This window comes from Lepidochelys kempii, chromosome 26 (assembly GCF_965140265.1).
Source record: "Lepidochelys kempii isolate rLepKem1 chromosome 26, rLepKem1.hap2, whole genome shotgun sequence".
Taxonomy (NCBI): Eukaryota; Metazoa; Chordata; order Testudines; family Cheloniidae; genus Lepidochelys; species Lepidochelys kempii.
The window spans coordinates 13,883,391-14,021,344 of NC_133281.1; the positions used below are offsets into that span (position 1 = coordinate 13,883,391).

At 56.7% G+C, this 137,954-nt stretch overlaps 5 protein-coding genes and 1 long non-coding RNA gene across 7 annotated transcripts in view; 3 read left to right on the top strand and 3 right to left on the bottom strand.

Annotated features, from left to right (window-relative positions):
* The first annotated feature begins 2,599 nt into the window (after positions 1-2,599).
* On the top strand, positions 2,600-43,512 carry AEBP1 (AE binding protein 1). The gene is given in 25 exon segments (XM_073325475.1): positions 2,600-3,215; positions 12,741-15,006; positions 19,492-19,890; positions 28,317-28,382; positions 31,576-31,647; positions 31,997-32,068; positions 32,768-32,863; positions 33,665-33,742; positions 34,336-34,425; positions 34,898-34,990; positions 35,480-35,554; positions 35,996-36,105; positions 36,203-36,342; positions 37,736-37,820; positions 38,076-38,220; positions 38,724-38,812; positions 39,481-39,604; positions 39,947-40,143; positions 40,432-40,611; positions 40,832-41,174; positions 41,664-41,803; positions 41,887-41,986; positions 42,457-42,776; positions 42,779-42,829; positions 42,832-43,512. Coding segments are annotated over 24 exon segments (3,510 nt in total). The 5' UTR covers positions 2,600-3,215; positions 12,741-14,747; the 3' UTR covers positions 43,018-43,512.
* A 629-nt stretch (positions 43,513-44,141) lies between these two features.
* POLD2 (DNA polymerase delta 2, accessory subunit) lies at positions 44,142-61,162 on the bottom strand. Its single transcript, XM_073325476.1, has 11 exons — positions 60,977-61,162; positions 58,849-59,112; positions 51,059-51,180; positions 48,694-48,817; positions 48,167-48,281; positions 47,284-47,482; positions 46,164-46,244; positions 45,906-46,063; positions 45,529-45,656; positions 44,961-45,062; positions 44,142-44,375 (listed from the first exon to the last, which is right to left on the bottom strand). Exons 2-11 carry the CDS (start codon positions 59,066-59,068, stop codon positions 44,218-44,220), a joined length of 1,407 nt encoding a protein of 468 aa, XP_073181577.1. The 5' UTR covers positions 59,069-59,112; positions 60,977-61,162; the 3' UTR covers positions 44,142-44,217.
* On the top strand, positions 47,067-54,447 carry LOC140903725 (uncharacterized). The gene is made up of 3 exons (XR_012156333.1): positions 47,067-47,501; positions 52,337-52,521; positions 53,390-54,447. It is a non-coding gene; the product is annotated as an uncharacterized lncRNA (long non-coding RNA).
* Positions 61,163-76,081: 14,919 nt separating the features above from the next.
* LOC140903526 (antimicrobial peptide NK-lysin-like) lies at positions 76,082-81,641 on the top strand. Of its 2 annotated transcripts, XR_012156268.1 has the most exons (6): positions 76,082-76,146; positions 77,519-77,649; positions 79,839-79,949; positions 80,234-80,405; positions 80,730-80,865; positions 81,410-81,485. XR_012156268.1 is itself a non-coding variant. In XM_073324924.1 (5 exons), the coding sequence occupies exons 1-5, from the start codon at positions 76,092-76,094 to the stop codon at positions 81,619-81,621; spliced, it is 681 nt and encodes a 226-aa protein (XP_073181025.1). In that variant the 5' UTR covers positions 76,082-76,091; the 3' UTR covers positions 81,622-81,641. The 2 variants fall into 2 exon arrangements, 1 of the variants encoding a protein (XP_073181025.1); XM_073324924.1 differs by lacking the exon at positions 80,730-80,865 and having other exon boundaries at positions 81,410-81,641.
* Positions 81,642-82,562: 921 nt separating this feature from the next.
* MYL7 (myosin light chain 7) lies at positions 82,563-90,241 on the bottom strand. Its single transcript, XM_073324771.1, has 7 exons — positions 89,535-90,241; positions 88,412-88,522; positions 87,476-87,551; positions 84,752-84,856; positions 83,907-83,985; positions 83,015-83,063; positions 82,563-82,738 (listed from the first exon to the last, which is right to left on the bottom strand). Exons 1-7 carry the CDS (start codon positions 89,535-89,537, stop codon positions 82,637-82,639), a joined length of 525 nt encoding a protein of 174 aa, XP_073180872.1. The 5' UTR covers positions 89,538-90,241; the 3' UTR covers positions 82,563-82,636.
* A 6,394-nt stretch (positions 90,242-96,635) lies between these two features.
* Positions 96,636-137,954, bottom strand: part of GCK (glucokinase) — a 45,741-nt gene continuing 4,422 nt past the window's right edge. The window contains exons 2-10 of the mRNA XM_073325394.1: positions 128,876-129,038; positions 126,807-126,961; positions 123,546-123,665; positions 122,324-122,419; positions 121,849-121,948; positions 113,872-114,055; positions 100,362-100,517; positions 98,214-98,447; positions 96,636-97,210 (exon numbers count right to left, since the gene is read on the bottom strand). Of these exons, the coding sequence (XP_073181495.1) occupies positions 97,066-97,210; positions 98,214-98,447; positions 100,362-100,517; positions 113,872-114,055; positions 121,849-121,948; positions 122,324-122,419; positions 123,546-123,665; positions 126,807-126,961; positions 128,876-129,038 (1,353 nt within the window). The 3' untranslated portion in view covers positions 96,636-97,065. The remainder of the gene's footprint in view (positions 97,211-98,213; positions 98,448-100,361; positions 100,518-113,871; positions 114,056-121,848; positions 121,949-122,323; positions 122,420-123,545; positions 123,666-126,806; positions 126,962-128,875; positions 129,039-137,954) is intronic.

Below are 137,954 nucleotides of genomic sequence, written 5' to 3' on the forward strand. Positions count from 1 at the left end.
CACTGGGCCTCTTCCAGCTCAGAGCATCCTTTGTGCCCGGAGGAGATAAACCCGGGGCTCTGGCTGCTCCCCAGAGAGCACGGAGTGACTCCAGACAGACCCTGCGCTGAGCCTCCACCAGGCCCTGGTCCTCCGTGGGCTTCTTCTTAAGGATTCAAACAGTCAGAGCCAGGACGTCCTCTCCCCTCCCTCCCCTTCCCCATGACTCCCTGACAGAAGAATGCCTGAGGCTGGAGCCAAAGCCTTCTCCAGCATGGGGCTCCGGGCAGGCCGGGGAACGGGGCTGCCAGCCGCACCCAGAGAGCCTTCTGGACTCTGCCTCGAGCTGCTCGTTCTGCACGGAGGAGGCCCTGACTCCTGGCGACGCTGCTGATTGCTTTAGCCGCCGCTTGCACTTGGCGCTGGGGTCCCCCCTGGGGTGGGAAGGGACCAGTTTTTTCGATATCCTGCCGACATCAGCCGGGCCCAGCCTGCTCCCTGGCAGGGGCCCAGGGAGGGATTCTCCGGCCGGCGCGTGGAGCCCTAGGAAACGGGTCATTTCTCTTCCCCGCGGAGCTGGCGGCCTGCTCTGTGCAGCCAGGTGCTCGGAGAGGGGTGAGACAGCACCGCTGCTCCCCCGAGCCAGCCGCAGCTGGTGTACGCTGCTCGGCGCTCTCCCGCTCTCCAGGGCACTGGCCAGCTCCCGTGCAGCTGTGCCCCGCTTGGGGGGGGTCTCAGCAGCACCATTGTTGCGCCCGGCTAGTCCCAGCAGGGGGCAGCGCCCCCACAAGCACCTCTGCTCTTCGCAGGCGGCCCCCCCACGTCAGCCCCTGAGACGTGCAGCAGGAGGAGGGAGCTGGGGGTCTGCCCCTTGCAACGGTGCTAACCCCCCAGTGCTGCTCTCGCTGACCGGCCCCAGCAGCATCCGGCCCCATCCTCGCCCCAGTGCGGTCACTGGGAGAGGGAGTCCAGACCCCTCTCTATGGAGGAGAGGGGGTTCCCCCTTGTCACAGGACGGGAGGGGGAGCAGAAAGAGCCCAGCAATTCGGCTGGTTGCGCCCCTCCTTCCTTCACCCCTCCACACAGGTGCTTGAACCGGGGGTGCTGGGGGCTGCCCCACCCCCTGGCCTGATGTAGTTGCCATTATAGCCAGGGTTTACAGTTTGGTTCAATGGCTCTCAGCACCCCCACTATAAACTTTGTTCTAGCACCCCTGGCCCGCCATGAACAATGGGTCAATCCGCCCCCCCCTTTCTCCCTCCCCTCTGTGTGCAGTGGGCGAGTCCGTTCCCTGAACCACTCCCTGCTCCCCCTCTGCAATGGGTCAGTCTGCTCCTTGTCCCCCCTCCCCTCCTGTGAGCCATGGGTCAGTCTGCTCCCTGCTCCCCCCTCAATGGATCAGTCCACTCCCTGCTCCCCGTCTGCAATGCGTTGGTCTGCTCCCTGTTTCCCCCTCCCCTTGTGTGAGCCATAGGTCAGTCTACTCCCTCTCCGCAATGGATCAGTCCACTCCCTGCTAGTGCTCCCCCTCCCCCAGTGAGCCATGGGTCAGTCCACTCCCTGCTCCCCCTTTGCAATGGGTCAGTCTGCTCCGCCTCCCCTCCCGTCTTGTGAGCCATGGGTCAGTCCACTCCTTGCTCCCCTTTTGCAATGGGTCAGTCTGCTCCGCCTCCCCTCACCTCCTGTGAGTCATGGGTCAGTCCACTCCCAGCTCCCCTTTTGCAATGGGTCAGTCTGCTCCGCCTCCCCTCCTGTGAGCCATGGGTCAGTTCACTCCCTGCTCCCCCTTTGCAATGGGTCAGTCTGCTCTGCCTCCCCTCCTGTGAGCCATGGGTCAGTCCACTCCCTGCTCCCCTTTTGCAATGGGTCAGTCTGCTCCGCCTCCCCTCCCGTCTTGTGAGCCATGGGTCAGTCCACTCCTTGCTCCCTTTTTGCAATGGGTCAGTCTGCTCCGCCTCCCCTCACCTCCTGTGAGTCATGGGTCAGTCCACTCCCTGCTCCCCTTTTGCAATGGGTCAGTCTGCTCTGCCTCCCCTCCTGTGAGCCATGGGTCAGTTCACTTCCTGCTCCCCCTTTGCAATGGGTCAGTCTGCTCTGCCTCCCCTCCTGTGAGCCATGGGTCAGTCCACTCCCTGCTCCCCTTTTGCAATGGGTCAGTCTGCTCCGCCTCCCCTCCCCTCCTGTGAGCCATGGGTCAGTCCACTCCCTGCTCCCCTTTTGCAATGGGTCAGTCTGGTCCGCCTCCCCTCACCTCCTGTGAGCCATGGGTCAGTCCATTCCCTGCTCCCCCTTTGCAATGGGTCAGTCTGCTCTGCCTCCCCTCCTGTGAGCCATGGGTCAGTTCACTTCCTGCTCCCCCTTTGCAATGGGTCAGTCTGCTCTGCCTCCCCTCCTGTGAGCCATGGGTCAGTCCACTCCCTGCTCCCCTTTTGCAATGGGTCAGTCTGCTCTGCCTCCCCTCCTGTGAGCCATGGGTCAGTTCACTTCCTGCTCCCCCTTTGCAATGGGTCAGTCTGCTCTGCCTCCCCTCCTGTGAGCCATGGGTCAGTCCACTCCCTGCTCCCCTTTTGCAATTGGTCAGTCTGCTCCGCCTCCCCTCCCCTCCTGTGAGCCATGGGTCAGTCCACTCCCTGCTCCCCCTTTGCAATGGGTCAGTCTGCTCCGCCTCCCGTCCTGTGAGCCATGGGTCAGTCCACTCCCTGCTCCCCCTTTGCAATGGGTCAGTCTGCTCCCTGCTCTCCCTCCCGTCCTGTGAGCCATGGGTCAGTTTGCTGTGGGTGGCCTCCCTCTGGTCAGCTCCCACCTGTGCCATGGGGCTGACAGCCCTGCCCAGGGCTGGCCCTAGAGCAAACGGTGCCCCTGGCGAGGAGCCTCTTTGGTGCCCCTGCACTTGTGAAACCTTCGGCTGCCTTCTCTTGTCCGGCGTTCGTAGCCCATTTCACGACTTCGTTGCACGGCTGGCACGTGTGCTTTAGAACACGACAGCCTTGCACGCTGGGCTGTGTCAATCTGGGCGGCGGGAGGAAAACGCCGCTCTCAGGAAGTCGGGGAGGTGCCGCGAGATTCTCCAAAGGCCCAGGACGTTCTCGGGGATGAGTGACCAACGAAGCCACGCCGGGAATGCCCGACACATGGGACCTCAAACATTGCATTGCCCCTTCTGCCGCTAACCACAAGAACAGCGCCCCCCCGGGCCCGGCACGCCGGAGAGCAGGCTGCCCGGATACTGCGGCCACGTAAGTACCTTTGTGCTTGCAAACCCAGAGAGCACAGCAGGGCCCTGCGGCCGTGGGTGGGTTCTGCGGCTCGCTCCGCACGCGGATGGGCCTGGCACGTGCCCGAAAGCAAGGGCGGCTCTCCTGCGTGCCGGAGGCGAACGTGGCCCGGCTGTAACCGCCTGCCGCCAGCCTCCAAATCAGAGCCTGTCCCCGCAGGACAGGCAGGGCGGAAAGGGGGGAGCCGTCGGTCTGCTGCGGGGTAACAAGCTGTGCCTGCTTGGCAGATCGCCCTTTTGCAGAAGCGAGGCATCTCCCATATGGCGCTGTGGAGTAGGGACCGCGGAGCGGCGTTCGCTCCCTGCTGCTGGCTGGCTGCCAGTGGTGGGCGCAGGACCCGCGTTGCACCAGCAGGCCCAGGCTCACCGGGACGTGGATCTGCGGCCAACGCGCTGGAAAGTTCCAGCTGCCGCGGATCGCAGCGGGGCACGTGGGCTGCAGCCTTTCCGGAGGAGGCCGCGCCCGGCTCCCTCCAGCTCTCTGCAGAGCCTGGCATCCTGCCGCAGGGTTGTTCTAAAGCCAGTGGAGAAATACAAGGGAATTTCTGCTGCCACCGTGTGTCCCCACGAACCTCCCCCAGCTCGGCTGGCTGGGGAGGCTCCCTTTTCGACCGGGGGGTTCTGGCTGAAAACCAGACACCTGGCAGCCTGAGCCCGGTCTCTGCTTCCCGTGCGTTGCTCTGCCCGGTGCCTTGCTCGGCAGTTATCCCCATCCCGCTGCAGCCTTTCCACTCCTTTATCGCCAGGCTCTGTCCGCCCGGGCACGGCCCGAAGCAGGCTGGCCCCCTGCGAATGTTTGTCTCCACCCAGTCCCTGGGACTGTGCAAGGAGGAGCCGTGAGCCTGGGCAGTGCCAGCATCTCCCCTTCTCCTGCGGCGTGGCTGGAGCAGCGGAACCACCCGTCTGTTCCGCACGGAGCGTCTGCCTCGGGCCTGGTGCTTTGCAGGGTGTTTAGTCCTCTGGCTGTTGGGGTTTGTTGAGCCCTCCAGTTGCCTGGTGTTTCTCAAGCCCCTGGTGCCTGCGCCCTCCAGCCCCCCGGCTCTCCGAGACGTCCAGCATCGTGCGCCAGGGCCCGGGCGAGACGGGAACGGTGGCGCTGGGCCCTGCCAAAGGCTGCCACCGGCAGCAGCCCCTGGTTTTGGAGCCCCTCACGCGCTTGGTGCTCTGGTTCCTGGGGGGTGCACAGGGGACGACCCGGCAGCCAAAGCTTCTGCGTGGACGGGGGTCGGGGGTTGTGCTGCTCCACCTCTCAGGAAGCCTGTACGGGCAGCGGTTTCCTGAGATGCCCGGAGACGCCGCAGGGCTCTCGGCGGCTCCCGGTAGGTGCTGCTGGAGTCCGTTGCACTTTAGCTCCCAAATCGAGACCAGCGGGAGCCAGTGAAGCCCTGGCGCTCCCCAGCTCACAGGGAGGGTACCCCTGCTGCCCTGCCCAGTGCAAGGGGCACCCAGCCCCCTTTGAGGGAGCCAGCTCTGTCCCTGCTGGCAGGATGTGGATGCTGCCACACCTTTCCCGCCGGGCTTTGTGTGCAGCCCCCAGATTCTGGCTCAGCCCCGGCATTCGCGACAGCTGGACAGGCCCCCCGCTCCCTCCAGCCAGAGCACAGAGCCTGCCGCAGACCCAGGGCACTCGCCGGCTGAAGGCGAGAGCTCCAGTTTCAGGCTGTGGGTAGCATTCCCAGCCCTGGTTCCCAGCAGCCCCCCTCTGGTTCTGGCCAACCTAAACTTCCCAAATGCTTATGCAAGGTTTAGTCTGGCAGGAGTTCAGGATACGGCCCAGGCTGCGCGGCAGCCAAGAACGCAGAGAGAGCTGCGGAGGGGGAATGCAGCCGGGCTAGGCAGTACCCCGAGCCCTCTCGTCAAAGAGCTGCAGTCTGTGCTCCCCCCGGACCCCCTCTGACAAACCCCGGTGCTGCAGCCCAAACCGTGCTGCCCGGGGCGGGACACGGCAATACCTTTGAGCCCCTGAGCATGGCCCCTTATTGGGCTGCTTCCAGAATCCTGAGCAGATTTGTTCTGATCCGATGCCGCCCCCTCCCCACGTGGCACGATCCGGTCCAACCGCTGCACGGCTGAGCCTCCCTGGCCTGCAGCTTTTGGCAAGTCAGAGCCTTCCCTCGCAGAATGCCCTCTGGCCTAGGGAAGGTGAACGGGCTGGGAGCCAGGAGACCAGGAATTTTCAGCTTGCCTCTTGTATACTTAGAGTTCATAGAATCATAGAATATCAGGGTTGGAAGGGACCCCAGAAGGTCATCTAGTCCAACCCCCTGCTCAAAGCAGGACCAATCCCCAATTAAATCATCCCAGCCAGGGCTTTGTCAAGCCTGACCTTAAAAACCTCTAAGGAAGGAGATTCTACCACCTCCCTAGGTAACGCATTCCAGTGTTTCACCACCCTCCTAGTGAAAAAGTTTTTCCTAATATCCAATCTAAACCTCCCCCACTGCAACTTGAGACCATTACTCCTTGTTCTGTCATCTGCTACCATTGAGAACAGTCTAGAGCCATCCTCTTTGGAACCCCCTTTCAGGTAGTTGAAAGCAGCTATCAAATCCCCCCTCATTCTTCTCTTCTGCAGGCTAAACAATCCCAGCTCCCTCAGCCTCTCCTCATAAGTCATGTGTTCCAGACCCCTAATCATTTTTGTTGCCCTTCGCTGGACTCTCTCCAGTTTATCCACATCCTTCTTGTAGTGTGGGGCCCAAAACTGGACACAGTACTCCAGATGAGGCCTCACCAATGTCGAATAGAGGGGGACGATCACGTCCCTCGATCTGCTCGCTATGCCCCTACTTATACATCCCAAAATGCCATTGGCCTTCTTGGCAACAAGGGCACACTGCTGACTCATATCCAGCTTCTCGTCCACTGTCACCCCTAGGTCCTTTTCCGCAGAACTGCTGCCTAGCCATTCGGTCCCTAGTCTGTAGCGGTGCATTGGGTTCTTCCGTCCTAAGTGCAGGACCCTGCACTTATCCTTATTGAACCTCATCAGATTTCTTTTGGCCCAATCCTCCAATTTGTCTAGGTCCCTCTGTATCCTATCCCTGCCCTCCAGCGTATCTACCACTCCTCCCAGTTTAGTATCATCCGCAAATTTGCTGAGAGTGCAATCCACACCATCCTCCAGATCATTTATGAAGATATTGAACAAAACCGGCCCCAGGACCGACCCTTGGGGCACTCCACTTGATACCGGCTGCCAACTAGACACGGAGCCATTGATCACTACCCGTTGAGCCCGACAATCTAGCCAGCTTTCTACCCACCTTATAGTTCCCGGCCCTTCACAGCCTGGAGTGCTGGGCAAGGCCTTGTGCCCTCCTCCTGGGAGGGAGGCGACTAGCACTCATCCTCCCAGCATGACCCAGCGCCGCTGTGGGGAGGGAGGAGGTGGGCCTGGACCCAGACCCAGAAGGAAAGCCCAAGGCCCACTTTGAAATCCCCCTAGGAACCAATCTATCCCTTCTCCAGCACTGCAGCAGTGATGGCGTGATCCCCCCAAAGCCCTGGGGGGGCGGAGAGGGTAGGTCCCTTCCCACAAACTAGGCCCATTGAAATACCGGCCCGGGCTGCTGGCGGGTGCCGGGCAGGGAGCGAAAGGGGCAGGGGCCACCTGTGAGTAATGATCCACCACATTCCATGCTCCTGGCGAGCGGCTGGCGGCTGGACGCGTTACCCTCGCTGAAGGGCCTGACAGCTGCACCCGGGGCAGAGCCGAGATCGGCTTTGTCCCCCCGAAGTGCGGGGCGGGGTTCCGGTCACAGACACGCCCTGGCAGCTGGCAGAGGATACGCCGGGGAAATGGAGATACCGTTGTCCAGACGTAGCCAAACGTGCTGGGGCGTGATTGGGGGACTAACCCGCCGGCCTGCCAAGTGAAGGGGAAGCCCAGAACAGCCTGTGGATCCCCTGAGAGCATCCACATAGTGATCCAGGACCAGGCCTGTACTCCGTGCAGACAGATCTCGATTCACCTCTCCCGTGGGGACACGCTGATCTAAAACCAGCATAAGCAGAGACCCAGGCCTCTGATTTCAAAGCGGGGGGCGGGACGGAGTCTGACCTCTCGCCCTCCCGTTTCATGCCATGGCAATTATTTCCTCCCAGCGAAGTTACTCCTGATTTGCACCGGGGTAAGAGCCCAGCGAGGCAGGCAAGTCACCATGCAATGTTGCATCTCGTAGGAGCACCAAGTCCCTCCCCGGGCTCCTGGGCCTGGTCCGCACCAGAGATCAATCAGCTGGGAGAGTGCCCAATTATATACAAACGGCTACCGCTGAGTCTCCACCAGGCAACAGGTGATGGCTGCTAGCCCAGGCTACGGCCCCGACTGGAAGAAGCGCCGTCGCTCAAAGGGAACCCGGTGACTGTGTGTGTGCGTTCCAGGGGCTCAGCTGGTGAGTTTTCAACTGCCAGCCCCCTCCCTCCCCTTATCCCTGCCCAGCTCTCCCCCGAAATGGCCTCCTGCCATAGCCCAACATCGCTAGCTCCTGGCTGATTGCCAGAGCCAGACCACAGCACGTGGTGTTGCGGGGGTTTGGAGCTCTCCTCCCTGTTCCCCACAACGCTACAGTGGGAAAAGAGGCCCAGGTCAGACTGGGGTTAGTAACATGGCTGCTTCCCTCCCCCCCCCCGTCCATTGTTGGACCTTAACCTGTGAGATGGAGGTGAAAGGCGATAGATAATCTGCGTCCACACTATGGAAGAGAGAGTGGTTAGGTCTGGGTTAGCTAACACACGTTAGTTGGGTGTCTATACAGCACCGAACACAAGGGGTCCAGGTCCATGGCGGGGCTCCTGGGCGTTACCGCAATACACGTGACAAATAACAAAGAGAAAACCCTCTTTCCCGACTCTAGACACCATCAGAGAGCTCCGGGTTGGCTCGGGCATGGCTGCGGTGCACTGGGTCAGCCGGTACAGTCCATGGACGGTGCGTTGGGTCGGCTGCCCCGTGGCATTCACCGAGGCACGGCGTTTTCTTGCGGGGCTTTCGTTTTGCACAAAGGCGGAGGGGAAAGAAGGGGAAACAAACCCACAAATGCCTCAAGTCTCCGCGGATGGGCATGTGCCGCTCCCCGCCGCCCCCTCACAACTGATGCCACTTTCGCCACTGGCCACCATCCCCATGGGAACGGAGGGGAGCGGCTTTTTGCATTTTCAAGGCCTAAGATCAACAACATCTGCTTTGCATCTGGTGCTGACTAATGTCCGCTGGCTAGCTTACGTAGGTATTAAGTACACACATTAAGTATTAATATAGCAATTATATAGTTATATAAAGCCTGTACCTCTGTTGTAAAACCTGTTCACTTATGCTAAGTATCCCATAACACTTTGCATCAGCTGACATAAGCTTTGGCTTAAGTAGATAGGAAAACCAGAACATATAATTGGTTCCTTATAACCACAGAACGCTAGTTACCCTCCCAAGCCTGTTTATCCAGGTGTCTCCAAGCCCCTTAGTACTTGCGAGGCATCTACCCAGATCAAAGATAAGGGTGTTGGATGCATTATGGGCCGGAATGAATGGTGGGTACAGAACAAAGGGAACAGTACCTCATGGGATCAGAAAACGCTACAGAAGCTAATTGGTTGAATCTCGTTTCAAATGCCGTATCTGGTACCTTTTCCTGGTAAACAAGCAGGGTGTAAAAGGGCGGCTGTAGACGTGTAACCTTAGGAGCACACCTTCTGCGTGAGGTGAACGAGGCATCGCTTCCTCGGAGACTGGTATCCCATAGAACCTTTCTCCTGTGCCGTATTTGTAAACCTGACGGACGCTGGTTATTTGGGCTCTTGCACATATTTCCTAATGAACCAAAGCGTGGCCAAGCACTTGACGGTACCACTCACCAACGCTGGTGAGCCTCTGACTCACTGGTGACCCCGTACCGCTTTCTCACCGGTTCCCGTGATGCCAGAGCATTATTGATCGCGCGGAGACCCCAGTAACAAGCCTCTTTCTGGGCATTCCCAAGGGAGCTCGGCTCTACAGTTAACACGAGCGCCGTTGGCCAAACGTCTGTCTTCCTTTGTGGCTAGATATTTCCTTACGCCCTTCGTCTCGGGCCCAGTTCTGCCACCCTTAGCAGCACGGCGGGAAGGGGATTTTTGTGTAGAAGCACTTTTGGGCCAGAGACCCCCTTTACCTTGTGTATTCTGAGCCTGGCACTGTGTGGCTGAGATCCCGCCCAGGGCTGCCTAAGCAATAATGGCCTTACTACCTTGGGTCCCAGGGCACTGCTCGGAGAAGAAGGGCAGCAGAGCCCGTGGTTATTCCAGTGGGTGTCATGGCCAGAGGAGATGGAAAGGGAACAGGGTGAGAGGTCCGCTTTCCTTTATCCTCTTCCACTGGGTTCTGGGGCTTAAACCTCCCTGTCGAAGGTATTTATCTGTCCCCTGTTACTGTAGTAACTGAGCACCTCCTTTTTCCCTACAACACCACTGTGAGGCAGGGCAGGGCTGTTAGATGGGGAAACTGAGGCACGGAGAGGCTAAGTGACTTGCCCAAGGTGTCACAGGCAGCTGTGGTGGAGCAGGGACTGGACCCCAGGTCTCCTCAGTCCTAGATTTGTCCTCTACCCACTGTGCCACCCTTCCTCTGCGAGAAGAGGCTGTCCTGCGCTCGGCCGCTCCTCTGGCTTGTTCGTATTAACCCACGAGAAACGCCTTTTCCAAATAGAGCAGCCTGCCCATCCACCACCCCTCGGGGGTCTGGACCCTGCTACAGGATGGGCAGAGCCTGGAAGAGTGGGGGTGGCAGGCCCCTGCAGAACAGACCAGTCCCCGGGGGGCTCAGCCAGTGAAGAGATCTGAGAGGGAGACTTGCAAAAGGTGGGAGAGAGCAGCATGAGGCCGGAACGGGAGTAGCAGAGGTTCTGTGCTTCCCCAGCTGAGAGGCTGCTACCCCTCTCCCAAGGAGCGGCAGGTCACTGGTTTGCTGTCTGGGTGAGAATTAGACAATCGGAGGCCAGAAGGGACCATGATGCTCATCTAGTATGGCCTCCAGGGTCGCCCAGACCAAAGAACTGTCCCAAAAGATTCCTGCATACAGCCCATAGCTTGTGGTTGAGCGAGTGCGGCCCTAGAAAGAGCCCCCCCAAATTGAAAATGCCCAGGCACTGGAAATCCCCCCCGCCTCGGTCTGGGAGCGAGTGGTTCTGACGGTTCTTCGCCCCTCCCCATTAAACATTTGTGCCTCACTTTTGTTCTTTCTGGCTAACTCACTCTCCTGACAACAAGGCTAAATAATGAACCCCAGAAGGAGCTCGGGGCCCTTGCAGGGGGGCGAGGGGAGGAGCTGTATCGTTGAAATGGCCCATCTGCTTCCAACTTCTACCCATTAATCATGAGACTCTGCAGACCACCCTGGCTAGCAGAGGATTGCTATCTTCAGCCCTTGGCCTCTCGCTTGGTTTGCTTCCCCAGATAGGGTCAGTAAGTGGTAAACAGGAAACGAACGTGCGCTCGCGAGCCTGTGACGGATGGGGGGTTGCCCTGGGAGACATGGGTTCACTGGCACCCCGGCCAGCTGCAGCCATCAATGGCCTCTCGTTCACGCCGTGTAAGGAACGGCTGCTCCTTTGGCATGGCCCTTGAGTCCAGATCGGCCCAGCTGAGGGATGTGTCCTCGGATCCAAAGCTGTGTCAGACCCAACAACCCTCCAGAGACTCAGACTCGCCGGCAGCCGCGACACAGAGAGGGCTTGGCCAAGTGGGCCTTCAGAGCCAAAGTATTCGGGACTTGCAGCTTCCTTGGAGCCAGACGCCTCCTCCAATCCCGCAGTCACTGAGAACTCTGCCTGGCCCCTAGGACTCCGGCACTTTGCCAGGTGCCTGCCCCAGGACCCCTATTCCATTTTCTCTAGCCCAGCAGCTGCTACTAATTTCCTCCTTCTGTCATGGCTCCCGTAGGACAGCCTCCGGGGCTGGCCTCAGAGATGGGTCATCTGCCGGTTTTCTGGATCCCTCGATCTGCCCTTACGTCCCGGGCAGCCTCCTCACCTGGGGCCTCTGATACAGGCCTGGGAGGACTCATTCTTTCCATGGGACTTTCCCCCATTTTCTGTGGGGGGAGAGAAAAGGCAGTGGGTTCTGGGGCTGGGTTCCCCGTGTGACCCCGCCAACGCCTCGCTCCCTCCCAGGGCCAGGCCTGCGAGCACATGACAGAGCAGCTCAGATCACGCTCTCCTCTGGAGAACACGTGGCCTCCTCTGCCCTAGCATCTGGTGCTGTGGTAGGTTGGTGTTGACCAGGCTGATCAAGGGGTCTGAGATCCTGCTGCTGGCCATGGAATCTCTCTGGCCTCCAGTGTCTCCCGCTGATGATGAGCCGACAGCCCAGTACTTCACCCCAGATCCCATCTCTGCTGTGAGCCAAGCATCTCCCTCTAGTGCCCCTTGGCCCTGGATGGCCAATTACCTGGTAGCAATAGCCAGGGTCCCTTCTCTTGCCTGTCGAATGATCTGCTGAAAGAGGCCAGGCCTGTCCCGGAGGGGCCGTGAGCAGAGTGCTGGAGGCGAGAGCTCGCTCCGGCTGGCTGGTTTCCTTCTATTCTCCCTGGTCGCTAGCCAGCCGGGCCGCGAGTGATGTTTGTGGGTGTAGCCCGGCACCCCGCGGTGCTGCACGGTGACCACGCTGCCCAGCGACGGGTTGACTTTGCAGACGGGGGTGGGTTTGGGATCACAGCCGGGCTGCTGATTCTGCCTCGGAGGAGATGGGCTGGAAAACGCAGACCTCTGAATAATGGCGTCCAACCAACTCCCATTAGGGTCCGTGGAAAGAGGCCCAGATGCCTGTCGTGGGGAGCCGGGCCAGGCCAAGTCCAACCACCTTGGAAGAGAGACATCCCCATATCCCAGCAGACGTGGGTGCCGGGGCTCATTCCCGAGCACTGCCGTAGTTCACAAGGCGGAGGGAGAGGTGGGCCTGGGAAATGCTACCCAGCGCCAGGGAACAATCTCACCCTAGGGAAACTCCAGGGGGGCAGGGGGTTGGTGCCAGCTGCTGGCAGCCGGGACAAGAGGGAGGTTTGTCACTTGGCAGGGTGGGCCTGGGTACAGATCCATGTCTCCCAAAGGCTGGGATGTTTGGAACTGGGGGTGGGCATCTGGTCCGTGGGGTCAGTGGGCGCCAGCAGCTCTGTAGCTATGGGAGGAGTCTGGGGGCAGCTCCCCCAGCTCTGCTGGGGCCATTGGCAGCAGACTTTGCTGGCTCTGGTCTCCTACCAGCGATTAGGACATCCCTGGGGAAGGGATCTGGTGGTGTGTTGAGAGGTGCGGCAGGACGGACTCCTCCCAGTGCCCAGGGAGCCCTGCGTGAGTGATCCCAGAGCGCCTGGCTGGGGCAGATACCTGATTGGCCAAGGAGCTCTGGGGAACACCCCTTGAAGGCCCCCCATCAATGGGTGGCTGCTGGGGCAGCCTGGCAGCCAGCTCTAGTTTGACCAGGGCACACCCCACTGAAACTCTTCTCTGTTTCCCAGGGGCCACGAGGAGCACAGCGGGGCCGGTGTAGCTGACATAGGAGACTGGGCAGAACCTGAACGCAAAAGGAGCTTAAAGCTGGCTGTGCCACGTCCTTCGGTCCTGCACTCCGCATAGGGACGGCCTGGCTGAGAACAGGCCCGTCAGAGTCCACAGTCAGGGAATGTGCAGCAGAATTCTCCTCTGGGTGCAGATTTGGTTCCCAGGATCTCCCCGTTGGTGTGTGACTGCTCTGACAAAAACCTGCCCTGTGTGACCTGGCAGAGATGCCAGAGCATGTTAACTCTGAACCTTACTGATGACACATGTGCAGATTTACTTGTGCCCTAAGGTGGGTCACCAAGTCTTTGTGGAGGGAGTAGTAAGGAGCTTTACTACATTTGGGGATCAAACGGTGCCATGAGGGGACAACAAACTATTGATTGCTTTAGCAGAAGGAGCCAGCTACTGTCTTCTCCCACAATCTCCCGATGCCTTCGTAGGTGCCAGACCCCTGCTGTCCGTCCCCAGCTGCCACGCCCTGCAGGCTGTCCCTGACAGCTCCCGTGGTGCAATGACGCAGCATCCAGCAGCTTACGGCGAGCGTGGAAAGAGTGCATGGCAAACAGAGCTGGCTATCCAACCGGGGGCCCGCTGCACAGAGGGGACTCCGTCCGTCGTCATTAAGGCACAGAATTTCCCATTTGCTGCACCAGAGGCCGCTGAGTTCAGCGGGGGACCTGGCCACCGAGTCCAGTAGACCTGGCATGGAAACCAGTGGGCCACAAAATCCAGGGGTCCAGCTGCAGAACCGACAAGAGTCCTGGGAGAAGAAGGTGACTCTGCTGTTGGCTGTACAGTCATGCCCCCGTGGGTGCCTGCCTGGGCTTTGGGCCCCCAATCCCACCTCTGCTCGGTATATTTGGGGAGAGCCTGCTCCTTCCTCTGAAGGGATCTGGAGCCGTCTGGCCCCTGGGTGGTTTGGATCGGATCCTCCCAGGGCCTCCTGCATTCGGCAGTGGGCTGGCATCCCGGGCACCTCGGCTTGAAACTCTGCTGTCCCATCCCAGCGCTGGCTGGAAATGGATCTCCTACACCGCTGGAAGTCTCTGCTGAACCCGTGGTGCCTGAACATCTCCCTTTCCCCAGGCAGGGTGGGGTTACAGCGGAGGGCGCTGCCTTCTCTGATCCACCCTCCCCTGGAAAAGGGAAGGGGAGGCTGGCCTTGGTTTCCTCCGCAGAGCTAGACGGCTCCTCTGGCTGCCTGGCGTTCACTCCGACTGCTGTAGGGGAGAGGGGAAGGCGCCCACTGCTGCGCTCCGGGACTGGATCAACCCTCCCACCCACACCCTGCAGATTGGAGTCCCGGCGACCAGCCGCAGCAAGGGGAACTGCGTTGCTGAAGCCCCCTCTGCGTGGGGGGAGCTGGCGACCCTAGTGGGGGCAGCCGGGCGACAGCGAGGCGTCTCGGAGCTCTCGGGCGCCGTTTGCTGGCTGCCGCGATCGCTGGGCGTATTGGACCGGTCCGTACGGCCCAGCCTGGACCCCCCACTTTTGGATGTGGGCAGGGGGGCAACCACTCCAGGGCGTCACAGAGGGGGGGCCTGCTGGCTCCCAGCCCTTGGCCTGCTGCCTCTGACTTCAAAGCTGACTCAGCCACAACCTTCTGGTCTGAATTAAGCCCAGCTGTGCGGAGCTGCATTCTTCGGGGCTGGCTCCGGCTCCCCCTCCGCCCCCCGTCGGCAGCGCATTCCACCGCCCGCTCCGGAAGCCCCGGAGCTGCCCCGTCCTGACAGCTGTGCCGCATCTGCCTGCTGCAGAGCCCGGTGACCCGGCTGCCCCGAAGGAAGCTTGAGTGACAAACAGCCCCCGCCCCCCCCCACCGGGCCCTGTCCCCACACGCCCAGCCCCTGCGCAGCCAGCCAGCCAGCCCGTAGGCCAGGTGAGGCCAGGGTCCGTGCCCTCTGGGGCTGGGGGGTTTCTAACTCTGCCCTAGCCCCCTCCCCCCCGGGGGGCGCGAGGCTGCCATGGGGCTCGGTGGAGCCTGCCGGCTGCTGCTGCTCTGTCTGCTTGTGGGGCTGCTGACCCCCAGCCCGGGGCAGCCCCCGACGGAGCTGACGGACGATGAGATCGAGGAGTTCCTGCAGGGCTTCCTGCGGGAGGTCAGCCCCGAGGGTGAGGAGGAAGCCGGGGGGCGGGGGCTGGAGGAGCCCCCCGAGCCGCAAGGGAGGCTGAAGCCTGCAGGGAAGGACAAGGCAGCCAAGGCCCCCACGGAGGTGGAAGAAGGTAAGTGTTCTGAGTGCAACCTGGGTACAGAGGGCCTGATCCTGCCCTACCCCGCCCCCTTGGGTCCAATTCTGCCTGGGCCCAATCCTGCCCAGCCCCCTCGAGACCTGATTTCCTGCGTCCACTCTGCATAGGTGTGACTGGCACCCAGGGGCTGGGCAGGGGCAACTGGGCCTAGAGGGACTTGCCGGCAGCAACCTAGGGCCAGCAGAGGGGCTGGGCTGGCTGCAATGTGCAGCTCAGGATGTGGGGGTCCAGCTGACTGGCTTTGTGTTGGGTGCCCCTGGGGAGAGGGGGAGCAGGAGAGCGGAGCAGCCAGCGCCCCTGGCCATGCTGGGCTTCCCAAAACGCCTTGGGAGCCACTGCCCCTTCCCCCGGCCCCAGGCCGGTCGGTGCTACTGGGGGTTCCCAGCCGTGGGTGACAGGCTGGAGACTGGAACACAGGGCTCGCCAGCCTGGGTCACAGCCGGGGTCCACCCAGCCCAGGCTCCGGTCTCTGACGGTGGCAGCCCTGGATGCTGCAGGAACCCTGCTGCAATGGGGCACCCCTGGCCGTCAGAGGTGGGTGTGAACTGTCCCTTCCCAAGGAGTGTCGGGCTGGTATTTGGCTCCTGCCCAACGGAGATGTCTGGAGATCAGCACCTGATCGGTTGTGTCCTCCTAGCAAACCGGGCTACGCCAGGGGGCAGCCATGGTGGAGTCTGTGCCCTCTGGGGCAGATCTCCCCCCCAACATAGATCCCAGGGCACACTCACCCCCCTCCCACATCTGTCATAGCTACAAGAGAGCAAACCCCTGTATGGACAGTCTCTATTATCACACACACACACACTCACCCTGCAATCCCAGCCCGCCCCTCCTGCACTGCACGAGCTCAGCTGCACCCTCCTCTCCCCTGTGCTGATGTCCCAGGGCTGCAGGGGGGCTAGTCCGTGCTGTCCCTGTTAGAGGAGTCGATTGAGAATCCAGCCCCACCTCCCCACAAGTGTTAGCGCAGGGGGTGATGTGGGGAGCTGATGTCCCGGTGTCCCCTCCAGACAGCCACAGGGGGGCACAGGTGGGGCGGTTACCCTCGCACCAGGGCTGTCTCTGGGACCAGCTTACAGGTGGGCCAGTCAGATGGTCACAAGAGCAATCCCAGGCCAGGCTCCAAAATGTCCCCACCGAGCTGCCTAGGCCAGGAGGGGAACCAGGCCCACACCCCCAAAAATCAGGAGCCCAGAAAGCATGGGCTTGGCAGAACAATAAACGTGCCCCGTATGTGTGTGTGTTCACATGGATCCGTGCACCTGCGTGTGTGTTTGTATGCCTGCCTGCTTCCACTCTCAGCCTTAACACAGATCCTGTCGTGCAGTTTTCCTGGTGGCTGGCAGGAGGCGCCGTTAGCCATCCCCAACCCCTGGGCGTCCTGCCCCTTGGCATCCCCCTCCATGCTGACCCACAGCGGTAGCTCACCGGGGGACAGCAGTGTGAACCCCGCCGCATGGGGCGTGTGACTGAGAACTAGAACATTTAGCGTTTTCAGTGAAAAAAAATCAACCCCCCCAAATATTTTGATTGGGAAATGGGAGCCCCACCCATTCCCCTGCACCCCCTCCTGCTCATGGGACTTGTAGTTTGGGTGCTGCGTCCTCCCATTGGCTGCTGTGGGCCCGGCTCCCTGGTCCGGCTGCATCTCCCGTGATGCACAATGGGCTCCCCTTTTGGGGAGGGGCATGGAAGGCCTATGGCTGCGGAGCATCATGGGAGATGAAGTCCCCTGGGGAGCTTGGCCCATGGAGTAGAAGAGGGGAGCGAGACAACTGAACTGCATCTCCCATGGGGCACCGCAGCGGCATTGCAGGGTCTAAATATTGCAGGTTCCCGGCACTAGGTTTTCCCACTGAAATCCCCCCACAGGAAAGAGAAGCTTTTTGCAACAACAAAAAACTGGTTTAGCGGAAAAGCCAAATTTCTATATGGTCATGATGGAAAACTTTCAGCTGGCCCCTAGCTCCATCCTCTCTCCCTCCTGCGTCCTGAGGAGGCTGCGTCCGTGGGGGCTGGTGCCTTTGCCAGGGCTTCTCCCAGGCTGTGAGCAGGCCCCAGAGCACGGAGGGCAGCTGGGTTCGCTTCCCCCTGCTCCCAGCCCCCATGGCGGGGTGGAAGCGCCGTATGGATCGGGTGTCGAGTGATGGGGCAGGAAGGGGAATCCGGCACGGGAGAGCTTTGTGCTGCTGTCCTTACCAGTGCCGGACGCTGGGTCTGAGCTGACGGGCAGGGCAGGGCTGGGAGAGCGGGGGGGTGGGTCAGGGTTGAAGAGCTGGGTGGGGGAAAGGGATAGCCTTGCACACGCTGTCTCTCCCCAGTGCTCCTGATCGCACAAGCCCCTGGCAGCATGGCCCCTCTGGGCTTTGGAAATGGGCCGCCCTCTCCATCCTGTCAGCTTTTCCAGGCTGAGGCCTGCAGAGTGGGGTTTGGCTGCCGGCCCAGCCCTCAGGGGTGAGGTTTCCCTTCTCGGCGGCTGCCGGTGAGCAGCCTGGACCCTGGCGGAGGCTCGCTCTGTTCTGCTCAGCCTGTGGGGCTGTGCTCCCTGCTCAGGGCCCCGAGCGGGACAGGAAGGCTTGTCTGAGACAGCCCTAATGGCCTGTCACCCAGGGGCAGGGCCCCGGGTTAGGGTAGGTGGCTGGAGAGGTGTGAGCTGAGGGCCTTTCGTCGCAGGGAGCGGCGATGAACGGTCCGTCTCCTCATGATGGCCGCGTCACGGCTCTCCTGGCGGATCGGTTTGTCAGAAACCTGCAGCTCGTTTGCTCCGCCGCGGCCGCCGGGCATATCCGCACCGACCGGGTGGGGTGTGGGAGCGTCCGGTTGCTGCCGAGGTTGGGCAAGGAGTGAGGAAATACAGCTCCGCCTGTACCCAGAATGGGGCTTCCCCCAGGCGACGAGGGAGCAAGGAGGAGGAGGGGGCCCTGGTTGTTGTATACGGTGCCCGGGGGACTCGTTCCTCCCTGCAGCCTGCTCTGGGCATGTCAGTTCAGCGGGGCCAGGTGAGGGTCACCCTCCTGGGGGGGTGCTGGGCAGACAGCGGGCACTCAGGGGGGTGGGGAAGTTCTGCTCTGTTCCCCCAGGCACAGGGGGGGGCTCCAAATCCCAGCCCAGGATTGGGCCCTCTCTGCTCACACACCAGAGGATGTGGGAACGCTGCCGCTCAGAGCTTTGGAATGAGCCTGCGGCTGCTCTGGAGCAACGGGGGCCGTTACTCAGCAGCCTCCTCGCCTTCCTGTCAGCCACTGAGTCATGGCGCGAGGCCTCCCTGTCTGGCTGGAGCTCGCTGGAGCCCTGGGCCGGGGCGATCTCAGAGCCCCCACCCTGACAATATGCCCAAAGAGCACCTGCCTCCTGGAGTGCCCTCTGCATCCCTCGCCAGTCCGCAAGGGGCATCTGGGCAAGGGCACTAACAGAGCCAGATACCCACGCTGCCCACCTGTGCCACTCCCCCTTCAGCTGTTCCCTGTTCCCCTGCCTCTGTGTCCAGCTGATGGTGCAGCAAGGTGCTCGCTTCTGTCCTGGGGCCAATCCTGGGGTCAGATCTGTGGGGCGGGAGCTGGACAATTATGCCAAGGTATTTCCTGCTCATCTTCCCCCCCATCCCTTTTTTGCTGGCTTCTTGACTGTCCTGGGGAGGGCGGATTGTTCCCAGAACGGGCGGTGGGGGTGGGGGGCAGAAGAGATGATCCGTGACTGCTGGAGAAGACTCCCAGAAAGCAAACCTCATATTCATAACCGTGGGTATTCGCTGGGGCAGCTGATTGCTGTCGCCCCATCAGGGACTAGAAACAATTCTCAGGATCATGGTGTCCAATCAGTAGAACAGGAGGTTTGAACCCCCCCAATACCGCTCCCGCCAAGTGGCTTGCTGAATAAGCGAGTGGCCGGGAGTGACGCTTGCAAAGAACCTGGCTAATCGTTCCAATGGGCGCCCTCTTGGTTTGCAGACACGCCGCGGCCGGATTCGGTGGCTGAATGACCAGTGCGATAGGGCTGGTGCACTGCAAGGTTGGCATTACCAACGCTGACCGTTCACAGCTTATAAGCCAGGCTCCAAATAGCAGAAGACTTAAAATTTCTAAGTGCTGGGCTGCTTCTGCATGGAAGTGGTGGAGAATGCGGGCAGCCTAGGTCATTGTGTGGGAAATAGAAGGAATCCCAAAGAGCTGCCCGGACACAGAGGCTGTGGCCTAAAGTGCTGGCAAGGCTGTGTGCCCAGTGGGCCGTGGGTATCAGAAATCCCCAGTGGTTATTGTTTAATGTCCTGCTGAAAGGCAGGGGAAGAGCCAGGCCCCAACAGAGCAGGGCTGGCTTCATGTGTGGAGTGACAATGACTCCCTGGGGCCCAGCTGGGTGGAGGAAGGTGGCCCCATAGGCCTGATGGGCAGAGACCTGGAGCCCAGCTGGTTGCGTGGGGCCCAGAGACCGGCCTGAGACGGACTCTTTCCTTTTATACAGGGACAACTGTGAAGGTTAAAGAGAAACCCAAGAAAGGGAAAAAGGAGCGGCCCCCCAAGCCCACCAAGAAGCCCAAGGAGAAGCACCCAAAGGCCACCAAGAAGCCCAAGGAGAAGAACCCAAAGGCCACCAAGAAGCCCAAGGAGAAGCGCCCAAAGGCCACCAAGAAGCCCAAGGAGAAGCCTCCCAAAGCCACCAAGAAGCCATCTGGCGGGAGGAGGCCCAAGATACCACCCCCCACCCAGCCCTACGAGGAAGAGGAGAGGTACCGGCAACCCGAGAGACCTCTGATCCCCCCACCAGCCGAAAAGGATTACAGCCTGCCCGAGACTCCCAGAATCGCCTCTCCCTATGATGAGGAAGAGGAGAGATCCCAGACGTATGGGGAACGGGACAAAGGTAAGTGCTACTGATTGACCCATCGGGTTGCCAGTCACTCAGCACATGGCACCCACCCACCCCGCACTCCTCCTCGCCTTGCCCCATCGCCCGCCACCTCCCCAGAGCCCCCTGACCGCAAGGGCAACCCCCCAGTTCCTACACACGACAGGCTCCTTCCCCTTTAGCATGAAAGGACATGACCAAGGAGTTACCAATCCGTGAGTGTCACTAAATACGCAACATTCTGCACGGCCCAATCTGAGCGGTGGCTTCTCCCTGGAGAACGCCTCATGGGCATCGGAACAGTGTCTGGGGCGCCGTCTGCTCTTTGTGGGGTTGCTGCGTCAGGGACATCTCTCTGCTTTGTAGCGTCAGGGTCCCTGGGAGTAGAAACAGGGCCAGGAGGCTCCTCTCGCTGTATCGCAGCTCGGGATTTCCAGGAGGCAGCAGCGTTGTGGAACTTGTCCTTCAAGGCTGGGTTATGAGTCTTTTCTGGGACGTGTTCGGTGCCGTTTCTCTCCACTGAGGCAGAGGCCCAGACGCAGTCACTCCAAGGCTCCCCCAGTCAGCTTGGTTGTCCCTCACTAAGATTTTCTCACCCAGCCTGACCGCCCTGCCACAAATAATCACATCCACCTGATTCTTACGAACATTCAGTTTAACCAATCCAGGTGAGACCCTAAATTACCTCCCATAAACAACATTCCTGGCATCTGATTTGCAATCGCATGGGCTGCATTGCTATAGGCCGAGAGAAAAATTGCAATATTTTGTGGTAACCCAGCTTTATCGGGGGTCAGAGTCTAGATCGCTTGCTTGAATGTCTGCAGGAACATTTCTGCCGGGCTGGTGAGGAGTTGAGGTGCTGTGTTTGATACCATTTCTCTCGACAAACAATGGGACATCTTTGGATGTGAATTGGGTTCCGTTGTCACCATCTGCTCGGAAACTCCCAGTCCTGAAAAGCCGAGTCTTAACCCTCTTAGCTGGACTAGTGGAATGCACGCAGAATACTGCAAGCCGGTAAGGTTGGGCACCTACAGCAGTATATGGCCCCAGAAACGGTCCACCATTGTCCATGCAACGGAGCACGTTTAGGCATGTGTTACGTTCACTGACAATCTTGACGCTTGTTCTGCCATTTCCTCCGTTGTGTATCAATCCCTGCCCACCCACCCAGGACTCTTGGCCAGACTTTGCCTTTTTGAAATTCCCAAATAGTCTTCATCTAATTTTTGGACTACGTGGGCCCTGAGCCCCATAGGAATAACCATTTTGCAACCGTGATATACACGTAACAGTTCTTTGTGAGTAAAGAAAGATGGACACAGCTGTCTGTGCTCATCCACTCCTCGAAATGTCCTGCTCTTTCACCGGCACTGGGTCATTGTTAGGGTTTCGTTGTCCATGGCAAGGGTTCAGTTTGTGCCACATGGATCATACCTACCTGGCTCTGGTGCCAATTCCGTAGGCCAGCTTACCTGCCACTTCCCAATGGGCAAGCATGTCAAGCAATCTGCATTGCATGTCGGCTGGCCCTTTTGAACTCACTATCAGGACAGTGCGTGTGCACGAACATCACCCCTCTCTGTAACCATGCTGGAGTCAGTGCCGGGACTCCTTTCATTAAAACCGAAAGCAGCGGTTGGTGAATCGTTGCCCACCAGGGATCGGTGACACTTTTGAACTCCACTCTGAGCTTCTCGCTCAATTCAGGTACAGCTCCCTTCCCTTCTGCCAAGAGATCTCAAGCAGTGTGATCTTCCACCCCTTGTGAAATGACTGCACCAACTCCATAACGTGAGGTGGCACAAGCTATCTTCATAAGCAGAGGTGTGCTGTAGTTGGTAAGGACCCTTCTTGATCCTGGAAGCTTCTTGACTTCATCAAGAACCGTGGCTGACTGTAGACCAGTGGTTTTCAAACTTTTTTTCTGGTGACCCAGTTGAAGAAAATTGTTGATACCCACGACCCAACAGAGCTGGGGATGAGGGGTTTGGGGTGTGGGAGGGGCTCAGGGCTGGGGCAGAGGGTTAGGGTGTGGGGGTTGAGTGCTGCAGGGTGATGCCAGGAATGAGGAGTTCAGGGTGTGGGAGGGGGCTCTGGGATGGGGCAAGGGGTTGGGGTGCAGGAGGGGGGGTCAGGGCTCTGGGCTAGGGATGCAGGCTCTGGGGTGGGGCCAGGGATGAGGGGTTTGGGGTGCAGGAGGGGGCTCCGGGTTTGGGGAGGCTCAGGACTGGGGCCGAGGATTGGGGCACAGGGTTGGGGCGTGGGCTTACCTCCAGTGGCTCCCAGTCAGCTGCGCAGCTGGGGTGCAGAGACAGGCTTCCTGTGCTGTGCCCCGGAAGTGGCCAGCAGGTCCAGTGCCTAAGAGGAGGTGCGCAAGCAGCTCTGTGTGACTCTTGCCTGAAGGCATCACCCCCCCAGCTCCTACTGGCCAGTTCCCAGCCAATGGGAGTGGGGAGCCAGTGCTCAGAGTGGGGGCAGCGCGCAGAGTGTCGTGGCCCCCCTGCCTAGGAGCCGGACCCGCTGATGGTGTTAGAGCAGATAGGGACTACTCATTTTTACTGGCCAGCTGCCAGGGTCCTTGGGTGCTGAGCAAGGCGACCCAGTGCCTTGCATTCTGCGACTCGGTACTGGGTCGCGACCCGAAGTTTGAAAACCACTGCTGTAGATGGACAAAGTGTGTGAAGTCTTTTATTGGACCAACTTCAATTGGTGAGAGAGACGAGCTATAGACCAACCCCACTTCTGTCCATTGTGCAACAGTTTGCAATACGGCCGCTGTGTTAAGTAGAATCATAGAATATCAGGGTTGGAAGGGACCTCAGGAGGTCATCTAGTCCAACTCCCTGCTCAAAGCAGGACCAATCCCCAACTAAATCATCCCAGCCAGGGCTTTGTCAAGCCTGACCTTAAAAACCGCTAAGGAAGGAAATTCCACCACTTCCCTAGGTAATCCATCCCAGTGCTTCACCACCCTCCTAGTAAAAAAATTTTTCCTAATATCCAACCTAAACCTCCCCCATTGCAACTTTTGAGACCATTACTCCTTGTTCTGTCATCTGCCACCACGAGAACAGTCTACATCCATCCTCTTTGAAACCCCCTTTCAGGTAGTTGAAAGCAGCTATCAAATCCCCCCTCATTCTTCTCTTCCGCAGACTAAACAATCCCACTTCCCTCAGCCTCTCCTCATAAGTCATGTGTTCCAGTCCCCTAATAATTTTTGTTGCCCTCCGCTGGACGCTTTCCAATTTTTCCACATCCTTCTTGTAGTGTGGGGCCCAAAACTGGACACAGTACTCCAGATGAGGCCTCACCAATGCTGAATAGAGGGGAACGATCACGTCCCTCGATCTGCTGGCAATGCCCCTACATATACAGCCCAAAATGCCATTGGCCTCCTTGGCAACAAGGGCACACTGTTGACTCAATCCAGCTTCTCGTCCACTGTAAGCCCTAGGTCCTTTTCCGCAGAACTGCTGCCTAGCCATTCGGTCCCTAGTCTGTAGCTGTGCATTGGATTCTTCTGTCCGAAGTGCAGGACTCTTAGTAAGATTGGTCAGTAGTAACTGAGCGTGCTGTAACAATGCTGGTTCTGGTGGGACCCAATTGCGAGTGCCAATTCAGGACAAACTGCTTCAAGCAGGGCAGTCACAGCCCGAGGCTGGGGTTTCTGTGAACACCAAGGCAAACCAAACCAGCCAGCCAGAGAAGACTTTGGTTTTACCTGTGGATTTAGATTTTAGATTCTAAAGGATTGGCAACAGCTTGATTTGTGGGTAAGATCTGATTTGTATATTGACCTGGGTCTGGGGCTTGGTCCTTTGGGATCGAGAGAACCTTTTTTCTTTTACTGGGGTATTGGTTTTCATAACCATTTGTCCTCATAACGGTGGGGTGATACTGGGAAACTGGAGTGTCTCAGGGAATTGCTTGTGTGACTTGTGGACATCCTTGGTTCTGTCTTACTACAGCAAGTATTGGTGTATAACAGAAATGGTTTATCTAAGTCATGTTCACTAACATGATTGAATCTCCTTAAAAAGACCAGGAGGACTTGTGGCACCTTAGAGACTAACCAATTTATTTGAGCATGAGCTTTCGTGAGCTACAGCATCCGATGAAGTGAGCTGTAGCTCACAAAAGCTTATGCTCTAATAAATTGGTTAGTCTCTAAGGTGCCACAGTCCTCCTGTTCTCTTTGCGGATACAGACGAACACGGCTGCTACTTTGAATCTCCTTACAAACTCAAGGTAAAACTTGGTTAGAACAATAGTGGATTGGATCTGCTTTTGCAGCATGGGTCCTGTATGTCTCATGTGATCTTGCCAAGAGCTAAAGAACATAGCTACTTTATTCATACAAACTCTGGCAAATGTTTGGAACCCAATTAACATCAACTTAATGTAGATATTACTGTTGTTTATAGGACAGGAATCTTGGCATTTAGCCATGAAAGCAATATAGTAGTGTGCCTCAGTTTCCCTTTTCATACAGCACATCCGGTCTGGAATGTCTTTTCCCCTGTGAAAAGTTCCAGTACTGTTTACAGGCATTAACTGAAACATCACTATAACAAGGCCTTTTAACACAAAGTGGGTTCTCATGTATTCCCTTTAACGTGTTCAAGGGATTTTCCAAAAGATTAGGCACATTGGACATTTTTACAGTTTTTGGTAGTAGCAACACATTAGTTACCAAAATTACCATGAGCAATAACAACAAATTCATTGCAAGTGTCCATCTACATTCATGTTTGTTATTCCACACCTTTGGCTCAATACCATTGGGGTTTGGGCCTTTTCGGGTCAGCCTGTGGCTTCCCTCTGCAGAATTAAGGTCTCTCTTTCCCACTTGTCCTGAAGGATCAAACCCTGATTTCTCTTGCTTAACAGAATTCACTGGCTGGTTGGGTGTGCTCTCTGTGCTAACAGCTATTAGCAAGTCCTTCTTCTCCCTGCCAGCCAAGTAATTTGCATTACCACAGACAGGAGCCAGTTCGCCAGTTTTCAGATCCTTAACTGCTACCAATTCCACGGCTGGACTGTCTTCGAGAGATACCATCCATTTTCATTAACCAGTTAGGCTCCAAGTTCTGTTGTCCTTTCCTTACCAACCTCTGCTTCCACATGGAATTAGATGTTAAGTTCACTGAGAGACTAGAGGTCATATCCAAAGTGTCTGGAGATGAGAGTAGACCTGCATTCTCGAGAGATTAACTGCCCAGCTGTTCTGCTCTGGAGACTCAGCTACCCAGTCTTCCCTCCGAACCTGAGACACCGGCTGTTCACTCACAGAATCAGCATGGAGACATTCCTCTCTCAACAACCTTGTCTTCCCAACAAGCTGGCCCAACACAGCCACTTGGTTAGAGGACTGTTCAACTTTCTTAACAGCTTTCACTTCATCTGAGCCTTTCTCAAAGCTCTCCACAGTGGATGCTTCAACAGGAAAGTCAGTGGATTCATTCACAACCGAAAATTTCTGGCTGTTAGGACCTGAAACGTTCTTGATTAAATCACTTTCACACCCTTCAGTTGTAGTAAACTGCTTGCAAAGACTCCATGAGGATTCCTTTCCCGAGGGGCTTTTCTAAGCAGCAATTCACCCCACACAGAAGTTCTTCAATCTCCATTTGTAGATAGGCTTGGGCTCGGTCGATCTCAGAGAAATGCCTCCCATCAGCTAATGAGGCAATTACAGCCTGACTTCTAGGCCAGGGATACTGATCTTCATGCAGCCTTGAAATCACCACAGATGTGGCCAACCCTGTTCTTTTTCACTCCATTCGCTCCAGTTGACCTTGGGTATAGTTCTGGAGCCCTGTAAGCACCCTATGGCAAAATGCACTGGACCAGCTTTGCAAAATGTAGGAATTGCTCCCCCTTCAGGCACAAGTTTTGCTTGCAGGTGTTTTAAGGTTTTGGTGCCCTCCCGAAGGACATCCTCTGCCTTGTCTAAGAGGTTTGTTTTGGGCCAGAGTCCATACAGTTTTGTAAATCTGCTGGCATTTTGAAATCAATGGGAATTAGGTGCCTAAATAACGTGGGAGGATCTGAACCTTTTATGCTCTGCTGTCCACCTGAATCTCTCTCAGCCACTCTCCGTCAAATAATACCTGACCCTCTCGCCTCACATCCGAGAGGTTTAACAGTACACATTTGTATGTTGCGTTCAGTGTAATAACCGCCAGGGGGGTGAGGATTTCCCCTGTGTTTGTTTTTAGTAGCACCGAGTATTCTGCAACTTCCCCTCTTTAAAGAGTCTTGGATTATCCAACACAGACATGGCAGACCCGGTATCCAGATCCATTTTATGTCTTGCTCCGTCCGTGTGAAAAGACCCTTTATTATTACACAGACTGTTGGAGAGATAGAGATGGAATTGGAAAAGGTTCAGAAAAGGGCAACAAAAATGATTAGGGGTATGGAACGACTTCCGTATGAGGAGAGATTAATAAGACGGGGACTTTTCAGCTTGGAAAAGAGGCGACTAAGGGGGATATGATAGAGGTCTATAAAATCATGACTGGTGTGGAGAAAGTAAATAAGGAAGTGTTATTTACTCCTTCTCATAACACAAGAACTAGGGTCACCCAATGAAATTAATAGGCAGTAGGTTTAAAAGAAACAAAAGGAAGTATTTCTTCATATAACACACAGTCAACCTGTGGAACTCCTTGCCAGAGGATGTTGTGAAGGCCAAGATTATAACAGGGTTCAAAAAAGAACTAGATAAGTTCATGGAGGACAGGTCCATCAATGGCTATTAGCCAGGATGGGCAGTGATGGTGTCTCTAGCCTCTGTTTGCCGGAAGCTGGGAATGGGCAACGGCATGAATCACTTGATGATTCCCTGTCCTGTTCATTCCTTTGGGGCACCTGGCCCTGGCCACTGTTGGAAGACAGGACACTGGGCTAGTTGGACCTTTGGTCTGACCCAGTCTGGCCACTCTTATGTTCTTATGCCCCAGCATTTTCCGCGGACTCCATGCTGTCACCGGCAAGCTGACGAAAGTCCCCGGGCTTCTCCTTGTGAGATGGTGGTTGTGCTTTTTGCACATCACCCTGTCTGCGCCCCAGTTTGTTGCAGCTCTTTGCACGGAGGAACTGCTTGCCACACAGCAAGAGCATGCAGCCAGAGTGCTGTCCATTTTGGGCTGACCTCCCATTTATTTGGTGCCTGGGTGCTGTTGCAGCTCCCTGGCATTTTTAGCAGCTCTCTCCATCGATCACGCAATTTCTAGTGCACAGCTGAGGGTTAAACCAACCTCAGTCAATTGCTCCATCTTGCAAACCGCACAGTAACTGAACACCCCATTGAAACGCTCTCCAAACTGACAATGCTCTGTTAATTTCCTCGACGCAGCCGCAAATTTGGGAATGGCTGTTTGGTTCTATTTATAAAAGCGGAAACACTCCGTGGTGCCCAGGGGCCTAGGGGGGAGGTGATTTGGGAGAATTTCCACAACCTCAGCAAACATCTGCTGAGTAAGAGAAGCCTGGAGGGTTGTGTTCCAGCTTGTAAGATTTAGCCCCCCCACACGCAGTAAAACCACCACTTTAGTCATCTCAGTAGTACCATTAACTATTTCGTGCTGTTCCACTCAGGCATAGAGCTGGTCCAGTCCCCTCCAGGGCTGCATTTTCCCCAAACAGCCAGATGTTTTAAAACCCTTTCCCTGCAGGACCAGTTTCCATCTCTCTCTGTTGCTGGATTAGGGTCCCCTCCACATTGCCAGTTGTTGGGTCTGTTGCCCATTACCCAGCACACAGCAAGAGTCCGAAGGAACAATGCGGGGCCTAGAGGGTTCTGGGTAAACCCGTCTGCTAATTGCCCAGCCCATCTACACATCACGCCCAGCCCAGCTACACGCGTGCCATGGGCCTGGTTCCTGGAGCAGAGAAGACAGGGAGTGTCCCTAGCTAATTCCGCGGCGCTCCAGGCCCCACCCGCCCCTACCGGGAGTGCGGGCGGCTCCGGAGAGAGTTCTGGGAGAATCTGGAGCTCTGGGCTCCGTCCATTGACCTGCATGGTGGGGTAAACATGGCAAGCATATGGTCCCTGGGTGCTGTGCAACCCCCTCTGGCACCAGCCACTGAGCCCCACTTTGGGTACCAAGCACTTAGCCCCCCAGGGACCGACCCGGCCGGGTATCAAGCGCCTACTCCCCTCCGGGACTGTCCCCACCGGATACTGAGTCTCTCCCTGCAGGGATGTGGCTTCTCCAGGCTTCCCCCAGGCCCTAAGAGGTCCTCCTCCTCCCGGCAGGGTGGCACTGAGCCCTTTGCCCAGCCTGGTCCATGTGCAGCCTGAACCCCTGCCATGCGACTCACCCCACAGGGATCAAGAGAGCAGTTCGGTCCCAGCCCCATGCCCTCCCACCCCTCCCCAGCCCCCGGTCCAGCACTCTGAACTCCTGCCCTGTGTTTTCCAGCTGGATTTCCCGAGGAGACGGCTGAGCCGCGCTGGGCTGAAGAACAGGAGCCGGGAAGCCGCCGGAGTAAGAGCGATTCCCGGAGGGGGGTGGAGGTTGGGGGGGACCCACCCCCCCATTGCAGCTAGTGCCCTGGCACTTCTCACACGCTTGGCCCCATCTCCCTAGGACACAGGAGCCTGGACCCTGGCCAGAGCTGGAGCAGCTTGGCGAGTTTTGGGGGGAACAGCATGTGAGGGCCTCCCCTGGGATAGCGCTTGGAGTGTGCTATAGACCGCTGGCATCTAATTTGGATATGGATAGAGCCCTTTTTAATGTTTTTAATAAAGTAAATACTAATGGAAACTGCGTGATCATGGGAGACTTTAACTTCCCAGATATAGACTGGAAGACGAGTGCTAGTTATAATAATAGGGCTCAGATTTTCCTAGATGCGATAGCTGATGGATTCCTTCATCAAGTAGTTGCTGAACCGACTAGAGGGGATGCCATTTTAGATTTGGTTTTGCTGAGTCGTGAGGACCTCATAGAAGAAATGGTTGTAGGGGATAATCTTGGCTCAAGTGATCATGAGCTAATTCAGTTCAAACTGAATGGAAGGATCAACAAAAATAAATCTGCGACTAGGGTTTTTGATTTCAAAAGGGCTGACTTTCAAAAATTAAGGACATTAGTTAAGGAAGTGGATTGGACTGAAGAATTTATGGATCTAAAGGCAGAGGAGGCCTGGAATTACTTTAAGTCAAAGCTGCAGAAGCTATCGGAAGCCTGCATCCCAAGAAAGGGGAAAAAATTCACAGGCAAGAGTTGTAGACCAAGCATCTCAGAGAGGTGATTAAGAAAAAGCAGAAAGCCTACAGGGAGTGGAAGATAGGAGGGATCAGCAAGGAAAGCTACCTTATTGAGGTCAGAACATGTAGGGATAAAGTGAGACAGGCTAAAAGTCAAATAGAGTTGGACCTTGCAAAGGGAATTAAAACCAACAGTAAAAGGTTCTATAGCCATATAAATAAGAAGAAAACCAAGAAAGAAGAAGTGGGACCGCTAAGCACTGAGGATGGAGTGGAGGTCAAGGATAATCTAGGCATGGCCCAATATCTAAAGAAATACTTTGCCTCAGTTGTTAATAAGGCTAATGAGGATCTTAGGGATAATGGTAGCATGACAAATGGGAATGAGGATATGGAGGTAGATATTACCATATCTGAGGTAGAAGTGAAACTCAAACAGCTTAATGGGACTAAATCGGGGGGGCCCAGATAATCTTCATCCAAGAATATTAAAGGAATTGGCACATGAAATTGCAAGTCCATTAGCAAGAATTTTTAATGAATCTGTAAACTCAGGGGTTGTACCGTATGATTGGAGAATTGCTAACATAGTTCCTATTTTTAAGAAAGGGAAAAAAAGTGATCCGGGTAACTACAGGCCTGTTAGTTTGACATCTGTAGTATGCAAGGTCTTGGAAAAAATTTTGAAGGAGAAGGTAGTTAAGGACATTGAAGTAAATGGGACAAAATACAATATGGTTTTACAAAAGGTAGATCGTGCCAAACCAACCTGATCTCCTTCTTTGAGAAAGTAACAGATTTTTTAGACAAAGGAAACGCAGTGGATCTAATTTACCTAGATTTCAGTAAGGCGTTTGATACCGTGCCACATGGGGAATTATTAGTTAAAGTGGATAAGATGGGGATCAATAGGAAAATTGAAAAGTGGATAAGGAGTTGGTTAAAGGGGAGACTACAATGGGTCCTACTGAAAGGTGAACTGTCAGGCTGGAGGCAGGTTACCAGTGGAGTTCCTCAGGGATCAGTTTTGGGATCAATCTTATTTAATCTTTTTATTACTGACCTCGGCACAAAAAGCGGGAGTGTGCTAATAAAGTTTGCAGATGATACAAAGCTGGGAGGTATTGCCAATTTAGAGAAGGACCGGGATATCATACAGGAGGAGCTGGATGACCTTGTAAACTGGAGTAATAGTGATAGGATAAAATTTAATAGTGAGAAGTGTAAGGTCATGCATTTAGGGATTAATAACAAGAATTTTAGTTATAAGCTGGGGACGCATCAATTAGAAGTAACGGAGGAGGAGAAGGACCTTGGAGTATTGGTTGATCATAGGATGACTTTGAGCCGCCAATGTGATATGGCCGTGAAAAAAGCTAATGTGGTCTTGGGATGCATCAGGAGAGGTATTTCCAGTAGAGATAAGGAGGTTTTAGTACCGTTATACAAGGCACTGGTGAGACCTCACCTGGAATACTGTGTGCAGTTCTGGTCTCCCATGTTTAAGAAGGATGAATTCAAACTGGAACAGGTACAGAGAAGGGCTACTAGGATGATCCGAGGCATGGAAAACTTGTCTTATGAAAGGAGACTCAAGGAGCTTGGCTTGTTTAGCCTAACCAAAAGAAGGTTGAGGGGAGATACGATTGCTCTCTATAAATATATCAGAGGGATAAATACCGGAGAGGGAGAGGAATTTATTTAAGCTCAGTACCAATGTGGACACAAGAACAAATGGATATAAACTGGCCACCAGGAAATTTAGACTTGAAATTAGACGAAGGTTTCTAACCATCAGAGGAGTGAAGTTTTGGAATAGCCTTCCGAGGGAAGCAGTGGGGGCAAAAGATCTATCTGGCTTTAAGATTAAACTCGAAAAGTTTATGCAGGAGATGGTATGATGGGATAACATGATTTTGGTAATTAATTGATCTTTAAATATTCATGGTAAATAGGCCCAATGGCCTGTGATGGGATATTAGATGGGGTGGGATCTGAGTTACTACAGAGAATTCTTTCCTGGGTATCTGGCTGGTGAATCTTGCCCATATGCTCAGGGTTTAGCTGATCGCCATATTTGGGGTCGGGAAGGAATTTTCCTCCAGGGCAGATTGGAAGAGGCCCTGGAGGTTTTTCGCCTTCCTCTGTAGCACGGGGCACGGGTCACTTGCTGGAGGATTCTCTGCTCCTTGAAGTCTTTAAACCACAATTTGAGGACTTCAATAGCTCAGACACAGGTGAGAGGTTTATCGCAGGAGTGGGTGGGTGAGATTCTGTGGCCTGCGTTGTGCAGGAGGTCGGACTAGATGATCATAATGGTCCCTTCTGACCTAAATATCTATGAATCTATGTGGGCCATGCAGCGAGCGGGCAGCTGGGTGCGGGCAGGGGTGGCAGCAGAGGCTCTGGTGCAGCGGGAAGGTGCCCGGCCCAGAGGACCCCTCCCAGCCAACGGGTTTTGTTCCTAGATGAGTTCCATGAGCCCCCGACGGAGCCGTGGGAGCCTGGCAGGGAGGACCGGAGACCAGCGCCCGACTCCGGTGAGTGCTCATCAGCTGTGTGGGGCCTGCCCCCTGGCCGTGTGCCCCTCAGTTCCTTGTCCTGAAGCCAGAGCCCTTTCCAGGGTGCCCCGCTGCATCCCCTTGGCCTCGGGGAGCCAGGAGAGTCTCCAGGAGCCCCCAGCCCTGGCACATCCCGTGGGAGCCTGGGGGGGCTCCCCTAGGGCTCACAGTCCCGGTGCAGCCTCCCAGATGGGGCTGTAGCAACCTCCTGCCCGCTGTTTGGCTCCAGCCTGGCACAACAGAGAGCAGCCCCTGCCGTGTCCTGCCCCAGCCTGGCCCCTTACCCTCGCGGGCAGCAGCTGCTGACTGTGTCTGTCTCTCCCCGCAGTGATGACGGAAGAGCCCGAGCCGCCCACGCTGGACTATAATGAGCAGATCGAGCGGGAGGATTACGAGGACTGTACGGGGCTGCTGCTGCCTCCCCGCGGCCCCTCCGCCCAGACCCTCGCTCCCCGGCTGGGCCCCGGCCCCCTGGGGACAGCCCTGCCCTAGAGCAAGTGCAACCCAGGGACCCCCCCACACCAAGGAGAAGGGGCCTGCCTGCGACCCCCAATGCTCCCCTGGGACAGGGCAGCCTCACCCCCTAAGCCCCTGACCCCCAGTGCTGCACAGCCCCATCCTCTGCGCCCCAGGCCCCCCAGAACTCCCTTGGGGCTGCAGTGAGGGGCCTGGGCCACGGAATGGCCCCTGCCCAACAGCCGGGGACGGAGCAGAGCCCGGAGCCCCAGCGCTGGGATCCTGTAAGATGGCTCTTAAACACCTGACACCCCTCGGGCCAAAGTCCCACGGGGCCTGAGCTCCTGTGCCCGGCATCAGGGCTGAGCAGGGGCAAAAGGGTCCCTTTGGACTTGGGACAGGGGTCAGTGATGCCCACGGAGCCAGGCAGGGAGGATTGGGCCCACAGTCCCTGGGTGGGGAGGACGATGACCGGGGTGCTTCCTCTTGCCAGCCCTTTCTGCCCACTCTGGACACATCAGCCACTTGTCCCCTCACGCCACGTGAGAGCCCCCTGCTGCATCCCCAGGAGAAACCCCCTGGTTGGAGCCCCCCTCTCCCTCCTGCAGCAGGACAGTGACAAACCTACGTTCCTTCCCCCCAGTCGAATACGTCCGGCGGCAGAAGAAACCCAAGAAACCTCCGAGCAGGAAGACACCCGAGAAGCCGCCGTTGGAGGTGGAGGAGAAGCCAAGTCCAAGTATGTTTCTTACGGCCCCGAGTCTTCCCCAGCCAGGGAGGAAGGGGGCTGGGGAACAGGCAGGGAAGAAACCCCCCTGAGTGAGCCACCCCCGGAAGGGCCTGAGCCTGCATCGGTGCAGCGGCTGTTGTGTTCACCAGCACCAAACCGGAGGGACCAGGGAGCCATACCCCCTCCCTCCATTTTTTAACAAGACACATTAGTGCAGAATTCATGTCCTCTGCAGATTGTTTTTCCCCCGCAGAATAATAGTCTGCTGCGGAGGCACTGCAATTACACCTTTCGCCCACCAGGGGCTGCTGTGGCACCAGAAGAAAGGGCAGCTGGCTCAGCCAGCTGCAGGGAGGGAGGGGGCACATAGAATCATAGAATCATAGAATATCAGGGTTGGAAGGGACCCCAGAAGGTCATCTAGTCCAACCCCCAGCCTGCGGTGCCCGTGGGGCGACTTGCCCAGGCTCAACGAGAGCCTTGGACTCTGCTTCTGCCCCTTAGCCACCCATCTGTGACCCACGTAGCCTGGGAGAAGGACCTGCTCAGTGCGGGAGGGGCTGGGGTGCTCCCACACCGTGGTTATTCTGGCCCCCCTGCAAAGTCCCCCGGGGCCAGTGAAGCAGAGGGGCAATTTAGGGCAGCCCTCAGGGGGTTGGACCATGATCTGTCCTCTGAACAGCCCCCTGCCTGCCCTGTTGGAGGGTCTTTCCTGGGCTAAGTCCCCCCAGCCCTGGCAGCTCTCCTCCAGGGGAGCCTGGCTGTACCCGCCTCCCTGGGGCTCACGCAGCCTCTCTTCTCCCCCTGCAGAGCCGCCCCCCACCCTGCCCCCCGAGCGGGACTACGATGAGGGGCTGCCCCTGGCACCATTGCCGGACTATGACGACAGTGAGTGTCAGCTGCCTCAGGACGGGCCCCCGGCCCCCAAAACCCAGCCTCCTCCCCCGCCAGCACTCGGCCCCTGCCCTCCCCCCAGCACCCTGCCTCTCCCCACCCCGGCAGCTCTCTGTCCCCCTCCCCTCTGCTCTGGACCCCACAGCTCTCTGCGCCATTGGCCCCCCTCCACAGCCCTGGCCCCCATATGAACCCGCTCCCACCCCCACCATGGCCTGGCCTGCCACCCAGCCAGTGCATGCAGGCCCAGTCAGCATGGCGGGGCTTAGGCCAGCCGGAGGATCTGGCCTCCCCAGGAGCTAACAGAGGCTCCAGCCCCTGTTAGAACCAGCAGCCAGGGGGTCCCAGCTGGGGGGGGCCGTGACTCTGGGCAGGGCTGAGGTCCTGCGGGGAGGGATGCCCCGTGCCCACACGGCCCAGCCTGGGTGCACGCCGGCCCAGTGCCACGTCCTGTGGCATCCCCGGAAGGGCCGATCCCTGTGTTCTCCCTCACTTCCCGCTGCGTTCGGAGGCAGCGTCCCTGTGTGCGTCCCCCCAGGGTGCTGTCACCCGGCCGGCCCTTCAGTGCACCCCACTCTCGCCCCCAGTGGAATACGGCCTGCCCCAGCCCAAGAAGTTCCCCAGCAAGAAAGAGGATGAAGACGAGATGGAAACGGACGAGGAGCGACTCAAGCCAGGTAAGGAGAGGGCTGCCCACGATGGGGCGGGGCAGGGCACACAGGGGGAGGGTCCGGGCACATGGGGCAGGGCCAGATTCATTGTGGGAGAGTCTGGACACATGGGGCAGGGCCAGGTGAATTGTGGGAGGGGCCGGGGACATGGGGCGGGGCCAGGTGAATTGTGGGTGGGGCCAGGAACATGGGGCAGGCCCAGGTGAATTGTGGGCAGGGCCAGGGACATGGGGTGGGCCCAGGTGAATTGTGGGCGGGACCAGATATGCTGACCATGCATGCATTCCCCAGTAGAGCAAACCCCTGGCCATGTGGGCTCCCTTCTCCCAGCTGGCCAGTGCTGCTGGCTGCTCCAGGGATCCCCCGGGACACAGTGTTCAAGCAGCCGGGGCAGAAGGAACCCACCAGCCTGGTCTAACCCTCCCTCCCTCCTCGGCCACACTGACCTTGACCCTGCCCCTCTCCCCTCCTGGACCAGGGAAGCCCAAGAAAGGTGGCAGCAGCAAGGAGGAGGAGGAGGTGGACACGGAGGATGACAAGTGGGCAGAGGAGAAGACCAAGGAGCGGAAAGGTGAGTGCGGAGCTGCCTCCCCGAACCACGTCTCTCCTGGCTGGGGCCCAGCTCCGGGGCACCGCACCCAGAATCCCGCCCAGCTCCGGGGCACCGCACCCAGAATCCCGCCCAGCTCCGGGGCACCGTACTCAGGGCTCTTGGCGGGAGCCGACCCTGGAGCACTGTACTCAGGACCACAGTGGGGCCCGCTCTCCAGCCTGGCCCTGCCTAGGTAATTCCAGGTGCTCTTGCCAGGCTGGCTTGAGTTAGAGAAACGCGCACACGGTTCCCCCCACCCCCACCCCCTCTGCCCTTCCCAGTCCCTTCCCCCTCGGCTGCTCTGGCCCTGCTACGCTGCCAAGGGGTGCAGGGCAATGGGCCCCTGTCCCATCTCTTCTCCGTGCCCCTTCCTGGCACCCTCAGTGCCTGCCCAGAGCAGGGGGCCCAGCCCCAGCCACGGCATCCTCCCGCTGCCTCTCACTAACCCCCCACCCCAACCACCTGCAGGGAAGCCGAAGAAGCCGGGAGGGAAGAAGTGGGAAACAGATGAGGACGAATGGACGCTCCCGGAGGAGAAAACAAGTGAGTGACCCTGTGCCAGGGGCCCAGCCCGCCAGCCAGGCATGAGGGGGCGGGGGTCAGAGCCACGTGCCCCCTTTGGAGAGAAGGGGCAGGAGGGTGAGTGAGGCCGGTTTGCCCAGGGCTGGGAGATGCAGAAACTGGGCACGGCCCCTGACAGCCAAGCTGCCCGAGCCTCAGCACCTCTGCTGGGTTGGTGCCCACACTGGGCCCGAGGGCCTGACTGGCACCTGCTGCCCGGCAGGGGCCACGCCAGCTGCAAGGGGCAGAGAGCAGGGAGAGCTCCCCCACCAGCAGCGGGCACAGCAGGGTCGCTCCTGGGCCGGGGGCAGCTGGGTGTGCGGGCGTGACACTGAGCCGGGGAACCCAGGGGCCGGCAGGGAGCTGTGCTAGCGAGTCGTCCCCACCCCGGGTCACGCGGGCGCTGCCCTCCCTGCCTTGCAGCGTGCCCCCCCATCGGGATGGAGTCCCACCGCATCGAGGACGACCAGATCCTGGCCTCGTCCATGCTCCGGCACGGCCTGGGCGCTCAGCGCGGGCGGCTCAACATGCAGGTAGGAGCAGCCCCACCCCCAGCCCCGGGGTGCCCCCACCTGCCATTGGCCTCAGGGCAGACCCTGCCCTCTCCCCTCTCCCTCTGCCCCCTCCCAGGCCGGCTCCAACGAGGACGATTTCTTCGACGGCGCCTGGTGCGCCGAGGACGACACCCGGGCTCACTGGATTGAGGTGGACACCAGGAGAACCACGAAATTCACAGGGGTCATCACACAGGGCCGGGACTCCCAGATCCAGTACGTACGGGCCGGGGGGGTGTCCCAGATCCAGTACGTACGGGCCGGGCCCTCGGGGGGCTCCCAGATCCAGTACATACGGGCTGGGGGGGTGTCCCAGATCCAGTACGTACGGGCCGGGGGGGTGTCCCAGATCCAGTACGTACGGGCCGGGCCCTGGGGGGGCTCCCAGATCCAGTACATACGGGCTGGGGGGTGTCCCAGATCCAGTACGTACGGGCCGAGCCCATGGGGGGGCTCCCAGATCTAGTACGTATGGGCCGGGGGGGTGTCCCAGATCCAGTACGTACGGGCTGGGCCCTTGGGGGGGCTCCCAGATCTAGTACGTATGGGCCGGGGGGGTGTCCCAGATCCAGTACGTACGGGCCGGGCCCTTGGGGGGGCTCCCAGATCCAGTACGTATGGGCCGGGCTAGGGTTGCCAACTGTCTAATCACACAAACCCAAACACCCTTGCCCCGCCCCCTGCCCTGAGGCCCCGCCCCTTCTCCGAGGCCTCCCCCCCACTCACTCCATTTCCCCTCTCTCCATCGCTCGCTCTCCCCTACCCTCACTCACTTTCACCTGGCTGGGGCAGGGGGTTAGGGGGCAGGAGGGGGTCATGGGCTCTGGGCTGGGGCTGAGGGGTTCGGTGTGAGGGAGGGGGCTGAGCCTGGGGCAGGGAGTTTGGGTGCAGGAGGGGGCTCAGGGCTGGGGTAGGGGGTTGGGGTGCAGGAAGGCTGAGGGGTACGGGCTCTGGGAGGGAGTTTGGGCGCAGGAGGGGGCTCAGGGCTGGGGTTGGGGTGCGGGAGGGGTGAGAGTTGCAGGCTCTGGGAGGGAGTTTGGGTGCGGGAGGGGGCTCAGGACTGAGGTAGGGGGTTGGGGTGCGGGCTCTGGGAGGGAGTTTGGGTGCGGTAGGGGGCTCAGGGCTGGGGTAGGGGGTTGGGGTGCAGGAAGGCTGAGGGGTACAGGCTCTGGGAGGGAGTTTGGGTGCAGGAGGGGGCTCAGGGCTGGGGTTGGGGTGTGGGAGGGGTGAGAGTTGCAGGCTCTGGGAGGGAGTTTGGGTGTGGGAGGGGGCTCAGGGCTGAGGTAGGGGGTTGGGGTGCGGGCTCTGGGAGGGAGTTTGGGTGCAGGAGGGGGCTCAGGGCCGGGGTCGGGTGCAGAAGGGGTGAGGGGTGCAGGCTCTGGGAGGGAGTTTGGGCGCAGGAGGGGGCTCAGGGCTGGGAGAGGGGGCGTGGGAGGGGGTGCGGGCTCTGACGCTGCGATTCCGCCCTGCCTCCTGCTGCCTGGCTGTGTCCTGAGGCCAAGATCCCTGTCCTTGCCCCCGCCCTGCCCAGAGACTCCCTGCCCCGGCTGTGGCTGCCCGCAGCTGCCCCGGGGTGCTGAGTCCCCCCCCTGCGCTCTTGTCTCCCCAGCGATGATTTTGTCACCGCCTTCTACGTGGGCTTCAGCAACGACAGCCAGAACTGGGTGATGTACTCCAACGGCTACGAGGAGATGGTACGGACCCCCCCGCCCCCGCCGGGGGCTCCTGTCTGCCCCCCCAGCCCTGCCCTCACCCCGCCCAGGCAGCCTCCACCGTGTCTGGGGCACAGCGGCTGTAACTCCGGCATGTGTCTGGGGGTCGGGATTGGGGGGCACTGGCAGAGCATGGGGGGGGGCGGGGTTGCCCGGCACCCGCCTCCTTTGCCTGACCCCAGGGGCCGTGTGTCCTGGTGCCACCCCTGACGCTGCCTATCGGGCCTCTCCCTGCAGCTCTTCCACGGCAACGTGGACAAGGACACGCCGGTGCTGACCGAGTTCCCGGAGCCCGTGGTCGCGCGCTTCATCCGGGTGTACCCGCAGATCTGGAACGGGAGCCTGTGCATGCGGCTGGAGGTGCTGGGCTGCCCCCTCTCCAGTAAGAGCCGGCCCCGGGCGGGAGGCGGCTCTGGGGAGCTGCGCGGGGCCTGGCCGCCGGGGCAGGAGGGACCCGATGGCGGGGGCAGAACAGACCTGAGAGCCCTGCATGGCCAGGCTGCTGCTGGGGGGCTCTAGGTCCTGCAGCCCCCAGCTCAACCCCCCACCCCCTGGTTGCAGGGACTCTGGGGACCCGGACCAGCACTGGGAGGGTCCTGCCCAGGAGGGGGCCCTGCCCTGGCTGAGCCCACCTGGACAGGTCCCACACCAGAGCCCTTGGCAATGCCAGCGTGCTGAGCTCACCAGCTGGCTGCAAGGGGCTCTCCACCTGCCCGAGAGCCTCCGTCACAGCGCGGCCCCTCCCGGGCGCCAGGGTCCCCGCCTCGTGGCCCGTGCAGCGCTGAGCCCCCTCTGCCCCCAGCCCACGCCGAGCCCCTCGCTCCCAGGCTCTGGGCGGGCGGGTCGCGGCTGCGGGTCTGACCAGCGGCTCTGCCCCTTCCCCAGCCGTCAGCAGCTATTACAGCCAGCAGAACGAGGTGACGTCCACCGACAACCTGGACTTCCGCCACCACAGCTACAAGGACATGAGGCAGGTGCGTGTGCGACCCCCCCTGGGGACGGGGGTGCGGGTTCACCCCCCGGCGTGGCATTCACAGCCTTTCCATGTGCATTGCACTGGCTCGGAGTCTCTGCCCGCTGCTGGTCCCGCAGGACAGCACCCAGTTCCTGGGGTGTTTCCAGGGAACCCCCTGACCCCTCTGGGGGGGTTCGTGCTGCCCTGGCCTCCTGCCGCATTAGGCCCCGGCCCCTTGGCCAGGGCAAGTGCCCCCTCTCTGCAGCATTTCCCAGTGCTACAGCTGGCCCCGTGTCCCCGGCATCTCGGCCCCTCCCGGCAGAGTCATTGCCAGGGACTGGCCCCCCGCGGCGTTCGGCTGACAGCGAGGATCGACCCTGGCTCCTCTCCCGCCCCAGCTCTGCTCACAGCCAGCAGCCGGGGGCCAGAGCTGCCTGGCGCCAGCCTGGGTGACGTCAGCTGATTCCACGAGCCTCTTGGGGCGCCCGCTGCCGGCCCCGCTGTGCGTCCCAACAGCAGCGGCTCCCCGGCCTTTATTCCCCCCATGGGAGGGCAATTCAGCCCCGCCCTGCGCCCCCTTGCCTTGTTGGCAGCATGGACTCCCCACCAAGGGCCTCTCCGTCCCCTCCCTGGAGCCACCCAGGGCGGGCAGGCCTGGCCCCTCTAATGCCTCCCTGCTCCCTGCAGCTCATGAAGGTGGTGAACGAAGAGTGCCCCAGCATCACGCGCATCTACAACATCGGCAAGAGTTCCCGCGGCCTGAAGATCTACGCCATGGAGATCTCGGACAAGCCGGGGGAGCATGAGCGGGGTGAGGCGGGGCCTGGGCTGGGGTTGGCCCGCCGGGGCATGGGCAACGGGGCAGGCGGACCCCCTCCTACGTTAGCCACCGCCAGCCTGGGGATTTCCATGCGGCAAAGCACCAGGCCAGCGAGGGGCCAGGAGTTGGTGGCACCGGGCTCCTGGGCGTCTTGCCCTGCCAGCCCCCAGCGTGCCCCCCCCCAGGGATCGGAGGGCGTCTCTCCCTGCGCAGGGCGGAGGGACGCGGCGTCTGTCCGGCCTGCGGCTCCCCTGGACCTGGTGCGCTGGGCCCGGCTCTGCCGGCACCCAGGGCTGGCGGGCATCGCCCTGACCCCGCGCCCTCTCCCCGCAGGGGAGCCCGAGTTCCGCTACACGGCCGGGCTGCACGGCAACGAGGTGCTAGGCCGCGAGCTGCTCTTGCTGCTGATGCAGTTCCTGTGCAAGGAGTACCAGGACGGGAACCCGCGTGTGCGCAGCCTGGTGACCGAGACCCGCATCCACCTCGTGCCCTCCCTCAACCCCGACGGCTACGAGATCGCCAGCCAGGCGGTGAGAGACCCCCCCGTGGCATGACCCAGTTAGCAGGGACCTCAGCCTGGCGGTGTGCCTTGGGGCGATGCAGTGGGGTGGCTGGGTGCTGGGCATGGGGGCGGACCCTGCTGGGGGCTGGGCATTGGGGGCAGAAAGCGGGGGGAGGGTCCTGCTGATGCTGTGAGGGAATGGGGCAGGGGAAGCCGCGCTCAGCCCTTGGGGCATGGCAGTGTGTGTGGGGGGGGTGGGGCTGGTGCCAGCTGCCGGGGGGGCGTGCTACTGAGTGGATCGTGCCCCTCCCCGCAGGGCTCGGAGCTGGGCAACTGGGCACTGGGCCACTGGAACGAGGAAGGCTACGACATCTTCGAGAACTTCCCGGACCTGGCCAGCGTGCTGTGGGCGGCCGAGGAGCGGAAGTGGGTCCCGCACCGGGTCCCCAACCACCACATCCCCATCCCCGAGCACTACCTGGCCGAGGATGCCCACGTGAGTGCCGTGGCGGCTGGGAACCCTGCCCGCAGGGCTAGGGGGGAAGGCGCTGGCAGGGAGCGCCGTGATGGCATTTACGGGGAAACTAGTGGGCAGGGTGCCAGCCAATGCCCGGCTGCCTCATGGGGTGGGGATTAGCCACGGGGAGCAGGCAGGCGTGGCTGTGCCTGGGGGCAGGAGGTGCCCACCTGCCCTGGCTCTGTGCCCCCCCCCACAGGTGGCCGTGGAGGTGCGTGCCATCCTCACCTGGATGGAGAAGACCCCCTTTGTCCTGGGAGCCAACTTCCACGGTGGGGAGAAGCTGGTGTCGTACCCCTACGACATGGCGCGGCCGCCCCCCGAGGGAGAGGGGGCGGTGGCACGCACGCCGGACGACTACGAGGACGAGAACCTGGAGGCACAGGAGACCCCCGACCACGCCATCTTCCGCTGGCTGGCCATCTCCTACGCCTCGGCTCACCTCAGCATGACCGAGACCTTCCGCGGGGGCTGCCACACCCAGGACATGACCAACGGCATGGGCATCGTCAGCGGCGCCAAGTGGCACCCCCGAGTCGGGAGTGAGTGGGGGGGTGTGGGTGAGGGGGTAATGCCGCAGCAGACACCTGCCTGGCAGAGGTGCCGGGGCGGGGGTGAACTAGGACAGACAGGGCTCCCTTTGGGAAGGGGCACACCCCCCCAGCCTCCATTGTGCTGGCCCCTCAGCTGGGTGCCCCACAGGCCACTCTAGCCTCACCCCCTCCAGAGCTTTGTCCGCAATGCCCCCACCCCCGGAACTCCCTGGGGGTCCAGCCCCCACCCCGGGCAGTGCTGGCAGGCGGGGATCGCTGAGCTGGTCTTTCTCAGCGCCGTTCCCACCCAGGCCAGGCGCTCCCTCGGCTCAAGGGGGCACGCCCCAGAGGCTGGCATCACTGCGGCCATGCTGCCCGCCCCAGGGCCCCTGCCGGCCCCTCAGGAGGGGAACGATCCCCCCCACACGCGGCACAGGAGGGCTCCAGCGCTTCCCCGGCCAGTGCTGACAGCCCGTCCCCCTTTCTCTGCCGGGCCAGGCATGAACGACTTCAGCTACCTGCACACCAACTGCCTGGAGCTCTCCGTGTTCCTGGGCTGCGACAAGTTCCCCCACGCCGGCGAGCTGCAGCAGGAGTGGGAGAACAACAAGGAGTCGCTGCTCACCTTCATGGAGCAGGTGGGCCGGGGGGGACCGAAGCGGGGGGGCCGGGTGGGGGGGGCCCTGCAGCAGCCCTGGGCTAACAGCCTTTCCCCCGGCAGGTGCATCGGGGCATTAAGGGGGTAGTGACGGACCAGCAGGGGGACCCCATTGCCAACGCCACCATCATCGTGGGAGGAATCAACCACAACATGAAAACAGGTACGGCCACGTCTCCCGCTCCCCGGGGCGGGTCCCTGGTGCCCCAACCTCTCCCCCACCCGCAACAGGTGCTGTTCCCTCCCCCCCAGCCACCCAGCCTCCCCACCCCCACGCTGGGTGCTGTTCCCTCTCCCCCATCGCCCAGCCGGCAATGGTGCTGTTCTCCCGCTCCGCCGAAGGGCACCCAGCCTGTGCCCTGACCCCATAGCACACACCCGGCAGGGATCCTGCAGCAGCCGTAAGTGTCCCCGAGCTGGCCAGCCCCCCTCCAGCAGCCAAGGCTGGAGGTGCCCAGCTCTCAGTGGCAGGGGGGCCCTGACCCATGGGCACACCTCTGAAAGGGCCCGGGGCAAGCAGAGGGGGCGTCCAGGCTAAGCCTCTTCCCAGAAGGGCGCTGACAACCCTGCGAGGTGCTGGGCAAACCCCTGCCCCACGCGCTCCGCTCACCCCCTCCCCTCATGCCCTCGCAGCCAGCGGCGGGGATTACTGGCGCATCCTGAACCCGGGCGAGTACCGCGTGGTGGCCAGGGCCGAGGGCTACAACCCCAGCGTCAAAACCTGCAACGTCCTGTACGACATCGGCGCCACGCAGTGCAACTTCGTCCTCTCGCGCTCCAACTGGAAGCGCATCCGGGAGATCATGGCCATGAACGGGAACCGGCCCATCCGGCGCATCCCGCCCGGGCGGCCCATGACGCCCCGCGAGCGCCTGCGGCTCCGCCAGCGGATGCGTCAGCGGATGCGGCTCCGCCAACAGATGCGCCGGCGGATGCTGAACGCCACCACCGCCCCCCCCGGCGGGCCCCCCCCCCACGGCCCCCCCCACCTCCCTCCCCTTCGCCTTCAGCAGCACCACCTTCGCCCCCTGGAGCCAGCCGCCGCCCACCGCTGCCACCTGGGAGACCGAGACCTATACCGAGCTGGAGACGGTGACGGAGATGGAGACGGAGACGGGGGCCTGGGAGGTGGGCACAGGGACCCTGCAGCCCCTGACCACGGCGGAGACCTACACCGTGAACTTTGGCGATTAGGAGGTGCTCCGCTCGCTGCTGCCTAAGGCCCAACCCAGATGCTAGCGCCCAGCGGCCAGCTCTCTGCCCGCGGCCAGCTGTCCTTTCCGCGGCCGCAGGCACCGTCATCGGCTTCTAGAGACCCGCGGCTCCGGGCAGCCTGCTGTCGCCCCAGCACTCACCCCCACCGGCCTCCTGCTTCCATGCCAGGCTCACCATGCTGCTTTCTAGGAGTCCAGGGATATGTAGCTGCCCGCAAGGGGCTGGGCATGGGGATGCTTGACCCTCCTGGGCAGGAAACGACGGGATCCCCTTGAGACCAGGTAGCCCCAGCAGCTGGCCAAGCTCAGGGAGGGTTGGTGTGGGACCCACCCTGTACCTCTGCACCGCCCAGCAGGGGGAGCTGGGGCCCTCTCCAGGGCAGGGCCCAGGAGGCAGGGGCAATACAGCCCCACGGGCAGCTGGGTTCCTCCACGCGGTTCCTGTTACACGAATAAATCCAGCTACGTTGGTAAAGGTGCCAGCTTTGTCTTCTCTTGCCTTGCAGGGGGCGGCTTGGGGCGAAGGGGGAGGATGGCTTGGCTGAGCCCCGGGGAGAGAGCCGCGTGTGCCCGCAGCAAGAGCCCCGTCGGTGAGGCTGCAGCCACCTCACCTGCCCCAGGCCTGCTGGTGGTGGGGCGCAGCAGACCCCCCCTGCCAGGGACCCGGACTCGTGCCTGTGTCCCAGGGTGGTGAAGCTGGAACAGCCAGGCCCCGGCAGCCCCAGTGCACGGGCAGCAGCCCCAGCTCCCCCCACCGTGGCAGGCTCATGCCCTCGCCCTTAGCCAAAGGGCTAGTGCCCATGCTCTGGGGTGTAGACCAGCCAGGGCCCCACTGAGAGGGGCGGCTGGTCACTCAGCCAGGCCAGGCCCAGCCACGGCTTCCCCGGGAGGGACTCCACCACCCCTTGCCAGCCCAGAGCTGGCGGGCAGCAGCGGAGCACCCTTGGGTGGATGTAGCAGGGCCCGCGCCGGTACCTCCATCCCTGCAGATTCAAGGGCGAGCTGGAGCGGGGGGTGCATACAGGCCCCCAGAACTGGGCAGTCTGCAGAGGCAGGGCGCTCAGAGATGCCCCCTTGGCCACCCCAGCACCAGAACACCGCAGGCAGAGGGAGGTATTTTTATTGGGGTCCATTTGCGCCTCCCCCGGCCCCCCAGCGGGCAGCTCTGCCCCGCCCCGGCTCAGTGGCTGATCTCCATCTCGCCCTCGTCCTCGTCGGCGCTGAAGCCGGAGAAGCTGACTGGCTGGCAGGTCAGGTTGCGCAGGTTGATGAGGCAGGCCGTCTGGGTGGCGCTGAAGTCGGGAATGGTCACCAGCAGCACCTGCTGCCCATCCACCCCTGAGAGGCAAATAGAGGGGGGGCTGAGCCGCTCCCGCACCTAGATACCAGCGCCGGGGGGTCGCCTGGGCTGGGCTCCCGGCTCAACCCCTGGCACGGAGCCGCCAAGTTTCCCCCTCGCTGCGTCGCTCATGCACCCGGACCCTACTGCTAGGCCAGGAGCTTGCCCTCGCCCACCCTGCGGGGGCTGGTGCAAGCTCAGCAGCCGTCCTGGAAACTGCGTAGCCACGGGGTCACCTCCACCTGTGGTTCATGCTGTTCGTGACCAGCGCAGCGGCCCGGCTCCTGGCGCGTGCCCAGCCCAGCCTCCTCCTGCATGCACTGCCTGGGTGCGGACCCTGCTGAGGCATGCTGGGACAGCTGGCTGGGTCTTGCCAGCATGCCCTGGTGCACATCCGTCCAGCAGTGACACGCATGGTAACCATCTCAATACCAGGGCGGCAGGACCCCACAATCTCCGAGGACACTGAGGAACCGGCTGCTGGGGCCTCCTTTCCCGCCCAGCACTGTCGTGGCGAGGCACACGGAGCAGCCCACTCCAGGGGCAAGCCCAGGGCCCAGTCAGCAGGCCTGTGGGCCCCTCACCTTTGAGCTCCTTGGATCGGAAGCGTGGTGCGTTCCCGCAGAAGTAGACGTGAGGGCAGTCGGTGAAGATGAAGGGGTCGGTCTTGTAGAAAGGGTAGCAGCCTGGAAGGCGATGGAGGGTGTAGCTAGAAATCAGGAACTCCTCCATCCGCAGGAGCACCCTACCGAACGGCAGGACGGCCACCTGCCCACCAATGCCAACTAGTGCCTCTTGCCAACTCACAGCCCCATCCCTGCTGGGCACTCCCAGCTCTAGGGGCGATGCAGAGAAACAGGATGTCATGCTGCCCCGGGGAGCCCCTGGGCCAGACCCCTCCACACCCTCCAGAGTCGGGGGTTTGTTCTGCTGCTGTTCTCAGAGCCAGCAGGGCTGGGACCTGATGCTCAGAGTCCAGGCCCACAAGCGCCCTACCGGGACACCTGGCCCTGCTGCATGGCAGCTCTTGGCCACCTCTTCCCAGCCTGGGCGTGAGCGCCGTCTCCAAACCCACTCCCCTCAGCGCCATCACGGCTCACATGCCTCCTGCCCACCCAGGCCCACTGCGGGGGTCCCTGCCCAGCCCCTTACCAAGGGTGTCTGGGGCCGTGGGGCTGAGGTGCCCGACATGCAGTGTCCACTCCAGGATCTCCAGATGGTCCTCCATGCTGCTGTACTTGAAGATGTCGTTAATGTTCTGGCCAGACGTGCCCAGGAACCTGGAGAGCAACGGGAGTTGGACTGCTTGTTGTTCCCAGCGCCAGCCCCACCGCCCAGCCCTAAGCGTGCCAGCTCAGAGCCCCACACCGCTACCCACCACACCCAGACCTTTTGCTAAGCCATTGCCAGCTCCTGCCCCGTGCTGCCCAGCAGGTGGAGGGGCGGGGTTTTCCCTGCCCAGCAGCGGGGGCACAAAGCACTGCCTGTGTTTGCCATGCCGCCGCCTGGTGCTGAGGAAAGGGCTTTACCGGACCCCGTCGATGTCGGCCTGGTAGGGGTTGGTGACCAGCTGCAGTGTGGAGTAGGCGCCCGCCAGGGGGAACATACAGTGATGCAGTGGCTGCTGGGGCAGCGTGTAGTTTGTGGGGTCAAACTCGCCGGGCATCACGTCCACTGGCACTGAGGTCTGCAAGCAAAGAGGGGGCAATCAGAGCTGGGCTCCAACGCAAACCTGCTGACTGCCCCCACCCTCCAGGAGCAGCGTTCCCCGGCTCTGGCCCCCTCACACTGAGCTGCAGCAGGATCTCGTCCAGCATCTTCACCGCCTCCACGCTGGCAGCTTGGGTCTTCTTGGTCAGGTACTTTGCCTGCAAGAACAAGGGGGAGAAGCGTCAGAGGAGCAGCCTCCGCAGCCAGCATGGTACCTGCTGAGCCACCCGTGGGAAGCAGGAGTCCTCCCAGTCATGCCCCAGGTGGGCATGTGCCAGGACAGGCTGGGCAGCTGCAATTGAGGGAGCCCCAGCCCATGCGGCAGCTACATGGGTGAGGAAGTGGAGCCAGGCATTGTGTCAGCTCCCCCTCGCCCTGGTAGGATTCCCACTGCAGGCCCAGAGGGTGGCTGCGGTCTGGCAATGCTCCGTCCCCCAGGAGCCCCTGGCTGCCCAAGGGGGGTGGGCAGCACTCTCCCACTGTACGGCTGTTCAGACCCCTCCCCGCTGCAGGCCATCTGTCAGCACTGGCTCCTCCACCCAGCAGTGCCCTCTGCCGGCTGGGGCCGGGCTCTCGGGCGCTGACCCCCCTGGAAGTTCCCCCTTCCCCCCACATCCTTACCGGTCAGAGGAGATCACGCAGATCCCAGCACAGCTCCCCATGGGTGGCCCCTCCCTTCGCTAGCCTGTTTCTAACCCACCCTCGGGGGCTGTTTGCTCGCTGGTACCACAGGGGGGAGAGGCAGCTGGCAATGACTAGCGGTGCCTGGCACGCACAGCTTCCTGGGGCCGGCCACGTGGCACCACCTCTCGGAGTCCCTTGTCAGCCCAGGCAGCTCCCTAGCTAATTCCTCTGCCCCAAGTCAAGGGCATGGCCCTGCCAGCCTCTCCCAGCACCCAGATCCCACAGGGGCATCTCCAGCGAGTCCCTCTGCTAGTTCGCCCAGAACCTTGGCACATTCCAGAGATCCAGCATGGCGGCCTGTGCCCAGCCTGGCGCCCGCTTCCCCTGCCCATGCAAGTATCACTCTGAGCAGACAGACCCCAAGCAAATGCATTCAGTACTGGGGAAAAGCTCCGGACTGAGACCCCTCCATTTACCCACACAACCAATGCACTGGGGGGCGAGTCTCCGTGGCCTGTGCCGGGGCTGCCAGTTGGTGCCAGCAGGCCGACGGGGCGCCCCGGGGGCCCTCACCTTGTTGATGGTGTCTTTGTTCTGCGTGTTCTGGCTGAGCAGGTTGCCCGCCAGAATGACCCGGGAGATCTGCGCCGCACAGCCCTGCTCGCCTTCAGCCCCCAGCTGCCCCGTCACCACGTCCACCAGCAGCTGCATGGCCAGGAAACTCTCGCCGCTCCCGCCACCGAGGCCCAGGCCAGACACCAGCAAGACAAACCTGTGGCCCAAAGCAACAGGTGGGTGCCCTGCCGTCCGACACACATGGGCAGTGGGCGGGTTACCAAGGCACGTGCGGTGCCTCGCCATGGTAGTCAGGCCATCGTTACCAAGCGGGAGAGCACACAAGGGAGACAAAGCTGCAGAGCTGAAGGCCAATTTCAGGCCAAGCGGACCCAGCAAAGGGCTAACAGCTGGAAGGCTGCAGGGTTTGAATGCTGGCGGTGCCGACCCTTGCAGGGTGTCTGGGACCGTCCCGTCATGTGGCAGCAGGTGATGGCAGGGCTGGCATCAGCAGCGGGCACCTGGGGAGGGGACTGGAGCCCCAGCTCCATCAGCCGTTCACTGGCCTTGAGACCAGGGAGGGGGAAGCGCCACTGCGCACTGGGAGACGGGGCAGCAATGGACTTCAGGCCACGTTGCCCACCCCTGCCTGGGCCTTCCCCTCCCGACACAGGGAACAGGCGCAGCAGGCCGGGCGCAGAGGGGTGGGATGGAAAAGCCTCTGCAAAGCCCTGGGCAATGGGCACCCTCAGCTGCTTCACCAGCCCCTGGCCTAGAGGCCTGGTACCTACTGCCATCCCTGCAGTACAGGGAAGGGGAGTCAGGCCAGACACGCCTCCCATGGCTGGTACTGCCCCATGTCCACCCTCCTGGCAGGGTGCCTCGAGGGAGGCTGCCTCACCTGTCGGTGCTGGGCCCTCTCCGGGGCAGCTGCCGGGGCAGGTCGGCAAAGCAGTGATCTTCCACCACGAACTTGCCGTCCTCCCTCTCCGAGCCGTAGATGGCGAGGATGGTCCCTGAGCAGCAGCACGAGGGAGAAACAACGTTAGGCAGGTCCATCCCAGACTGCGCACCGGCCCGCAGGAAGCCAGGGCCACGCACAGCGCCCGCTGCGCCCGCTGCGCCGCACCCAGGGCTCTGCTCTCATCACTCAGGGTGCCAGGAAGGGAGAAGAGCCCGTCCTGGATCCAAGTGAGCCACCCCCGCTCCACTCCTCCCACCCCCCTGAATGGGAGGCTGCCAGCCACGGACTGGGAGCTCTGCTGATGTTGCCAGGGCGTTTAGTACTCGGCACACACCCGTCTAGTCTATGCCCATTGTGGAGGAGGGAAGGGCCGACAGCCTAGCCCAGGAGCAGCTTGGTCCCAGTGCATTGGCACCCCAGCCCGGCTGGCTGCATGGGACCGCGGCAGCTCCGTCGCTCCATACCTGTCACCAGCTTCTGAATGTCGACAGCTCCCTCCAGCTTGATCCGCTGCAGCTCATCCTCCAGGATCAACTCGTCCGACTGGTGGATGTATTTGGTGCGGGAAGGCTGCGGCAGCAGGTTGTGCTGTGGAGACAGGCCAGGCCACTGGCATGTTCTAGTACCATAGCATGAACGGCCCCAAAGGCTCCCCCGCCATCAAGCGGAGCAGACGCTTGACCGGGGGTCCAGGAGCGAATGGAGCCTCCCGCACACGGAGCCTGGGCCCCAGCAACTCAAGCGCAGTGGCCTGTTTTTTTAAAGCCATGCTCTTCTCGGAAGGCAGAGCTTTGGTACCGACCCCCTGTCCCTGCTTTGCTGGAGCTGCAGGAACTTTCCAGGGTCTTGGCAAAAGAGACTTTGCTACCCAGGTGCAAATGATCATTGACACATTTTCTCCTCCCAGTTCCTTCTGGTGCAGAGGACATGCAAACAATAACTTGGAGACCTAGCTAAGGAGAACGTTACTCATCCCGGTGGTACCTTCTGCCAGAAAGCCTTCCGCTGGACAGCCTCGGGATACGTGTTTGCAATCATTACACGGGGGAGAGCACAGCTCTGTTTGCCTGGAGTTGGCAGAAAGGCTGCAAGCTTTATTCCTTAGCAAAGATCTTCCTCTTCGCAGTGGCTGAGCCTCAAGCCAAGTAATTTGGACAGGAGTGTAAGGGATTTGGGGCTGCTTGGGGCTGTCTATGAATAAGGCTACGATTCGGGCACAGTGGTCATGGTGTCCACAGCCATGGTGAATGTGAACCAAGTCTGTGACGAGCCCACCCCACACCTGCCTTGCAGCAACAGATCCCGTCCTTTGGGGCCGTGCCTGGTTCCCTGCTCTGGGCATGGAGTTCAGTGCCACCCAGGTCCAGTGCGTCCACCCGCCGCCCCACAGAACGCCAGTCGAATTTGGCACGTCTGCCTCTCTATCTCCGTCTACGGAGGGACGGACATGCCAAGCCTGAGCAGCGCTGGAAGCCCAGGGGCCAGGTTGCAAAGCCCAGAGCTGGGCGAGTGCAGGATGGGCTTGCTTTCCACCCACCCTCCTCCTTTCCGGGACTTACTGTTTTTTCTGGCACCAGTGCTGTGAAATTTACTAAAAATTTCTGTGTCAAAATCTCGGCCTTATTTACGAAAACTATCTGCTCTTTATTTCGGTCTGATGGTTGCCAAGGGGACTGACTGTATAAATACACGGGGTTAATTTGCCAAAGAGGCTGTTTGTAGGCAGGCGGCTGAGGGACAGCCTAGGGGACAGCCAGGATTAGTCATTTTGGGTGTTTCTACCTCCGGCCCACTGCTGAGCAAGTCAGAGTAATTTGTCAAGGGAGGAATGGGTTAGGAGTGGAGTCCAAGCTTGTCAACACAGGAGAACAAAGATCGTTCCCAACCAGAGTTAGAAGGGCATGCTCCCAGAAGCTGACAGAGAGTTAAGGGGTACAGGCTGACAGCCAGGGGCAGCAGTCTGGAGTCAGACAGGCTTGCCTAGGACTTCATGCCAGATAAATGGATAAACAGATCTTTTGTCGTTTTAAAACCCTTTTCTCTGCACTGCTTTGTGCCTATGGTCAAAACAAAACACTCTTCATTTAGGGAGGCTTGCTTGAACTGCCCACAAGCCTCCCAAAGGGACAAACTGCAGGTGCCAAACTCAGTCGGACTCGCTGGGTCACAGGTTGGTTTCCAGGCGCTGGAGCCCAGGGCCAAGGCCAAGCATGGGAGAAAGGCAAGATTCCACTGCAGGAGAAGTAAAGGCCCAAGGAGCAGCGCACAGAGAGACACTACTAAGGGGGCAGAGATGCAGCAACCCCTGTAGTCACAGCAATGCTAGGAAGCTTTTGCAAAGGGATGGCGTCATTTAAAAAAACAGAGGTGTAAGCAGTTCCAGGAGCTTTCCCTGCCCACATCCCTCCAGCAGGGTTTGTGCTTGGACAGCCGCACGTGCCTGTTTGAATGGGTCTCTCTCCTCCTCAAGCCAAATGTACAGCTGGGGAAACTGACTCTCCGGGACAGGACGCACCACAAAGTGCCTTCACACCCCCCAGACTCGGAGCACAGAGAGGAATTCAGCCAGTGTGATGGAGGCTGCTGGGGTGACAAAGCAGGGACTAAGCATTCAGAGAGAAAAAGGGGATTTTTAAGAGTGAAAATAGGACACATTCCTGTCAAGGACAGCTCAGAGTTCATTGTGGTCTGCCCCAGGGTGGGCCCCTGCATTGAGAGCAGGCAGAAGATGAAAGGGGTCACCCAGCCTGACTGCTCATGCTTCGAGACATGATTCGCTTGACTATGTCGAGCATCAGCGAGGCTCTGAGCCCCTCCCACCGTCATTACCTCCTCGCTGATCTCCCGGAGGATAGAGGGCTGCAGCTGCATGGACTTGAAGAGGGTTCCCACTATGCAGCACTTCTCTGCGGTCTGCAGCTCACACAGCTTCTTCACGGCTATGCTGCTGCCTGCAGAGAAAAGCACAACTCAGCCTCTCTGGACATTCGACTACCTGAGGGACAGGCTGGACTCACAGCCACCCTGGAGGGGAGTCACACAACACGGCTATGGGACACCTAAAGGGACGGTCGAGAAACATCTGAAGGGCATAAACTCCAAGGGAGAAAAATGGGGGTGGGCATGTGAAAGGGCATGGGACCGGGAGAAAGAGGGTAGGATTGGTAACTGGCGAGTGCCAGGATTCTAAGGGCAAGCTCTGTTCTATGGGGCAAGACCCCCCAGGGAAGCTGCCACAGAGGCCTAGACCAGCCAAGCACCTAAATGCACTGTAGACAGCAAACCTGCATGGGATAGTGGATTTGAGGGAGCAAGAACGGTCTCTTCTGTGTCTGGGAAAGGAACCCCTCCGCCAGTGCCCAGAGTCGCTGTCTTGGCTTCGGCTCGTGCCTCTGCGCCATCACCAAGAGGATCAACACATCATCTGGTGAGACAGAGCCCAAGCTCATGGGTCCCTGCGGCTCACTCCAGGATGTCAGTCCAACAGGCAGGACGCCCAGCCCCCGTGACACAGAACCCACATCTCTAGTTCTGAGAAACCAGCAAGGTTAAGGTTGTGTCTCAGCTAAGGCTTCCACGGGGCCCTCGGGAGCTGGGATGTCCCAGGAGGTCCTTTCTATCTGCGGCAGTTACCCTGAGGTCACCTCCAATCTGTGCCCCTTGGGGCAAGGGGCAGAAGGAGCCTGTTCTCCTAATGCACAACAGGAAACAGAGCTCCCAAGGCCGAGCCATGTGCTCCCAGCTGTGGGTGCAATCAAACCCTACACTGCTGCGTGTTTTCAGGGGACGGCGATTACCCACTGGAATGCCGTCCCTTGGGCTGTGGGAATACTCAGCCCTTGGAGTCATTAAATCCCTCCAATAATACGCTCTAGCTGGACCTCCAGTTCCTGGGCTGGGTGCTGGAATCACCAGGGGATATACTCCTGCCTTGGGGGGAGGCCAGACTAGATGATCACAGTGGGTCCTGGCCTTTAACATACGAATTCTCTGGCTCTGCGCTGAAACGTCCGATGAAGTGAGCTGTAGCTCACGAAAGCTCACGCTCAAATAAACTGGTTAGTCTCTAAGGTGCCACAAGTCCTCCTTTTCTTTTTGCGAATACAGACGAACATGGCTGCTACTCCGAAACCTGAAACAAAAAGGGGGATGACGCCCTCTTGTGCGACCAAGGAAACTGCACTGATGCCAGAGCAGCGGGCGCTGAATTCTCCAGCCCACACTCATGGGAAGACAGAGCCTGGTGCTGGCAGCTGGATTCGGCCAGCAGTGGCACATGCCCGTTATTAAAGGTGAGCGGTCGGGATTGGTGACCATCCCGCGAGACGGGCCGCTGGCCAGAGAGAAGGAAGTACTGCTTCACACAACACACAGGCAACCTGTGGAGCTCATGGCTGGGGGATGTTGTGAAGGCCAAAAGTATAACTGGGTTTAGAAGAGAATTAGACACGTTCCTGGAGGACAGATCCACCAATGGGTATTAGCCAAGATGGTCAGGGAGGCAACCCCAGGCTCCCAGTGTCCCTAAACCTCTGACTGCCAGAAGCTGGGACTGGAAGACAGGGGTCAGATCACTCGATAAATTGCCCTGTTCTGTTCATTCCCTCTGAAGCACCTGGCACTAGCCGCTGTCGGAAGACAGGATACTGGGCTAGATGGACCTTTGGTCTGACCCAGTACAGCCGTTCTTATGACTTCAGTCTGGGGATTCAACACAAGACCCTGGGAATTCTGGTCCCCTTCCACTTGACAGCCAAGTGTTAAGGAAAAGTTAGCATAGGTATAATTCGTAACACAAGACCTGAGTTCAGGACTCTCCACTTCCCTCACAACGCTCAACGAGATCACTAACCACAGCCATCCAGGGAGACGCGGCTGTCGGTACCGCCGATGCCACTGACATCTGGATTGTGCTCTCAGCAGGTAAGTAAAGGAGGAACTGATTCCCCGCCTAACATTTCCCTTCCAAGTGTTATTTACATTGAGAGCCGAGCCCATCCCAGGGGCTCACAAATCAGACTGCCTGCTCTCTTTCCACTTGGCTCACCGACATACTGGGCTGTTTGACCAGCAGAGGTGACACTGGGAAGGTCAGGAATCATAGCTAGAGGGCCACTGGCCTCACTAGCCCCCCAAATGACCTTTGTTTTCTTATTTCAGTGCAAGTAACCAGAACTCTGCTTCACCTGGTAGATCGACACCACAGTCGGCCTGGAAACCCAGCACCCCCTGGCCCACCGGGGAAAGGGAGAACTCTCATCAATCAGGACACATTCATAGGTTTCAAGGCCAGAAGAGACCATTCCGATCATCTAGACTGGCCTCCTGCATTGCCCAGACCAGAGAACCTCACCTAGCGATTCCTCCATCTAGCCCAGAACTCCTGGCTGGGCTACAACACATCTTCCGACGGCCACCTTAATGCTCCCATTCAAAGTTCCCCGGTCTGGGTTTTGCACCGCTGCTGAGCTCTGGCTCTCCTCCTCCCACACCGCTCAGGGCTCAGCATGGCAGCTCTAGAGATCCTCAGTGATATTACCTGAGTTCACACCATCGCGCACACAAACACACACACACACACACACAATCTCGTGCAAAGCGTTCAAGCCAGAGATTTACAAGACCATTTCAGGAAGCAGGACAAGGATGGTCAGTCCTTCCCGTGGGGCCTTGCCCTCCCTGGGCTGCAGAGCTCTGATCAGCCACAACAGTTCTGGCTGTTCCCCGAGAGCAGGGCTCAGCTCTATTGACTGCACTTAAATTCCATTCGTTCCTGCGCAGCCTAAACAGGATAGTTAAAAAAAAAAAAAGAAGAAGAAGCAATTCCTCAGGCTCCAAGACAAATGTTGAAATAAATTCCACTAGAGGCTCAGCTAATCTAGACTCTGAGGCTGATTCTGGGTCATTTCCCTTGGCATTGGGCTTCTGTTCTTCCCCAAGGAAGTCAGGGAAGGGTTCAAGGACATCTGTAGGGGAGCATGTTTGCAACACACTGCGAGAGTCTCAGACCCAAGGCACTAGAGAAACATTAGTCTAGCTAAACATTAGTCTAGCTGCACCCAGACTCTCAGGCTGGGAGCTGTCAGGGCTTCATGAGCTGATTGAGGCTGAGGTTGGCTAATATGGAGATGAAGGATGGGCTTGTTTACACAAAAGAGTTATTCCAGAATAACTCCCCATGTGGGGGGTGGGGGCACAAAATCCAGAACACAAGAGCCTTTTCCCCCATTTAACTTCACCCCCTTCCAAAACAGAATCCATTCTGGAAGCTAAACTGAAGGAAGACACTCGCATTCTGGAATAAGTGGGCCCACATGGGGAGTCATTCCAGAATAATTATTCCTGATTAGCTACTTCAGTACATTCCCAAGTGTAGAGGAACCCTGGGAGAGAAACCCCTAAATCTACTTCTATACTGGATTGTCTCCATGTTTTCTTGTACTCCCCAGTCTGACTGTATCACCTGCTGTATCTGGTCTTAGACTGTGTTTATTCAGTGCCATGCACGTGGTCTAAGACTGGCCTAGGTGCTACTGGATATTAATCCTGGCTGGCTGCTGCTGCCTCCCTTGCCTCCCACAGGAATTCCCCCACTCTTGGCATTAACCCTTTTGTTTTCAAAAGGAACCCACCAAAGGGTGCGTGTGTGTAGGGAGAAGGAGGTTGTGCCTGATGAGTGAAGAAAGCCTGGGGAGGAGGCTGCCTTTGTCCTTTTCCTTCTAGGAAGGTTCTCTCAGCCCATTTCACATTAGAATGAAGGCTGGGCCTGTCACAGGAAGGTTCAGACAACTGCAAAATGAGAACACTTATGAGCCTGGACACATCAACCCAGTGGAAACTGATTAGTTGAGAGGGGAAGTGGTTTTGAGAGACTGCCTGCAGCTTTGCTTTGCTTTTGTTAGTCTCTCTCGAATCCTGCCTACACACCAACATGGCAGCACTTTCACTCTCCCGGGGTTAGCTACACTGGTACATGGATGCAGTTACACTGGCGTACAGGTGCTTATGCCAGGACAGCTGTTCTTGTATGGGAGGGACTTGGGGCAGCCTAGCCACAGCCTTAGGGCCAGCAGGAATTGTAACTAACAGGGGTGGAAGGACACTGCTCCCCAGTGTTAGTTTGCACTTTGCTGGGACATCAGGCTAGACCATGGGGATGCCACTTCTGCTGTTTATGTGAGAGTTTGAATGCAATGCTAGTGCCAGGGGCTGGACAGGCAGCCCAGGAGAGGCTTCCCGCCCCAAACTGGCCCTGACCAGCACACCTAGAGGGACCCACCACTTCACCGAGGTCCATAGATTCATAGACTTTAATGTCAGAAAGGACCATCATGATCATCTAGTCTGACATCGCAGGCCACAGAACCTCACTCACCTACTCTTGAAAAAGCCCCCCTAACCTCTGGCTGAGTTACTGACATCCTCAAATCATGATTTCAAGTTACAGAGAATCCACCATTTCCACTAGTTTAAACCTGCAAGTGACCTGTACCGCATGCTGCAGAGGAAGTCAACTCCCCACCAGTCTCTGACAATCTGACCTGGGGGAAAATTCCTTCCCAACCCCAAATCTGGCGACCAGTTCGACCCTGAGCATGTGGGCAAGACCCACCAGCCAGACACCTGGGGAAGAATTTTCTGTAGTAACTCAGAGCCCTCCCCATCTAGTGTCCCATCACAGGCCACTGGGGATAACAGGAGACTTCATCCTCAACCCTCGACCTCTCTGCCAAGTCTGCCAACCAGGGGCCTCCATGAGTGATCACTGTGGGGGGCTCTGGTAGAGACACTTGCCCACAAGTGAGCATCCTGAGATAATCAATTCACTTAACTCAGGTCAATGAAAAGCTACCAGATAGAAACAGCTCCTGCCTGGGCTGGACTCAGACCATCAGCAACCTAGCAATAAAACACTCCACTCCATCATCATACCCCAGAGCCAGCAATTTCAACACCGGTACAAGACACTGAAGCACTTTGTATGAATTCCCCAGCTATTCCTTTGTCTTCTGAATGTGACCTTTAAAATCTAGCAAACATCGTCTCCCCCGTCTACCAGTATCACAAGCCAGATGCCTTGGGTTAGTTAAGGATTTAAACGACCAAGAAGCAAATAATACAGCTTTGCCATTCCCAAGACAGCAAAAATCAAAATGAACCAGCAAACAAAAAAAACAGCCCTCCCACCTCAAAATCATGCGTAGACTGTCAGTCCTTCATCAGCTGAGACTGAGCCGATCACAACACGTCTTCCAATCGCCTCTCGCTTCTGGCCATCCTTCGCCATGCTTGTCCATATCTCCTTGTTAGGAGATCATCCCACCTCTTTGGAGGCCGACCGCGTGACCGTTTCTGTTCTCGCGGATACCACTCGGATATAGCTGCGGTCCACCTGTTATCACTGAGTTGGGCCACATGTCCTGCCCACCGCATTTTGCTGAGCTTGCTTTCAACAGCAACATCTCGCACTCCAGACTGCTGCCTAATTATTTCGTTGGGGATGTGATCGCGGAGCGAAATGCCCAAAAATGTTCGTTCCATTGCCCTCTGTGTAACAGTTGATGTCTTCAATCTTTGTCAGCGACCATGTTTCGCTGCCATATAACATCACTGGAAGCACGGTCAAGTTAAAAAGATTCGCACAAGTTGTTTTGCTGATCTTTCCTTGGAGGATGTGTTTGATGTCATTGAACGTGCACCATCCAGCTTTTTTTCTGTGCAACAGTTTGCCTTTCTGATTGGGTCGCATGTTGACTTCCTGGCCCAAATAAGTGTATTTATCAACTTCTTGGATCTGCTCTCCTCCAAGAGTTATTTGCGTTCTTGGCAGTACCTCTGATCTCACGTATTTCGTTTTCGACTGGTTCATTTTTAATCCGACTTGACTACTTTTCGCGTTCAGTTCTTTAAGGATTCAGGAATGCACAGAGAACGGAGACTTGGTTTTCCATGTTGTTTTGGCCATTGTTTTCAGCCACCTGCTGGCTGGGCTGTCAGTGGCATGTTTACCTCCTCAATTTAGCTAGCTTACAGCCTCAGAAAGAGGGATTATACTCCCCTCCACAGCGGAAGCAACCCCCTCGTTGGGCTGACAGTCCAACGCCTTGATAGCAGGGTTAGACCTACTGGAGAATGCACTCCGCTACCATCGCTGTCGAACAGCCAGGGTCACTGCTGCGCCATGTTGAGACTTTTTAAAAAACAATTAACCTGGGCAGTTTTCTTGACCCTTTGTCTGCAGCTTTTAGCAGTCATGTTTCAAGCTTTTCTCTGCAACCACTTTTTTTTTTTTTTTAAATGAAAGCTGAGATCCTCACATAATCACCTGCCTCCAGGAGCTGGGGCTTTAAGGAAAACACTAAATACCGCAAGGCGCACAATAACAACATTGGGAGAGCGGGCAACAGTGCAACACTCTCAAAGGTAGGCACAGCTCTGGGAGGGGGCTTGTACGGCAGCACAGCACAGGACTCATAAAAAAGATTTAAAACCCCCTACAGAAGGAATTCAAAAGCAATCCAAGAAGCTGACCTCTCCAGACGGCATGAAATTCTATAACAACCATTTATCATGTTTTCCGAGTTATGTGGGAGTCACACATTGGCCAGCATCTTCCAAAAAGGGGCCAGTTATTTATCTATAGCCAGTGAGTTCTGGCATCTGCAGGCACTTGCATCATTCAGTGCAGTAAGGAGGGTATCTGCCAGTTATGCTATTGCATATCACTTTGAGGCTGAACTATAACACTCTAGAGCAGTTACATGTTCGAAAAGAAACTAATTCAGGTACAATAATTCCATCAGTAAACAGCAATGCAGCCCATAGGAGAAAGGAAATTAACCACTTAAACCTGCAGGACCTCTCTTGCTCACACGCCCCGCACTCTGCTGGAGACATACTCCATAACAATCTTTCCTGGCTGCCCATCTCAGCAATTTCCAAGTGCCCATCTCAGACTCTTAACGCTACCTGAATGTAACTTTTGTTTCAGGAACACGCGCCTCCTTTTCAGTGAGCCCAGAAAAAGCTTTTCCAGTCCAGAGTCACTGCTTGGCAATGGTAGATGTTTTCCCACCGAGCTGATGTGCTAGACACTCTAAGCCTTTGGAGTCAGTCCCTAACCTAACAGGAGCAGGGCTGGAATTCAGGGCAGACAAAGCGTTCTCTAGGACATGCCAAAACTTCCATGGTTCAGTTGCTTGGAATTTTGTTTTGCTTAGAAACGGCTCTCTGTATCTTTCAAAAAACAGAAAGACAGCACACGGGCTTCGCACCAAACAACAATTTCCCCCACCGCCTGGCAAGCGAGGTATGACACTGGGATTCACCCTCAGTCGGTTTCAGCTGTTGTCCAAAGGCAGGTTTCAGGGCAGGCAGTGAGGGGCATGGATCAACATTCACATCACACTCCCCATCAGTACTCAGCCCAAGCCGGGAAAGCTAATAATCCAACCAGCAGACCAAATTCAGTGATGAATCCTGGCCACGTGCCACCTGAGGCATGTTGCACATATGCTAAGGACAGGCAGCTAGACACCATCCTGGGAATTTTCTCCTCTCCTAGGATGTTACCGTCACCTCGTTAACCACACAAAAGTGGTTTGTGGAAATGAACTCACCCCATTTCTGCCGGGCTCTCTCCAGCAACAGGGGTCTCATCTGAATGAGGCGAGTGGCGTAGATGTGGGCATACTGGCGATTAAAGCTGCGCTCCCCCAGCCTGAAGTGCTGGGAGCAGTTCGTGTACGTGGAGACGGGCACTCTGGCAAACGTGGAGGCCTCCGCTGATGGTGGCGCCAGCAGGCCCTGGGCCGTGTGAGCTGCCTGCTCAGAGAACATGGCTGGCAATCGAGGGGCTCCCGGTGGAGCCAACGACTCTCCACCTAGGAAGATGACAAGCTCCTGTTATGAACAGTTCACTCACTCACTCCCTGCCCCTGATCCCTAAAACCCACTCCACAGCTCCTAGGATGACACATACAACCCCCCACCACCGCCCGACTCCACCATCCCCTGCCTCCCAACCGCTGGAGTGACGTGCATCCTCCTGACACCCCCCATTCTTCAAACCTGGAGTGACATGTGCACCCCCCCAACTCCACCATCCCCCACTTTCTGGGGTGATGCATACTCACCGCAACTCCACCATCCACTGCTCCCCAACCCTTGGGGTGACACATGCCCCTCCACAAACTCCATCCCCCTCACAACCCAGCCCCTGGGGTGACACATGCCCCCGCACCATCCCCCCTGCTCCCTGGCCCCTGGGGTGACGTGCCCCCCCAACTCCATCCCCCCCGCTCTCCAGCCCCTGGGGTGACATATGGCCCCCCCCCAGCTCCATCCCCCCTGCTCCCCAGCCCCTGCAGTGACACATGCCCCCCAAACTCCATCTCCCCCACTCTCCAGCCCCTGGGGTGACACATGCCCCCCCCAGCTCCATCCCCCCTGCTCCCCGGCCCCTGGGGTGACACATGGCCCCCCCCAGCTCCATCCCCCCTGCTCCCCGGCCCCTGGGGTGACACATGCCCCCCCCCCCAGCTCCATCCCCCCTGCTCCCCGGCCCCTGGGGTGACATGTGCCCCCCCAACTCTACCCCCCCGCTCTCCAGCCCCTGGGGTGACACATGGCCCCCCCCACCTCCATCCCCCCTGCTCCCCGGCCCCTGCGGTGACACGTGCCCCCCCAACTCCATCCCCCCCGCTCCCTGGGGTGACACGTGCCCCCCAAACTCCATCCCCCCTGCTCCCTGGCCCCTGGGGTGACACATGGCCCCCCCCAGCTCCATCCCCCCTGCTCCCCGGCCCCTGGGGTGACACATGCCCCCCCAACTCCATCTCCCCCGATCTCCAGCCCTTGGGGTGGCACATGCCCCCCCAACTCCATCCCCCCTGCTCCTCAGCCCCTGGCGTGACACATGCCCCCCCAGCTCCATCCCCCCTGCTCCCCGGCCCCTGGGGTGACATGTGCCCCCCCAACTCCACCCCCCCACTCTCCAGCCCCTGGGGTGACACATGGCCCCCCCCCAGCTCCATCCCCCCTGCTCCCCGGCCCCTGCGGTTACACGTGCCCCCCCAACTCCATCCCCCCCTGCTCCCCGGCCCCTGGGGTGACACATGGCCCCCCCCAGCTCCATCCCCCCTGCTCCCCGGCCCCTGGGGTGACACATGGCCCCCCCCAGCTCCATCCCCCCTGCTCCCCGGCCCCTGGGGTGACACGTGCCCCCCCACTCCATCTCCCCCAATCTCCAGCCCTTGGGGTGACACATGCCCCCCCAACTCCATCCCCCCCCGCACCCCGGCCCCTGGGGTGACACATGCCCCCCAACTCCATCCCCCCTGCTCCCCGGCCCCTGGGGTGACACATGCCCCCCAACTCCATCCCCCCCGCTCCCCGGCCCCTGGGGTGACACGTGCCCCCCCAAACTCCATCCCCCCGCTCTCCAGCCCCTGGGGTGACACATGCCCCCCAACTCCATCCCCCCCGCTCCCCGGCCCCTGGGGTGACACATGCCCCCCCCAGCTCCATCCCCCCTGCTCCCCGGCCCCTGCGGTTACACGTGCCCCCCCAACTCCATCCCCCCCTGCTCCCCGGCCCCTGGGGTGACACATGGCCCCCCCCAGCTCCATCCCCCCCGCTCCCCGGCCCCTGCGGTGCCACGTGCCCCCCCCACTCCCCAACCCCCGCTCCCGGCGTGGCCCCCCCATACGTGGGGCGCAGACGCAGGTTTCTAGGGAGCTGACGAACCTGCCAACACCAGGGCCACCCCCCCGCTCTGCCGGGCCCCTCGGCCCCGGGCTGCCAGCGCTAGGGGAGCACGGGGTCAGGGGTCAGGGCTACGGAGGTCGGAGGTCACGGCCGGCGCCTGGCAGCGCCTGCCGGGACGGAAAAGGCGCCAACGCCACAACCCGGAAGCAGAAGGGCCGGGCGGAACTGACGTAGCGAAGGAGCTTGGCGTCTCCCAGGAAACCGGCCGCGCCGCCAGGGGCGGGGCTCCTGTGGGGGCGGGGCTCCGAGCGGGGCTTGGCCCCAGCTCCCTGGGCAGGCGGGGCCCGGGGGAGGGGGCCGCTGGGGACCCCGGGCCCTGCCGTAGCCAGGCCCTCGCCGGACACGCCCAATGGCCCCGCCCCCTGCCCAGGACACGCCCCATGGCCCCGCCCCCTGCCCAGGCCCCATGGCCCCGCCCCCTGCCCAGGACACGCCCCGTGGCCACGCCCACTGCCCAGGCCCCATGGCCCCGCCCCCTGCCCAGGACACGCCCCATGTCCCCGCCCCCTGCCCAGGACACGCCCCGTGGCCACGCCCCCTGCCCAGGACACGCCCCGTGGCCACGCCCACTGCCCAGGACACGCCCCATGGCCCCGCCCCCTGCCCAGGACGCATCCCATGGCCCCGTCCACTGCCCTGGACACACCCCATGGCCCCACCCCCTGCCCAGGACACGCCCCATGGCCCCGCCCCGCCCAGGACGCGCCCCATGGCCCCGCCTCTGCCCAGGATAGCTCCGTGGCCCCGCCCCCTGCCCGGGACAGGCCCCCCTGGCCCCGCCCCCTGCCCAGCACACACCCCATGGCCCCGCCCACTGCCCAGGACACATCCCATGGCCCCGCCCCTGTCCAGGACACGCCCCGTGGCCCCGTCCACTGCCCAGGACACGCCCCATGCCCCCCCCACTGCCCAGGACACGCCCCTCCCCCCTTCCCCTGCCCAGGACACACCCATGCCCCCCCCTGCCCTGGACACACCCCATGGCCCCGCCCACTGCCCAGGACACGCCCCCGTGCCCCACCCCTGCCCTGGACACACCTCATGGCTCCGCCCACTGCCCTGGACATGCCCCTATGGCCCCGCCCCCTGTCCAGGATCACACACCCCCGGCCGCTCCCAGGTGTTGTGTCCCCAGCTTGGACGTCCCCAGGCTCCATGGGGGGGTTACTGCCCCCCCATGCTGGCTCTGCAGGGTCTCCAGTGTAGACAAAGCCTGATCCTTTAATCGTTCTCGTGGCTCTTCTCTGACCCCTCCCCAGTTTCCCAGCCTCCTGCCTGAATTCACTCTGCACCAGCCTGTGGCGTCTGCTGCCCTGGGCAGCTCAGGGTCTCCCTGGGAGAAATGCGCTGTCCCTAGCAGTGCTGCCTGGAGGCCTCTGACCCTCTGTTAGAGCTGGGGGTGGGGAGGCTACTCGCCCTGTGGCCTTCGAATCAGTGGGGTGTGTCCCTGCTAAGCCCTGAGTCCCTCCTGTCCCTTGCGCTAACACTTGTCTTCCGTCCCATGTGCTGGGGCCTGAGCTCCCTGCTGCGGTGAGACCCCTGAGCTGTGTGATGGGCCAGCAGCCACAGCGCCTTGGGATGTCTCGGCACAGGGGGAAGGCGTCCCCGAGACAGCACAGGTGGGAGGCAGCAAGGCAGAGCAGGGTGGGAGGCAGCAAGCGAGGTTCTTCTCACCTCCCCTTCTGCTGCTCCTCACTGTGGGCAGGAAATTCATGTTTCTCGTCAGACCCCCCAAGAGATAGGAAGTGGCTGAGAGCAGCTGTAAACTAGAGCTCGGCGCCCCTGGCCTGCTCTGGAGATTCGCTCCCCCCCCACCCAGCTCAGCAATGCTAAGAAGCCCAAGGGAGGCATATCCTTGCCCCACTGTGCTGCCTAGTTAACCTCTGCGGGCCTCCCGCGGACTGGCCAGGATTCCTCCCTGCTCTGTCCACGCTGCAGCACGACCGGGATTGTGCCACCGGTTCACACCGCAACCAACAAGCTGAGTTGCCCCGCCGAGCAAGTAGGCTCACGGTAGGTGGTGGGTGTTTGCGTGCACTAGTGCATCCTGGGAGGGATCCAGTCCCATAGCGTCTCAGTGAAGGCGTGTATGGAGGGGACATACAAAGCAGTATCAGCAGCAGGGGCCACCCCGGGCAGGAGGGCTGACTGGCCAAATTGGGTACTTGGGCACAGCAAGAGGTCTCCTCTACGCTGTCAAGCAAAAGCATGCAGAGCCGGGTCCCTGTGGGACATGTGCACATGAAACCAAAGGAACTTAGGCCCCGAATTGTCTTTGAGGATCTGGGTCTTAATCCCCCTGTGCCTCAGTTCCATCACTGTAAAATTCAAATCACAGTTGTGCCCCTCCCCACCCCCCTTGGTCTGCTTTAGCCTATTCAGACCGTCCCTGCCCTGGAGAATTGACAACCTCTGGCATGAAGCACTCAGCACAACGAGCTAATACACTAAATGGACAACTGGAGTCCGAGGTGTGGTACGCACAGGGACGGGGTGAGGTGCCGGCATGAGGGTCTCATGACAGAACATTCCTGGGCCGGGTCCACCCTAGAGACTCGACATGCCAAACGCTCGTGGGCCAGAGGATTTGGGATCTGTCGATATTTTCTCGTGCACAAGCAGAGAGATGGGTAAGAAGGGTCGGTGGGCAGGTCCCAGCAGATACGGCCCCGACGGAACTAAACCAGCTGCTACATTGACTTAGTTCTGCACCCACCCAAAGGGGCTTTCAGTGACTGAGCCGAATCAAGCTGGAGACGGATGTGGTGCAATTTCTGCCTCAGCCTGTGAAACCAATAAATCCGCCTTCTTCAAGGGGCCCCTATACACAGCGGTGCCGGCCCACGTGTGTCGGTTACCAGACGCCCCTAGGCATGGGCCTGCCAACAGGCATGCAGCCTCCGGCTCGGTGGAGGGCTGGGCAGTGATGAGCTGCCAAAATCTTAACAACCGGTTCCCTCCTCACCCCACAAGGGGGTTGTTGCCCACTCCCACCCCCCGGGACTCCTGCCCCATCCAACCCCCAGCGTTCCTTGACGCCCCCCGCCAGGACCTCTGCCCCCTCCACCCCCCCCCGTCCCCTGACTGCCTCCAGAACTGGGCAGGAGGGTCTCGTGGGCCACCGTAGTGGGTGCCCACCCCACCCCTAAGAGCCAGAGGCACCTGCCGGGGGGCGAGGTGCGGAGTCCTGGCGGTACTTACCTGGGGCAGCTCCCAGGAAGCATCCGGCAGGTCCCTCTGGCTCCTAGGGGCGGGGGAGCGTAGCTGGGGGGGAGCAGGGGGAGGGGCCGCTCCCCCCACTGATCACATCAAAAGTGGCACCTTGGACACCGACTCCATGGGTGCTCCGGGGCTGGAGCCCCCACAGAGTCGGTGCCTAAGGTGCCACTTTTGGCCGGTCAAATTTAGAGGCCCTCGCGGGACAACCGGTTCTAAAAGGGCTTCTAAATTTCACAAGCGATTTCTAGCGAACCGGCTCCAGCTCACCATGGGGGCTGGGGAGGACCAGCATCCTTGGCAGGGCTGGGTCAGCAGCTGGGGACCTTGCAAAACCACCGACCCTTCTTACCCATCTCTCTGCTTGTGAGGGTATTAGCCAGGCCTGTGCTCTGATAACACTAGCAGGCCTGGGAGGAGTTCTCAGTCTAGTTGGGTGGTTAGCTCTTGATCCAGGTCTCTGTGGCCCCGATGGCATATTCATGGCCACTCCTGCTGTAGTAAGTAACCCTGGCAAAGGGGTTCTTTTTAAAGGACGCTTCCTCTGCAGCATTTGCAGCTAGCTTGGAAACAGACCTTCTACCTGAGCCTGGCTGGTCTCTGGATTCCCCCAGTACCTTCCGTCAGCTCGGTGGCCAACGAGCCATGTACCAGCTGGTCAAAGTGGGGCAAGAGAAAGAGACACAACTTTGTTGACACCTTACATGGCTGCTTCTTGAAACAGCTGATTTTAGAGCCCAGGAGAGGAGATGCTCTGCTCGTTCTTGGCTCATTCCTAAGTAACCTACAGGAGTCAATTGATGTGGTAGCTCGCTGAACCACTAAGCAATATTGGTCACAACATGCTAAGTGCAACATCTTCGGGGGAGGAACTGTCTCAAAACCAGCAGCTGATGTTACATTTAAAAAGGAAGATTAAAAAACCAAACCAAACTGAGGACGCTCGCCCCAAAGACCCTGAAGCCCGAAGCAAGGAAGTGAAATGCTTTGATTCAGCACGGAGGCTACTAAAGCATCCAGGACAGCATATTTCTAAAGAGGCGAACAGGAAAGCAAGAAATCTGGGTACATTTCAAGGTTCAAAAAGTGAGCTGAGGCAAACAGGTATCTTCCTGAAAACCAGACATCGACCCTTTGAAGCCAACAGAAAACAGTCAAAGGCATCCACGCACATAACAAGAGATTCTCAAAGCAGGAAGCTTGCGGGAGGATGGATGGGGCTGCTGGCTCGCCAGGGCTAAGGGGAGCAATTAAGAAGGACGATGGCATTGCGTCAGTCTTTGCCACTGAGGCTACAGGGGAGAAAACCTACTCCAGAGCTTCTCTTTTGGGTAATAAACATGAGGCACGAGCAGCGAGGGAGGTGTGGGAACAAATTCATAATTTAAAGGCCTGCCCATTAAGGCTGGACAGAAGGAATAACTGAACTCTTCACACACTTATCAGTTACTGGTCCCCAGGGCCAGCTGGGGCTCATTAAGGCCCCGATTCTGCAGTGTGCCAGGAGACCCCCCCCCCCCGGATATTGGGGTTGAAGCGCTCTGAAGAGGTTGACAAATGCAGAGGTTGAGTGGTCAGCAGCAGGGGCGCGAACGTGCCTATCTTTGAAAAGGTTCCACGGGAGAACCAGACTCTTATTGATTATTTGCATTGTGCCAGGTGCTGTACAAACACACAACACAGCCGTACTTCAGGACTAGGCAAGTCCGGACTAGGACTAGGCAGAGAGCCGTGCTTCAGGATGATACTTCAGAATTGGGGTCATAGCAGACCACAAGCTAAACGTGAGTCAAGAGCGTAACACTGTTGCCAAAAAAGTGAACATCCTTCTGGGCTGTGTTAGCAGGCGTGTTGTAAGCAAGACACGAGAAGTAATTCTTCCGCTCTACTCCACGCTGCTTAGGCCTCAACTGGAGTATTGGTTTCAGAGGGGTAGCTGTGTTAGTCTGTATCAGTAAAAACAACGAGGAGTCCTTGTGGCACCTTAGAGACTAAGAAATTTATTTGGGCATAATCCCACGAAAGCTTATGCCCAAATAAATTTCTTAGTCTCTAAGGTGCCACAAGGACTCCTCGTTGTTTTAACTGGAGCATTGTGTCCAGTTCTGGGTGCCACATTTCAGGAAGGATATGGACAAATTGGAGAAAGTCCAGAGAAGAGCAACAAAAAAGATGAAAGGTCTAGAAAACATGACCTATGAGGGAAGATTGAAAAAATTGGGTTTGTTTAGTTTGGAAAAGAGAAGACTGAGAGGGGACATGATAACAGTTTTCAAGTATGTAAAAGCTTGTTACAAAAGGAGGGAGAAGAATTATTCTTCTTAATCTCTGAGGACAGGACAAGCAGCAATGGGCATAAATTGCAGCGAGGGCGGTATAGGTTGGACATTAGGAAAAACTTCCGAACTGTCAGGGTGGTTAAGCCCTGGAATAAATTGCCCAGGGAGGTTGTGGAATCTCCATCATTGGGGATTTTTAAGAGCAGGTTAGACAAACCCCTGTCAGGGATGGTCTAAATCATAGGCGCCAACTTCTAATGGTGCCAGTGGGTGCTCGACCCTCCTCTGCCCCCGCCCCAACTCCACCCCTGCCCCGCCTCCCTCCTGCCCCCATTCCAACCCCTTCCCCAAAGTCCCCACCTCAACTCCGCCCCCTCCCTGCCCCTATTCGACTCCTTCCCCAAATCCCTGCCCTGGCCCCGCCTCTTCCCCACCTCCTCCCCTGAGCGCACCACGTTCCCGGTCCTCCCCCTCCTTCCCGGAGCTTGCGCTGGGAGGTAGGCGGATGAGCAGGGACGCGGCGCGCTCGGGGGGGGGGAGGAGGAGGAGAAGGGGCGGGGGGTGAGGGGAGCTTGGCTGCCAGTGGGTGCAGAGCACCCACTGATTTTTCCCCATGGGTGCTCCAGCACCAGAGCACCCATGTAGTCAGTGCCTATGGTCTAAATAACACTTAGTCCTGCCTTGAGTGCAGGGGCCTGGGGTAGATGACCTCTGGAGGGCCCTTCCAGTCCTGTGAGTCTATGTAATTGGTCACCAGGGACCAATGAAGGAAGTTAAGTGCATTGCTGGGAAGCGAAATGATTTAGCTCATCAATTTTTCCCGCTAAGGGTGTTGCAAGAATACCCACTCTGCACCTGCTGTTTCCTGGTAATAAGGATGAGGTGTTGTTAGAGACCCACGTATCGGAAGAAGAGATACGGGAATAAATTGATTGTTTAAAAAGCAACAAGTCACCAGGCCCAGATGGTCCAGCCAAGAGTTTTCAAGAGCTAGAGGCTGAACTGCCGGGAAAAGGTGTTATACCAATAAAATAAAAACCAGCAGGATCTTATTAAAGGGAAAAAGGCAAAATACCACATTTATTGTGAATACAGAAAGAATCATAGTAAGCAGTTAGTTATAGCTATAACATGCCATTCAATCTCATATTTAGTCACACATTCATTCATACAAACACACACACACAGGTTCTGCAAGGTTGTTATCATAGTTACCAGCCTTAGAGTTGCTCATGCCAAGCCACTGGCCAGGTGGCCTGGACATGCGGAGGGAGCAGGGCCTTGTCAGATGCTCATCTGATGCTCCTGGAAGTTGGTTTGCAGAATCAGACCCCAAAGTTCTCATTTTTTAGAGTCTATTTTTATAGGAATTTCTTCCTAGGCCAGTCTATGGGAATTGCTTCATCATACTGTTGCTGAATCAATCAGCAGATAGCACATTCCTGACGGCTCCAAGATGTTATCTTGTTCTTTGGTTCTCCCATTCTTGAGGCTGTTGGGTGGATTCCAGTCTGCCCACCGGGGGGTCCTCTGGTTATTTCCACTTGATGCCTTCTTCAGCCGATGGACACTGGATTCTTAGGCTGGCACCTCCCTGATCATTCAGTTATTATCCACACCAAGCATCCATCCACATACATCCTCTATCTCTATTTTAATGACAATTGTTAATACAAGGAAAGGGCGGGGAGTCTCTGGGTGCTGTTTCTGTTGTTAGAATATTGTTTTGAGTCTCTCTCTCTGTGAACTGCTTTGAGAACAGACTCGGTCTTAGAATGTACTCACACAGTTAGCAGCTTGCAAGTTTCACACACAGAGGGAGAGAAACAGTACCAAAAACCAAGAGACCTCTTAATTAGTAATACCCTGGAATTTGAACTATGGGGAATCAAACTCATTTGTGATTTTAATACAGAACTTCTTTAATATGATCCAACATAATCCCCCTTTTGACACTAAGATTTATAATCGTCAGTGTCACTTTCTATGTAGCCTATTCAAGAGAAAGTACTGTGAGGCAATTTGAGTTTGTGATTCCAATTCATGCCACATACATGATCCTAGTGATGTATCTTTACTACAAGGTTCTGGGGCAACAGGCAAGGTGAGACACACCCACTTTTGAGGAGTCCATTCGGTACAACCTCTAGTGTCCAATAGCTCCCTTCCCTCCCCAGCCCACTGGCTCAAGGTCCAGGGTAGCCAGAAGGATCCCATGTGTAATATGGGGAGTGGGTTAACCTTCAGTACCTTTGCCTCCAGGGACTGTTGGTGTGCAATTTTGACAACAATTTCTCCCATTAACAAGGCTGGTTTACAATACTGGAAACATATTGCATCCATTCATATTGATAAGTGTCAAACAATGATCTCTTTCTTTTTTAACAAATGCATCAAACCCTTAATATTTCCCAATATGACCCAGAACATTTTGTGTTCCAAAGTAGCTAGGGCAAGTATCTGCATTTCAGTGCATCCCATAGCTATGGCTGTGTAGATTCCTATTTCTAATTTTTTTTTCCTTATGGATAAGCCATGTGGTAGTATTAAGCCATTACTAAAGATTCCATCGGCCTTTTAGGTTACCCAGACCAATTTGGACCAAGTCTACATTGGCATGTACTTGTTTTTGTATCAGGCTGTCCTGTAGCTGGGACAGAAAGCTTAATTTATTTTTAAGTTCCTGCAGGTCTTCAGTATTTTTTTTTTAAACACACAACAGTGCTAGCAACAAGACAAAACACAAGACAAAACATAGAACACAAAACACAATTTCTATTGCGACAGTAGATTCATGGTATTGGGTTGCTTTTCAGCTGGCAGCTTTTCCTGATTTTCTGAAAGACAAAAAGAACATGTTTCTACCCCTTTTGGGGTGGCAGATTATTGCTTAAAATATTTCTTTTACAAATACCCTTGCTGATTGCAGGCAAAACAGAGAAATTGCCCCCATATTTTCCTGTTTTTGTTCTATAGGCAGGCCAGGTTTCAATGGCTTTTATCTTTTAAGGGTTATGGGCAAATTATCCCACTGTTTAGTCATTAAATCCCTGAGTTTTCCTTCTTATACAGCAGACCAAGTTTATAATGTTTTTCCTGCTGTGTTAAGCTTTAAGTTTTATTTACAGGTAATAACTGAGAAGCATCATTACCATACGACCTTAAAGGATTTTTCCAAAAATCATACACACTATACGTTGTTAAAGGGATACTTATTATCATTAAATTTATTAAAATTATCTTGTTATCCCATGCCTTTTATTTAGACAATTTGTTTGCTGACCAGGTATGTCCTTTATCTGCAGCTCCTTTGTGCTGCTAGTTCTTTCCTTCATCATTTAGGTAATTTGCATTTTCACAGAAACTTCCTGCTTTTGGATTTAAAGCCATCAGCAGCTCAGAGAGTCTATCTTAAAAGGGACACAATCAACTTTCACCAGAGTTTTGATTACTTTTAACTTCTGCTTCCAAAACACACAGCAATCTGAAAAAGAAAACCCAACCTATTGTGGCTCCCTTTGGAGCCCTAATAGCATTTTAATTAAGTAGCATGGTATGTTTGCATTTCTTTTGCCCCTTCTACAATATACCCTGCACATGTTCTGGGGCAAATGCACATTCCTTCCATAGCTTAACTTCTATAACATTATCCAGATCCATTTTTACATAAGGTGTCACTATTTCTTTTTTTGCTTACAGAGTTTTCATGTACCTTTATCAAAGTGACAGTCTGATTACTCAGAGCCATTTTAAGACTCAGTGTTTCTAACATTGCTTCTTTTTGTTTTGTGCACCTCACCCCTGCTGTTGCTTCAGAGAGGCACTGTCTTTTTTTAATTTTTTTTTTTACTACAACTCTCATCTGCTATTTTGTTACAAAAACAAACAAACAAAAAACAAACAAAAAGAATCCAAATTTTTTTTTTTATATTCTCCTGATTTTGACTGCCCTGCTGCAGCCACAACTTAAAAACATTTTAAATTTTGTAAAGCATTGAGTTACCTTTTAAGGGTTAAATGCCAAATCCCAAAGCCAAACAACACTAATTACCTGTGTCTAGCAAAAAGGTCTGTCAGTTTTGCAACTTTGAATTAAAGAGTCAAATGGATTTTTAGTGGCATTATTTAAAACAAAAACAAAACTAACTGGTCCTTAGAACTTTACGTATTTACACACACTCAGACAGACACATACACATTTTCTTTTCCTTAACATCCCTTCCACACTGCTCTGTTTTGTACATCTTACATTCCCTTTATACATTTGAGGCAGTTAAGTTCCAATAGAACCCTCTTATGTTCTTTTAGCAAATTTGACTAAATTGTCCAGTCAAATGATTTTAATCAGATAGTTTATTTTTGCCTGGCTAATTTACAGACATTCCTTTGGAAAAGGGCCCATTTTTCTTTCAGAATGGCTGCAAAGAAACCAAGAATGCTCTTTCTCTAACACTTTTCCTTTTTAACATTTTCGGTTAAAAGTTGTTTGGGTGAAATACAAAGTTTAACTGCTTAATTCCCTCCAGCCTCTGCAGAGTTAACTTTTTTTTTTTTTACTCTCTTTTCTCTTTGTAATTATGCCTGGGGGTGCCGTACATAGGACCTTCTCCCCCTTTACCTGCCTCCCTCCAGCCTCTGCAGAGTTAACTTTTTCACTCTTTTTGTATTCCTGGAGTGCCTCTTTCACTATTTTCAGCTGGCTTTGGGTATTTGTAGCCAGCACCTTCCAATTGTCTGCTCCCTTTTCCATTTGTGCCTTTTCCTCTTTACATGAAGACAAGCGGAGGGAAGAATCCTTACATGCCTCCCACAACAACCAAATTGCTGCTGCATCTCTTTTGGCAGCACTAGAAGGTTTGTATATGAGGATATACTGAGCCAATCTATCCTCTAGGTCTGAAATAGTGCAGACATCAGCTAGGGCTTGTTTAGTCCAAGGACTGTGCCCAAATTTTTGAAGGATTTGTTTAAAAGGTGTAATTTCTTTAACAAAAGGTGAGGTTGGAGTTCCTTCAGACTCCATTGCTCCCTCTGGTACTGGCTTACCCTGTTTTCTTTTAAACATCTTAACATGAATATTTCAATCTCTTTGTCACTGCTGGTATTACTTAGCAAGTGACACAGCCTAGATTCTGAAATCATAGCTTAATCTATGCGTTTTTCCCCTGCTACCTTCCCGGAGGCCAGCAGGTCCCCTGCTACCCTCCCAGAGGCCAGCAGGTCCAGTTAACCTATTTCTCCCTGCTACCTTCTCGGAGGCCAGCAGGTCCGGTTAACCTGTTCTTCCCTGCTACCTTCTCGGAGGCCAGCAGGTCCCCTGCTACCTTCTCGGAGGCCAGCAGGTCTGGTTTAATCTGTTTTCCCTACTACCTTCTCGGAGGCCAGCAGGTCCCCTACTATCTTCTCGGAGGCCAGCAGGTCTGGTTTAATCTGTTTTTCCTGCTACCTTCTCAGAGGCCAGCAGGTCCCCTGCTACCTTCTCGGAGGCCAGCAGGTCTGGTTAACCTAATAGAAATGCCTAGCGGTGTGCACACCAATATTTACAATAACTGAGGTTTTTTACCAATATTCCCCCTTTCGCATTTCTCCACCAAAATGTTATACCAATAAAATAAAAACCAGCAGGATCTTATTAAAGGGAAAAAGGCAAAATACCACATTTATTGTGAATACAGAAAGAATCCTAGTAAGCAGTTAGTTATAGCTATAACATGCCATTCAATCTCATATTTATTCACACATTCATTCATACAAACACACGCACACAGGTTCTGCAAGGTTGTTATCATAGTTACCAGCCTTAGAGTTGCTCATGCCAAGCCACTGGCCAGGTGGCCTGGACATGAGGAGGGAGCAGGGCCTTGTCAGATGCTCATCTGATGCTCCTGGAAGTTGGTTTGCAGAATCAGACCCCAAAGTTCTCACTTTTTAGAGTCTATTTTTATAGGAATTTCTTCCTATGCCAGTCTATGGGAATGGCTTCATCATGCTGTTGCTGAATCAATCAGCAGATAGCACATTCCTGATGGCTCCGTGCTGCTAGATGTTATCTTGTTCTTTGGTTCTCCCATTCTTGAGGCTGTTGGGTGGATTCCAGTCTGCCCACCGGAGGGTCCTCTGGTTATTTCCACTTGACGCCTTCTTCAGCCGATGGACACTGGATTCTTAGGCTGGCACCTCCCTGATCATTCAGTTATTATCCACACCAAGCATCCATCCACATACATCCTCTATCTCTATTTTAATGACAATTGTTAATACAACGAAAGGGCGGGGAGTCTCTGGGTGCTGTTTCTGTTGTTACAGAGTATTGTTTTGAGTCTCTCTCTCTGTGAACTGCTTTGAGAACAGACTCTGTCTTAGAATGTACTCACACAGTTAGCAGCTTGCAAGTTTCACACACAGAGGGAGAGAAACAGCACCAAAAACCAAGAGACCTCTTAATTAGTAATACCCTGGAATTTGAACTATGGGGAATCAAACTCATTTGTGATTTTAATACAGAACTTCTTTAATATGATCCAACAAAGGAGGCAATCTCTCCTGAAAAGCCGCGCCGGTCGCCGAGGATTGAGGGGGGTAAGCACTGAACCTGCATTTAAGGAAGGCCATAGGCGTGAGGTGGGGAATTACAGAGCAGTGAGTAATCCGTCCCGGGCAGAGAAACAGAGACAGCAGAATCAAACCTCGGGAAGGTGGTGATGTGATGGGGGCTAGCCAGCCTGGTTTCTGCAAAGGGAACATACTAATTCTTTAAACAGGTCAGTACGGTAGTGGGCAAAGGACAGCCGATTGACGTGGGACTTTCACAACATCCCTCCCAAGAGGCTGCTGAAGAGGGGGAGTAGACTCAGGGCGAGAGGCGAAGTATTGTCAGAGATCATATTTGGTCTGGTTGCCTGCACAGCCGTAATTCAGCCCCGCCATAGCTGCACCGTCCTGGAGCACCTCCTTGTGGCATGCCCAGTATTTCATCCACTCCGCCACTCTCTCTGGACTTCACTGGTCTATGACAGCAGCGACGAGGCCCTCCGGCCAGGTAAAGCTACCTTTCTGGGGTAGCGACGTCCCCCACGAGCGATGTCCGGTAACACAGCGTCTTCCACCCCTACCGGGTACCTTTTCAGCCTCACATGTCTTCCAGAGCAGCCGCTCACAGGGCTTCCCTCAGCAAGAGTCAGACCCAGCCAAAAATACAAACTAAGCAACTTCCACCCATCGACTCCCTTGTAGGTTCTCCCTTTACCGGCCTCCTGCCAGGCCCTTCCCAGAGAACAGGGACTCCTCCCAGCTGGCCTTGTAACTCCTTCCTGAGCCTGACCAACCCTCCAGGGTGGGGCTCTCTGGGTCTAATTAACACTTCTCATTCCGTGTGGGTCATCAGCAGGGTTGGTATCTTAAGCTGCACCCCACAGACCTCTTGAGCCACTTGAGCTAATGAGTAACTCTCGGTAGTAGTAGGTTGTTATCCTCTGTGTCCAGCTACTGGGTGCATATTCTGCTTTATCAGCAGGTTTCACAGACCTGTGCTTCTAACAGAGGAACGCTGAAATTCAGGAGCCTTGGGAGGGGAATGTTCTTTAGAGGGAATAGCCCCTTCTGCCCTGTTACCCCCTAAGACTGACCCTGTCTGCCCCTGTCCCCTCTAGCTTGTCCCTGACAGTCTCTTTGCTGGTGTCCAGCACCACAGTGCAAAGCACCAATTGCAGGGAGAGTCCTTCTTAGCTCATGCAGCCTCGGGATGGAACATGCTCCCTCGCTCTGTGGAGATGGTACATCCTCAGTGCACATGAAATCTAGCCACCCTACCAAACCCTAATAAATCCCACGTGAGCGTGTGCAAACTGCAATTTTTCAAAGCCTTGCAACTTGGCCAAAGTTGGGTGAATTTTCACATGGGCAGCACAAGGCACAACTCTGACCCGAAGGTGATCTCTCCACCAGATTTCAAGCCCCCGCTCCAAAGCATGCAGAATCTAGGGCTTCTCAATGAAACCGCTGAAAGAATTTTTTTACTTGGGGGAAAAAAACTGTATATTTTTTTCCACTTCATTTGGAGAAACTGCTGATCCATTTTTGTTGAAACTTTCCCCCCAAAATTCAATCTGTGGCAGACACCCAGCATGGAAAATTTCAGCCGGAAATATTCAAATTTGGCAAAGTTATAAGCATCTGAAAACAGGCTCTTATCATGGGACGTGTCAGCCGACCTTAACTACATGTGTTGCTACCTGTAATAATAATTGGTCTAGAGATAAGAGAGTGGGAACCCAGCTTCTGTTCTCTCTGTCGCATAACACAAGAACAAGAGGGCATTCGATGAAGTGAAGATGCGGGAAACCGATAAAAGGAAAGAGTGTTTTGCACAATGCACGATTAGACTGTGGAACTCTCTGCCACAGGATGCCAGGCCTTTTTCAAGTTTGAAACAGGGATTGGACATTTATATGGCTAGCCAGAATATCCGGAGTTCATGTTAAAGCTAACATGCATTAGGGGCAGACCTAAACGGGGGCCAGGTTATCCCACATCTGCTACCATAGGGTACTTACTCCTTCCTCTGCAGCATCTGATGCTACCACTGTCATGGATGGGCTACTGTGCTGGCTGGATCTCAGGATGATCCAGTTTGACCGTTCCTGTGACTTGCAAAAAGCCTTTGGCAAAGTCCATAACAAGAGGAAATCAATCACTCATAGATCGGAGGGGCAAAGATCTGGTACAGCTTGGAAACTGGCCGACTCACTACTGATTAATTTTCGTGATGACCATCAGTGACCGGCAGGTGCCACGGGTTGCGGGGGGTCTATACTAGGTCCAGCTTAGCTCAATATATTAGAAGGCGTCTCGGACGATTTGATCATGCCAGATATAACTCGCGGTGGACCCATGCCACAGCGCCTCGACGGGACACCGGTGCAGTGACGCCAGCTTGGACCAAAGCAGCTGGGAACAAACGGAGATGAACCGCGGGGTTCTGCTCTCTGAGTGCAGAGGCCACCACTCGCCTGTGAGCGAACAGGCGGAGGCCCGGGCTGGAAACCACCAGCTGTTTCTGCAGTTGTTCCCACCTGCCTGGCGCTGAGCTGTGGTCTCCGCCGGGGGCCGACCCCCCCCAGCCCGGGTGAGTCAGAGAAGCCAGCGGCTGCAGTGAGGAGGCTGGGAACTGGGAAATCACCCCAAACCCACCCAGCTGCAATGGAACATGGTTGGGCTCCCGACCCGGTGCAGCCTTGCTGACACGAACAGGAGCGGGCCCGAAGGGGAAGATACCAGGGCCCCAGGGATGGGGAGCAGGGAGCCCACGAAGGAGGCAGGGGGAGAGGAAGCCAGCCCCCAACAGAGCAGAGCCGGTGGTGGTGGCTGCCTTCTGTGTCTGGTTAGTTTCTGTGGTGAGCATCTCTGCAGAAAGCCAGGGGCGTAGGAGGAAAGAAAGAGCAGCAGGGGTCGGAGGGAAGGGGGGCGGCAAGACCTCAACACTCCTTTTTAAGGTCTCTCTGGCTTTCAGATGCTCCTACTGGCCCAGCCAGACCCCTCCGCCTCCTTCACTTGGGCTATAAAAGCGACTGCGAGAGCTCTGGCCGGCCATTCCAGCTTCAATGGCTCCAATGGCTTCGATGCTCGGCCTCCCATTGCTCTTCGCTGTGGCCACAGGTAAGAAGCAAGGGAGGGGTAGGCTTGCTTCCCACCCCACCCCCCATGTCCATTGCCAGGCCCCAGCCGGGAGCAAGCCAAGAGCACCGAAGGGTTTTAGGAGCCAAGCGCTGCTAACAGGCAGGTGCATCTGCTTCTGGGCCAGCGAGATGGGAGGGGGCAAACGTCGTTATCATGCGAAGGGCTCTGGGGTTTGCCGGCCGGCCAGCTGCAGGTCAGGCCCAGCCACGCTGGTTAGAACGACGATTCAATCCATTTGCTCGTTTCGCTTGCGCCCCGGCTGCAGGGATCAGGTGATTAGATCAATGTCTCCGCTTTCCTTTCAGAAAAAAAGGGAGTTTCTCGCTTTTGAGGCTGAAGAGAAACACGTGGACCCCAAAACTTGCCAGCCCCAGAAGGCCAATAAAAATACCCCCCCTTATTAATTTGAAATCTCATGATTTTGGAGGTCAGATTCCTGGTTTTTAGACCCTCGGGGCTGACCGCTATGGTCCCTGAGCTAGAAGACCCCACAGAGCATGTCACCAGAGTCGGGCAGGAAGGGAAGCCAGTGAGCTGCTTTCAGATTTCCCTGCCTCTTCCTTTGATGCCTCTGATCTTGGGTATTATCAAAGGCAGGATCCTGGGTGGGCTGGGCCCTGGTTCTGCTCTGGTCTGGCAGGTCCCACCACGTTCCTATGGACAAGGCCCCACATATTGCAGTGCAGCTAGACCACGTTTGCATAGGTCGTCAGCTCCTAGGGCAGGGGCTGTCTTTTTGCTGTGTGTTTGTACATTGCCTGGCATAACAGGGTCCTGGTCATTCAAATACATTATCATAATAATATAATGTTCCTCTCGAGGATTTTGGGATGCTCCAGAGAGCAGCAGATCCTGCTTAGCCCTTCCTTTTGGTATCTATTACTAGAAAGGCTCCGTTTGATTTCTTGCGCGTTAATGGACAGGCTAGTGAATGACTCACTGGGGCAGACCCGCCCCCCCCCCGACATAACCCCATGAGAATGAACACAGTCACGCCCAGGAAGACACTGGTTCTGTACATCCCAAGAACCTCTGATCCCATAGCCTGCCCTTGTAGGGTCTCTTTGTATCTTGAGACAACCCATCGGCAAGGTGGGGCCAGCATTGCCCTAGTGAGACTGACACACGCTGCTTGCAGAACCTGTTGTTATCTAGAGCTGAAGATTTACCCAGCTGAATGGCAGAAAGGCTGACTGACCAGCTGTGGGGCTGGCCGTGGGGACAGAGCGTGACATACCAGATATGGGTTGGGAGGTGACGTTCTCCTGGGGGAAGCGCTCCTGGGCCAGCCAGAGGGCGTTACAGGTCCACAGGGCTTTGCCCCCCTCCCACTTGTCTCTTTGTTGGGCAGCGTTGGCCGGGCAAGATTTGGTTCCCATGCGATGTTTGCAAGGACCCAAGTTCTGGTGCCAGGATGTGGCCACGGCTGTCACATGCCAGAGGGAGCAGTACTGCACGAGCCTCTGGGCCGCCGTTCCTCTGGTGAGTACTGGAGCCGCGTCCGTCTCTCCTCCCCCTTTCCTCGGGGGGTGCTGGAGCCGCGTCCGTCTCTCCCCCTCCCCATTTCCATGCCTTGTCCCTTCCCCACTGGCTGCCCATGCAGGGAGCGAGGGGAGGGGAACTGACTGCAGTTGGGTGACAAAAGGTGGGGCAAGGGGCAGTGCGGAGGGACGCTGGGTGCCCAGCCTGGGTGCTGCAGGTGCTTGGGGGCTAAGGGAGGGATTCTCTGGGAGCGGAGCTCAGCAGGGCCCAGAGAGGGGCCTCAGGAGACACAGGGAGGAAATTTCCTGAGCTCTGGGCTGCGGTGGCAATGCACCGGGTGCAGAAGGAGTTGGCTGGTTTGGCAATGGAAGGCGGGGGCCTGGATGAGTCAGAGAAGCTGGGGAGGAGCGGAAACCCCCTTCCCTGGTCTCCTGCTCTGCATGGCTCCCAGCCCAGCTACCTGCACCCGCCTCCCAGTCCTGCAGTGCCCAGGTGGAGCAGGGAGAGGGGGTCAGGGCAGCTGATGGAGCGGAGCCAGGAACGATCCCTGCTGCGGGAGCTGCTTATGGCTGCAGCGGAGGTGGCAGGAGCCGCTTACGACCCACGGGGGGGGGGGGGGGTCAGTCCAGCCAGCTGCCCCCCTCCTCTCCTTGCCCCCCAGCACCAGGGAGGAGCTGAGGTAGCTAGTGAGGCAATGGCAGGAGCCAGCCACTGCAGCAGCCCTTCCACTCCATGGCCCAACGATTACGCCCTCTGCTTCTGACCCCACTGCCCTCCCTTATCCCATCCCCCTTGATCCCCACCCGCCCACCCCAGGCCAAGATAGGCAAAACTTCGCTCGTGTCGGTGAGGAAGGGTGGCCCAGTGGTGGGCGCCTAGCCTGCCCTGCCACAGGCTCCCTGAGTAACCTTCAGCAGGTCACTGTGTCTCTCTGTGCCTCAGTATCCCTCCCTGTAAAATGGGGCACATAGCACAGCCCCGCCTCCCGGGGGAGTGGGAGTGGGGGTTGAAAGGATAAATGTAGAGCTGGGTTTTTTTTCCCCCATGCGAAATTTCAAGTTTTCAGCAAAAATATTGAAAACCCTCATATGTCACTTTTGCAAATGCCGCTGCAGTGCCTCATGGGAGTTGTAGTTCGGGTGCCTCAGGCCCTCAGTCTCCTTTAGGCACTGACTGGACGACATCTCCCATGATGCACTGCAGCCTCACCTCTTCCTGCAGCTGCCTCCTCTCCCCGGTGCCTCATGGGAGTTGTAGTTCGGGTGCCTCAGGCCCCCATTCTCCTCTAGGGGCTAACTGGACTACATCTCCCATGATGCACTGTAGCCTCACCTCTTCCTGCAGGTGCCTCTCCCCAGTGCATCATGGGAGTTGTAGTTCAGGTGCCCCAGGCCCCCATTCGCCTCTAGGGGCTAACTGGACTACATCTCCCATGATGCACTGCAGCCTCGCCTCTTCCTGCGGCTGCCTCTCCCCAGTGCATCATGGGAGTTGTAGTTCGGGTGCCCCAGGCCCCCAGTCTCCTCTAGGGGCTGACTGGACTACATCTCCCATGATGCACTGCAGCCTCGCTTCTTGTTGCGGCTGCCTCTCCCCAGTGCATCATGGGAGACGACGTTCCGCGGGGGAGCCCGGTCCGTAGAGGAGGCTGGAAGCAGGAAGCACCTGACCTGCTGCTCCCAGGAGACACTTCGGCATCGACATATTGTGGGCGCTCCGTTTCTTTGGATGAACAAGCGGGAAGCAGATGCTTTCCGGGGAGCATTTCGCTGAGTCAAAACCCCAGTTTCCCCCTGACCCGCAGCTTCAAGGGGAGCCGTTCAACCAGCCCTAATAAACACACTGACGATTGCGCGGCGCTCAGAGATGGCCTTTGGGGGCAGGGAGTGCGTCATTTTGTTCTGCGTCTGTGCAGCGCCTGGCACTGGGGCCCTGCCCCATCGCCACCTTCCTCAGTGCTCCTGCGCTGCGAATAGCGACTAGGAATAATAATTAGGGCTGGACGAGCGATTGAGATAGATACTGGCGGGGATACTGTTGTCCTGTGGTCAGAGGAGGTAACAGTCGAACACCCGGCCCAGCCCCGCTGAGAACCCCTCTCGGGCTGGGCGTCGTACCCGGTTAGTGCCGCCCTGGGCCTGGCCGCACTGGGTCCTGGTCCCATAGCTGCACGGTTCTCTCTGGGACAGTGGGATCAGCTGGAGGAGGAAGACGAGGCTCGGCCCCCCGCCAAGAAGTGCACGTTCTGCACCCAGATTGTGGATAAGCTCAAGTCGTTAGCTGGCGATGATCCCGACGACGTAAGTCACCCAGTGCTGCTTGCACTGCGGGTTGGCCTGCCCAGTGGTTAGAGCAGGGGGAGGCCTGAGGAAGTGTGTGGGGGGGGTGAGGAACGGTGGGATGAGGAGGGAGAAGATGTGGGGGGGAACGGAGAGGGCGTGACGGTGATGGGAGAGTGGGGAAAGAGAGGGAGAGATGGGGAGCGGACCGGGGGATGAGTCCCTGGCTGATGGCGAAGTTATGGGAGAGCAAAGGGTGGGCGGAGCGCGGTGCCATAGCTCACGGGCCAGGGGTCTCGCCGCAGGACGCGATCAGCAAGGCCCTGAACTCCGTGTGCAGGGCCGTGGGCAGACGCCAGGCCCGGATGTGCAAATTGCTGCTGAAAAAGTACAAAGATCAGCTCACGGATGGACTGCAGAATGGCGATGAGGCCGGAGATATCTGCACCAGCATCAAATGGTGCAAGGAACCCCCAGGTGAGAGCACGAAGGCCACAGTTCATCCCCCACGGGAAACTTCGGGCCAGGCTCCTCGGGGCTTCTCCCAGAAACATGGACTGGGCTGTCCCTCTCCGGCCCAGCAATCGCCCCCACCCCAGGAACTGTCCCCTGCAGAGTTCACCCCCTCCCGCATCTCCAGGGATCCTCCCCCGACTTGTTCTTCCCCCATCCCCGTGATTATCCCGCTAGGGCTCAGCTGTCCCCTGGCCCGGCTCTGAGGTGCCGCACAGAGGATGCCTAGGCCTGCCTGCCCGGGGGGCTGGAGCTGCTCTGACCCAGAAACGCTGGCTTTCCCTCCAGAGTTCTCGAACTGATGCCCGCCGCTTTCCCCGAGGCCATGCCAATTCCCCAAAGCTTCTCGCTGCTGCTGCTGATGATTGTGCCCACCTGCACTGCACAGAACTGGCTGCATGGAGCATGGCATGGGGCCAGCTGGGTACGTGACGCCCCCAAGGCAGATCCCTGGGCTGGGGGAGCGGGACCCACCGGTGCTCGGGTCTGACCTATGGCACCGTGTCGCTGGAGCAGCAGCCGGGGCTCCTTCAGCCCGGCCCAGCCCGGTGGGTGCTGCGGTGTCTCCGGGGCCCACGTGCTCCTTGGTCTGTGATGCCCTGGGCGGGGTGGCTACACATCGGGGACCGGCAGAGCTTAAAGCAAGAGCTCACGGCTCCACCGCTGGGGCTGCCCCACGCTCATCTCTAGAGATCGGGCACGGAGCGGGGCCTGGAGCACACACTGATGGCTCCATGTGCCCACGGGGATGGGTGCTCTGGGGACCCGCTCACCAGTGGGTGCTCCGAACACCACCCAGGGTTATGAGCCCCAGGCAGTGCGGGCAGTGGGGGGCATATGGGGGGCTAGCCCAGTCGGGGCTGTGGAGGAGATGGGGGGGTATAGCCTGGAGCTGAAGGCAGAAAGCAGGACCCTTCCTGGCTAAGCTCACAGGCTGACTGCCCCACGCTGCTGTCTCCCTCATCCAGGACTGCTGCAGGCCGGAGCAGATAACCCGAGGACAGCGGCTCTGCCAGCCCTTGGTCATCAGCTTGGCTCTGGCAGTCTGGCATCTCTTCTGCTGGATATCGTGGGCCGGATGCTAAGCTGGTGCATGTGGGCACAGCTCCAGGCCATGCCGATTTGCACCAGCTGGGCATCTGACCCTTCCTCCACCCCACTGCTTTTGGCTTCCTTGTGAATAAAGTGCTTTGGACAACTTGTCGCTGGTTTCATGCCCCTGCTGGGCAGGGAGGGCGGGCAGGTGGAAACGAGCCTTTCAGCCCCAGAGCTGCTGATGCTGCTTGAGAAGCATTTGTCCCAGCCACAATCCTGCCTCTCTCTGGTCCAACGTCTGCATTTCCCTCCTGCGCTCCTTATCCCAGGGGCCCTGATGGTGTCACGGGCTGGCCGCGGCTGGGGGTGGGGGGGGCCTGGCCCCTGGCCCCTGCAACTCCTTCCCCCCTCGCCCGCCAGACCAGAGCTGGGAGCGGGGAGCAGGAAAGGGAGCGGAAGCTGTTGGCTCAGAAGAAGACGCGCCTGAGGAATGGTGAGCGCAGGAGGGGAAAGTGGCCACCAGCAAAGCAGAAACCGAGCTCACCGTGGCGGGAGATAAGGGACGGGGTGGGACATGGTGACTGTTGCATGTTGGTCACCCGGCTGCCCTGCGCAGAGGAGCCTCTCAGGCCAGGAGACGATCCTGTGACAACCCTTCCTCTGCTGTGCCGGGCAGAGCCACCCCCAAGGTGTGGACAAGGGGCCTCCCCGGGGGCCTGAGCTTCGGATTCTCCCCCAGGCTGGTTCCCGCAAGGGCAGATTCCCAATGCCCCCTGCCTCCATCACGGGAGAGCACCCCTGCAGGGCTTGCGTCCTCCTCCGTCCCGGGGCCTGCCCGCCACTCCCCACCGTGGAGGAGGGCACCATGGGCTGCATGCCCAGCAGAGGCCCTTTGCATCGCAGTCCCCCACCAGCCCTTGTGCCAGGATCCGCCTGGCCTCACACCCAGTGCTTAGGGAATGGCCTTGAGCTGTGCCCGGCCCTTTGAAACAAGCCCTTAGCTTCCCTCTCCCCACTGGCCACAGACGGGGCCTCCCTCCATCCTGCCCCACCGGTCACACACGGGGAGCTGTCTTGTTTGATGGGCTCGGGCTTTTATTTCAATGGGGCTAGGCGTGGGGGCTAGGCGTGGGGCACATGCCGACTGGCCGCATCACCCGTCAGTCCTCCTTCTCGTCGCCGTGGGTGATGATGTAGCAGAGGGATTTGTAATCGATGTTTCCCGCCACGTCGATGGGCGTCACCGCGAACATCTGCTCCACCTGGGCAGGAGAGAGCCGGGGTGGGGACGTGAGCAGGGATCTGCTCCACCTGGGCAGGGATCCCAGCCATTTCCCGGGGCGGGGCCCACCGGGGCGGCCTCAGCCGGGGCACCAAAGATCTGAGCGGCTGGCGGGCACCTAGATCTGCCACGGGGGGCCGTGTGGTGTAAAGCCAGCGCAGCACGGAGGGGGTTCCTGCCAACCGGTGGGGTTAAAGGCAGGGGGAGCTCCTGGGACCCACACATTTGGCAGGGGGGAGAGCAGGGGCCGTCTCACCTCCTCCGGGGTGAACTTGTCTGCCTGGGTCAGCAGGAGCTGCTTAAACCTGCGAACGAAACAGGACGTGAGTCAGAACCAGAGCCCTAGATTTGTGCCCACTGCCCCCGGGGCCAGGCAGGGACTGGGGGGCTGGGGCCTAAGAGGCGGTAGGGGCCAGGTCGGGGTCTGACAGACAGGGCCTGGCAAGGGGCAGGGTGGGGGCTGGAGGGGAGCAGGGGCTGGGTAAGGTCTGGAAGGGGGGCAGGGTCGGTGGGATGGGGGGGGGCGATTCCAGGGGCCAGGTCCCACAGGGCTAGACAGACCTGCCCACTGCACACAGAGACTCTTTTTCACCCCACAGTTCCCAAACTGGCCTCTCAGTTGCTGGGACCCGTGCAGCCCGGCTGCTCCCCCCCGGCCCCGCGCCCCTTCCAGGGCTGCAGCTGTGGCAGCCCGCGCCGCCCCCCAAGGCTGTTTCCCCATTGGGGCAGTGACCGGGGGGCCCAGCCAGGCCTCCTCCTGGCTCCAGCCCACTCCCAGTTTGGCCCAGGACGCCCCCGGCACTAGGGTGGCACAGAGCCGGCTCTGCTCCTGGCGTTACCATTCACCGGAGAGGCCTTGCCCTGCCCCGCGAGCCATCGGGCACCTGGGAATCTGGCCCTGAGAGCCCAGCCTGAGGCACCCCGGGCTCTGATTTGCAGCCTCCACCCCCCCACATTGAGTTCAGTCCGATCTGGGGGCGCGCAGCCCCCTCCCACCCCGAGACACCAGGCCAAGGGCCTCTCCACCTGGGCACCCAAAAGCCGCGGCCCCAGAAGCAGAGGCCGCTCATGTCCCTTTGGGCCGAGGGGTGCTGGGTCCCCCAGGCCTGCGACTCCCCCCCACCCTGGCTTGGGGCGCGTTGACTCACTCGTCCTTGTTCACGTGGCCGGTTCCGCTGGGGTCGAAGAGTTTGAAAGCGTTGAGGATGGATTCCTCCGGATCGGTGCCTGGGGAGGGCAGGGGGGCTGGTTGGCTCAGGATGAAAGGCTGAGGCTCCCCAGCCACGTTCCCCTGGCTCTAGACCCCCCCCCCCCGTTCCTGCCTCGGGGCGGGGGCGCGGCGTTGCTTGTCTTTGCACGCCGGGCCTGCGGGGCAGGACGAGCCGACGACCCCCCCTCTCCTCAGCGGTGCCGGGAACCCACATTCCCTGCCTGCGTCCCGACTGCTCTGAGGTGCCAAAGCCACATCTCAGAGGGCAGCTGCAGCCCCCCCCGTACCCCCCCCAGGCCCATTGCTGGGTGGGGGGGGTTGGGTTCCAAAGACCCCCGCAGGTTCAGCAGCAGCAGGAGACCACACGGCTTTTCCTGCATGGATCCCATGGGGCCCGGCACCGCTCAGCCATGGCTCACGCCCGGAGCCTGGGACAGGGGACCCGGCCACGCCGGGGAGGGGATGCCGGCGAAGCTATTGAGGGAATCGGTGAGGATGCTGCAGCTGTTTGGGGGCTAGTCTGGGATGCGGGAAACCTGTGCCACCCCAGCGTGACCTTGGGCAAGGCACCCAGTCGCTCCATGCCTCAGTTTCCCCATCTGTCCCGTTGGAATCATAACCCCGTGTGTGTGAGGATCAATACATCACGGAGGGTGAGGCGCTCGGATGCTCTGGCGATGGGGCCCGGGACGTCCCAGAGGAAAATAGAGCCCCGGTTCGAAAGGGCCCCCTCCAGCTCTCGGCCCCATATGGCTCCCAGAGGAGGTGCCGTGGCCTACTCACCATTCAGCTTCTCCCCAAAGAGTGCGAGGAAGACAGTGAAGTTGATGGGGCCCTTCCCTTCCTTCAGCATCTCGTCCAGCTCCTCGTCCTTCATGTTCAATTTCCCTGGTGAGGAGGGGAGACCCGGTGAAAGCCCATCTTCCCCAGGATGCCTCTGGCCCCCCGCCCGGAGCACTGTTCGCTTTCCAGCGGCAGGAGTGGGCCCCGCCCCGTGGAGCCCTACTGCTGTACGGCGGGAGGTCCGGACCCAGCACAATCCAAGCAGGGAGGCTGCTCCAGCCATCGGATGACACGACCCACGCTGAGCTCTGTTCCCCCTCTCCGCTACCTCTGGGGCAGCGGCTGGCTCTTGCTGTGTGTCTGGGCAGCACCTGGCACGATGGGGGGGACCCTGATCTCTGTCAGGGTCGGAGCAGAGCCTGGCATGACAGTGGTGCCCCCAATCTCAGCCGGGGTGGGTGCAGGGCCCAGCACGACGGGGCCCCTTGATCTCAGTCGGGATCTATAGGCCGATCTCCATGGCAGCGTCGGTGGAGAGAGCCATCTCCGCAGAGCCCCCTTGCACCCACCCACCCCCTTCGATTGCCTTTGATAAAAGCACCAGAAGGGCCGGGCCGGGATCCGGGCTGAGCCGGGCCCGCTGCTTGGGCTGCTCTAGGAGGCGGTGCGCTTCGCCCCTGAGCCGGGCCCCAGCCCCTCAACGGGCGGTGGGCTGAGCCCAGAAGCCGATGGCCTCACTCCCCCACAGTGCAGGCAAGCAGAGCCAGCCTTATCCGCGGTGACGCATGGGGAGGAAATCACGAGATGACAAGCTCAAGTGCCCGGTGGAAAGAGCATGCTGGCTACTTAATCAGCGGCCCTGCCGATAAGCAGCCAGCTCCCGCTGTCAGCCAGGGGGGTGAGGGGCTGGGTATTTTTGGAGCTTCAGCTAGCTTCCTCCATCGGTTTGTAACATAAAGGGCTCGTCTTGTTAGAGCTGTGCCCCCCGGCCCCTCCTGCTCCCCGGCGGTGCAGGATCCCCCAGCAGCCCACGCCCCCATTCACAGGTGCATTACCCACTGGACGGACCCTCCTTTACTGGGCACCAGCCCATGGGCCCGTGGTGGTTGAGAATTCCCTGCCTTTCTCCTGCTCCGAGGGCTCCCCTCTTCCCGAGGCCCAAGGGGTAGGCCCACGCTCGGGGGTGTGTGTGTGGGGGGGTGGCATCGGCACCACAGGGCTGAGGAAGCAAGAAGAAGCTTTGTTCCTGGGGTCCCAGCGTAAGTGCAGGAGTCTCCCAGTTTTGCTTTGAATGAACTGAAAATTCAGCCCTTTTTTCACGTCCTGTCTCTGTGCAGCACCTGGCTCCACGGGGCCACGGCAGGGGAACTAGACGCCAGGCTGATACATGGGAATGCCAAAGCAAATCTCGCACAAAGCTGCCATGCCTGAGATTAAGGAATTTCTGACCCTTTCGATTCCAAGCGATGCACCGGGCCCAGGTTTGGACTGGTATGGAACTGGGGAACTCACTTCTGCAAGAGATCCGGACAGCAGGGAACCTCCACTGCCTTCCCACCAGAGGGCAAGCCACTCAAGCCAGAGCGGGTGGATGGGGATAGATAGATAGATAGATAGATAGATAGATAGATAGATGGGGTGTATGGGGATAGAGAGATAGAGGGGGTGGATAGAGGGGTGTATGGGGATAGATAGATAGATGGAGTGGATGGGGATAGATAGATAGATAGATAGATAGATGGTGGATAGAGGGAGTGGATAGAGGGGGTGTATGGGGATAGATAGAGTGGCTGGGTATAGACAGATAGATGGGGTGTATGGGGATAGATAGATGGAGGTGGATAGAGGGGTGAATAGAGGGGTATATGGGGATAGATAGATAGAGGGGTGGATAGAGGGGTGTATGGGGATAGATAGATAGATAAAGTGGATGGGGATAGATAGCTAGATAGATAGATGGAGTGGATGGGGATAGATAGATAGCTAGATAGATAGAGTGGATGGGGATAGATAGATAGATAGATAGATAGATAGATAGATAGATAGAGTGGATGGGGATGGATAGACAGACAGATAGATGGAGTGGATGGGGATGGATAGATAGATAGATGGAGTGGATGGGAATAGATAGATAGATAGATTAGATAGGGATGGATAGATAGATAGATAGATAGATTAGATAGATGGAGTGGATGGGGATGGATAGACAGATAGCTAGATGGAGTGGATGGGGATGGATAGACAGATAGCTAGATGGAGTGGATGGCGATAGACAGATAGATGGAGTGGATGGGGATAGATAGATAGATAGATAGGTGGAGTGGATGGGGATAGATAGATAGATAGATGAAGTGGATGGGGATAGATAGATAGATAGGTGGAGTGGATGGGGATAGATAGATAGATAGGTGGAGTGGATGGGGATAGATAGGTTGATGGGGATAGATAGATAGGTGGAGTGGACGGGGATAGATAGATAGATGGAGTGGATGGGGATAGATAGATAGATAGATAGATAGATAGATAGATAGATAGATAGATATGTCCTGACAGGTTTGTCATTCTTTGGGCACCTCTGTAGTCTGTGTTTGAAGCTTGCAGCGAGATCCAGGGCTGGGGGTTTGCTGAGGCCTGGCATTTCACGACCATGATTACTGGGGATAGCTTGGTGCCTGCCCCTGGCCAAGGAGCACTGGGAGAGTGGGAGGCGAGGTGCTCACTCACCAAGCTGGGAGTAGGTCTCCTTCAGGTCTGATTTCGTGATAATGCCATCACGGTTCTGGTCAATGCAGCTGAATGCCTGGGAACAGAACCAGACGCTGAGCCCTGGGGTCTGGGCCTGATCGCAGCCCTCGGCACTAGCCCCCTCACTCTCTCAGTAGGGCAGAACCTCCCTCCAGCTGGCATCTTCCCCTCTCCCTAGCCTTGCCCCAGCAGGAGTGGGGAGCTCCAGCCCAGCTTGCCATGGCTGAGTCCCTAGGTCACATTATTCCCTGCCACTGCAGCACGGCTGACTTGTGAGTGTCACAATATTTGGCATTTCCCCCTTCAAGCTTCAGCTCCCGGAGTCAGGTGATTCGGGGAGAATATCGGCTTTGGTTCCAAACAAGTACCTTGTGGTTGGGAAGAAGAGCTAAAAACGTGACAGCCAGAGGTTCAGAAACCATCCGGTCAATGCAAAGTGCAGTGTATTGCAAACTGTGTGAAAAGTCTGAGCTGTCACATTAAATTATAAGGGGATTCCTGGTTCTGCTTGCAGGCTTCGGGGGCTCTGCAGGGTAGCCTGTGATCTGGGTCCTCTGCAGTCAATCTGCCTACAGCAAGGTGGGGTGAATTGGGCCTCTCTGCCACAGGGAGCAGCCTGTTTTGTCTCTCTCTGGTTTTGGTTCTTGTGTGTTAAGCTTCTGGATTCTAAGACATAAAGTCGTGCTATGCTACAGCCTTCCTGCAAGATGGCTGACGCTCGGGTTCTAGCTCGCTGTGTGTGTGCTGTGACTACCTGGGGTAGCTAGCGCTGAATACTCCCCCCTCTCTCTTTGCGAAGGCCATGGCCGTGACCCTGCTCTCACCACGGGCCATATCCCTGCGTGGGCACCATGTGCATTACCCAGGCTCCCTGGCATGCTGGCGTTCATGCGCCATGGGCCGTGGCACCCTCACCTCCTTGAACTCCTGGATCTGAGACTGTTCGAACATGGAGAAGACATTGGAGGAGCCCCTCTGGGCGCGCTTGGCGGCAGCTTTGCTTCGGGTCCCGGCTTTCCGGCTGGCCTGCAGGGGAAAGAGCCAATTAGAGTGCAGGGAGTCCTGCTGTCTCTGGCAGAGCCAATCAAAGCACAGGGAATCCTGCTGTCTCTGGCAGAGCCAATCAGAGCACAGGGAATCCTGCTGTCTCTGGCAGTGCCAATGAGAGCACAAGGAATCCTGCTGAGCCCAGCAGAGCCAATGAGAGGGCAGGGAATCCTGCTATCCCCAGCAGAGCCAATCAGCGAGGAGCCCTGTGCCACACGCCAGCCCAGCGAGGAGCCCTGTGGTGCGTGCCAGTGGGCACAAGCGGCAGAAGGGGAGCCCCAAGTTGGCACGAAAGGTACCTCCCTCTCCGGTGTCTGGGACCAGCGTGATTCAAACAGACAAACAGTTGTAAACCCCCAGCACCTTCAAACTCCCGTCAAACCTCTCAGGGGGCAATGGGGCAGGGGGTGGGAAGGGGCTCTCTAGGGCAGGTATCTGCATGGGGGGGGCGGTCAGCTGCTAGTGGGTGAAGGGCTCTGGGTCTGGGGGGGGCGGCAAGGGCTGGAGGGAGGCAGGGAAAGGTCCCCAGTAATCTCAGGGCTGCTGAGTTCTTCCCTTCCCTGCTTTCTTTGGCTGCATGTTCCCCACAGGGGCTGTAAGCTCTGGGGCTGGGGCTGGCAGTGGGGTTGGGGGGGGCTGGTGCTGACGATGGGGTTCTAGGGGGACAGCAGTGGGACTTTGGGGTCTGCGGGCAGTACTGGGGCTGGGGGGGCTCTGACAATGGGTATCTAGGGGCTGGCAATGGGGCTCAGGGGGGCAGCAATGGGGCTCTGGCATGGCCCGGGCCGGTCCCCCCGAGTTAGTGTCCTGCTGCATGCCGAGGGGCTGCTGTTAGCGTGTGCCCTTGCCCCAGGACGTGGGGGGCTGAAGCTGTTCGGGGGGGGGCGCGCTCAGCACAGTGCCCCGGGTCCTACGGCTCCCACTCAGAACAGCCCCGTCCAGGAGCTGGACGCTGGTTCCAGTGAGGGGCTGGGGGGCGGGGGGGACTCACCATCCTGCTGTCTCAGATCCTCCGCAGCGAGGGGGTGGCTGGGCTTCACTATATACTGCTGCTTATCACCTCTGTGGCTAAATTAGGAGCAGAACAGGGGGAGAGCGCCAAACTTGGCAGTCCCGACGCAGAGCTGGCCGGGGTGATAAGGGCACCGGCATTCCAGCGACATTCCAGCAGGGTGGGCCCCGGGGAGCCGGCTCGAGCGCTATGGAAGGGGTCCCCAGGCGGCCGCCGAGCAGCTGGGGTCCTTACGCTGGTCACGGCCCGGGATTTCCCTTCCTCGGGAAATTCTGAGAGCGCAAAATTCGGTTTGGCTCCGAATCGGAACAAAACAAAGTCGAACGTTCCAGCGAAACGCAGCTTTCGAAACCCGGCGCGTGGTTCAGGTCGACTGGCCCGTTCTGGGGTGGGGGGCTGCAGCCGCTCACTGGGATCCCTGCCGGACTGTTTAAACCATGGCGTTCTGTTATTGACACCGGCCCAACCCATACATTACAGCGGGAAACAAAAAGGAACCATCCGATCCGATCCGATCGGGTCGAGACGGGACCTTCTCGAAACGCTTCGTCCATGTTGAGTAAGTAGCAGGGCCAGGGAGGCAGGGCGGCTACAGCACGGCGCCGGGAGGTGAGGTTGAACCCCGGCTTCGAGCTAGTCGCGTGCAGCCACATTTCAAAACGCGGGTGCCCCAGGTCCCGGGTTCCCCGCCTGGGGCACCCAAGTATGGAGGCCACCTGGAATCTTGGCTGCTTGTAAAAACATTGCCCCAAGCCAGGCTGCTGGGAGGTCTGTGCAGGAAGCCCTCAGGAAACTGAGGCAGGAGGGAAGCTGAAAGTCAGCAGGGATGGTTCTGATTTACAGGGCCCCCCATGGAGACCCAGGCTGGAGAGAGGCTCCTGCCTCACGCCCGGCCTCCAGCTCCTGCTGTGAAGGTTGCTGAGGAAAGGAATGCTTTGGCCTCCCTCACCCCCCAGCACCGAGGGTGCTCTCCGCTGGGGTCACCTGTCGTGTCACTGGCATGCGGGCTTCCCTCCCATTCCCCACTGCCCACCATGGCCTTCCCCAGTGAGCCGGAGAGAGCCAGCCATCGCGTGGGCTTTGGCCTTGGACACTCACCACTAAGACCTTCTCAGCCACTCCGGCCGGTGGATGGGAGTCCCCCCTGGAGCACGTTTTTGGAGGAGTCGCCTCCGAGCAGCTGAGCTCACCACAGGAGGAGCAAAGCATCGGCCTCCCCCCTGTGCAACGTGCAGACAGACCAGCCGGGGCCTGGGCAGGGGCCGGGTTCCTCCCAAACCTACCCACTGCTGCTCCTCTTGTTCTGGGCCTTTCAAAGGGAACCGAGAAGGGTACGTCTTGGGGCCCGCACTGAAGCTGGCGTGGTTCATCTGGGCTTATGGCATCTCGGGTGCAGCAGCCCAGGTCCCTGTTAGCCAATATTGTAACACGAGACAAAAGGCTTGTGCTGAACTACGACCCCAGGACTCCCCGCGTACTTTGGTCTTTAGGCTAAAGCTCTGTCATAGAATCATAGAATATCAGAGTTGGAAGGGACCTCAGGAGGTCATCTAGTCCAACCCCCTGCTCAAAGCAGGACCAATCCCCCACTAAATCGTCCCAGCCAGGGCTTTGTCAAGCCTGACCTGAAAAACCCCTAAGGAAGGAGATTCCACCACCTCCCTAGGTAACGCATTCCAGTGTTTAACCACCCTCCTAGTGAAAAAGTTTTTCCTAATATCCAACCTAAACCTCCCCCACTGCAACTTGAGACCATTCTGTCATCTGCCACCACTGAGAACAGCCGAGCTCCATCCTCTTTGGAACCCCCCTTCAGGTAGTTGAAGGCTGCTATCAAATCCCCCCTCACTTTTCTTTTCTGCAGACTAAATAACGCCCCGTCCGTGTCTCCTATACTCGGATCGGGTTTCGGCATGGCAACGTCCGAGCAGTTCCCCTGTAATCTTTGCTCCTTGGGCGGTCCCTTGATTTGCCAGAAGCAAGATGTAGGTTCTGTTCAGGTTTGCTGGACGTGAGCTGCAGGCCAGGAAACCAGTCTGAGCCAATGTGATTTGCGCTTGACGGTTTCTCGTTGTTTGGGGCGGTATTGGGTCTGGTCAGCCCGGATGACTCTGTAGCCTAGAAAGATAACTCTGAAAGCAGCTCAGGAAAAGGGAGAGGGGGGCATTCCTTTTCTCCCTGTCTGAAACAAGGGGTGTATAAATATGAGTTGAATTAAACTCACACTTTGAGGCAGACACAGCCTGAAAACTGCTGCAAGAACAGCTTCCCAGCGCTGGGGAAGGAACGAACCCTTTCCCGTCGGGGCTGATTTCTCTATGGGCAATCAAACCCACTGAGATACGTCATCCGCTGTCTCTCAACCCCTCAGCACTGCCACCTGCTCCCCCATCCAGCAGACCCTCCTGTGACCCGCTAGGCCCTGGGCAGTGATACTGTCCCAGTCTCGGTTCCGGGGCTAATGCGTTAAAGGCCTGCATGGCCTCTGATCCCGCCAGCCCCAGTCAAGACTCCAGCTGGGAGCAAACATGTTCCCGGCTCCACATCCCGTCCCCTCTCTGTCCAGGCCTGGGGGAGGGTTTGGATTACGGATATTAACCATTAGCTAGAGGGCTCATTATCCGCGGTTATGCTAAGGGGGAAGCCTGTCCCTGCAGCCAGGGCTCAGGGTCAGATCCAGCACTGAGGAGGTCCCTGCTCAGACATGGGGGGAGCAGAGCTGAATTCTGGGCTCTGCCTGGTTCCCAGGATGACATCAGAACAGCCCCTGGGACTCCTCTGACATATGGGGGCCACCTAAGGGCCAGGCCACAGCCCAGAAGAGCTGGGGTGCAGAGTGCTCCAGCCGCACCCCCTCCTACGCCAGCGTAGCCGGGGGGGCTCTGTGCAGTGCAGTGTCTACTGCAGCCCCCCACACTGGGGTGTCCCCAGGGGCCAGCTCCAGCGAAGCGGAGAAGGATACAGGGGGCAAATCCTCCCAGTCTGTGGTTTGCTCTCAGAGACTAGAGACGGCAGGATTCCTGGCCAGCTTTCCCTGGGAGCTGCTGCTGAGGGGAAGTTTATCCCTTGTGCACACAGTGCTGGGGATGTTCGGCTTGAGACCCTGCCTGGGATTAGCCTCAGCGCTTTCTGTCAAGCCTCACGGCATCTTCCAAGGCCGAGCAAACATCACGTCTGAAGTACATCCCCGCCCCCGGTATCCACCGCCCACCCCGACTCCCCTGGGCTGGAACCCCTTTGGCCATGCAGCTCTGAAGCGACCGAGCCACTGTTGGCTGGCAGTCCTACAGCTGGACGAAGAAAGGGGTCGTCCCCTCTCCGTACAACTGAGGAACCAGCCTCTCCCTCCCCTGGCCCGTGCGCTGAGTTGATGGGTCAGAACCAGGCACCAGCCCCTGGCTCAGTTCACCGAACTCTGGCTTGGTTTCCGAGCCCTGCTGGTCAAACTGACCGTACCTGCACCGGGCAGCAGCAGGAGGGGCAAGAGGCCCTGGGGCAATTGGAGAGCAGCTGAGAAGGGCCGGTAGGGGAGTTGGCTGGGATTTTACCCACTTCCCCCCACCCACAGGCATATGCAGGCAGTGGGGAGACAGGAGCCCTCCACATCTCATGCCAAGAGTTGAGCGGCTGGAGATCCAGACAAAGGTCATCCCAGAAAGGCCCACCACCTCCTGAGCAAAAGGGAGAGCGTCTGCCTCGCGACTGCGGTCCCTGTCCGTGACATCCATCCCCAAGCACTGGGAAGCTGGAGGAGTGAGGGGGGCAGGATGCCCAGCCGCGTCTCCAAACGGTTGAAAGCTTTTCCTGTTCAACTCCATTTCCTAAAGCTGCAGCTCCCAGATTCTGACAGACTCTCCCTCCACTGTCACTTTTTTCAGCCCACCGGAGACTTCTCCAAAGTTGGAGAAGTAGTGAAACACTGGAGAGCGGGAAACACCAAACAAAATACTCCACACTCAAATCCCAGTCATGACAGCTTTTTTTGGATGCAATTACAAGTTTGGTTGATGAAGGTACTAATGTGGAGGTAACATACTTAGACTACTACTGTGAGGTATCTGGCTTGGTACTGCACGACATTTTGATTCCAAAACTAGAACAATGTAAAATTAACATGGCACACATGACATGGATAAAAAACTGGCTAAGTGAGAGGTCTCAAAACGTAATTGTAAACGGGGAATCAGCATCAAACGGGGGTCCCACAAGGTTCGGTTCTTGGCCCTACGCTATTGAAAATTTTTATTAATGGCCTGGAAGAGAACAAAATCATCGCTGATGAAGTTTGCGGCTGACATGAAAATTGGGAACATGGCAAATAACGAAGAGGACAAGTCACTGACACAGAGCGATCTCGATCACTTGGAAAGCTGGACGCAAGCAAACAATATGCACTGTCATACGGCTAAAGGTAAAGGTGTACATCTAGGAACAAAGACTGTAGGCCATATTTACAGGATAGGTGACTGTATCCTGGGAAGCAGGGACCCTGAAAAAGGTTTGGGGGTATGGTGGATAATCAGCAGAACATGAGCACCCCATGCGATGCTGTGGCCAAAAGGGCTAATGTGATACTGGGCTGCATAAACAGGGGAATCTCGAGTAGTAGAAGAATGGTTATTTAACCTCGGTGTTTGATGCTGGTGTGATGGCTGCTGGAATCCGGTGTCCAATTCTGGTGCCCACAATTCAGGAAGGATGGTGATAAATTGGAGAGGGGCCGGAAAAGAGCCACAAGAATGATGAAAGGATTAGAAAACCTGCCTTATAGCAAGAGACTCAAGGAGCTCTGTCTACTTAACTGAACAAAGGGAAGGTGAAGGAGGGACTTGATCCCAGTCTGTCAGTACCTATATAGGGAACAAATCGTTAATACTGGGCTCTTCAGTCTAGCCGAGGAAGGTCTAACACGATCCAAATGGCTGAAAGTTGAAGATAGACAAATTTGGACTGGAAATAAGGTGTAAACTTTTGACACTGAGGGTAATTCACCACTGGAAAATTTACCAAGGGGTCATGGTAGATTCTCCATAATTACATTTTCAAATGAAGATGCTGGATTTTTAAATGATCTGCTCTAGGAATGACTGTGGGGCAGGTCTCTGGCCTGTGCTCTACAGGAGGTCAGACCGGATGATCACAATGGTCCCTTCTGGCCTTCGACACTAAAAGGAACAACAAACATCCACATTTCTGAAAACATCATGCTTTGCAAAAACCAAACGGCAAGAAAAAACCCCGATTCAGAGCCAAGTCAGATTTCCTGGCAAACTTTTTCTGCTACCAATTTCAAAGGAAACATCGTTTGTTCGAAATTTTTTGTAGGAAAATTTGGAAATGAAAGTTGGATTCGAATCAGGATTTGGGGGCTTTTTTGACCCACTCTAGAGGGGAGGATAAAGGAAGCTCCCGTTCCCCGATCCCAAAATATCATCCTCTTGTCACTGCCAGGAACAACCAGGCTGCGTAGGAAATACTGACGGCCAGGCAGCTCTGACAGCTCGGGGATGTGATGCAGACAGTGCCAGGAGTACACTGACACAGGGGGAAAGCAAGGGGCTGGGACCTGCCAGGACAGTCCCCTCTAGGGCCAGGAGCTTCAAAAGAGCCAGAGATCAGAGGGCAGCTGCTGGCCTCTTCCAGACCTGGTTTGTGTCCTACAGCTGGCTCCTACAGGACCAGTTCTGGCATTAGGAAGCATAGCTACGGGTATATTACCTACCACAATGGCACTTCCAATAGAATGCCCCTAGGAGCCCCGCAGAGGGGTAGATCGTGCTATTTACAAAGGCTGTCTAGACTCTACATGCATCTTCTCTGTTCTTATGTCGTGTTGTGTTTTGATTGAGTGAGGGGGGCTTTAACCCAGGAGTACATGCCCCCCGCCCACACCTCCATGTCAGGGTGCCATTGCTAGGGGTGGGTGGGGATTTATTTTAACATCAAACACAGGATAAAGTCTAATACGCTGTGGGGGTGAATTTCATCGCTACTAAACAGTCACGTCCAGAGCATCAGAATGATTTTATTCCGATGTACAGAAAAAAATGAATGGAAGCCCTGTATGTCCAGTGAGGTGTACTGCGGACGGACTGGGTACACAAGGACGGTACACGCACCCCTGTGTGGGGGTATCAGAGGGGCGTGAGTACGTATGGCCCCGGTGCACCCAGGCATGATGCTTGTCTGACGAGCTGCAAGGCGACGCACGTCCCGTGGGACGGTGAGCGGGTGAAGGCGTGCACCCGGTGGGCTTTGTACACGTGGGTGTGCACGCCCTGCGGGAACACACACCCTGTGTGTGCGGGGGAGGGGGTGTGGCGATGTGTCTGGCTCCCGAACAGCAGCACTAAGGAGAGGTATAGCCTAATCAACGTTAGCCTGAGAGGGCGGGAGGGGTACCGGAATATTTCAAACGCCTCTGTGAAACCAGCCCGAGGACAGCCAGACAGCACAGGGCAGGATTTACTCCCTGGCAGCCCCCTCCTTGGGGTGCACCCCGGGGAGGCCAAGGGCTCGGTGTGCTTGGGAGGAGGAAGGCGAGCCCTGGAGCTGGATTTCCGGGTGGAAAGGGGTGGGCTGGGGAGCTCTCCCAGAGCAACAGGGGCAGGGATGCCAGGAGGTCCCTCCGCTTTCATTGGTGTTCGTACAGCAGCCAGTGCCATGGGGCCGCCGGCCTCTGGGCACAACCAGAAGAGAGAGGATCTACTGCTATCCCTAAAGGAACCCGGGCTGCACCACGGCGAGAAGCAGCCCCTGGACGGGACGGCCAGAGAAGGGGGTAGATCAGAGGCAAAGCTTTTGGCCCTGTTCGGCAGCTAGATCTGGAGGGACAGGAAAGGGCAGGAGGGGACATGAAACCCTCCCAGCTGCTCTCCTGCATGAGATTCCCGCCAGCTCCATCCCAGCCTGGGCTCAGCAGGCCCAGCGGCCCCCGGGCCTCCGGCTAGCAGAGAGGCCATTCTCTATCCAGCCTCCTCCTCCCGCCTGTCATCTCGCCAGCCCTCCCCCGCCCCCCCAAGCACACGCTAGCCTGCCACCACTCAGGGCAGTCGCTGGCTCCTGACACGCCCCCGACATCCACGCACCTGATTGGCCGAGAGAAACGCAACCCTCGACCGCCGTTTGTGCTGATTGGAAGCCGTTTCGACGCCCCCGTCTCGTTTTAATTCCTGAGCCAATCAGAAGAGAAGGGTCAGAGGACTCCCCTCCCCCCCCCCGCAAACCAATCCTAGGAGGAGACCTCCTCGGGAACCTATTGATTGCGTAGACCGAGAGCCCGGCCTGGCAGCAGCAAAGAGGGCGGAGGAACAGCAAGGGGACAGAGCGCAGCTGGGATGGCTAGCGCGGCGGCTAGGACAGGTGGGCGGCAGGTGGGCGGGGCCAGGGACTGCCCCGCCCCTTCACTTGTTGTTTCCGCTCCTGGGCGCGCGCGCTCTAAAGAACTCGGCACGGAGCCACGTCCCAGCCGCGGCTGCTCCTTCCGTGGTCCTTTGGCCAATGGCCCCGCTCACCGGCCAATCAGGCAGGCCATTTTGCACGCTACCGCCGAGATCAGGGCGGCCCCCCTGCCGCTGCCCTCCTCTGACTGGAGGAAGGTGATGTCGCAGCCAGGCGTCAGCTGTCTGACGGTCGCGTGGAACTGGTCTTTGAAGCTGGGGAGAGAGGAGGCGGCGGGGTCAGGCAGAACGGTCCGCTGAGCGTACAGAGAGACTGCTGCCGCATCTCCCTGCCCTGTCCTGCCCGACTTCCTGCGTGACCACGAGCAACTTACTTAGCCTCTCTGTGCCTCAGTGCCCCCATCTGTACAATGGGCACAACACTGCCCAGGGGGGCAGCGAGCATAAATATGGTGATGGGGGTCATCTAAAGATGGATTCAGGCTCTGATGGTGCCCACAGGGGTGAGGTTCCGTTGTGCGGGGTGCTGCCCCGCGGCGCGTCCGATCTAAGGCAGTTTAGACCTCCGGGCCGTAGCCTGGCACAACTCTACAGTTTGCTAACCCGCCCCAAGAGACCTGCAGGCTGTGAAGGCTTTTCAGTTCTGGCAAGTCTTAGCACAGGTCAGAGCCAAAGTGCTCCCGGAAAGGCAGCGAAGAAAAGACAGTTCTCGGGCTGACCCCTGCCCGGCCCGACCCGCTGGCTTGCTGAGGAGTGTCTGCCAGCTGATGGATCCCCCCGGCCGTGCCCTCTCAAGGCATTCCAGCTCCTTTCCAGTCTGTTCCTTTTTCAGATGCTGCTCTTTTAAGCTTCCCAGTTTACTCCCTTCTCCACTCCCCCCTCCCCTCCCTCTCCCCCCACCATCTAGAGGTCCCAGATCTCGGTGGCCCTTCTATGGCCCAGGAAGCTGAAGTCCAACCCCCACCAGCACCTGTAAAGCTGGCCAGAGAGGGCCTCGGCAGCATGCAATCACTGCCGGACTGGAAGCCAGCTTCCCCAGGGCCAGCCCTCAGCGCTGTCTCTTGCAGCCGCTCATTGCTAAGGCACTCACAGTGCAGCCATTGCCCGGATAAGGGCGAGCGCTCCCTAGTGGCCCCGCAGAGACAGGCCACCCACACGCTCCTGTCTGTCAATCATTCCGTCTGATGCAGCTTTCCAGGGAGGCCGTGACGGGGCTGGGGAGGTGGCTGCCCGGGCACTTCCCTGCGTGCGACCTCACCTGGGGTGGAGCTTGTAGACCGAGCCATCGACTCCCACGGTGATCTTCAGCCGCTCCTCGCTCCTGCTTTCCCGCATGCGGTTGATCACGCCGGCCAGCCCCGCCGAGCACATCTGCGCCGCCCGCGTGGAGACGCTCTCGCACGCCATCCGCACGATGTCGCAGTCCGTGAGTGAGGGCAGCAGCTCGAAGGACGTCAGGATGTTGTAGGTCTGTTTCCGGTCATCGGCGTCGCTGGGACAGAGAGCGAAAGCATGTCAGCCTCCGGACGCTAGGGCGTGCCGAACTTGGGGGGCAGGCCTGGCGCTGCTGGGGCAGCTGGACAAAGCCAGCGGATGGGTGCAGACAGCTAGCAGGCTCCTAAGGCCTGGTCGGTAGCTGGATGGAAGTTGGCTTTGCTGACTCAGGAGAGGACACGCGTTTACCCCTCTGGAAAGCGTTCTGCTGGTTTGCAGTGCAGCTCCTCACCAGAAGTGGCTGCATTTCAGACTGCTCATACTCCTGGGAAGAGAGCAGCAGGACAGCTGCTTGTAACAGCAATACGTGCAGTTACCTGAGATAGGGTGCAACACAGACATGGGGGCAGGGGTCCGGCTACCCCGGAATTGCCCTCTGGGGGGGCTTCTTGTTCCACCCAGCCCCTGTAACAGATGGTGCTGGCCAATGTGAGGTACAGGAGACAGGGCGAGAGGGCCCTTGGGCTGAGCCAGCCTGGCAGTGCCTATGTTCCTACCTCACTCTCAGCTCTACGGTACCGCCTGTAAACCCGCTTTTCCAATGCCTGTGAGACTCCAGCCTCCTTCCCAATCTCCTCCAGGTGCCTCCAGCCCCTCCCACCAGACGATGTCTGGTCTCGAAGGTCTGCAAGCAGGTGTCTCTGCCCATCCCTACAAACACAGCCCATGCTTCCGGGAGCCCGCATGGCTCCGTGTTGGTAAGGCCCACAGGAATGATCTGAGGTCTGGAAAACCTGCCACACAGCGTGAGACTTATGAAGCTCCCTTTGTTTGGTAGAAGGCTAAGAGGTGACTTGGTCATCACCTGCTAGAGATCTCTGATTCTACATGGCTCTTTAATCTTGCCGTAAACAGCAGAAGGAGATCCAACGGTGGGAAGATGAAGCTAGGCAAATTCAGATTAAAACTAAGGTGCATTTGTTTAGGGTAGTTAACCACTGGAAGAATTTACCGAGGGGCGTGGCGGGTTCTCCATTGCTCGGAGTCTTTCAGTCTTTCTCAGAGACCCACTGTAGCTAAGAGAGGAGTTCTGGGCTAGACGCAGGAATCTCTGGTTGAGGTTCTCTGGCCTGGGTTCCGCCGGAGATGGGACGAGATGATCAGAAATCCCCAGCTGCCAGAAAGGCCCCTTGCACCGTAGGCTACCAGGCCTAACTTGGTGCATTTTAGAGGGTTAGCTTTAGAGCAGCTCTAAGTCCCGTGATCTTAGAGCTGCAAAGGGAGGGCAGTGGGGCCAGGCCCGAGAAGCTGGGCTCAAGAGGCCAGGTGCAGAGAAAAACAGCCACAAATAGCAGGCAAGGAAAAGTGAGCTAGGCCGCCCCCTCTTCTACATGGGCGCAGCTGTGTGGGAGCTGTGAGCTCCCTTAGCAAAGAGCGTTCACTGAGTGGAACCATTCCTGCGGCTCCCACAATCTTGGAGCCAATTCCTCAGTTCAAGTGCTAACAATCCCCCGCAATTTTTTCAGCCAAATTGCTCAAAGGAGGGCAGTGTCGTTACAGATGGGGACACTGAGGCACAGAGCGGGCAAGTGACTTGCCCAAAGTCACCCAGCAAAGCCGGGGATAGAACCCAAGTCTCCTGAGCCCCAGTGCAGTGCTCAAGCCAGTACCACTGCAAGGTGTGAGGGTACCTGCCGCAGCTGTGTGCGAGTCCCTGTCAGAGGGGAGCTGACATACACCCCTTGCACATCAGCTCAGAGCCCAGTGGGGAATGGTTGTTGCTCTCTCTAGTCATACATATTGCAGCTCAGTGGCCGCTGGGGGCCGCGGGAGTCCAGCTGTGCTCTGGGGCTGTAGGGTGGGATTACAGCTGGGGCACGGGATGGGAGAGTGGGGGACGGTTTTAGGAGCCCCTGAGTTGCAGTGGGTGGGGCTGGCTGAGCATTGGGCGGTTGGGGAGGCCACCCCGTACCTTTCGATCTGTGAGACGAAGCGGGTTTCGAAACTGCCTCTGGTTTTCAGTTTCTCAGACGCCTCCCCGTGGAAGAGCAGATTTTCATTGACCAGTTTGAGCAGCACCAGCCGCACGATCTCTCCTATGTACTTGCCTCCGATCATCTTCTCGTAGCTGGGTGGGAACAGAAGAGCACCACCGGTCAGGGCCGTGAGGACACAGACCCTCCGCCCGCTCTCGGTCGGACCCTGCTCTCCTGCAACGGGGGGTATCCTAGGCCTGGAGACCTGTCTCGACACAACCCCGGATGAGCAAGGCTGCCGCTGGCTTTCCCCTTCCTCCTGAGAGGGCAGAGGCCCTGCTCGGCTTCTCCTCCCCTGGGTTCTGCCAAGGGGACATGTCCCTACTCCCAGTGTCTGTGGGGACGGGCCTTGTGCAGACGCTCAAGCAGGAGAGAAACGCCTTGGCTGGCAGTGAGCAGAGCCAAAGCCAAGTATCCTTAAAAAATACCCCTAGGCTCTAGTGCAAGAATGCAGAGTTCCCGGCACGGCCCATTGGCTCAGGGAACCCTGCCTGGTGGGTGTTGCAGTCATAGAATCATAGAATCATAGAATCATAGAATATCAGGGTTGGAAGGGACCCCAGAAGGTCATCTAGTCCAACCCCCTGCTCGAAGCAGGACCAATTCCCAGTTAAATCATCCCAGCCAGGGCTTTGTCAAGCCTGACCTTAAAAACCTCTAAGGAAGGAGATTCTACCACCTCCCTAGGTAACGCATTCCAGTGTTTCACCACCCTCTTAGTGAAAAAGTTTTTCCTAATATCCAATCTAAACCTCCCCCACTGCAACTTGAGACCATTACTCCTCGTTCTGTCATCTGCTACCATTGAGAACAGTCTAGAGCCATCCTCTTTGGAACCCCCTTTCAGGTAGTTGAAAGCAGCTATCAAATCCCCCCTCATTCTTCTCTTCTGCAGGCTAAACAATCCCAGCTCCCTCAGCCTCTCCTCATAACTCATGTGTTCCAGACCCCTAATCATTTTTGTTGCCCTTCGCTGGACTCTCTCCAATTTATCCACATCCTTCTTGAAGTGTGGGGCCCAAAACTGCACACAGTACTCCAGATGAGGCCTCACCAATGTCGAATAGAGGGGAACGATCACGTCCCTCGATCTGCTCGCTATGCCCCTACTTATACATCCCAAAATGCCATTGGCCTTCTTGGCAACAAGGGCACACTGCTGTCTCATATCCAGCTTCTCGTCCACTGTCACCCCTAGGTCCTTTTCTGCAGAACTGCTGCCTAGCCATTCGGTCCCTAGTCTGTAGCTGTGCATTGGGTTCTTCCGTCCTAAGTGCAGGACCCTGCACTTATCCTTATTGAACCTCATCAGATTCCTTTTGGCCCAATCTTCCAATTGGTCTAGGTCCTTCTGTATCCTATCCCTCCCCTCCAGCGTATCTACCACTCCTCCCAGTTTAGTATCATCCGCAAATTTGCTGAGAGTGCAATCCACACCATCCTCCAGATCATTTATGAAGATATTGAATAAAACCGGCCCCAAGACCGACCCTTGGGGCACTCCACTTGATACCGGTCCTCGAGGGCTGCCATGTACCGTGTGGTCCATGCGGCCAAGAGCCTGTGCGGGAGGGAGAGTCAATGCTGGAGGCCAGGGGCTTGCTCCCCTAACTGCTGCACCGCAGCAGGGCCATCCCAGGCGTGTGCCGCTGGCCTTGGCAGGATGCAGCTCTCACTCTGGCCACGCAGATGTGAGCAATTCCTGCTGCCTGCGGTGCCCAGCAAATGCAACGGCCGGTTCCGGGGCCTGCAGGGGGTGGGGGAGTTACGGGCAGGCCGTGCAGAAGGAACTGGAACCAGACGCCAACCACCTGGGCCCCGCCGGAGAACCTGGGCCAGGGTTTCCATCGCCCCCTCAGTAGTGTGATAGGTGAAGGAGATCAGGACAGTTACATACCAAATACGCTGACTGGCTCAAAATCTCCGCTGTGTTAGAGCCTCACCCAATGCTCTGGGGCGGGGGAGAAGGTGGCTTTGAGCCCCCCATGATCCCTGGCTCTGTTGAGGGCCCAGCTCACTCCCCACCTCAACTCAGAGCCACCTCCGGACTGCTCTAACTTGTGCCGGCTTGTATCAGGCCCCGAGGGACCATTACACCGCAGGGGAGCCCTGGAGTGTAGCATCCTCCAGTCATACCCTCCTCCAGCCATCGTATCCACTGAGCTCAGGGGGGCCAAGCGAGGGGGCACAGAGCCAGCGATTCATCCTCTGCAAATGTCTTTACGGCCTCTTTGCCCCATAGCATGGGCTAGGATCGGGCCCACTCTGATCCTGCAGCTACGGAGATGCTTAACTCAAATGGATAAGCAATTGATCGCTTATTCAGATGGCCACGCCCCTCGGGCAGCAGCTGTCGGCTAATTCCCCAGCCCTGCCCTGGCACTTTTATTTCAGGCCTTGGTAGGTTTTGCGCTCTTCAGCTCTTAAGGCCAAGTGGCGGGTGCCCTTTCCCACCACCGGCAGGGCACTGTAGAACCGAAGGGATGGAAGACGCCCCGGGGAAGCAAAGCTGAAGCCTCGGGGACCTCCTCTGTCCGTTCAAGGTGAGTGGGACGCTGGGCTGGGGACAGCCCGAGAGAGTGAAGGGGAAGGGAAAGGAGAGAAGTGAGGAAAAGCACAAGAGAGAAACGTGTATTTGTCAGGGTGTCGGGGTGTGAGTGTCGATTGCTCTGTGTATTGGTGTGTGGATACGGGAGTGTGTTTGTGGGCATCTGGGGGCGTGAGCGTAGATTGCTCTGGGTGTGTTTGTGTATTGGTGTGTGGATTCGGAAGTGTGCTTGTGAGGGCACCAGGGTGCGGGAATGCAGTCTGCTCTCGGTGTGTGTGTTGGTGTTTTAGCGTGTGTATAGGGGAGTGTGTATCCAGGTGTGTGAGTGTAGATTGCGGGTGTGTGTGTGTGTAAAGGTATCTGTGTCCTAGGGTGAGTGTGCACGTGGCTGGGAGTGGATGGCTGTGTACAGGGGTGTACGCAGGTGTGTGTGAGCGCAGAGTGCGGGGGTGAGTGTGTAAAGGTATCTGTGTCCTGGGGTGAGTGTGCACGTGGCTGGGAGTGGATGGTTGTGTACAGGGGTGTACGCAGGCGTGTGTGAGCGCAGAGTGCGGGGGTGAGTGTGTAAAGGTATCTGTGTCCTGGGGTGAGTGTGCACGTGGCTGGGAGTGGATGGCTGTGTACAGGGGTGTACGCAGGTGTGTGTGAGCGCAGAGTGCGGGGGTGTGTGTGTGTAAAGGTATCTGTGTCCTGGGGTGAGTGTGCACGTGGCTGGGAGTGGATGGTTGTGTATAGGGGTGTACGCAGGTGTGTGTGAGCGCAGAGTGCGGGGGTGGGTGTGTAAAGGTATCTGTGTCCTGGGGTGAGTGTGCACGTGGCTGGGAGTGGATGGCTGTGTACAGGGGTGTACGCAGGTGTGTGTGAGCGCAGAGTGCGGGGGTGGGTGTGTAAAGGTATCTGTGTCCTGGGGTGAGTGTGCACGTGGCTGGGAGTGGATGATTGTGTACAGGGGGTGTACGCAGGTGTGTGTGAGCGCAGAGTGCGGGGGTGGGTGTGTAAAGGTATCTGTGTCCTGGGGTGAGTGTGCACGTGGCTGGGAGTGGATGGCTGTGTACAGGGGTGTACGCAGGCGTGTGTGAGCACAGAGTGCGGGGGTGAGTGTGTAAAGGTATCTGTGTCCTGGGGTGAGTGTGCACGTGGCTGGGAGTGGATGGCTGTGTACAGGGGTGTACGCAGGTGTGTGTGAGCGCAGAGTGCGGGGGTGGGTGTGTAAAGGTATCTGTGTCCTGGGGTGAGTGTGCACGTGGCTGGGAGTGGATGATTGTGTACAGGGGCTGTACGCAGGTGTGTGTGAGCGCAGAGTGCGGGGGTGAGTGTGTAAAGGTATCTGTGTCCTGGGGTGAGTGTGCACGTGGCTGGGAGTGGATGATTGTGTACAGGGGGTGTACGCAGGTGTGTGTGAGCGCAGAGTGCGGGGGTGGGTGTGTAAAGGTATCTGTGTCCTGGGGTGAGTGTGCACGTGGCTGGGAGTGGATGGCTGTGTACAGGGGTGTACGCAGGCGTGTGTGAGCACAGAGTGCGGGGGTGAGTGTGTAAAGGTATCTGTGTCCTGGGGTGAGTGTGCACGTGGCTGGGAGTGGATGGCTGTGTACAGGGGTGTACGCAGGTGTGTGTGAGCGCAGAGTGCGGGGGTGGGTGTGTAAAGGTATCTGTGTCCTGGGGTGAGTGTGCACGTGGCTGGGAGTGGATGATTGTGTACAGGGGCTGTACGCAGGTGTGTGTGAGCGCAGAGTGCGGGGGTGGGTGTGTAAAGGTATCTGTGTCCTGGGGTGAGTGTGCACGTGGCTGGGAGTGGATGGTTGTGTACAGGGGTGTACGCAGGTGTGTGTGAGCGCAGAGTGCGGGGGTGAGTGTGTAAAGGTATCTGTGTCCTGGGGTGAGAGTGCACGTGGCTGGGAGTGGATGGTTGTGTACAGGGGTGTACGCAGGTGTGTGTGAGCACAGAGTGCGGGGGTGAGTGTGTAAAGGTATCTGTGTCCTGGGGTGAGTGTGCACGTGGCTGGGAGTGGATGGCTGTGTACAGGGGTGTACGCAGGCGTGTGTGAGCGCAGAGTGCGGGGGTGGGTGTGTAAAGCTATCTGTGTCCTGGGGTGAGTGTGCACGTGGCTGGGAGTGGATGGTTGTGTATAGGGGTGTACGCAGGCGTGTGTGAGCGCAGAGTGCGGGGGTGGGTGTGTAAAGGTATCTGTGTCCTGGGGTGAGTGTGCACGTGGCTGGGAGTGGATGGCTCTGTACAGGGGTGTACGCAGGTGTGTGTGAGCGCAGAGTGCGGGGGTGAGTGTGTAAAGGTATCTGTGTCCTGGGGTGAGTGTGCACGTGGCTGGGAGTGGATGGTTGTGTACAGGGGGTGTACGCAGGCGTGTGTGAGCGCAGAGTGCGGGTGTGTGTGTGTGTAAAGGTATCTGTGTCCTGGGGTGAGTGTGCACGTGGCTGGGAGTGGATGATTGTGTACAGGGGTGTACGCAGGTGTGTGTGAGCGCAGAGTGCAGGGGTGGGTGTGTAAAGGTATCTGTGTCCTGGGGTGAGTGTGCACGTGGCTGGGAGTGGATGGTTGTGTATAGGGGTGTACGCAGGTGTGTGTGAGCGCAGAGTGCGGGTGTGTGTGTGTGTAAAGGTATCTGTGTCCTGGGGTGAGTGTGCACGTGGCTGGGAGTGGATGGCTGTGTACAGGGGTGTACGCAGGTGTGTGTGAGCGCAGAGTGCGGGGGTGGGTGTGTAAAGCTATCTGTGTCCTGGGGTGAGTGTGCACGTGGCTGGGAGTGGATGGTTGTGTATAGGGGTGTACGCAGGCGTGTGTGAGCGCAGAGTGCGGGGGTGGGTGTGTAAAGGTATCTGTGTCCTGGGGTGAGTGTGCACGTGGCTGGGAGTGGATGGCTGTGTACAGGGGTGTACGCAGGCGTGTGTGAGCGCAGAGTGCGGGGGTGGGTGTGTAAAGCTATCTGTGTCCTGGGGTGAGTGTGCACGTGGCTGGGAGTGGATGGTTGTGTACAGGGGTGTACGCAGGTGTGTGTGAGCGCAGAGTGCGGGGGTGGGTGTGTAAAGGTATCTGTGTCCTGGGGTGAGTGTGCACGTGGCTGGGAGTGGATGGTTGTGTACAGGGGGTGTACGCAGGTGTGTGTGAGCGCAGAGTGCGGGGGTGAGTGTGTAAAGGTATCTGTGTCCTGGGGTGAGTGTGCACGTGGCTGGGAGTGGATGGCTGTGTATAGGGGTGTACGCAGGCGTGTGTGAGCGCAGAGTGTGGGGGTGGGTGTGTAAAGGTATCTGTGTCCTGGGGTGAGTGTGCACGTGGCTGGGAGTGGATGGTTGTGTACAGGGGTGTACGCAGGTGTGTGTGAGCGCAGAGTGCGGGGGTGTGTGTGTGTAAAGGTATCTGTGTCCTGGGGTGAGTGTGCACGTGGCTGGGAGTGGATGGTTGTGTACAGGGGTGTACGCAGGTGTGTGTGAGCGCAGAGTGCGGGGGTGAGTGTGTAAAGGTATCTGTGTCCTGGGGTGAGTGTGCACGTGGCTGGGAGTGGATGGTTGTGTACAGGGGGTGTACGCAGGCGTGTGTGAGCGCAGAGTGCGGGTGTGTGTGTGTGTAAAGGTATCTGTGTCCTGGGGTGAGTGTGCACGTGGCTGGGAGTGGATGATTGTGTACAGGGGTGTACGCAGGTGTGTGTGAGCGCAGAGTGCAGGGGTGGGTGTGTAAAGGTATCTGTGTCCTGGGGTGAGTGTGCACGTGGCTGGGAGTGGATGGTTGTGTATAGGGGTGTACGCAGGTGTGTGTGAGCGCAGAGTGCGGGTGTGTGTGTGTGTAAAGGTATCTGTGTCCTGGGGTGAGTGTGCACGTGGCTGGGAGTGGATGGCTGTGTACAGGGGTGTACGCAGGCGTGTGTGAGCGCAGAGTGCGGGGGTGGGTGTGTAAAGCTATCTGTGTCCTGGGGTGAGTGTGCACGTGGCTGGGAGTGGATGGTTGTGTACAGGGGTGTACGCAGGTGTGTGTGAGCGCAGAGTGCGGGGGTGGGTGTGTAAAGGTATCTGTGTCCTGGGGTGAGTGTGCACGTGGCTGGGAGTGGATGGTTGTGTACAGGGGGTGTACGCAGGTGTGTGTGAGCGCAGAGTGCGGGGGTGAGTGTGTAAAGGTATCTGTGTCCTGGGGTGAGTGTGCACGTGGCTGGGAGTGGATGGCTGTGTATAGGGGTGTACGCAGGCGTGTGTGAGCGCAGAGTGTGGGGGTGGGTGTGTAAAGGTATCTGTGTCCTGGGGTGAGTGTGCACGTGGCTGGGAGTGGATGGTTGTGTACAGGGGTGTACGCAGGTGTGTGTGAGCGCAGAGTGCGGGGGTGTGTGTGTGTAAAGGTATCTGTGTCCTGGGGTGAGTGTGCACGTGGCTGGGAGTGGATGGTTGTGTACAGGGGTGTACGCAGGTGTGTGTGAGCGCAGAGTGCGGGGGTGAGTGTGTAAAGGTATCTGTGTCCTAGGGTGAGTGTGCACGTGGCTGGGAGTGGATGGCTGTGTACAGGGGTGTACGCAGGTGTGTGTGAGCGCAGAGTGCGGGTGTGTGTGTGTAAAGGTATCTGTGTCCTGGGGTGAGTGTGCACGTGGCTGGGAGTGGATGGCTGTGTATAGGGGTGTACGCAGGCGTGTGTGAGCGCAGAGTGCGGGGGTGGGTGTGTAAAGGTATCTGTGTCCTGGGGTGAGTGTGCACGTGGCTGGGAGTGGATGGTTGTGTACAGGGGTGTACGCAGGTGTGTGTGAGCGCAGAGTGCGGGGGTGGGTGTGTAAAGGTATCTGTGTCCTGGGGTGAGTGTGCACGTGGCTGGGAGTGGATGGTTGTGTATAGGGGTGTATGCAGGTGTGTGTGAGCGCAGAGTGCGGGGGTGAGTGTGTAAAGGTATCTGTGTCCTGGGGTGAGTGTGCACGTGGCTGGGAGTGGATGGCTGTGTACAGGGGTGTACGCAGGTGTGTGTGAGCGCAGAGTGCGGGTGTGTGTGTGTGTAAAGGTATCTGTGTCCTGGGGTGAGTGTGCACGTGGCTGGGAGTGGATGGTTGTGTACAGGGGTGTACGCAGGTGTGTGTGAGCACAGAGTGCGGGGGTGAGTGTGTAAAGGTATCTGTGTCCTGGGGTGAGTGTGCACGTGGCTGGGAGTGGATGGTTGTGTACAGGGGTGTACGCAGGTGTGTGTGAGCGCAGAGTGCGGGGGTGGGTGTGTAAAGGTATCTGTGTCCTGGGGTGAGTGTGCACGTGGCTGGGAGTGGATGGTTGTGTATAGGGGTGTACGCAGGTGTGTGTGAGCGCAGAGTGCGGGGGTGAGTGTGTAAAGGTATCTGTGTCCTGGGGTGAGTGTGCACGTGGCTGGGAGTGGATGGCTGTGTACAGGGGTGTACGCAGGTGTGTGTGAGCGCAGAGTGCGGGTGTGTGTGTGTGTAAAGGTATCTGTGTCCTGGGGTGAGTGTGCACGTGGCTGGGAGTGGATGGTTGTGTACAGGGGTGTACGCAGGTGTGTGTGAGCACAGAGTGCGGGGGTGAGTGTGTAAAGGTATCTGTGTCCTGGGGTGAGTGTGCACGTGGCTGGGAGTGGATGGCTGTGTACAGGGGTGTACGCAGGTGTGTGTGAGCGCAGAGTGCGGGGGTGTGTGTGTGTAAAGGTATCTGTGTCCTGGGGTGAGTGTGCACGTGGCTGGGAGTGGATGGTTGTGTATAGGGGTGTACGCAGGTGTGTGTGAGCGCAGAGTGCGGGGGTGGGTGTGTAAAGGTATCTGTGTCCTGGGGTGAGTGTGCACGTGGCTGGGAGTGGATGGCTGTGTACAGGGGTGTACGCAGGTGTGTGTGAGCGCAGAGTGCGGGGGTGGGTGTGTAAAGGTATCTGTGTCCTGGGGTGAGTGTGCACGTGGCTGGGAGTGGATGATTGTGTACAGGGGGTGTACGCAGGTGTGTGTGAGCGCAGAGTGCGGGGGTGGGTGTGTAAAGGTATCTGTGTCCTGGGGTGAGTGTGCACGTGGCTGGGAGTGGATGGCTGTGTACAGGGGTGTACGCAGGCGTGTGTGAGCACAGAGTGCGGGGGTGAGTGTGTAAAGGTATCTGTGTCCTGGGGTGAGTGTGCACGTGGCTGGGAGTGGATGGCTGTGTACAGGGGTGTACGCAGGTGTGTGTGAGCACAGAGTGTGGGGGTGAGTGTGTAAAGGTATCTGTGTCCTGGGGTGAGTGTGCACGTGGCTGGGAGTGGATGGCTGTGTACAGGGGTGTACGCAGGTGTGTGTGAGCGCAGAGTGCGGGGGTGGGTGTGTAAAGGTATCTGTGTCCTGGGGTGAGTGTGCACGTGGCTGGGAGTGGATGATTGTGTACAGGGGGTGTACGCAGGTGTGTGTGAGCGCAGAGTGCGGGGGTGGGTGTGTAAAGGTATCTGTGTCCTGGGGTGAGTGTGCACGTGGCTGGGAGTGGATGGTTGTGTACAGGGGTGTACGCAGGTGTGTGTGAGCGCAGAGTGCGGGGGTGAGTGTGTAAAGGTATCTGTGTCCTGGGGTGAGAGTGCACGTGGCTGGGAGTGGATGGTTGTGTACAGGGGTGTACGCAGGTGTGTGTGAGCACAGAGTGCGGGGGTGAGTGTGTAAAGGTATCTGTGTCCTGGGGTGAGTGTGCACGTGGCTGGGAGTGGATGGCTGTGTACAGGGGTGTACGCAGGCGTGTGTGAGCGCAGAGTGCGGGGGTGGGTGTGTAAAGCTATCTGTGTCCTGGGGTGAGTGTGCACGTGGCTGGGAGTGGATGGTTGTGTATAGGGGTGTACGCAGGCGTGTGTGAGCGCAGAGTGCGGGGGTGGGTGTGTAAAGGTATCTGTGTCCTTGGGTGAGTGTGCACGTGGCTGGGAGTGGATGGTTGTGTATAGGGGTGTACGCAGGTGTGTGTGAGCGCAGAGTGCGGGGGTGAGTGTGTAAAGGTATCTGTGTCCTGGGGTGAGTGTGCACGTGGCTGGGAGTGGATGGCTGTGTACAGGGGTGTACGCAGGTGTGTGTGAGCGCAGAGTGCGGGTGTGTGTGTGTGTAAAGGTATCTGTGTCCTGGGGTGAGTGTGCACGTGGCTGGGAGTGGATGGTTGTGTACAGGGGTGTACGCAGGTGTGTGTGAGCGCAGAGTGCGGGGGTGGGTGTGTAAAGGTATCTGTGTCCTGGGGTGAGTGTGCACATGGCTGGGAGTGGATGGTTGTGTATAGGGGTGTACGCAGGTGTGTGTGAGCGCAGAGTGCGGATGTGTGTGTGTGTAAAGGTATCTGTGTCCTGGGGTGAGTGTGCACGTGGCTGGGAGTGGATGGCTGTGTACAGGGGTGTACGCAGGTGTGTGTGAGCGCAGAGTGCGGGGGTGGGTGTGTAAAGCTATCTGTGTCCTGGGGTGAGTGTGCACGTGGCTGGGAGTGGATGGTTGTGTATAGGGGTGTACGCAGGCGTGTGTGAGCGCAGAGTGCGGGGGTGGGTGTGTAAAGGTATCTGTGTCCTGGGGTGAGTGTGCACGTGGCTGGGAGTGGATGGTTGTGTACAGGGGGTGTACGCAGGCGTGTGTGAGCGCAGAGTGCGGGTGTGTGTGTGTGTAAAGGTATCTGTGTCCTGGGGTGAGTGTGCACGTGGCTGGGAGTGGATGGCTGTGTACAGGGGTGTACGCAGGTGTGTGTGAGCGCAGAGTGCGGGGGTGGGTGTGTAAAGCTATCTGTGTCCTGGGGTGAGTGTGCACGTGGCTGGGAGTGGATGGTTGTGTATAGGGGTGTACGCAGGCGTGTGTGAGCGCAGAGTGCGGGGGTGGGTGTGTAAAGGTATCTGTGTCCTGGGGTGAGTGTGCACGTGGCTGGGAGTGGATGGCTGTGTACAGGGGTGTACGCAGGCGTGTGTGAGCGCAGAGTGCGGGGGTGGGTGTGTAAAGGTATCTGTGTCCTGGGGTGAGTGTGCACGTGGCTGGGAGTGGATGGCTGTGTACAGGGGTGTACGCAGGCGTGTGTGAGCGCAGAGTGCGGGGGTGGGTGTGTAAAGCTATCTGTGTCCTGGGGTGAGTGTGCACGTGGCTGGGAGTGGATGGTTGTGTACAGGGGTGTACGCAGGTGTGTGTGAGCGCAGAGTGCGGGGGTGGGTGTGTAAAGGTATCTGTGTCCTGGGGTGAGTGTGCACGTGGCTGGGAGTGGATGGTTGTGTACAGGGGGTGTACGCAGGTGTGTGTGAGCGCAGAGTGCGGGGGTGAGTGTGTAAAGGTATCTGTGTCCTGGGGTGAGTGTGCACGTGGCTGGGAGTGGATGGCTGTGTATAGGGGTGTACGCAGGCGTGTGTGAGCGCAGAGTGCGGGGGTGGGTGTGTAAAGGTATCTGTGTCCTGGGGTGAGTGTGCACGTGGCTGGGAGTGGATGGTTGTGTACAGGGGTGTACGCAGGTGTGTGTGAGCGCAGAGTGCGGGGGTGGGTGTGTAAAGGTATCTGTGTCCTGGGGTGAGTGTGCACGTGGCTGGGAGTGGATGGTTGTGTACAGGGGTGTACGCAGGTGTGTGTGAGCGCAGAGTGCGGGGGTGGGTGTGTAAAGGTATCTGTGTCCTTGGGTGAGTGTGCACGTGGCTGGGAGTGGATGGTTGTGTATAGGGGTGTACGCAGGTGTGTGTGAGCGCAGAGTGCGGGGGTGAGTGTGTAAAGGTATCTGTGTCCTGGGGTGAGTGTGCACGTGGCTGGGAGTGGATGGCTGTGTACAGGGGTGTACGCAGGTGTGTGTGAGCGCAGAGTGCGGGTGTGTGTGTGTGTAAAGGTATCTGTGTCCTGGGGTGAGTGTGCACGTGGCTGGGAGTGGATGGTTGTGTACAGGGGTGTACGCAGGTGTGTGTGAGCACAGAGTGCAGGGGTGAGTGTGTAAAGGTATCTGTGTCCTGGGGTGAGCGTGCACGTGGCTGGGAGTGGATGGTTGTGTACAGGGGTGTACGCAGGTGTGTGTGAGCGCAGAGTGCGGGGGTGGGTGTGTAAAGGTATCTGTGTCCTGGGGTGAGTGTGCACATGGCTGGGAGTGGATGGTTGTGTATAGGGGTGTACGCAGGTGTGTGTGAGCGCAGAGTGCGGGGGTGAGTGTGTAAAGGTATCTGTGTCCTGGGGTGAGTGTGCACGTGGCTGGGAGTGGATGGCTGTGTATAGGGGTGTACGCAGGCGTGTGTGAGCGCAGAGTGCGGGGGTGGGTGTGTAAAGGTATCTGTGTCCTGGGGTGAGTGTGCACGTGGCTGGGAGTGGATGGCTGTGTACAGGGGTGTACGCAGGTGTGTGTGAGCGCAGAGTGCGGGGGTGGGTGTGTAAAGGTATCTGTGTCCTGGGGTGAGTGTGCACGTGGCTGGGAGTGGATGACTGTGTACAGGGGGTGTACGCAGGTGTGTGTGAGCGCAGAGTGCGGGGGTGAGTGTGTAAAGGTATCTGTGTCCTGGGGTGAGTGTGCACGTGGCTGGGAGTGGATGGTTGTGTATAGGGGTGTACGCAGGCGTGTGTGAGCGCAGAGTGCGGGGGTGGGTGTGTAAAGGTATCTGTGTCCTGGGGTGAGTGTGCACGTGGCTGGGAGTGGATGGCTGTGTACAGGGGTGTACGCAGGCGTGTGTGAGCGCAGAGTGCGGGGGTGGGTGTGTAAAGGTATCTGTGTCCTGGGGTGAGTGTGCACGTGGCTGGGAGTGGATGGTTGTGTACAGGGGGTGTACGCAGGTGTGTGTGAGCGCAGAGTGCGGGGGTGGGTGTGTAAAGGTATCTGTGTCCTGGGGTGAGTGTGCACGTGGCTGGGAGTGGATGGCTGTGTACAGGGGGTGTACGCAGGTGTGTGTGAGCGCAGAGTGCGGGGGTGGGTGTGTAAAGGTATCTGTGTCCTGGGGTGAGTGTGCACGTGGCTGGGAGTGGATGGCTGTGTACAGGGGGTGTACGCAGGTGTGTGTGAGCGCAGAGTGCGGGGGTGGGTGTGTAAAGGTATCTGTGTCCTGGGGTGAGTGTGCACGTGGCTGGGAGTGGATGGTTGTGTACAGGGGTGTACGCAGGTGTGTGTGAGCGCAGAGTGCGGGTGTGTGTGTGTGTAAAGGTATCTGTGTCCTGGGGTGAGTGTGCACGTGGCTGGGAGTGGATGGCTGTGTACAGGGGTGTACGCAGGCGTGTGTGAGCGCAGAGTGCGGGGGTGAGTGTGTAAAGGTATCTGTGTCCTGGGGTGAGTGTGCACGTGGCTGGGAGTGGATGGCTGTGTATGGAGGTGTGTGTGAGGCGTATGTGCACATTTGTGTTTCTGAAGGGAGACGCGTGGGTGGGTAAGCGGACATGGGTGCAGTTATGGGTGTGTGAGGGTGTGTGTCTGTGTGGGGGGGTGTTTACACGTGCTGGTATATTTGAGGTGTGTCTGTGGGTCTGCGAGTATGTGTTTAGACACACTTGAGGGTATGTGAGAGAGCGCGAGCGAGCCGGAGCTCGGGCCGGTGAGCGGAAATTGCTCTCACTGGTTTTAACACCGCCGGCACTGATCGTTCAGTTAGTGACGGTATTTTCTGAGCTGCAGGAAAACATCCATTTTTCCTCTTTGCTGGGCTCTGCACATTTCAAACACCTCCAGCATATCAGCCTCCTGCTCCCCTGCTACTGCACCTCAGTGACCAGGTGAGCGCGCCTGGGCAACACCCACACTGGGACCTCCGAGAGAGGGCCGTTCGGGGAGAGCCCCACAGACCCACTTCTTGGCCCCTAGGCCCACACTGTCACCAAGGGCCGACTTGCCTGCCGGGGAATTTAAAGCTGCACTCTCAGAACCAGAGCTGAGCAAACCACGCTGGAGATGAACTGCGCCCACCCTCCGCTGAACTAGGAGCCGCGGCCGGCAGAGTCCGGCTCTGCGGCCTGGCCGACAGCAGGGAGGAAGCGAGGCCCAGGGAAAGCAATCATTTTATCTGTCGTGTCCCTTACAGCTGGTGCCCGGGGTTAAGTGAGGTCTCGTCCACCACGCGATCGTACTCCAGGAGGAACTCGTCCAGCTCCCCCGAGGCGCCGAAGGCCCCCCACTCGGTGTTCACGCACATCCGGCCCTCGTCCCCCTCTACCAGCTCCACATTCTCCATCTCCTCCATGTAGCAAGCGTTGCAGCCGGTACCTGGCAGGGGACACCAAGCCGGGGATTAGTCTCACGATGGCGAGTCCCAGGCAAAGCGCCCTGTGACAGCTGGCGATGCGGGCTTTTCGGCAGAGAGGGCCCTGCGCTTTACTCACTGCCCGAGCAGCCAGCGGACTTTGAGTCTGTGCGGGTATCCGGTTTACAAGGGGCAGGGGCACGGGTTTAACACAGGCTGTACTGTCCGTGTGCCCCCGATACAATTCATAGAATCCTAGAATATCAGGGTTGGAAGGGACCCCAGAAGGTCATCTAGTCCAACCCCCTGCTCAAAGCAGGACCAATCCCCAGTTAAATCATCCCAGCCAGGGCTTTGTCAAGCCTGACCTTAAAAACCTCTAAGGAAGGAGATTCCACCACCTCCCTAGGTAACGCATTCCAGTGTTTCACCACCCTCCTAGTGAAAAAGTTTTTCCTAATATCCAATCTAAACCTCCTCCACTGCAACTTGAGACCATTACTCCTCGTTCTGTCATCTGCTACCCCTGAGAACAGTCTAGATCCATCCTCTTTGGAACCCCCTTTCAGGTAGTTGAAAGCAGCTATCAAATCCCCCCTCATTCTTCTCTTCTGCAGGCTAAACAAGCCCAGCTCCCTCAGCCTCTCCTCATAACTCATGTGTTCCAGTCCCGTAATCATTTTTGTTGCCCTTCGCTGGACTCTCTCCAATTTATCCACATCCTTCTTGAAGTGTGGGGCCCAAAACTGGACACAGTACTCCAGATGAGGCCTCACCAATGTCGAATAGAGGGGAACGATCACATCCCTCGATCTGCTCGCTATGCCCCTTCTTATACATCCCAAAATGCCATTGGCCTTCTTGGCAACAAGGGCACACTGCTGACTCATATCCAGCTTCTCATCCACTGTCACCCCTAGGTCCTTTTCCGCAGAACTGCTGCCTAGCCATTCGGTCCCTAGTCTGTAGCTGTGCATTGGGTTCTTCCGTCCTAAGTGCAGGACCCTGCACTTATCCTTATTGAACCTCATCAGATTTCTTTTGGCCCAATCCTCCAATTTGTCTAGGTCCCTCTGTATCCTATCCCTGCCCTCCAGCGTATCTACCACTCCTCCCAGTTTAGTATCATCCGCAAATTTGCTGAGAGTGCAATCCACACCATCCTCCAGATCATTTATGAAGATATTGAACAATTTCACGCCCCGTCCTTACAGCCTGTTTCATAGCGTTTAAAGCCAGAAGGGAGCGCTAGTCTGAGCTCCTGCTTGGCACAGGCCATTATATTTCAGCCGATACCCGTCGCTGAGCCCAATGAGGCCAGTTAGGCTAAAGGGTTTCGGTCCTCAGGAGGCTGAAGTATTGCAGCCACAGACAGAGAACAGGAGAGACTGAGGTGCTACCAATGGCTGAGGTCCCTGCCAGGGCAGGGAATGGATTAGGTGAGACATGCCCAGATGATGCCAGCAGACCACCCATGCCCCACGCTGTGGAAGAAGGCGAAAGCCCTGCAAGGTCCATACTCCTCCTTTCACCCACTCTCAGCGACCCAGCTCTGAAATAGCCTGGCCGATGCAGAGCTCTCCAAGCCCTGGGTCAGATCCACAGCCGGGGGCGATCAGTAGATCTCTGCCAATTAAGCCCAGCTGAGGATCTGCCCCACTGGTCAGTTGGTTATCGCTCCTTGAGGGATTACGGGGTCACCTTTTTCTCCTGGAGCAACCGGGATCTGGGGTGTCTCTTGTATTATGACTTGTCTGACCATAGCGCCTACGAGCCCCCGTCATGGACCAGGCTTCCCTGGTGCGAAGTGCTGCGTCCAAACACAACAAAAGACTGTCCCTGCCCTGAGAGAGAACAAACGGGTACAGGCAGACGGGGGAGTACAAGGAAACAGTGGGACAGTATTGATCAGCAGGGGTCTCAGCACAGCAACTGCCTGGCCGATATGTTTTTTGCAGGCAAAGGAGAGTTTTAAGGAGCAGTTTGAAGGGGGATAATGAGGTAGCTTTGGGGATGTTTACGGGGAGTGTGAGGGACAGCAGGGGAGGAAACGCACAGAGGCTCCTTTGCAAATTTAACAAGTGGGCGATGGAGGCTGGGACCATGGTGGTCAACAGCTCAGTGGTGACCCAAAGAAGCAGGGTGGGCAGGGCCTTGAAAGTGAAAGTCAAGGGACCACGGTGATCTTTTTCTCGGACTCTGCTCTCTGTAATGGTGGCCCTGCAGGGCTGAGCGGTTATTGGTGTGTCCCCTGGAAGCCGGGCCCTCGGGTTGGGCAGTCTGTTCGTCCTTGTGCACTTCTTCCGGTTGCATTGGTAAGTGACGAACATGGAGCTGCTCTTTCATAATTTAATACTCCTGCATATATTCCCAGCTCAAAACTCAGGAGTCAGGCCTCCAAAAATCATGAGTTTGGCTTAGAAATCACGAGATCTTTAAAAAATAGTAAGTTTGGGTTCGTTTTCCTTGTCTTCTGGGTTCTGAGCCTTTCGAGTTTACCCAGGTCACACTCTGATGCTTTTCTCTGCAACCAGGAAAGCTAAAAATGTATTTTAAAAAAACAACAACAGAAGTGCAGATTCTCATTCTAATCCCGTGACTCCAGGAACTGGGGCTTTGAGAAAAAAACATTAAGTACCACAAGACGCGTGACACAATCACGAGAGCTGGCAACTCTGCTCCGTGGGATGATGATTTCTGTTGGAATATTTTGGATTTAAGTGCTTCTCAATTAAATTAGGGATCTGTCAGGCAGGAGAAAGAAGACGGTTCAAGTTGGTCACCTGTCAGTGGACTTAAGAGTCACTAAGGGACAGTGACAGAAGTATGAGCTGCTAAGTTGACCAAACTGGCTTGACCAGCAATGGAAAACGCCTACTAGTGCTTGAGAGAGACAAGGGGGGTGAGACAGTGTCTTTTACTGGACCAACTTCTGTTGGTGGAAGAGACAGAGACAAGCTTTCGAGCGTACACAGTGCTCTTCTTCAGGTCTAATGCGGTGTCGTGGATGGGGACCCACGTATGGTATCTTCTCCATCCCTCCACACTGGCTTGATATTGTGGGCAGATCGACTAAGCCCAGCGTCGTGTCTGGCTCACCCCGATGGGACCGGGACAGCACTACTGTATGAAGTTCTCTTTCCGTATCTTTTCCTGGGCCTTTTTATCCCGACCCTTTTCACCTTGCAGGGAGACTCATTTGAAAGGGGACATTATTGCAGGCTTCTTGCCCTTCTCCTCCACGTCCATGTGGGGCGGGGGGCAGCAGCTGCCCCAGGATCCTGCTGCCTCCTGCTGCCCCAGCCTCCCTGGGGCATCCCCAGGGTCAGCCAGGTGCCCCAGGCCTGCAGTGGGAGCGCTCCCCTCACTGGGCTGCCGTGGCTGGCCCATGCCCCCAGCAGCCGTACTCCCTCCAAGGGGCACCGCAGCAGGTTCAAGCCTCCTGCAGTACGCAGAACGCTGGCAGCAGGGAACCCACCAGTCTGATAGAGGAACAAGCTGGGCGGATCTGGAGGGGCTAGATCTGCCTACAGGGCTATCCCTACACTACCTGCTACCACCACTGCATAAGCAGAGGCAGAACTGGGGTCTTCCCCGAAGCGCAGGCCCCAGAGCACTAAGGGAGAATCTCTGCAGTAGGACTCAGGGCCAGAGCTGGGCACACATATATCTGGCTCGGGTTTATGATGGCGCCTTTCATCCTTTAGCGTTCACATCCCACAAACTTTCAAGTAACTGAGTTTCGTTGGCACAAATGTTTGAACTCAGTGGGGCCCCAGCCTCTCCGTGCTCAGCTCCTCGTCTGCACGGTGGGATTACAGTACTTCCTGGCGGTGGGGGGCTGCCGTGAGGATATACACATTAACGATTGCGAGGTGCTCACATACCACAGTGCTGCGGGCCCGATAAGCATGTTAGATAGCAAGCTGCTCGCATGAATATTCTTGGAAACCAAGTGTTAAATTCAAGCACACAAATCGTCATCTTCGAAGTGCTGCACCCTCCTCTAACAATGAGCGGAAACCAGACTGCGTAACTTACCTGATCTATCACAACTAAGTCACACCGCTTGAATTTAAATATCTCGGACGAGGGTGAACTCATTGACTAAACGACCGCAAAAAGATCAGCAACACATTCTGCTGGCAAATGAACTCAGAAAGCTGCAGTCAGTCGACAAGATCTCCAGCAGAAAGAGGCAACATTTGTCAAATAAGTTCTTGGGTACAGATGATTCACGCGGTTCTCTACGTGTGAGACATACTTGAGCCAGTCTGACAAGCCAGCCGCTAGAGGGCATAGCTACCACTTACCGCTCCTCCAAATCATTGTACCATAGTGTTGACCTTTGAGGAAAAGAAACGATAGAAACCGAATCCTTGTCCACATGAGAAAATACTGCCTACAGGTCTATAAGCAAGTCCCCCACTAGGTCACAGGTAAGAGTGCAGGAAATCCCACCTGGAGGCAGTGACATGGCAGCACTGGCCAATCCATATTGATTCCTGTATCTGGCACTGGTGTGACCGCTCCTGGAATACGGTGTCCAGTTCTGGTGACCACAATTCAAGAACAATGTTGATACATTGGAGAAGGGGCAGAGAAGAGCCACGAGAATGACTGAAGGATTAGAAAACCTGCCTTTTAGGGAGAGACTCAAAAAGCTCAATCTATTTAGCCTAACAAAGAGAGGGTTAAGGGGTGACTTGATCCCAGTCTGTCAGTGCCTACATGGGGAACAAGTATTTAATACTGGGCTTTGCAATCTAGCAGAGAAAGGTCTAATACCATCCAATGGCTGAGAGTTGAAGCTAGACAAATTCAGACTGGAAATAGGGTACAAATGAGTGAGGGTCATTAGCCATCGGAACAACTTCCCAAGGGACGTGGTGGAGTCTCCATCACTGGCAAGTTTTAAATCAGGATGGGATGTTTCTGTAAAAGATCTGTCCTAGTTCAAATGGGAATTATTGTGGGAAATCCCATGGCCTGCGGTCTAGGCCTGGGGTCTACAGGAGGTCAGACTAGCTGATCACAGGGGTCCATTCTGGCTTTGGAATCTATAAATCCATGGCCTGCCCTGGTGATGCCAGCAGTGACCATACCCTGTTGGGGGAGCCCGCGGCCCTCACCCACCGGGGAGGTCTGTGGCTGCTTGGAAGGAGCCTATGTGTTAAACTCACCTGACTGGCAGCTCCCACTCAGAGATGAGCTCATCTCTATTCTTAGTGTGTTTGCTGAGCGAGCGTTGTTTACCCCGGGCGAGCGGAAGAGGCAGCCATGCGAAAGGCCCAGATGGAGCTGTCGCTGGCGACACTGAGTGGCTCCCGTGCCCCATGGGGGAGGCGGCCTTGCTTCTCCACCTGCCCCCGCTGAGGGGGACTGGGCACCGCACCCAGGGCTCCCTCCCCGGCTGCTGCAGGAGGGGCCCCGGGCTGCTGTCGGCTGCTACCATTCCAGGAGGCCGCAGCCTGCTCATGCACAGGGTATCCCAGCATTTCTAACAGCGACCTGCTGTCACTGTGCTTGGCTCAGGCTCGGTGCCTCTCCGACGCCCGGCGCGCTGCGGCATCTCCGGGCGGGCGGCTCGGCATCGCTGCCAGCTGTGTCCGCTCAGCAAGGATCTCATGGTGAATGCAACGGGCCTGAATCTCTAATCACCTGCACCAGTGGGTGCTCCGTGGAACCACTCCTGATGAACACGGGGTGAGCGGGAGCTGAATTGGACTCTCGGGTCCCTCAAGGTGTCAGCCGGCTGCCTGCCGGGGTCAGGAAGGATCCCCCCCGCAATGCACTACGGGATGGCCATGGCTGGAGACGGGACACTGGGTGGGGTGGGCCAGGGCTCTGAGGGGGCACCGAGTAGTCCCTCCCCTAGTGTCACTGACTGGTTGTTGTTCCCATGCCCAGGGTCTCTGGGGTTGGGAAGGAATTTCCCCCCTGGTCAGATTGGCAGTGATCTCGGGGTTTTTTGCCTTCCTCTGCAGCATGGGGTGCAGGTCCCTCGCCAGGATTATTTGGGGGTATCTCACAGCCGTTTCCCTGCCCTTACAGGGCACAGGTGCACCCTGGTAACTCCTAATCTCAGCCTGTGGCAGACCACAGTCTCGTGTCCTGTGGGCTGTGACACCTGGGTTGTTGGGTTAGTGTTCAGGTGCTGGGTGGGGTGGGTGGCCTGTGATACACAGGCTGTTGGACTGGTGGTCCCTTCTGGCCTAAAACTCCAGAACTCTATAACAGGGACTCTGCCCATTTGCTTTGGGCCTCGCCCAGAACTTTGGGCCCACCCCCCAGCCTTTCTCCTGCCAGCTTTCCTATGTCCTCTCATTCCCAAGTCCTTCCAAGGGAGCTCTGCCTCCCTGATCCACCTGGCAGCTCTCCACCCATAGAGCCCATTTGGCACACAGGGGCTGGGCTGTGAGTAACTCCCTCAGCTCTGCTCTATCCTCCTCATGGGAACCAGCAGCCGGCAGTGACTCTCAAGGTGATGCTAACTGCTCTTGGTAGGGCAGGTTATCAGCTCACGGAAGTCAGAGATGGAAGAGGTAATGTCCACACATGGTATCAAGTCTCAGTGTCCCAGACGTGCCCCCAGCTAACCGATTACTCAATGAACGGCGATCTCAGATCAAACAGGCACAGTCAACAGAACGGTCATTCCCCATCCTGGATCACAATTCACACCATCATTGAGCCCTAAGCCCTGGTTCCAGATGCGGAAGTGCAGGAGCTCACTTCGATCTCCTTGTTTGAGCCCAGCACTTTCTCACCACAGTATCCCCAGAGCAATGGGGAGGCGGGGAGCAAAGCCTGTCTCCAAGGAAGCTAAGAATGATCTTTATTTAGCCAGTCCTCTAGGGGCTTCGCTGTCGCTATCTGTTTTATGGGAAAGGCACCCAGATATTATGGTGATGGGTGGAAGTATTCAACCCTAAGATAGATAAATAGATTGAAACCTACTGGAGCGTAGACAGGTACCAGTAGGAGAGCAGCTTCCACAGAACAGATGAGCAAGGACTTTATTTCCCACAAGATCTCCATTACACAAACCTACGTCAATTCCAGGCTTAACACTTCCATTGGAAGAAATGCAAACAGAGCAGTAATGTGACGCTGGGAGATACACAACAATAAATAACAGCTGGAAGTCAGCCAGTGTGCTCACTGCTCCCCCACGACGGAGCCACCATCATAGAGGGCAGAAACAGAGGGTCAGAGAAATCAGCACGGTTACTTGAAATACCAGAGACACCCCCGGTACCGACTGATCCTGGAGAAAAAGACAACAGGATCCCGCAAGGAACAACTCAAGGGAGGAGGGAATGCGCATCGGCATCAGCAGAATCATTGCGGACCCCAGGGTTACTAAGACCAGCTGCTGCATCTAGAGGGAGCCTGACATTGCAACATTGTTAGCCTCAAGGGACGCTCAACAGTAGTTGTGTCCAGAGAAATCCAGCTGGAGAGCCAGGCCTTTGAGAATGCCCGCTGCCAAACAGATGATGTCAGAGCAGCTCAGCGGTGGGGCTTTCCTCCAACCAACCCGCCTCCTGAGTGTTACCAAAGGTGACACATGGCATGGCCTTGCTCCAAATCAACTGAATAGCCTCCCGCCCACTCCCACACTGAGCGGGACTGAGGACTACTCTGCTTCCTCCTGATGCCAACAGGACTGGAATGAGCCCTGAGAATGGACCAGCAGGAATTCCACTTGGACAATCCACATCAGAGAGCCCGCGGTGTCCATGGGCAGGTGGGGAATGCGCCCAATGTACTCTGGGATGAGGGGAAACGCCCAGGTGGGCAGGTATCTTACCCACTATCATGCCAACCTCACACCGGTGATCTTCATAGTAACAGGAAATCATTGTAGCTACCGTGTCATTGACCATGGCGACCACGTCCATCTCGAAATCCTGCGGAGGAGCATACAAAAGAGAGGTCACGATCCCCCAGGCGTTCCAGAGAAGAGCCCAGACAAAAGGAAGCACGCGCCCGGGTACAGAACAATTCCAGGGCAGGACCCTGCCGCTAGTAAGGGGCATGTGGAGTGCCCAGTCCACTGATCCAGACTGAGCAGCCAAGAACGCTTCTGCTGAGCGAGGATCTCTCCAGCCCACCTTCCCACTGAGGATGTCCTTGAGGCTGAAGGAGCAGGAGGATTGCAACGTGCCCCCGGTGGAGCTGGTGAGCCCGGAGAAGCCCCAGTCTTACCCCACGAGGGCGCATCCGTGCGGAGACGCCGGGGGAACTAGCCAGCACGAACAGCACAAACCATGTTTTCATCTCACCCCTCGGCGCTTGATAGCGTCCCGCAAAAGCCCCACAACGTTGTTCCCTTCAGCTCCTGATGCTTTGAAACCCTTCGTCCAGTTCAGAAGGATCCCCTGCGGGACAAGGGGACAAAAGGGTTAGATCAAAGTGCTACAAAGAGAGAAAGCAGAGAGCTAAGCAATCAGTTCTCTGATCTCAGTGGATGCGGGGTGGTGCATTACTGCTCATGCATGTCCAGCTGGGCAGTCCCAGCTCCCACAATCAGAGAATCCTAGGACTGGAAGGGACTTCGAGAGATCGTCTAGTCCAGTCCCCTGCACTCATGGCCGGACTAAGTATTATCTAGACCATCCCTGACAGGTGTTTGTCTAACCTGCTCTTAAAAATCCCCAGTGATGGAGATTCCACAACCTCCCTGGGCAATTTATTCCAGTGCTTAACTACCCTGACAGTTAGGAAGTTTTTCCTAATGTCCAACCTAAACCGCCCTTGCTGCAATTTAAGCCCATTGCTCATTGTCCTGTCCTCAGAGATTAAAGAGAACAATTTTTTTCCCTTCTCCTTGTACCAACCTTTTATGTACTTGAAAACTGTTATCATATCCCCTCTCAGTCTTCTCTTTTCCAGACTAAACAAACCCAATTTTTCCAATCTTCCCTCACAGGTCCTGTTTTCTAGACCTTTCATCATTTTTGTTGCTCTTCTCTGGACTTTCTCCAATTTGTCCCCATCTTTCCTGGAATGTGGCGCCCAGCACTGGACACAATGCTCTATCTGAGGCCTTATCAGCACGGACTGAGCTTTGGAGTCTGAAGTGTGAGATCTAGTGTAAGTGTGCAAGAGAGCACATGGGTGTACAGAGGAAGCAACGAGTGTGAACGTGACGGGGGATCAGTCGTTGCTCACCTCCAAATAAAGACGCCAGCCCCTATGAAGAAAGGCCAAAGGTATTTAGGTACCTAACTCCCATTGAAATCAATGGAACTTAAATACCTTTGAGGACCTGGGCCTGAGTGTTTAAGGGATCTGCTGTGTACAGATGGGGGCTCACGCTCACACTGTGAACCACTTCCCTGGGGATGCGGGATGCAGCTCCGTGGCTCAGCATGGGAAGGGGCAGTGAAGATCAGGCATGGCTCCTCCAGTTTGCCCACAGTCGCACTCCCTCACTATTCTTTGCAGCCTCTCTCACCCTTCACCTCTGATCTGCCCGCAGGAGTCACCCTGCCTTGGCCTCACCTTGTCAATATCCTCATGCCTCACGGGGAAGGAGAATGTGAAGCCCAGAGGCAGCTTTTTGTGTTTCATCTGGTGTTTATCCAGGAAGTCGGAGATGCACTCGGAGATGTAATCGAAGAGCTGGAAAAGGGAGGCCCCAAGTCATTCCAAAATCACGACAACAGCATTGCTGGGCATTTCCCATCAGCTCTCCAACCACCAACCTCCTCCTGCCTCTGAGACACTGACGCCTCCTCTATGGGACAGCTGGCTCCACGCTCCCTGTTGCTCCATGCTGCCCATTCTCTAGCCTCTACACAGGCCCATTGATTGACTTTCTGTTGCATGTTGCCTCAGTAACAAAGACTGTCAGTGATTATTTCCCGGAAAACCACACGCACTACATAAAGATTTCTACGGCGCACACGGTATAGACAGGCAGATGTCTGCAGTCGCAGCATTGCCCGCCAGATGGCACCCAGCCCTCTGGTATAATGTAGCAGCCACTGCGATGGCATTTCCTAATTCCAGCTTTGGAGATGGGCAAAATCTGTGCTCACGGGTAGCTCTTGCCTGTCTCGGAGCTGCCAAGAGCATGCGGGCTAGCACCGCTGGCCATGGCTTCCAGCCACGCCTCTTCGGCTGAGTTGATGTGTGCAGCTGCCCAGTCCTAGCTGGAAGTACAGAGGAAATGAATACTGGTAGAGGAGGCTGGGATTGGGCAGAGCCTGGTGTGTGTGAACGTGTGTATGTGAGAGCAGATGACTTTATCTCTGCCCCAAATCCAGTTGTCTGTACCCTACTGGCCTTCCTCTGACATGCAGATTCGTTGAAGGAATTACTCTTAGACAGAGCTGGGTGAAATTTTCCTCGTCAAAACTTTTTTGGGGTGGGGGAGAAAAATTCTGACATGACTTTGTTGTGTCTGTGCCAGGCAAGTGGTTAGATGATGTAGCTGCCATGTCATGGGTGGAATGTATTGTTACATAGAGAAGCTGAAGTCTTCGGGAACAATACCGAGATCTGTGACTGGTGAGTGCTGGAATTTGAGTAGAGGGATGGTATAATTCTGTGTTTTGATTTGAAAATTTTATTAGTTCAGTCCTTCCCTTCACATATCTAAGTATTTTGTGTCCCTAGTAATGGCTATTTTAACGCAGCCAGTAAAATTAATTATCCACACAATTATTGTATCTCTCTGATCATGAAATATTAATCAGCTGGATGGGAGGGGGCAGATAAAAGGGTTAAACTGGGCCTCCAAAATAAAAGATTCCTAATTTCCAGATGTGTCAAAATCTACAAACTCAGAGGCAGCAGCTTTTGCTCCTAAAGACCCATACGTGAGAACAGGACTTTTGCACCTCCGTTTTATTCTTATCACAAAGACGCTTTAGCAAAAATCAAAAGAAAAATCCTATCTGTTTTATGGCTTGGATGAAGCTAAAACATTTTTGACCCAGCTGTCTAGTCAAGCTGCCACTGAGGTTACACCTAAAAACGGACTATCAAACACACAGGTACCCCAATCTGAGGACCTTAGAATGTATTGCCTGCCATAGCTGCCATTTGAATAATTACATATTAATAGAGCTGGTCAGAAAATGAGAAATTTCAAGTTTTTTGGCAAAAAATCATTTCAATTTGGTAATGGCTGCAGCAGTGCCTCATGGGAGTTGTAGTTCAGGTCCCTAATATTCCCATTCTCCTCCACAGGCCGGGCTCCCCAGTCATACTACATCTCTCATGATGCACCACAGCCTCCCTTCTTAGTGCAGGGAGGTGGTTCACTGTGGCCCTGGCCTGGGCTTGGTGCATCATGGGAGATGAAGTCCTGCCATAGAAGAAAATGAGAGCATTAGACATGCAAACTACAGCTCCCATGAAGCACGCCAGCAGCATTTCACAACTGAAATGTTTCCATTTTTGAACATTCTTGTTTTGAACCCACCCCCACAAAAAAAAAAAAAAAAACCAACCCAAACCCACACACCCATATTTTATGTGGGAAGCAAGAAACCTTTTTTGTTTTGCCTAAAACCCAATTTTCCATCGAAAAACAGTTTCAACAGAAAAATTTTTGTCCAGCCCTACAAACTATACCAGAAAAAAATCAATATGAATCTGCCAGGCTACCCATATTCTGTCTAGCCTTAAATCCTAAAGTCACTGGGGTCTTTTGATCTCTTCAAGACCCTACCTCAGTCTTTGCATGGCTAATGTTAGCTAAACCTGGTCTGTCCTCAGAGGCTTGTCTCTTTAGTTTTCATGAAGGATAAACAATTAAAAATCAACTAGGACAAGTTTTCCAAACTTTGTGACACAAAGAGAACTCGTGCTGAGGTGCGGGAGTATAAAGGTTGTATTGGCTTTCCTTTAGTGTGGGCTGTATAACGGACTTATGGCTTCACACAGGCTCCCTAAAGGATGGCCAATTACCATGTACCCTTGCCTCACCACTGCAGCTGGGCAAAATTTTCAGAAGAACAGCTGTTTACCAAAAAATGCAGTTTTAGGCCAACTGAAACTCTTCAAAAATTCAGGCCAAATTTGGCAAAGAGTTTTGGCACAAAAATGAAAACAAAACAAAACAAAACATTCAGTAAAGTCAAACCATTTTGTTTTGACCTTTTCGAATGAAACATTTCCACTTTTCCTTTCTAAACAAAGTTTCTTTTAAAACTTAGTTAGATTTCAAAAAAGGATAAGAAGACTTGAAAACGAAATGACACAAAAAATGAAATAATAAAAAAATTGTTTTGGCGTGAATGAAATATTTTGCTGGATGTAAAATTAAATTTTTGGAGGCTTTTCAGTGAGAAAAACTGAAAAATTTCTGTTTTGGGTCAATTTCCCCCCAAGATTTTTCAGTTTAGCCACCAAACCAAAAAAATCATGTGTTCAGCGATATGTACCACACTAAGCACAGAATATCGGAAGCCCTGCTACAGCGACTTCCCGCATGGTTCCTTTCTGGTAAAGTAAGGATATATCCATGTTTTACTCTGTACGTTACTCCTAATATCCCATAAAGTGGACCCTCCCCCATCCTTTCTGCCCCTCTGAAGGAGACCTTCCATGGCCTGTTGGAGTTGGATAGATTTAGAAAATCAATCAAACAACTTAGCTTTTTCTTCAGCACCTTTAGTATTTCTCCAGTCCAGTTGCCTTTTCATTTCCCACCCCAGCTGCCACCTGCCCATCTTCGGATTGGAGAGTTTGTCTTGGGGACGCCTGCCAGCACCTTGTTTTCACGGCTCTTTTGGCCAAGCACTCGCTCACCATTTCGGCTGTTCCCGTCATGGCGTCCTCTGGGATGGAATACATCTGATGCTTTGTCGTCACGCTCCACTGCCCTTCTTCCCCTTCACCCACTTTCACCAGCATCACACGGAAGTTGGTGCCGCCGAGATCCAACGACAGGAAGTCCCCGACCTCTGCAACGTCAGGATGAAGCTTAACAGTTCAAGAGTTACTTAGCTGTTGTCTTGTGTTTGTACTACGCCTAGCGCAATGGGCCCTGGCCCATGACTGGGTTCCTAGACGCTACGAAAATTAACAGTAGAATTCAGGGTTGAAAAATTCCCCCCAAAACTTTTTTTCTGTTGGAAAATTGGGGATTTGATTCAATGGACATTTTCATGGAAAGTATCTGTTTTTTTTGGGGGGGGGGAATGTTTTTGTTTTTTCCATCAAAAGGACAGAAAATTTTCAGTCCAAAACTGAAACTGTTCCCTCCCCTTCCTGTGGAAAATTTCTACTTTTTGTCAAAAACCAAAACCTGAAAAAACATGGCTAAAAATCAAAAATATTTCTGTCAAAAACGGTTTGTTTTTTCACTGAAATCTTAGGGGGTTTTGACCAAACATTTTCTGGGTTTTGGCCTCAAATGTTTGTTTTTTCAACAAAAGGTCAACTTTTTTCATGGAGAAAAAAATCCCATTTTCCGACCAGCTCTATTCCTGACTTGTCACGTTCACCGCCTGGACCCCTGCAAAGGAAGGCAGTTAATAACTCGGAAGACTTGCTTAGAAAGCAAATGGAGAAAGACCTGTCTTTTCCCTTCTACTTGTCCCTCCATTTTACAGACACGTTGGTTTCTCTCTTATGTGTCCAAATGACTCGAACATGGCTGGGTTCTGTTTGGCAATTTCAGTTTGCGGCCAGCCTCTTTGATCGGAAGCCCAGCACACCAGGTGAGCCAGCACCATCCCTAATGTCAACACAGTTCCTGCCACGGGGTTTGTCACCTATCTCTTGCTACTGCTGGAGGGAGGTGGGGGGAATTCAGGAGATTGCGTAAAGACCCACAAAACGCCTCTTTGGGGGCCAGCATAAGGACAAACCTGCCTTCCGCTGACTGAATGAGGCTCGTGCCACAGAGTCAGCGCTCGCCTCTTCCAAACAAGCCCTGGCCTCTGTGCTAGCCAGCAGAGTTTGCAAAAGATCAGGCAGCTGCCATGATCCCCTCTGATCTAGAAGACAACAAGCAGTGGAGACAGTTGCCCTGAAATCACCTAATCCTGGCAGGTGCTGGGCACCTCTTGAGAAAGGCAGAACCTCCTCATCTCCCACAGACTTCACTGGCACTGGAGGGCCCTCTCAGCAGACGGTGGCAGGACTGAGGTTCAACAGGCTGTTCAGCCCTCTCTAGCCCTTCTTCTAGTGGGTCTTTAATGGATTCCAAGGCCAGCGCGCTTAGAATCATAGACGATTAGGGTTGGAAGGGACCCCAGGAGGTCATCTAGTCCAACCCCCTGCTCAGAGCAGGACCAACCCCAACTAAATCATCCCACCCAAGGCTTTGTCAAGCCTGACCTTAAAAACCTCTAAGGATAGATTTCAGAGTAGCAGCCGTGTTAGTCTGTATCCGCAAAAAGAAAAAGAGTACTTGTGGCACCTTAGAGACTAACCAATTTATTTGAGCATAAGCATCCGATGAAGTGAGCTGTAGCTCACGAAAGCTCATGCTCAAATAAATTGGTTAGTCTCTAAGGTGCCACAAGTCCTCCTTTTCTTTCTAAGGATAGAGATTCCACCACCTCCCTAGGTAACCCAATCCAGTGCTTCACCACCCTCCTAGTGAAATAGTGTTTCCTAATATCCAACCTAGACCTCCCCCACTGCAACTTGAGACCATTGCTCCTTGTTCTGTCATCTGCCACAACTGATTGATCCCTCCCCCAACCTGCGAGGTGCACGCCAGCGGAGGGATGGTGATCAAATTCTTACCCCAGGCTGGGTGGGTCCCTGTCTCCGTGTACCCATGGGACAGTGAGAGGTGTAGGGGTGGGAAATTCTGCACTCTCATTTCCCCATGGGCGTCCACACCCTGTAGGATAATGTGTTACCTGAGCCTTCGGGTGTGGAGCGCACGTAAGTGGGCAGCATTTTCACAGAGGCTTCCTCATGTGTATCCAGCTTCAACCCCCGATCCATTTCCTTCTGCATCCGACGCATCACCTTCTTCAGATCCTCCTCTTGCAGCCGGAACTCAGACAGGATCTGCTCTACCTACGGCAGCAGAGGTGCAGGTAAGCGGGGAGGGACCCAGGCGAGTTTGTGCCCAGGAAGGAAGAGGAGCAGGGGATCTAACGCCCAAGACCTCATTCACTTACACCTAGCCTGTGCAGAAAGGACAGGCTCGGTGCATCAGGGTCCCTTGTGCAGGGAGCTCGTCAGAGGCAGTGCAGAATCCAAGAGGTCTTCTGGCCGCCCAGGAGAAAGGGAAAGCCTAGAACGCAGCATGGGCATCCAAAGTGATCAGAGTAGAGATCAAGAAACTAACCAGAAAACCATGATAACAGCTCAACCCAGCCACTCCTGCCTGGGTGTGATTTGGGGTAGTGTGACAGAGCAGCCATGGGAGAAGGAGGTGGGTAGTTACGAGTTTCACACTGTCCAAGCTTTAGGTTCGTGTGCTGTGAACTGCAGTAATAATAAGGTTTTCAGGGCCTCAGTTAAATTATTTGTTAATGTTTAATTAAAATCCCCTTAACTAAGTTTCTTTTGACCTCATAGCTTTTTGATTAGAGAAAATCAACTCAATGTGGTTTTATGGCTTTTATTTAAGAGCCTAAATGACTATAAGGCTAATTAGTTAATTATACTTCCCTAAAGTGCTAAACAATATGACAATCAGACTGAGGTTAGAACGTAAATCAGATTAATCAATCAAAGAGTTAACAATAGTACAAATTTAAATTGGTTAACTAACAATAAAAACAAGTTGAGACCAACAATGGATTCAAATCATTGCATGAGCCCAGTTAATCATTAAATTACAAAACTATATCACACCAGTAATTGAATGGCTGACATTTTCAATCTGTATCCTTTCCCTTGTGGAAAGGATGGGCTAAAACTGGAATTTTTACAAACCCAAAATGGCCTTCAGTGATCTGTGATAAGATTTGCAGTAACCTAGGTTAATTTCGTACTATGGGCTCTCACACACGCACACGACAAGTCTCTCCTCACAGGCGTTCCTGCACAGGTATCAGGAATTCTGTGAAGGAAACAAAAGGAGGAAAAGTCACTGGGGAAAGAAAAAGGATCTGCTCTTTGTCTTGCTTGATCTGTTGAGCTTCCGAGAGCCAATGAAGAACTGCAGTGTAGGGAAGCAGGCAATGTCTTCTGGCTCAGGTACCATCACGTGAGCGGGTATCAACCTCTGGTCAACTGGCTGGTTTGTGGTGTCTTGGGCTTCACTGCCCATGGGACCAGCCCAGGGAAAACAGGAGTGTCAGCCGTTTGGTTGTTGTTACGGGGATCTGGAGAGGAGCGCACTTCTTCCTTGCTTACCTGGTCTTTTAAGGTTGAGATTCAAGCTGGTCACATCTGATAGGACCTCCCCAGAGATCTTCTGGGCAAATCAGGTGATCACAGGTTTTGCACCTCAACTGCATTGTCCAGTCCTGATCAAGTGAGGCCAAGCTGACCTTTCGTCCATTCTTGGGGGCCCTCCTTCCTAGGGGACTGCTTCTGTGTCCCATCCATAAGTTCACGTGTTTATCCCAAGCAAGCGATAAGGAAATAACAGGAGCTGACGCCTCCACCAAACTGTCTCAAGCCCCGTTGAATCAACAATCTAGGCTCCTCAATGGCTTCTTGACGATTAGGGTCTGGCCACTTTCCTGGTCATAACTCATAATCCATTATTCTTCACTAGGTCACACATCTCATGCTTATGCTTTCTCAAGGCCCAGGAGACCTCACGACCACAGTAAGAAGTTACAAAACTGTCATCTGTCTGGGCAACTTCGTATTTCCCCCTATCAAAGCTAAGCTGCTTCAAAAACGACTTTTAAACCCCATTACCTTAAACGTATTACAAATACAGCCAATTAAAGTTTATGCTTAATGTCTGCTTTGCTATAGCCCGCCAGGCTGGACATTGTAATTCCGCCGCCTTAAAACACCCTGTTTACTTCCCAGCATATGATGTAGCATATGTTAACATCCACCCTTGCCAACAGCTCAGAACTGCAGCCACTGGTCTGATCTGTCTTTTGTAATGTTGGAATTGGCACCAGTCTCTCCGGCTGAAACGTATTTCCTAGAGGTCCTGTCCCAAAGTAAGCAACAGTGATCTTAGACAAAGAGGACCCCAGATCTTCTGGCTTGTCCTCAGAGTACGGTCACTGAGCTGTAAGGACCATCACCACTGACCTTGACTTGCTATTTGCACAGAAAACAATGATGTGTCAGAGTTTAGTCAGCAATCTGCTGCCAGTCACTCCACACAGGCTTCAACCAACTGTGTATCTGTTCCCTGCACCCACGCCTCTGCTGTGGGGCAGCAGCCGGAGCAGACGTCACCTCTCACTCCCACTCGGAGCACGGCTCTCTGCCGCTCAACCTCTCTTTCCCTTCCAGGGTGTCCTGCTCTCCTTGGGAATAAAATCCCCCAAGTGACGGAATGAGTCCCTCTCCTCCCCCAGGGACAGCTTCACAGGTTCTGTGAGGAGACTCATGCCGCAGTGGAGGTTTCAAAATGACCTAGGCAGACAGTGCAGGGGAGGTGTGACTGACAGGAAGGAGAAGGAGGACAGGGCAGGGGCTGAGGGATGTCAGAACCCCGAGGCAACAGCTGCTGTAGGCCATCAGTATTTCGTGAGGGACAATCTGGTAAGTGAAAAAGATATGGGGCCTGATTTTGTGCCGGGATCACTCCCCTGCTTTCAGTGAAGTTACTCCGGATTTGCACTCGCCAGTGAGAGCAGAATCAGGTCCATTTGATGTTGTAGAGTCGTCTCATGATTTGGAGAGGGGATGGGAGGGGATTTTAAACTCATCTGCAGTTTCCTTAACCCGCCATGTCCCACTTTCTCTTTGTTTGATGTCACTTTGAATTTCCTGGTGTCTGGGTTATTAATTTATAAATTCCTTTTAATGGTTTCTTTTCCGTCTGGAATGATGGCTACGTATTTCCAATCTCAATTCCATCCTAACCATTTTGTTTGTTCCTGGACACACGTACAAACAATGGCACATGCTCATCTGCATCCTGCTATATTTACCGTAGACCAAATATGCTTCGATGAAATGAAAATGGACTGTAAAGCAAATCAATCAGACAGTAGGTCCAGTGGGTTCTGAGGCTATTTTAATGGGTAGAACACAGCCATAAATACTGTGAAGGAACCACATACGCCCAGTGAGGGCCAGATACACACCGTGGAATAGAGAACAGTGTGTACACCCTCCTAGAGCTCAGAGGACAGTTCCCAGTTCCGATGCACTATGAAAACATCACCACAGCGGGACGATCACCATTGCTTCCCAAAGGGAAACGGCTGGAGCGTAACCCTTGGGGCATTTAAACCGAGCCTGAAGAAAACATTATACAAGTCCCCTAGAGAAGGACTTTGTACTGGTCCCCCAGGGCGGTACTGGATGGGACCTTGGGCGCTCTTCCACATCTAATCTAAATGGAGCGGTTCTTTCGTAACTTGAGGGACCGCCAGCGGTCTGCAGGGAGGCCAGCGCCCCATATTTCGTGCTATATTTAGGACAGGCTCATGCCAGTTCCTAAATATAGAAGCCTTGCATCACCCTCGTGTTTGCAATGCCCTGCCGTTTGGTAGCCTCCCTACCTCGCCCGCTCCCAAGAGTTCATGCAAAGAACCCCTCCTCCCCACCTTCTACTGTGCGTAGTGAATGGCTCGCGAACTCCTGGGTCTGGCGTTTGCACTGAGCGGGCCCCACCGAGGACACTCCAGAGCCTCAAGAGGGGCGAGAAGTGGGGAACTTAATCCCAGTGGCCAGGCAGGGCCATCACCCCTTGCTGCACCCTCTGCAGGAAGAAGACACAGGATGAGATTCAGATCCCATTTCTGGAAGGAGCATGCCACAGCATCCCAGTGCTCTGATCTGTCAGCCAGAACCCCACAGATCCCTCATTACACACTACCCCCGATCCTCTGTCTGTGGCAGGCCCTGGGGTAATCCCCATTTCCCTGAGCCAGCGGCTCCCCCATGGGTTCATCTGTGATTATAGGACATGGCCCTCTCTTTTCTCCCTCTCCCCAACTTTCTCCTCTTAGGTGGCCCCATGACACCATCCTCTTCTCCCCATCCCACCTGCCCCTTCCCCTTTGGGTCTCGACTACCAGACACTCTCCCCACTCCTCCCTATTCTACTGTCTCACTGCTTCTTTCAAGTCACTTAGATCTAGCTTGGCTCTTCAGCTCAAGCTGTAGAGATCATCCCGCTTTGAGCTCTGGAGGTTCCCGGTGTTGGCCCACACAGTGGTCTGCCAACTATGTCTGGCTAAGACTAATAATCACCAGTACCCCAAACCTCTGCTGATGACCACTTTCTGCTCTGAGTGCCAGGTGGACCCCTCCACCCTGCCCTCTCTGATATAAACACAGAGTTGGGGATGAGGGCAGGAGGAGAAGCTGGATAGGACAGAAAAGGTTTGGCATTTATTTCCCCTGTGGGTTAATTTTGGCTTTTTAATTTCATGCATCTATTATGATGATAGGTCGGCACCCCAGTCACAGACCAGGTCCCCGTTGTGCCAGGCGCTGTACAAACACAGAGCAAAAAGATGGTCCCCGCCCCAGAGAACACACTATCTAAGGGTCAGACAAGAGGCAACAGATAGATGCCAACAGACCAATGCGGGAGTACAAGGAAACAATGAGACGCAGGCCAGCCTGACAGAAGTGACAGAAGCACCTCAGCGGCCAAATTGTTGTCAAGTTTTTGCAGGGTACGTGACAAAGGAGAATGTTAAGGAGAGATTTGGAGGAGGGTGTTTACGGGCAGCTCCTCCCAAACACAAGGGGCAGCATGGGAGAGAGCATGAACATGCTTCCTTTGCCTTCACTGCTCTGTGCCTCAGTTTCCAAAACCTCAACTGGAACACAGGGGAAACTGGTCTTTTTTCCCCCCACCCCCTGTTCACATCACTCAAAAGTGTCTGATCTGATTTTGCTCAAACTTTCCAGGAGCATTCCTTCCTCTTTGGACTGAGTCTGGGAGGTATTACTGCCGAAGCAGATTGTTGGGGTGAATTAGGAGCCACTGAAAAAGGGAGTGCAGGACAGACACCACAGCTCCACTTTAGCAACCGCAATTTATATGTCAAGCCAAAATATCTGAGAGACGCTACCTGCTGTATTGCCAGTGAAGGCCAACGCTCAGTTCACAGCAGTAGCTGAAGGCCTCACTGGCATTTAAAGTGCTGTCGTATTTGGGCTGAGTCGGGGAGAAAAAAAGCTTTTCTTCTTAAACTAATATAATATCTTTCCCAGCCTGGGAAACAGATGGAAGCAGAGCACGATGGCGGCTATCCAGGAAGGATGTATTCAGTAAGTTTTCTTGCTGATGGTCAAAGAAAGTAGCCTGAAATATCTTTCCCATTACTCAGCCAGCTGTGACCCTGCTCTGCCACAGAGGTCCCGTGTGCCCTTGGGCAAGTTACTTAGTCACTCTGCCACTCAGTTCCCATCTGTTAAATGGGGATTACAGCCTTGACCTACCTCTCAGGGACGTGTGACAATAAATGTGCTAACGACTGTGAGCTGCTGAAATGCTCCAGTGATGGGGGCCAGGTAAGTCTCTACCTAGTGAGCCTTGCTCCAAGTTGAGGAGGTGCACAACCGTTTAGGCTTTCATTCATTTCTAGGGTTTCCTCTGGCCCTGTCATACAGTATGGGTGCACCACTTGCATTAACAAATTTATCCTTGCAACTCCCCCACAGGGTAGGGAAGGGTTAACGATCTTCATTCCAGAGATGGGGAAACTGAGGCACAGAGCACTGATGGTCAAACTGACGTCTCCGGGAGCTGGAAGCGCTTAACAACCACCAGACCTCTGTAAATGATGGAGCCGCTGGTCCGAGAGGGCAGGAAGTGCGCCTGCATCTCCTGGGCTCCAGGCTAGTGCCCTCGCTAAAACAGCATCTGTGCTCTTGTTGCTGTGATGTGGAATCAAAGTGCATGTTGCCTCGTTATTTAATGAGATGCATAAAACAGCAATAAGCTGCATGCGATGCCCTGGGCCCGTTTCCATAATGGCCGTCTTAGGATGCACAGAAGACACAAGGGGGCGCCCTACAGTTACAAGGGTATTTCCAACATAGGACTGACAACCCTGACCCCTCAACCCTGACCCCCCTCCTCCCCTCAACCACCAAACACTGACTCCCCCTTCCAACCTCGCACCCCAACAGACCCCTCTTCCAACCCCCACACCCCGACCAACCCAAAAGAGCAAATTCGTAATGTCTAAAACCAAAACAGAGTTTTGACTCTGAAAAGGAGGAGTGCCAGAGACACCATGGGACTTCGCTACTGCTACTGATTTCATGTGGAGGGTGCCCAGATACCACGGTGACGGGCAGAAGGAGAAAGTCATTGAATAAGATAATCTTTCCTTCCCATCCAAAAATACCTACCCCAGCAGATCATTATAAAAGCCCATCCACACGGGGCATCTCAGTTTGACCTCAGCAAAATCCCCTGCACGTGCCCAGGGAAGAGATGGGCTTGGCCTTGTAACTTCTGTACTAGGTCCACAATTGGACTCACACGTTACATGCACCATTGCAATTAGCTGTGAGACCAAATGGCCCAGTGTTCATCGTGACCTGCTCAGGTCAGACTCGCCGGTTGCCAAATTAGAGGCCCGTTTGGAAACGTGGCACTTAAAAGAATTGAGTTCCTGGTGTGTGTTCAGAGCTTGGGGCCACGTCCTGGCTGTGACCTCCAGGACCGCAAAACGTGACTGATTTAAAGGATGAGAAGAGCCCTCAAACAAGAGCAAAGTGGGCACAAACACTGCCCTTCTGGTTGTGTTTTACCCCCGCTTTGCACCGGGGTGAGCTAATCTGAGCCCCTTTCCCTGTCTATGTTCCCATTCTCGTGCTGCCCTGGGTGGAATTCTCCGGCCTGGTGATGATATCTAGGAGCTTGATGACCTACTGATCCCTTCCGCCCTTAAATTCAGTGCGTCTGTGACTCTATAAACTTCCCCATCCTTTGGATCCCCTGCAAACAACCTACGGCTGGTGCGATGCTGCCTGAGGAGTTCTCTCGGGGACTCACAACTCGCTGGTGCTGAGTGCAAGGATACAAAACTCGGACACGTTTTTTTCTAGATCTGTGCAAGACCAACAGCCAGGGGAGCGCTCACACAGCTACCAGCTAAGCCCTGCAGAGCTAACGGCCAGGCTGCTTTCTGGTTTGCTGCAGCCAGGAAAGCAAGCCCATTGCCGGTGTCTAGACAGAGCTCTGCCGTAACCACAGCGACAAGCTGTTTGGCCGGGTCTTCCCCATTCAATGAGAAGCGTACGCGCCTTTGGCACGTTGTGAATGGCATGAAAGGGTGTTGCTGAGCTGGGACGCGGCGAGCCCAAGCCCCTAAGCGGTGGCAGCTAGAATGTGGAGCCATGGACAGAGAATCCACCACCACCCTGGGTAATTGTTCCAATGTTTAAACTTACAAATGGGGAAACTGAGGCACAGAGCGAGCAATGACTTGCCCAATGTCATCCAGCCAACTAGTAGCAGAGGTGGGATTTGAACCTAGGGCTCCAAAGTCTCATTCTGATACCCCAACCACTAAGCCACACTGCTTCCCACCCGGTGCAGCAGCCAGCAAAGCTGGCCAGGCACATGGATGAGCACAGGAAACCCCGCACCCACATCGCGAGCACTCCGAGTTCGGGGAGGGTCATCCCAGCCCCTCCGGCGGAGAAGCACGCAGAGCAGTGTCCCTCAGGGATTCTCCATCTTCCCTGCCCGCCTTGGGCCTTCCGCACAGCTGCTGCTCTCCAAGGGTTCCAAACAAAGGGGAAAGGCATGAAGCCCCCAGGGTCATTCCCAGCCACAGTGCAAACCCCAGGAGCACCCACTGCTAGGGAGGCACCTGCCAATTTCAGACCCTGCCAACCATTGGCAGGGCTGAGCCCGCCCTTGGCTGATGCCAGTCTTGGACTCTCAGCTGCCCTTGGCTGCAGCGCACGTGGCAAGCCAGGCACTTGCCCCCCTGCTCATCTCAAGCACTGAGCCCAGGTCCCCAACAACCACCATCCAAGCTATCCCTGCCCACCACAGGGACTGACACCAGGCCCCCAGGGTCCTCCACCTCGGGCCCTAACCCAGGCACCACCATTCAGCAAATGCTGGCTCGAGTGCCCTGGTTTCTCTTTGGCTCAGGTCGATGCCAGCTGGGATCTTTGGTTCCTGAGGCGTTGCCAGGAGCACCCCGCCCTGCTCTGCCGCAGACAGCATGCTGGGGAAAGCAGGAGAATGATGAACCCAGCACCGTCTCTGAGACCCTTGCTGGGAGTCCCCAGGGCACAGAGGGGCACTGAAAACGACCAAGCAGGGCTGCGTGCCGGAGATGAGGGGAGCGAGGAGGGATCTTTCACCTGAGGACCACCAAGGCCTTTCCAGACATCACTCACCACAGCAGCCTTGTGACCGAGGGAGGATTAATGCACCCCCATTTGACAGGGGAGGGGCAACAGAGAAGTTAAACACACTAACCCAGGGCCAGCAGCAAAGTCAGGAAAAAAGGCTAGGAGTCCTGACTCCCAGGCTGGCAGTAGGACCCACTCCCTGGCTCTGCTGCTGCCTATTTGGGCATGTCCCGCCCCTCTCCGTGCCTCAGTTTCCCAATCTGTAAAATGGGGGTGATGCGACCGACCTCCTTTGTAAAGAGTTTTGTGATCTGCTGATGCAAAGCAGCATGCCTGGAGCTAGGCATGACTCCCACCCAGCACGGTCTGACCGGCAGGGAACAGCCCACCAAGTGCCTGCTTGTCCACACTACCTTGAACAGAAAATCACGCAGCGTAAGGGAGATGGCGGAGGTTCCTGTGGGCAGGATTCTGAGCTTACCAGGTGCAAGGTGTCCTCCTGGCTTGGTTTCATCTTTGACACTGCTCCAGTCCTTCTGCCCCCAAGAG

Bases quoted from the DNA above. Each gene is read 5' to 3' on its own strand.
- POLD2 (XM_073325476.1), bottom strand. From the start codon at position 59,068: ATGTTCTCTGAGCAGGCAGCTCACACGGCCCAGGGCCTGCTGGCGCCA. The intron at 48,282-48,693 runs GTATGGAGCGAC...GCTGCTGCTCAG, and splicing joins CATTCAGAAGCTGGTGACAG to GGACCATCCTCGCCATCTAC. The intron at 45,063-45,528 runs GTAAGGGGCTGG...ATCGCCTTCCAG, and splicing joins CACGGCCCCAGACACCCTTG to GCTGCTACCCTTTCTACAAG.
- LOC140903526 (XM_073324924.1), top strand. From the start codon at position 76,092: ATGGCTCCAATGGCTTCGATGCTCGGCCTCCCATTGCTCTTCGCTGTG. The intron at 76,147-77,518 runs GTAAGAAGCAAG...TTTGTTGGGCAG, and splicing joins GCTCTTCGCTGTGGCCACAG to CGTTGGCCGGGCAAGATTTG. The intron at 79,950-80,233 runs GTAAGTCACCCA...GTCTCGCCGCAG, and splicing joins CTGGCGATGATCCCGACGAC to GACGCGATCAGCAAGGCCCT.
- MYL7 (XM_073324771.1), bottom strand. The intron at 83,064-83,906 runs GTGAGTCAACGC...TTTCGTTCGCAG, and splicing joins GGCCACGTGAACAAGGACGA to GTTTAAGCAGCTCCTGCTGA. The intron at 82,739-83,014 runs GTGAGACGGCCC...TCTCCTGCCCAG, and splicing joins ACAAGTTCACCCCGGAGGAG to GTGGAGCAGATGTTCGCGGT.